Source organism: Macaca fascicularis, chromosome 20 (assembly GCF_037993035.2).
Source record: "Macaca fascicularis isolate 582-1 chromosome 20, T2T-MFA8v1.1".
NCBI classification, from domain to species: Eukaryota; Metazoa; Chordata; class Mammalia; order Primates; family Cercopithecidae; genus Macaca; species Macaca fascicularis.
In genome coordinates, this window is record NC_088394.1 from 63,766,603 (window position 1) to 63,892,033 (window position 125,431).

At 50.7% G+C, this 125,431-nt stretch overlaps 3 protein-coding genes across 22 annotated transcripts; 1 reads left to right on the forward strand and 2 right to left on the reverse strand.

Annotated features, from left to right (window-relative positions):
* Window positions 1–1,588: 1,588 nt before the first annotated feature.
* Window positions 1,589–88,909, reverse strand: RANBP10 (RAN binding protein 10). 9 transcript variants are annotated; one of them, XM_005592289.5, is made up of 14 exons: window positions 88,651–88,909; window positions 87,750–87,861; window positions 52,899–52,951; window positions 22,478–22,645; window positions 15,834–15,856; window positions 13,071–13,255; window positions 9,998–10,110; window positions 8,416–8,524; window positions 8,156–8,304; window positions 7,756–7,960; window positions 6,864–6,985; window positions 6,264–6,409; window positions 5,847–5,958; window positions 1,589–5,085 (listed from the first exon to the last, which is right to left on the reverse strand). In XM_005592289.5, exons 1-14 carry the CDS (start codon window positions 88,883–88,885, stop codon window positions 4,955–4,957), a joined length of 1,863 nt encoding a protein of 620 aa, XP_005592346.1. In that variant the 5' UTR covers window positions 88,886–88,909; the 3' UTR covers window positions 1,589–4,954. The 9 variants fall into 9 exon arrangements, 8 of the variants coding, with proteins under 8 accessions (XP_005592346.1, XP_073883494.1, XP_073883493.1 ...); XR_012429022.1 differs by having other exon boundaries at window positions 4,524–5,085; window positions 6,864–7,075; XM_074027393.1 differs by having other exon boundaries at window positions 4,524–5,085; window positions 22,335–22,645.
* A 504-nt stretch (window positions 88,910–89,413) lies between these two features.
* TSNAXIP1 (translin associated factor X interacting protein 1) lies at window positions 89,414–112,698 on the forward strand. 7 transcript variants are annotated; one of them, XM_005592284.5, is made up of 16 exons: window positions 89,414–89,544; window positions 97,346–97,445; window positions 105,164–105,276; window positions 105,423–105,549; window positions 108,265–108,358; window positions 109,227–109,423; window positions 109,773–109,908; window positions 110,294–110,463; window positions 110,546–110,705; window positions 110,781–110,911; window positions 111,066–111,191; window positions 111,323–111,475; window positions 111,594–111,703; window positions 111,880–112,006; window positions 112,103–112,209; window positions 112,385–112,698. In XM_005592284.5, exons 1-16 carry the CDS (start codon window positions 89,498–89,500, stop codon window positions 112,623–112,625), a joined length of 2,139 nt encoding a protein of 712 aa, XP_005592341.3. In that variant the 5' UTR covers window positions 89,414–89,497; the 3' UTR covers window positions 112,626–112,698. The 7 variants fall into 7 exon arrangements, 6 of the variants coding, with proteins under 6 accessions (XP_005592341.3, XP_045238588.2, XP_015298421.3 ...); XR_012429020.1 differs by lacking the exon at window positions 110,781–110,911; XM_045382653.2 differs by lacking the exon at window positions 112,103–112,209 and having other exon boundaries at window positions 112,385–112,527.
* An 88-nt stretch (window positions 112,699–112,786) lies between these two features.
* On the reverse strand, window positions 112,787–118,425 carry CENPT (centromere protein T). Of its 6 annotated transcripts, none has more exons than XM_015442710.2 (13): window positions 118,237–118,425; window positions 117,066–117,156; window positions 116,838–116,925; window positions 116,622–116,718; window positions 116,364–116,500; window positions 116,186–116,222; window positions 115,836–115,978; window positions 115,009–115,167; window positions 114,384–114,707; window positions 114,041–114,134; window positions 113,297–113,350; window positions 113,104–113,208; window positions 112,787–113,020 (listed from the first exon to the last, which is right to left on the reverse strand). In XM_015442710.2, the coding sequence occupies exons 1-13, from the start codon at window positions 118,344–118,346 to the stop codon at window positions 112,897–112,899; spliced, it is 1,563 nt and encodes a 520-aa protein (XP_015298196.2). In that variant the 5' UTR covers window positions 118,347–118,425; the 3' UTR covers window positions 112,787–112,896. The 6 variants fall into 6 exon arrangements, with proteins under 6 accessions (XP_015298196.2, XP_005592349.2, XP_005592348.2 ...); XM_005592292.4 differs by having other exon boundaries at window positions 113,297–113,425; XM_005592291.4 differs by having other exon boundaries at window positions 113,297–113,437.
* Between the last annotated feature and the right edge of the window lie 7,006 nt (window positions 118,426–125,431).

Sequence of the window (125,431 nt, forward strand, 5' to 3'; positions counted from 1 at the left end):
TTTCACCGTGGTCTGGATCTCCTGGCCTCATGATCCACCCGCCTCGGCCTCCCAAAGTGCTGGGATTACAGGCGTGAGCCACTGCACCCAGCAAGATTTTGTCTCAAAAAAAACCACCCCAAAAACAACAACTCTCAAAAGAGGTATGCTCAGAAAACTTTCTGACTGTGCAATATTTGAGGAGAATAATATTTAGAATTTTTTTTTTTTCCAGACAGGGCCTTGCTCTGTCATCCAGGCTGGAGTACAGTGGCTCGATCATGGCTCACTGCAACCTCAACCACCCAGGCTCAAGCAATCCTCCAGCCTCAGCCTCCTGAGAAGCTGGGGCCACAGGCACACACCAACATGTCTAATTTTTTCCATTTTTTGTAGAGACAGGGTCTCACTATGTTGCCCAGATTGGCCTCGAATTCCTGGGGTCAAGCGATCCTCCTGCCTTGGTCTCCCAAAGTGCTGGGATTACAGGCATGAGCCACTGCACCTGGCCCTGGAATGTTTTGTTGTTGTTGTTGTTGTTTGAGATGGAGTTTTGCTCTTGTTACCCAGGGTGGAGTGCAGTGGTGCGATCTTGGCTCACTGAAACCTTTGCCTCTCAGGTTCAAGCAATTCTCCTGCCTCAGCCTCCCTAGTAGCTGGGATTACAGGAGCCCGCCACCACGCCCGGCAAATTTGTGTACTTTTAGTAGAGATGGGGTTTCACCATGTTGGCTAGGCTGGTCTCAAACTCCTGACCTCAGGTGATCTGCTCGCCTCGACCTCCCAAAGTGCTGAGATTACAGGTGTGAGCCACTGCACCTGGCTCTGGAATGTATTCTTAATATCTTATTTTTGTTGGGAGAAGTTCCTGTGGCCCACCTTTATTTAGTTGAATTTTTTTTTTGAGACAGGGTCTCACTCTGTCACCCAGGCTGGAGTGCAGTGGTACGATCTCAGCTGACTGCAGCCTTGACCCAGGCTGGAGTGCAGTGGTATGACTTCGGCTCACTGCAAGCTCCGCGTCCCGGGTTCACACCATTCTCCTGCCTCAGCCTCCCGAGTAACTGGGACTACAGGCACCTGCCACCACGCCCAGCTAATTTTTTGTATTTTTAGTAGAGACGGGGTTTCACCATGTTAGCCAGGATGGTCTCGATCTCCTGACCTCGTGATCCACCCACCTCGGCCTCCCAAAGTGCTGGGATTACAGGCGTGAGCCACTGCACCTGGCCAATTTTTATATTTTTTGTAGAGAAAGGGTTTCGCCATGTTGCCCAGGCTGTTCTCGAACTCCTGAGCTCAAGGGATCCACCTGCCTCAGCCTCCCAACGTGCTAAGATTATTGGCGTGAGTCACTGCTCCCAGGCTCTTTAGGTGAATTTGCTACTTTTTCCTTGTCTAAGATGAAAGCCATTTCAAGAGAGAACTAAGGTTTAAGTACCTGTCCTCTTTGGGGTCTTACAAATACAGTTTCAAGGGTCCTTGAGGAAGGCACCTAAGGGCCTGGGCACTTGAGAGGCTGGGAAGGGCCCAAATCCTTTAGGACAGGATGTGTCATAGAAGGGGTGCCAACCTCAATAAGACTCAAAACAGACCATACACACATGACTGCTCATGGATGTGTATTTTAATAAAAATAATTCTGTCAAAATACAACAGGAGTTTTTTTTTTTTTAATCTCTCAAGTACAATTTTAATAAGATGTTTTGTTAGAGTTCTCTCTCCATCCTCCCACACCCACAAGTTTCATGCTAATGCCAAGTATCAACTCTCGAGGACAAAGGCAAAACCAGTGTGCACAATGTGGAGGATGTCTGTTTCAGCTGTAGTTACTAATGGAGGAAAACCCGATGCAAAGAGGCAAGTGCCTGAGGCAGCCAGAGGCCACAGTCTGGCCACAGGTCTGGGTGCATGAGACTGGCAGTCTAGTAGGGCTCCGCTGCCTGGCTGCCACACGGGTGCATACCTGAGTTGTGAGCAACCAAAGGAACTTTCAGCTCTGACAGTTCTCTGCCTTATCTTCTTTGTGCTTGCTTAAGGAGTGGGAAGGCGCTGGGTGGCCAGGCAGTCCCCACTTCTGTCTCGTGGTGTCCGTTTTCATGGCCTGCACCCAGCCACAGACCCATGTGGATGGGAATGGGGGTTCTGGCTTGCTATGAGTGCCAGTTTTTGCTCTGGAAGGAGTGACCATTTGGTGCCGCAAGGGGAAAGTGAGTAGGGAAGGCTGCTCCCCAGAGCTGGACAAACCAAGAAAGCCAGGTCTTCCTCCTGCCGCCACGAGTCAGGTCCAGCCCTTCACCAGGGCTCCCCCAGGTGCCTTTCCCACTCTAGGCTCCTGGAAGCAGGCTGGTAGGACTGGATGTGCATAAGGGGCACCTCCGGCTGGCAGGCAGGCCTGGACTCTCAGCAAGAGAGTGGGCTCAAGCAGCTTGGTTTTGGCCCTCTCCACAGCTTGTGGGGCAAAGACTTATGTCCCAAAGGTGAGCTGCCCAACTGGGACAGAGAGCCCCTCTGGAGAGGAACAGAGTAAACAACTTGGACTCAGCTGAAACAGTGAGATAAGGCACAGAAAATGGGGAGGTGGCCATGGGTACCGAGTGCAAGCCAGGCAGACACCCAACCCCATGCAGCACACAGCTGTCCCGAGCCCTCCTGGGCCCTCTCAGCCACTCCACAACCTAAGCTCAGGCACCCATCCTCATCCCTGACACAACCCTGAAGGTAGCAGCTTCTCACATACTGCGGGAGGGCACATCAGCCTAACCCCTCATGGGGCTTATCTGCCATTCAGTTTCAGGACTAAATAAACAGTGTTGCCCAACCCACAGGGATAAGGGATAGTCTCGGCTCGGCTACTAATTTGCTGTGTGACTTTAGCCAAGTCACTTAATCTCCTGGGTCTGTTTCCTTATCTGTAGCAGGAGAGGAATGGGGGAGATGTTCACTGAACCCCATTCCAACTGCAAAAGCCTGTGGTTTCAATTCCCAATCCTGCTAGGCTGTGATCATTTTAACAGCCTGATATTTCCAACCTCTGGGTTTGGGAGCTAGGTAGCCCCAGGCTGTCACAAGAGATGAATTTCCTTTACGGACAGGACACCTCCTAACAGGCCATGGTCTATGGGCCTGCCAGCCCCAAGGACCAAGAAAAAGCAGCAGCTATAGGATCATTTCCCAAGGCAGAATTCTGAGAGCACAGGGCCCAAGGCCCTGGCCCCATCACCAGCAGTTGGTCCAATTCAATCATTTTTCTTGTTGCCCAGCTGTGGGCCCAGTGAGGCCTGGTGAGCAATGAGTATCTCAGGCTACACCAACCATTCCCATGTCCACCAATATGGAGCAGGAGCTTGCACAGCCCAGATTCAGGCAGGGACTGAAAGTTCAACTTCTGGCCTTGCCATGGCTGCCCCTACTCTTTGCATGGGCGGCTTCTGCACTCCCCTCACACTGTGAAGCACGTATGATAATTCCAGCCCGTCCTGGTGCTCCTCTGTGTAGGCTTCCTCCCTTTCCTCCTCCAGGGCAGCCAGTCCTCTCCACAGATGGGCCACCCCAAGTCCTGGCAACCATCTCAGCCTTTCCTTTTCTTATTCCCCAATGGTAGCGGGACCATTTTTACTCCGCCAGCTGTGAGGATCTATCTGAAACAGCTGGTGGGACATCTGTAAAGCTGATGGAGTCCCATCCTCTGGCCAGCAAATACTCCCAACAGTCTTTCCTAAGACTGGCTAGGGTCCAGCTGCAGGGAGCTGTCTGGTACAGTGGCAGTGAAGTCTGGCCTAGGGGGATCAAGGATTCCAAACACTCCCTGGAGTAGCAGCCCAAGAACCTGCCTCCACAAGGTACTGGTTTCTCAACAGAAAGCATCCATTCTCTCAGAGCTGTGCAGAGAGGGTGAAGATCCAGGCAGGAAGAAAGCAGCCCCTGTACTCAGGGGCCTCTGTCCTGGGAATGGAGTCTTCTTTCCGGCAGCCTGACACACAGAAGCTCTCAGGACGAAGGCAGGTAGTTTCCAGGCAATCAATTTAGAGTAAATGTATTATTTGGCCATCTTAACAACAAGGGAAGGTAGGGTATTGAAAAGGGAGGAAAGGGGAGCAAGGCAAGCAGTGGGAGGTGGGGTAGAGTGGTAGATAGTGTGCTGGCCAAGGACCCTCTACCTCTGCTGTGTGGCCCTGGGTCAAGTTATCACTTCTCTGGACCCTTGGCCCTGTAGTTCTCTGCTCTGTCCAGCTCTCAGGGGCCTAGGGACCCACAGTTCTTGGGGTGCTATAAACCAACATAACCATGCCCACTAAGTGGCCCACCAAACCCTATTTGGGTTTCCTAGGCTGCAGCTTGGCCTGTGACTCAAAAAAGGGGGAGCAAAAAATAAATCACTTGGCTGAGGTGACAAAGATGATTCTTTTTTAATGAGTTGGACTCAAAGAAAACATGGTGCCTGGACAGCCTCACCCAAGAGGTGCTGGACCACTAATGCTACGATAAATACTGTCTTTTTTTTTAATATATATATATTTATATATATATATATAAAAATCTCATTTGTTTTTTATTTATGAAAATAATAAGCTATCACCAACTTGGATAGGCTTCATCACTAAATTAGCAGAAACCAGCTCAGCACAAACTCTTCAGAGATAAATACTGGTGGCTCAGTCAGGAGAAAAAAAATTTAAAAACCCCAACCCCTCCTCAAAACAAACCCCCCCCTTTCAAAATAGAAGGCGCTACATGAGAGTAACCAGCCAATACTGTGTCACAGGCCGCTGCACGTGAAGGGGAGAGAGAGAGACTGGGGGGTGGTGGGCAGAGAAAGGAAGGAAGGAAGGAAAGGGAGAGGAGAAAAGGCCAGGCAGGAGGAGTGGACTCTGTCCATGGCTTCCCAGTCCCTGCACCAGGTGCCTATGGAGGGCAGGGCAGCTCCAGCCCTGGGGCCAGCGGAGGGCCAGCCGGAGCCAGCCAGCACGGTCAGCTAGTGCAAGTAGTCGTCGACTCTGGCAAAGGAGCAAGAACCCAGGCCTGCTCGGGCCATGAGCCGGAGACACTCAGATGCCTGGCCCAGGGCGAGCATCAGAGGGGGCTGCTTTGGCAGGTTCTGGGACTCTGTGGAGGAAAGAAAAGGCCTGGTCACTGCCCTGCCCAGGGTTTGGGCCCAGGTCAAAGTTCCCTTGGGAGTGGAAAGAGGGGGCAGTAGACAGATTCTCTTGGAACAGAGTGTTCAGTACCTCTGTGTAAGTGTGTCCCAGCCACCAGGCCATGGCCCTGAGGTCATGCCAGGAACCTGAGGTCCTTAGCCCAGTGTAGAGCACTGGGCTGGCCTGGGCCCACCGCCATGGCCTAGGACCCATCATGAACTCAGCTGGGCAGATGGAGGTCAGGGTTTAGGTTCAACCATGGGAGCCCAGGAGTCCTGAGTCACCAGAGAGGGCCTATGCAGAGCCTGCTGCCCCAGTGTGGACAAACAGCTCTTACTGGGACCAATTGGGGTTAGGAGTGGGAACCACTCAGGTAGCCATGGGCCAGCTTCTGTTTTTGTTAGATCCACTCACCTAGGCCAGGCATGGTGGCTCACACCTGTAATCCCAGCACTTTGGTGGGCTGAAGCAGGCAGATCACCTGAGGCCAGAAGTTCAAGACCAACCTGGCCAACATGGCAAAACCCCATCTCTACAAAAAATACAACTAGCCAGGCATGGTGGCATGCACCTTAGTCCCAGCGACTCAGGAGGCTGAGGCACGAAAATCGCTTAAACCCGGGAGGCGGAGGTGGAGATTGCGGTGAGCCAAGATTGTGCCACTGCACTCCAGCTTGGGCTACAGAGCAGATTCTGTCTCTAATAATAATAAAAAATAGATTCACTCACCTAAAATGGCGCTGTTGAGGGCAGCACACACAGGTTCCCTCTGGATGGGGTCAAGCTGCTGGCCTACTGGGCAGCTCCAGGGGTCTGAGTATGCCAGCAGGCTGAAGGCATCCTATAGAACAGGGCATTCTTGAGAGGACTGTGGCACACACCATAGCCCGCCCTGCTACCCATGGCTCCAGAGGGAGACAGGGCCCTGCATGATGCCCAGCCTGGAATGTGGGGTGTAGGGTCGAGCAGGGCTATACTCTCCCCAGAGCCTGGACACGCATGTCCAGTGGGCCCAGATGCCCCACTTCCCTCTGCAGACCTGGCTGGAGCCCACTCTTTCCTGCTGCCCCCTGGACTCTCCCAGAGCCACCCTGCCCCCAACACCAAATGGGGCCTGCTCTGCATGAGGTCTGGCTCATCCTGTACCTGCAACATCTCTGTGTGGGCCAAATTATTGCCGTACTCCCGGCCCAACTGCTCACTCAATGCCTGCAACTCACGGCCAAACAGAATGATCCTTTCTGTGGCAGCCTGGTTGCCCCCGCAGAGCTGCCGCCGAGGATGCCCGTCATCTGCATCCAGAACGCAGTGGAGAATACATTAGGAGAGGTGAGGAGGGAAGGGCAGGACTGGGGTGGGGCAGGAAGGACTGGGAGGAACAGGTAAGGCAGCTACAGTTGAGGCATTCTTCTCTTCGTCCACCTGGCACACAGTCTAGGGTTCAGGGAGGACTTGGAAGCTGTCCCTCTTCCCAGCCCGCACAGACGCAGGGTGCTCATTAGGGTGGCCACGCTCTCGAACACACTCTAGCCTCAAACACAGGTGGTCTTGGCACAGGCCAGGGCCTTCGTACATTTGGAGCCACCTCAAGGACCCATCCACAATTGGCTAAGGAGGCAGTGGACAAGGTCTGGCTGGAGCTTCTCAAGATGCCAAAGCCTGCCTAGCCCAGCTCCTCCCAGGGGAAGAGGGCACCCAGACTGCACACTGCCCTCAAAGAATAGCACACCAGGCCGTGGCTCTCACCCATGCTGGACTCATCCGTCTGCAGGTCCTCATGCTTGTAGGCACCGTTAACAATGCGCGTGGACATGCTTCCTAGCACACCGTTGGGGTAGTGCTCTGCCTCCATCTCCATCTCACTGTCGCTGTGGGGAAGGGTTGAGGTGGGAGTTGGCCCAGGGGGTGTGGTTGGAGCTGCCTGGTTGGGCCTCCTTTCAGGCTATAGCCATGGGTTGCTGTGGGTAAACCGAGGACCCCCCAGGAACATGAAAGGACAGCTCAGGCTTCCAAGTCTTCAGCACTTGACCCCTACTGTGACACCAGCTATCCTCAGAGGCCTGTCACCTGATTCCCACCCTTGTCCCAGTGCTGCCTCTGTGATTTTCCCGTCCCTGGCCCTCCTCTGAGTTCACACACCTCTTCTACATATTCCCCAACCTACTGACTGGGCCCCATGGCCCCCATGGGCATCTCTGTGGCCTTGGTTGGGAGCCAAACCCAGGTCAGCCTTGAGGTGTATCTGGGGATGCTGAGAGCCACCTAGAGCTCTAGCCTGCAGCTTAGCTTCCCCTGCCTGCCCAACCTGGCTGTCTATAAAGCCAGAGCCAGGGAAAGCTCCCTCATGATGGACCCTGAGGGTTCTCACAGGCCCGGCCTCTTTGGAGGAGACCACATCCTCAGCCTGGTATCACTGGAGCCTCTGGAGAAAGCCAAGGCCAAGGAAAGTGCAGCTAAATCGTGGGGAGGACTAGAAGCCAGAGCTGACATCTGGCCCAGTGGGCCAAAAGCTAGGACTCCAGGCACAGACCTGAGATGGAGGCTGGGGGTGAAGGGAAGGGCACTCAAAGGATAGACTGCAATGGGCCCAGCTGGCATGGGGCAGAAGGCAGAGGAGGAAGCAGAGCAAGGCAGGCACCTGGTCTCCTGGTTACTGGTACTGCTGTGGGGCTGGGACTTGGTGGAGTCTGTTGAGTTGGACTCGGAGTAATTGATGGAGGATGGGGAAGAGGAGGACGAGGAGGAGGAGGACGAGGATGAGGAGCTGGGTGCAGGGTATTTACTGTGGTTCTGTTTGCTCTTGGTGGACACGACGCCATTGCTACAGCTGGGACTGTCTGCTCCTAGAAGCCAGGGGGACAGTCAGAAGAGGAGGGGCAGCTTGCCCTCAAGTGGAGCCCCAAGAATAACCACAGTGGTCCCATTTCCCTTCTCCCAAATCCAGCAGCGAGCCCGGAGCCCAGCCCAGGAAAGGGTATGTGGGGTGGCCTCTCTCCTCCACACCAGTTCTTCCCAGAGCCCTCTGGAGAGTGGCTGACCTGTGTTGTGCATGTGGGAACTACTGGGGCCATGTCGGGGGCTGAGGCTGGGGGAGCCAGGGTAGCTGTCCTGGGACTTGGGGCTTCGGGAGCTCAAGCTGCGGACCTCACTGTCCGTCCCATTCACCATCTCCACAAACTGCCGGCACCTGCGGAGGGAGCGGAGCAATAATGCTCTGGTTGTGGTCCAGGCTGACGTTCCCATCACCAGCTGAGAGGGGCTGGACTCTGGGGGAGCTGGGGTCATGCCCAAGACTTACTTGAGCATGAAGAGGAGGTTGGGGTTGTGCTCCAGCAGCCCTGGGTAGAAGCGCTGGGTGGTCTCGATGGCCTCGCCCACACGGCCCTCCAGCACCAGCTTCTGGATCTCTGCAGGGTGCAAGAACACAGCAGTGAGCAAGGGCTACAGACCTCTCCCACAGCCACATGCCTGGGATGCTGCCAGCCTCAGGGCAGGGGCCGGCCATGATCAGATGGGCTGGCTCAGAGTGCCTCGCCAGCTTGAAATGCTCACAGGAGAGGAGGCTGGAGAAAGAACCTGACTGCCCAGCCCAACAGATCCTGGTTTCTGCCAAGCGTCAGAGTCCTCAAGAATACGGGGAAGATGGAGGGGAAACTCAGTCCAAAGGCAGGAGGGTAAATGTGGAGGCCTGTTCCTGCAAGGCACATGGTGCCAGGAACCTGGGGGCAGGGTAGGGCCCCAGCTGGGGCAGCATGATCTGGGGATGGGCACCCAGGCAGCTTGGTGGCCTGAGGGGCTCCTCTTCAGATACACTCCTCTCTTTCCAGGCCTCACAGGGTAATGGCAAGGAAATCACACTGGTTTCTGATCAGGGTTGTGCCTGGTGGTCTTCAAGGGCTGCAGCATGCCCCCTGCTGGGAGAGGAGGCCATCCTCCTCATGCTGGCACCTCTGACGTTGACACCTCTCAGGCCATCAGCATCTTGCTGCTGCCTTTTTGCTCTTGCCATGGGGCCTCGTGCATCTCGCTGGGAGCAACTTCAGGGTCTGAGGCTGTCATTCATAGATCCCAAGTCTGGGATCCCTTTCTGTCTGGCTGAACACAGCTTCTCTGGGAGACAGAAACATGCATATACAGAAGAGACAGCAGGCTCGGAAAGGGGCAGGCAGGCACTCACACACACGCATATCCACACCCACTCGCCCTCACTCTCCTTTTCTCCTTCTAGCTCCTCGCTGGGCTCTTTTTCCACTTTTCCAACACCGCTCCTTCCATGAAAGAGCCTCCAGATGCACAGCATCCAGGCCAGCATCAACACTGGGAGAGCTCTGGCGAAGCGAGGACTCTAGGTGGTCAGCAAAGGGCAGGACCAGAGGTGGGGAGCGGAGAGCAGTGCCCCCATAGCAGTCATTGAGCACTGGCTTTGCCCTGTCTGACCACTTCAGTCCCCTCTCTGGCTAAGAATAAGCAGAACTACTAAGGCTGAGTAAATGGTGAGAAAGGCAGAGAGTTTGGTAACAGGCAAACAGTCTTCCTGGAAGACCATGAACAGGAGGCTGAGAGGAATCCAGGATTCAGAGGGGAAGGAAACAAGCAGGGAGGAAATGGAGGAATGGAACCAGCCATGCCAGGGCCTGGCCTGCGCCCAGCCTTCAGAATATGCATTAGGGAGGCTGCCCTGAGATGTCTCCGTCTTGCCAACTGTCCATCGGGGCAGTGCCATCTTGAAGGTGGGACAGGAACATGGCCTTGGGCTGCAGGCTGGTCATGAGGACCAGAGCTGAATGGACTCCTGACAGGTGAACCAGGGTTGGCATGAGCCAGAGAGCAGAGTTAGGGACAGGTGAGGGAGGAAAAGGGGAAAGCAGAATAAACCTTACTTTGTCTGTTCTTTATGGATGCCTGTTCTTCCTGAATCGGGGTTTCAGTCATTCGAGCAAAAGCTGTGGCTGTGGCACAATACCCATGATGCACGAGGTAAGATGAGACCATGCTAGAAGAAAGGAAGAGCTTCAGGTGACACTCAAGAACTGCACTTCTCAATGACCACCTGATGGACTCAGGGCAGATTACCTCCCCCAGAGGTCTCCCTAAACACATCCTGGAGGTGTAACCTCCACAGAATGAGAATAAAGGGGCTGAAACAAAATGAAAACTTCCCCCATGGTGCCCCGTGGTCACGAAGTCAGGCTGCGGAGGGGTTGTTCACCTGTGTGCCCACAGTTCAGAGGAGTGGCTGCAGTTTCTCTGAGACATGCTGCCCACAAGTAAGCGAGTACGATAACAGAAGTACACACACAGGCACACTCCTCACAGGTGGCTGCCTCTTTGGGAACTGCAGCAAGCCTACGGGGCCAATGGTCTCACTGATAGCGTCCCAAAACTGCAGCCAGTCAGGTAATCTGGCAGCTTCCCAGACAAGATGCATGCCACATGCACACCTTCTACAGACACAGGAGCCCCTCTGCAGGCTGTGCCATGTACCTGACAGAAGCATTTCAGTCCCCCAGGTGAACCTGCCCTCAGCAGTTCCAGCTCTAGTGAGTGAGTGATGGGAAGCTAACTCACAACACAGAGTTACACCATGATATGCCACAAATCAGGGGCCCAAGAAGCCAAGCGATCAGGCTGATTTTGCCAGGCAGAGATAGGCAGCAGCAGGGCCAGTGGGAACACAGTCACTGGGAAATGGTCTGGAGGAGTCTGACTCCCAGTAGCCATTTTACCCCAGCAGAAGCTGGCTGAACAGTGGCACATGTGTGTACACATATAGAGCAGAGGCTGAACCCTCGAATCTGATGTGTACAGGAGTGAACACCTTGGTGTGTGCATGTATCTGATGTCATTACTGTAACTCTAAACACAAATGTCTGAAGGGTTGTCAGGTGGAAGGCACAGAAGTTTGGGTGTGTGTTCTCTCAGGCTTTAAGGGGTAAATGAGATAATACACATAAAGTACCCGGCAGGAAGAAGTCCATAAATAAGACTTCTTCTTATTATGAAATGATATATTACATAATATTATAGTATAAATAATAATTATCAGCTGGGCGTGATGGCTCATGACTGTCATCCCAGCACTTTGGGAGGACAAGGCGAGAGGATCACTTGAGGCCAGGAGTTCAAGACCAACCTGGCCATCATTGCAAGATCTCATCTCTACTTTAAAAATAATTATTGGCTGGGTGTAGTGGCTCTCGCCTGTAATCCCAACACTTTGGGAGGCCGAGGCAGGCAAATCACTTGAGCCCAGGAGTTTGAGACCAATCTGGGCAACATGGTGAAACCCTTCCCCACAAAAAATACAAAAAATTAGCCATGCATGGTGGTGTATGCCTACAGTCCCAGCTACTCAGGAGACTGAGGTAGGGGAATTGTTTGAGCCCAGAAGGTCGATGCTGCAGTGAGCCATGACTGTGTCACTGCACTCTGCCTGGGCAATACAGTAAAATCCTGACTCAGAAAAAAGTAAAGTAAGTATAATTATTATTATTATACCATATTATTATTATAAACACAAGGGGAAATATGAAAAATTCTTTACCTACAAGAGGGTTACCTACACAAGTAAAAGAGAGGAAATTACCAGACCTTCCACTAGAGGAAGCCAGCCAAAAGGCGTGTGACAAATTTGTCTCTGTGATAACATAGCCATTATCAATATTCATTAAATGAAGTTATATAAAACCATAGTACACAAATTATATGCAGGTCTTGGCAAATGCTACATATGAACACACACAAGCACATGGATACACACATGGAAACAGAAACACCTATGTGCTATGCCGGACATGGTAGCACATGCCTGTGATGCCAGCTACTCAGGAGGCTGAGGTGGGAGGATCACTTGAGCCCAGGAGTCCAACCTAGGCAACATAGTGCGACTCCATCTCAATATTTTTTTAAAAACCCCGAAACAAAAACACATCCATGTGCTGAGCCGAGGCCCTGAAAACTGAGAGGATCAGTTCCTCCTCTACACAGACTTGGCATCTTCACCCCTCTCCTTGCCCATCCCACCAAGCCTGCTATGGGAGTGGCACTGTCCTGGCCATCCAAGGAAGTCCTTGTCATCTGCTCTGGGGGACTGGGAACAAGAGGCAACAATGCTGTTTTTCCTGGGGAAGGTCTGGCCACCTAGCCCCTGCCTCAGCCCATCCCTGGGGTCTGCCTCAAGGGACAAAGGCTGTACAAAGAAACCAGTGTGCACCCCAACCCCACCCCAAGGACCCTAGCACCCTGGTGCCTTTGCAGGGCAATGACCAGAGGTAGTGGAAGCCTAGCTGTTCCCCGTGCCCATCTGCCCATCCTTGGGAGCTAAGCTAACACCCACCTCCTGGCAGAGTGGGTACTGGTCACTGCCTCACTCAGGCTTGCAGCTGGCAAGTGCAAGAGAAACCCAAAGCTGGCCTCCCTTGGGAGTTCAGCGACACTGGCTTCCAGGACAGTCTGGGAATTAATCAGCCAAGGAGCTAGCTTAGCTGGTCCTAGGGAGGACTCCCTTCCTTCCACCACTGCTACAGACGAATGAGACTCAGCTGGATGCTGGGCCCTGTGAGGTGGCCTCAGGCCAGAGTCACGGCATCATGGATACTCCCTATGGTAGAAAAAGGGTCCACAAAGGAAGAGACCACAGGGCATCCTCTGCAAAACCCTCTGCAAAATGACCTGGTGAAGGAAAACAGCCCTGCTGGTGATCTTATATACAGGAACCTCCAATCTGGCTGAGAGGCAAAGGTTTAATTAGGAGTAGCCCGGAGAACTTGGCGGGAACTGTCCATCTGACGAGAGAGAAGCAGGAGAGCTGCAGGCTGAATCGCCCTGGGAATGTTTCCCAGAAAGGATCCACCCGCTGGAATTTTTAAGAACAGCTTGTAGCCCTACAGGCGCCTAGAGTGAAGTGGGCTGGGGTGGCGTGGGGGTGGGTAAGGGCGGGAGCAGGGCACTCACTTCTGCAGCACTGCCTGCCACTCGCCAAGCCGAGCACTGATGGGGAAGCAGTGGACCGTGCCCTGGACCTTGGCACGCCACTCCCGCATGTAGTCCTCAATGTCAAACAGGAAGGGCTGCTGACCAAAGTTGGCGTCCACAATCTCCCCAGGTGTCTGCAGGCCTACGGTGGGGTAGAGGTTGGCCTGAGGAGGAGAATGAAATGTCAGTCAGGCCCTAAGGGCAGTGGGGTGGTAAGGCCTCACCTCACCTCCATGGCTGCTGCCGCCCCATACTCGGGCTGGGAGAGTTGCAGCAAGGCTGGAGGAGGCAGGGCAGAGCCACCTCTGTCCACCTCCCTAGCAGAGACATTATGCCCCAAAGCTTGAGGGGAGAAAACAAAAGAAAAGCAAGCAAGGCACATCATGGAGAGTGTCCTGCCCTGCATCAGAGGCCTTTGTGTCCTCAAGGCCCAAGAACCCTTTCTGGAACTCAGTCAAGGCATACAGAGATGGGCTGGGCTCCACGACCCTGCAGACATGCCTGTGAAGGTCTGCTGCAATGGTGGATCATGGCTCCTCTCGGAAAGTTCCAGGGCCAAGGATCTCTCTGCCACAAAAAAATAGACACATGAGGCTGGGCACGGTGGCTCATGCCTGTAATCCCAGCACTTTGGGAGGCCAATTTAGGAGGATCGCTTGAGCCCAGGTTTTCGAGACCAGCTTGGGCAACGAAGTGAGACCCTGTCTCTACAAAAAATAAAAAAATAAAAATTAGCCAGGTGTGGTGGTGTGCACCTGTGATCCCAGCTACACGGGAGGCTAAGGTGGAAGAGGCTTGAGTCCAGGAAATTGAGGCTGCAGTGAGCTGCGATTCTGCCACTACAACCCAGTCTTGGTGTCAAGAGTGAGTCCCTGCCTCAAAAAAATAAAAAATAGATACACAATGGGGTAGGCAGAGATGGGATGACACAGGAAAGGAGGGAGGAGGGGAGCATGGCAAAAGGGAACCAGTGGTCTAGACCCCTGGTGCTGGCAAAGAGTGAAGAGAAGCTACCCTTCCTGTTAGACGCTTGCTAAGAGGAGGATCTTCTGGCCAGTAGGGTGTAGGGCTCCCTGCTTTCCACCTAGCCTCTGCCATGACTGGCTTTTGTCCAGTCCCTCCCTCACTTGATGGTTCCTGGGGCTCCCCGCTGCTACTATCCAGAGCCTCGCTAGCCTCCTCCCCACTGTCACTGCAGATGGTCTTCTTAGGGCCCTCAGTCCACTCTTCATCCCATGCTCAGGCCATGTTCCTTCCTGAGTACCATGCACTTTTTTTCTTTGAGACGGAGTTTCGCTCTTGTTGCCCAGGCTGGAGTGCAATGGCGCGATTTCAGCTCACCGCAACCTCCACCTCCTGGGTTCAAGTGATTCTCCTGCCTCAGTCTCCTGAGCAGCTGAGATTACAGGCATGCGCCACCATGCCCGGCTAATTTTGTATTTTTAGAAGAGACAGGGTTTCTCCATGTTGGTCAGGCTGGTCTTGAACTCCCGACCTCAGGTGATCTGCCCACCTTGGCCTCCTAAAGTGCTGGGATCACAGGCATGAGCCAGCGCACCCGGCTAACCATGCATTTTTGTATCTGCACAAGGTGTGGGACCTTTTCCTGTATGCTGGCTTCAGCCCACCATGGGCTCTGCACACAGAGGACCTCTCGCTTCCTTTTTTTCCCCTACCATCCTCCACACCACAGGCAAGGCCCACCTCCTCCAGAAAGCCTTCCCTGACCGTCACTGCCCACAATATCATCCCCCATACCTTCTTGCATGTGGATGCATACTGGCCATGCTCATGCCTGGTCATTTCATGTCACGTCCCCATAACTAGACTCTTCCCTAGCCAGGGTCAGCATTCTCCACCTGAATGTGCTCTTTGCCTAGGACCACAGCCTCTCTCTGGGGCTTCCAGGTAGGAGGGAAGGATTCTGAGCCAGAGACTGGAGGTTCTAACAGGACCCTGGGTGCTATGGTCTGGGTTTCAGAGGCCCATAAGATCACAAAGGCATTTCCTGGGGCATCACTGGGGTGTCTGGGATCCCAAAGCAGCCACCAGAGTCAGTAAACCTTCCTTCCTCCCAGAACCCAGCCAGAACACACAGAGCCAGGCCAGGCTCCCAGCATCCTGGGTGGAGGCACTGCATGTGATTAGGCCTGTGATGACTCATAATAAAGAGGTACTGGGGTACAGGTGTGGGATGGCTGGAGGTGAGGATACACCCTGAACTAAGCAAGCAGAAAACCCCATCCTTTTATAAGAAGAGAAGACCCCACAAAGCTCACCTCTCTGGCTTGGGGGTGCCCTAGGTAGTAGCAGATGAGTTCCCCTAGGGCACTGGCTTTCCTCAGGGATCTCTGATGGGTATGTACAGGGACTGGGTTCCCTCACAGTTCAGGAATAATTCCCTACACTCTGCACCCCAGGTGACACAGAGCTGGCTTAGACCAGCTGAGCCATGGAGCTATCTTCATTCCACCACCCTAACCCCCCCAGGCCCACAGCTGCCTCTGGAAATGCCACAAATTACTGTCACCTGCTAAGAGTCGTAGGAAGACCAGACCTTGCTGCTGGAGAGAGAGGAAGGCCAGCAAGTGCCCCTCCTGGTACCCTCAAGCTGACAGCATGGCACACATCCCTGGTTGGGGAAAGAACCAGACTCCACACCCTGCACTTGCAGGTACCACCATGCCCACCCCAGTCAGCCCCCAGAAGCCCAGGAGGGGAAGACCCAATAGTAGTACTCACCGGGAGGTCTGTGAAGGCTATACCTGTGGGGGGAAAGGAACAGTTATCAGGGCCAGCCCCTGGGGCTACTCTGCCTCTGCACCCCATGGTGGAGCCAGTGCTAGGGCCAGGTATTGTTTTTTTGGTTTCTTGTTGTTGTTGTTGTTGTTTTGAGACAGAGTCTCCCTCTGTAGCCCAGGCTGGAGTGCAGTAGTGCGATCTTGGCTCACCGCAACCTCTGCCTCCCGGTTCAAGCGATTCTCCTGCCTCAGCCTCAAGAGTAGCTGAGATTACAGGTGCCCACCACCACACTCGTATTATATTTTTAGTAGAGACAGCATTTCACCATGTTGGCCAGGCTGGTCTTGAACCCCTGACCTCAAGTGATCTGCCCGCCTCAGCCTCCCAAAGTGCTGGGATTACAGGCATGAGCTATCGTGTCCGGCTGGGCAGGTTTTTTTTTTTTTTGAGATGGAGTCTCGCTTTGTCGCCCAGCCTGGAATGCAGTGGCGCGATCTCGGCTCACTGCAAGCTCTGCCTCTCAGGTTCACGCCATTCTCCTGCCTCAGCCTCTGAGTAGCTGGGAATACAAGCATCTGCCACTACGCTGGGCTAATTTTTGTGTATTTTTAGTAGAGACGGGGTTTCACCGGGTTAGCCAGGATGGTCTCGATCTCCTGACCTCGTGATCCGCCCACCTTGGCCTCCCAAAGTACTGGGATTACAGGCGTGAGCCACTGAGCCCGGCCCGGGCTAAGTAGTTTTAATCACACCATGACCTTCTCTTCACTGGCGGCCTGGCCAGAAGTGAAATCAGATGCTTAGGTAGGTGCACAGCTCTTCCACCCTCAAAGAAAGCCTGCTAAGGGGAACTAAATTCAAAAGATCTATCCCCTGCGGCCCTTTAGAAGGCCTGATTCTTCTCTTGATTCGACACATATTTATGGAAACCTATTGTGCATGCCAGATCCTTTTTTGGAAACAGGGTCTCACACTGTCGCCCAGGCTAGAGTGCAGTAGCACAATCTTGGCTCACTTCAACCTCTGCTTCCCGAGTTCAAGCAATTCTCCTGCCTCAGCCTCCTGAGTAGCTGGGACTACAGGCACATACCACCACGCCCAGCTAATACATATTTTTGTATTTTTGGTAGAGATGGGGTTTCACCATGTTGGCCAGGCTGGTCTTGAATTCCTGACCTCAAGTGATCTGCCCGCCTTGGCCTCCCAAAGTGCTGGGATTACAGGCGTGAGCCACCATGCCTCACCCCTTTTCCATCCATTACTTCGTCTGATCCTCATACCAACTTTGGGAAGCAGGCTTATCCCATTTTACAAAGGAGAAAAGTCTCAGAGGTTCGACAATTTGCCAGTAGTCATAAAGCTAGCAAAAGTGGTGGGGCTGGATTCGTTCCTAGTCCGATGCTCCAATGTCATCTCTAAGCTGACAGAGAAGCGGAAACAGGGAGGGTGGCAGCTGCCTATCTCCAGACCATACGCAGTCAGAGTCCTCAGAGGTTCCAAGCTGGCAAAGCGCAGGTTAACAATGGCCTGTGTGGGAGGATCTCTTGAGAACAGGAGTTCAAGACCAGCATGAGCAACACAGCGAGGCTCCGTCTCTACAAAATATATAAAATTAGCTGTGGTCCCAGCGACTTGGGAGGCTGAGACAGGAGGACCACTTGAGCCCTGCAGGTTGAGGCTGCAGTGAGCTAGTATGATTGTGCCACTGGGTTCCAGCTTGGGTGACAGAGCAAGACCCCGTCCCAAAAAACCAAAAACAAAAAATAGCTTGTCAAAAACCCTCCTGCCAAGAGAAGTGGCTGCATTTCTAGGGACCTCAGCTCTGAATTGGAAGTGAGAGTAGAGGGCAGTGGGACCCCAACTATATAAGCAAGTCACCAGAGCACCCATGTTATTCACATTGGGAAATGACTCAGGACCAGTGGAGATTCTCCCAAGGACTCAAAACCCTCTCATTTTTTAGATAAAGTCTTTTTTTTAAGATGGAGTCTAGTTCTGTCACCCAGGCTGGAGGGCAGTGGCGCGATCTCGGCTCACTGCAAGCTCCGCCTCCCAGGTTCACGCCATGCTCCTGCCTTAGCCTCCCAAGTAGCTGGGACTACAGGTGTCTGCCACCATGCCCGGCTACTTTTTTTGTATTTTTAGTGGAGACAGGGTTTCACCGTGTTAGCCAGGATGGTCTCGATCTCCTGACCTCGTGATCCGCCTGATTCGGCTTCCCAAAGTGTTGGGATTACAGGCGTGAGCCACCGCGCCCGGCCAAGTTCACGCCATTCTCCTGTCTCAGCCTCCCGAGTAGCTGGGACTACAGGATCCTGCCACCACGTCCGGCAATTTTTTTGTATTTTTAGTAGAGACGGGGTTTCACTGTGTTAGCCAGGATGGTCTCAATCTCCTGACCTCATTATCCACCCATCTCAGCCTCCCAAAGTGCTGGGATTACAGGCGTGAGCCACCGCGCCCAGCCCTAGATAAAGTCTTACATCTCCCAGAAGCTCCTGAGCTTTTGGCCTCAGAGGTTTTCAAACTGCTGATTCCTTAGAGATCTCCAGTCTGCTACTCCAACCCCTACCCAGAAAAGAAACTGAAGCCCTGCAAAATAGAACAGGTGAGGATCTGACAACAGGTCTCCCAGAAACCTGGCTGGAATCATGTCAGCCAGTGCATACCACATGCTTCCTTTCTGCTGGGCACTGGACTGAGTGTCTTATAAGGCACCATTCAATCCTTAGACAACCTTGGAAGATGTATACTGCCTCTGACACTAGGTCACATATGAAAAAACCAAGGTGCAGAGAGATGGTTTATATTCTTTGTTTGGCTATTTTGTTTGCTTCTCACTGAGGGATGCTCATAAGCCACATGGTCTGCCTGTCTGAGGCCACTTCTGGGCCCCACATGCACAGTCGGCATGACTCTGGCATGCTGGCAGGACTGAATCTGGAAATCTCTCTACCCAGGAGGAGACCCCAATGTCCACCCTCCAGGTCTGCCCAGGAGCTGCCCTCATGGATCTCAGCATGGCCAGGATATTGCTTACTCCAGGGCTCATGGAGGAGTCCCCAAGAAGCCTGGAAAATCCAAGCTCCATAAGTTATATGCAGTGTGACCTTTGGCGAGTATCCCAACCTCTCTGAGCTCATCTGAAAAAAAGAGATAATATCGATATCTCGACTTCAAGGAAAAAGGGAGAAAATGAGACATTCTGTGAAAGCTACTTCATGAACTCTGAGGTCTACATATAAGTCAGCTGCAGTAATGCCACAGGGTGAGGAAACTGCAACACTTTTGGTCAGGGGATGACTTACCCAGGCTTGCCCAACTCTGCCTCTCAATGGCACCCAGGAAGGATAAGGCCTTGAGGTGCTTCCAGGAGAATGAGGAAAGACGCTACTCCACCCACTACTGCACTAGACAAGGGCAACACTGCTCCTCCAGCCTGCAACGTCACTTTGATGGCAAGATCTGAGTTGGCCCACGGGAAGAAGGTTCAGGCAAAGATCCAGAATGCAAATAGGATAGCCAAACTTGCTGATAAGGAGTACCCTGAGTCAAACAGACATAGGTCAGGGACCTCTGAGGCTGAGAACATAAAGACCTTGTGGGAAAGCACAGAGCTGTGTGGAAATGACTCTGTGAGCACATGGACCCCTTGCAAATGAGACATCAGTCCGTATCTCTGTTCACTCATTCCTTCATCCTTCTACCAAGTATTTGCTGTCACAAGACTAGAGAAACAGCTGCAGAGCCTGGCCCTCAGATTCCAGCAAGAGAGATGGCATATGACTAACAATTATGCAGATAACTGACCAATAGTACATAGGGCAAGGGCTGTTGACAGAGGAAAGGAGCAGGGAGGCCAGAGGCAGGAGACATCATTCCGCTGCTGTAAAATGGGGAAGGGTTCGATTCTGAAGCACATTATTGATAGGATGGCTTGGGAAAAGGAAACAGGGACAGTGGAAGATTCACCACGCATTCTGTCACTCCAACTTCACTGCTTTCCCATTACATTTTGTGATCTAAAAATGCAGGGGACAGGCCATATCCCATTTTCAGTAAGGTTTCAATAATATCCATGTGGAAAAAATGGAAAAATATGAGCTTCAGGAACTGATTTTTTTTTTTTAATAGGGACCGGATCTCACCACTTGCCCAGACTCATCTCGAATTCCTGGGCTCAAGCCATCTGCCCACCTCGGCCTCTCAAAGTGCTGGGAATACAGGTGTAAGCCACTGCGCTTGACCAACTTAGTTATTCCTTTTTTTTTTTTTTTTTTTTGAGATGGAGTCTGGCTCTGTCGCCCAGGCTGGAGTGCAGTGGCGCGATCTCGACTCACTGCAAGCTCCGCCTCCTGGGCCCACGCCATTCTCTTGCCTCAGCCTCCCGAGTAGCTGGGACCACAGGTGCCTGCCACTGCGCCCAACTAATTTTTTGTATTTTTAGTAGAGACAGGTTTCACCATGTTAGTCAGGATGGTCTCGATCTCCTGACCTTATGATCCATCCGCCTTGGCCTCCCAAAGTGCTGGGATTACAGGCATGAGCCACCGTGCCCGGCCAACTTAATTATTCTTAAATGGCTGATGTCTCCCAGGACAAGCTCAACTGTACACTGAAGGGCTCAAATCTTAACCTTCTCTTCTTTCTATATTTTTTAACAACATCTTCATGAAAACATAAACACAAACAACAAATTTTAGATTCATACAAGACTGAAAAGGATATCAAATATTTGAGATAGAACAAGTAAGAACACAGAAAGTGCTGACAGGCTGGGAAAAAAGTCAAAATACTACTAGATGAAGTTTCATTACAAGATGTGTGAGGTCTTGGATGGGGGTCTATAAAAAGCATCCACTAAGGAGATGGGTTTCTAAAAACAGCCGAAGGGTTTGAGGTGACATTAAAGTGGCCATCTGCTCTCTATGGGACCTTGGGACTTGACTGACAAAGAGCTCATGGCCCTTTGGTGGTCCTGGTGCACATGAAGGGCCTGGAGGAGACAGATGCAGGTACAGAGGGAACAGCAGAGTCTGCCCCCATCCATGAGCAAAATGTGGACAAGCTGGAGGGATGTGAGGAAGGCAGCTATACAAGGGGGCCGGTGAAGGGGGGCTTGCATATAGGGTGAAAGCCCACAATAGTGGCCCCTGGGACTTTGATAGCAGAACCCAGAACCAAGAAATAGTTGGAGTCAGAGTGCCGAGTGGAGAGTGAAGAGCTGTCTTGAGGCCCTGGCCCACCCTCTACCCGCTAGCTCCTCACCAGCTGGTCACTAGCAACTGCAGCCAGGTGGTCATCAATTTCAGAGGAGGGTTTCTCTGATGTGCACCTAGGTCAGCTCAGTAGTGTCTGTGCTATGTTCTCGGCTGCCTAGCTACCAAGGCTTTCCTGCCAACTCTTAGCTGGGGCATCCAGTTGCCCTATTGAGGAATGCTGGCTCCTAGGCATGCAGCCCCAGCCATCAGCAATCCAATTCCCACTCAGGTGCCCTGATTCTAGCTGCGCTCATCTCCTGGAGAAGTCATAGAGGGGATGTGGAGAGTTGCAGCCACCTTTTTACTGACCCTCAAGCCAAGGGAAATGGGACTTCTAGGAGTTGGGTTCCAAGTAAAATGCCCCACTCCCTTTCCTGGCAGAGCTGCTGGCAGCTGGGCTGGTAGAGTTCTGCCAGTCCTCTCCTCACTATACTATTCCATTCTGGAGAACTAGGGTGTGTAGACTGGAGACCTCTGCAAACCCAGGCAGGCAGACCAGGCAGTTAGTCACCACCTCAGGGCCAATGTGGTCAAATACCAGTTAGCACCCAGTAGGCAAGGCATCAGAATAGCCAAAGTCTCTTCCTCTCAAGCCCTAATCCTAAATGTCTACGCTCGTACAGGAATGCTCCTTCCAGGGATCCCACAGGCCCCATCCTCTTCCACTGATTGCAATTTCTCCTGGGTTTCTTCTCCTGGTTAACAGCAATACCAATCCAGCCATTTTCCCACCTTGCCTTCTTGCAAGTGAACCCCATCTGTCACCAAGCCCTGCAAGGCCACAACTGGGCCTTTGTCCTGTATTCATCACTACTGCCTTACCTCAGGCTATCTGCCTCTTCCCCTGCTCTTTACTCTGGTCCATCCTTCATGGTTTCACCAGAAGCCTTTTTCAATGTAACTGCCCCAGCTGCTGCCCATTCACCAAGAACAGACCAGAGGTCTGGCCCTATCTGACTCCAGCCTGTTTACCTCCTGGACTAGTGCCACCCTCACTGCTGCTCCACAGCAACCAGCACCAAAGTCTGGGCCAAGTCACAGGCACGCAAACCATCATCACACAACCTATGCGAGGGTTCCCCAAACTTCTCATCAGATGCCAAACCTTGCTCCATCAAGTGCCACCAAAGCCAAGATCACGACCAGGATACTACTGCACTCTCAGCATCCTCCCCGGGCTGGATAAATGCAGCTGACCGGCTGGATGAACAAAGGCGTGCCCCTGCTACCCTCTATTCACCTGAAAGGGCTCCAATGCCTGGAAATGGTGCGGTACCCCAGAGCTCAGCAGAGGCGACACTGCCTTGAGCACTTGCCCCTGAGCCTCTCACCAACCAAAGTGGCTCCACAGAGCAGAGCCTCCAAGGTCCCTCATGCACACACCAAGGCTGTGGCCATTCTTGGTGTAGAAGCAGGTGCCATTGATGAGGTTGACGCAGCAGCCGATCACGTCTCCTGTGGTGAATGTGGGACCATAGGGCTGGCCAGTCCCCGAGGAGCAGAAGGAATGCCCATCGTCACCATGGTAACCATAGGAATGTTTGTCCCAACCTGTGGGGGAAGAGAGCAGCAATAACTGAGTAGGTATTTGAGGGAGGAACAAGACAGTCACAGAAGCCCACCCAGGTCTCTCAGCCTCTCCTCAGCCTGCCCCACCTCTGTCAGCACTCTTGGCTTCTAACAGAGCCACCAGTAGACAGAGTCTGGCTGTGAGTCCAGCAGGTGACCGCCCAAGTAGCTGATGCAGCCCCAAAGAGGAATGATCCCATGCTGTGGTTAACAGGATCAGTGACCCGGAAAGAACACACGAGAGGGTGGCACAACAAGGAGGTGGTCAGGGGAAGCCTTGTGAAGGAGCGAGAGCTGGAAGTGACCTTGGAAGTGTACCTGGCAGGTTGTTAAAAATGGTTTTTTGTTTGTTTGTTTGTTTTGAGATGGAGTCTCACTCTGTCGCCCAGGCTGGAGTGCCGTGGCGCGACCTCGGCTCACTGCAAGCTCTGCCTCCCAGGTTCATGCCATTCTCCTGCCTCAGCCTCTGGAGTAGCTGGGACTACAGGGACCCACCACAATACCTGGCTAATTTTTTTTTTATTTTTAGTAGAGATGGGGTTTCACCATGTTAGCCAGGATGGTCTCGATTTCCTGACCTCGTGATCCACCTGCCTCGGCCTCCCAAAGTGCTGGGATTACAGGAGTGAGCCACCGCGCCTGGCCAACGCCCAACTAATTTTTTTGTATTTTTAGTAGAGACGGGGTTTCACCCTGTTAGCCAGGATGGTCTTGATCTCCTGAACTTGTGATCCACCTGCCTTGGCCTACCAAAGTGCTAGGATTACAGGCGTGAGCCACCGCACCCGGCCTAAAATGTATTTTATATTGAGAATTAGTTTACACATAGTAAGATTCTCTCTTTTATTTATTTATTTTTTGACACAGAGTCTCCCTCTGTCACCCAGGCTGGAGTGCAGTAGTGTGATCTTGGCTCACTGCAACCTCCGCCTCCCAGTTTCAAGGGATTCTCTTGCCTCGGCCTCTGGAGTAACTGGGATTACAGGTGCCTAGCTAATTTTTGTATTTTTAGTAGAGACGGTGTTTCAACATGCTGGCCAGGCTAGTCTCAAACTCCTGACCTCAGGTGATCCTCCAGTCTCGGCATCCCAAAGTGCTAAGATTACAGACATGAGCCACCATACCCAGCCAATTCTCCCTTTTATTTATTTATTTATTTATTTTTTTGAGACGGAGTCTTGCTCTGTCACCCGGGCTGGAGTGCAGTGGCCGGATCTCAGCTCACTGCAAGCTCCGCCTCCCGGGTTCACGCCATTCTCCTGCCTCAGCCTCCTGTGTAGCTGGGACTACAGGCGCCCGCCACCTCGCCCAGCTAGTTTTTTGTATTTTTTAGTAGAGATGGGGTTTCACCATATTAGCCAGGATGGTCTCGATCTCCTGACCTCGTGATCCACCCGTCTCGGCCTCCCAAAGTGCTGGGATTACAGGCTTGAGCCACCGTGCCCGGCCAATTCTCTCTTTTAAACTGTACAATTCAAATGAGTTTTAACAAATGTGTACAGTTGAATTACCACCACCACAATCAAGACACAATCAAGACACAGAACATTTCCATCACTAAAGCTGAGCTTGGTCAAGATCAGCCTGGGACAACATAGTGGGACCTCATCTCTATAAAAAATTTTAAAAATAGTCCAGGGGCAGTGGCTCACACCTGTAATCCCTATACTTTGGGAGGCCGTGGCGGGTGGATCACCTGAGGTCGGGAGTTCAAGACCAGCCTGACCAACATGGAGAAACCCCGTCTCTACTAAAAATACAAAATTAGTCGGGCGTGGTGGGGCACACCTATAATCCCAGCTACTTGGGAGGCTGAGGCAGGAGAATCGCTTGAACCCAGGAGGCAGAGGTTGTGGTGAGCTGAGATCGTGCCACTGCACTCCAGCCTGGGCGATAGAGCAAGACTCTGTCTCAAAAATAATAATAATAATAAATTAGCCAGGTGTGGTGGTGCCTGCCTGTAGTCCCAGGTACTCAGGAGGCTGAGGTGGGCGGATTATTTAAGCCCAGGAGTTCAAGGCTGCAGTGAGCTATGATCATGCCAGTGTACTCCAGCCTGGGCAACAAAGTGAGACCCTATCTCCCCAAGGAAAGTTCCCTCAGGCCTCTTGGGAGTCAATTTATTCCATCTATCCCCAGTCCCTGGCAACACTGATCTGATGTGTTCCTATGGTTTTGCCTTTTCCAGAATTTCACATAAATGGAATCATAGAACATGAGGTGTCTTGCCTGGCTTCTTACACTTAGCACAATGCATCTGCAATCCATCCATGTTGTTAGGAGAAGCAGTGTTCCATTCCTTTTTATTGCTGAGTAGTACTCCATGTTATGGATACACCCCAGTTTTTCTGTCTGTTTATACACCAGTTGATGACACTTGAGTTGTTATAATTTTTAGCTATTATGAATAAAGCCAACAAATATTTGCTTTAAGGTATTTGCACAGACATATGTTTTCATTTCTCTTGGATAAATACTTACAAGTGGTATTGCTGGGTTATAAGATAAGTGTATGTTTAATTTGATAAGAAACTGTCAAACTGTTTTCCAAAGTGGCTGTGCTATTTTGCTTTCCAACCAGCAATGTATGAGTTCCATATCTTCTTCAGTATTTACTATTCTCAGTTTTTTTTAAATTTTGGCCTTTTAGTGTATATATAGTGGTTTTATTTTATTTTATTTTATTTTATTTTATTTTTGAGACAGAGTCTGGCTCTGTCGTCCAGGCTGGAGTGCAGTGGCCAGATCTCAGCTCACTGCAAGCTCCGCCTCCCGGGTTTACGCCATTCTCCTGCCTCAGCCTCCCGAGCAGCTGGGACTACAGGCGCCCGCCACCTCGCCTGGCTAGTTTTTTGTATTTTTTAGTAGAGACGGGGTTTCACCATGTTAGCCAGGATGGTCTCGATCTCCTGACCTCGTGATTCGCCCGTCTCGGCCTCCCAAAGTGCTGGGATTACAGGCTTGAGCCACCGCGCCCGGCCTATAGTGGTTTTGATATCACTGTGGTTTTAATATACATTTTCCCTATGACAAAATATATTGAGTATCTTTTAATGTACTCATTTGCCATCTATTTGTTGGAAAACTATTCAACTGTCTATTCAAATTTTTAACTCATTTTTTTTTTGGATTGTTTATTGTATTGCACTTGTTTATTGTATTGCACTGTAAAGGTTGATATATTTTAGATACAAGTCCTTTTATGTTCTGTGAGTATTTCTTCCAGTCTGTGGCTTATCATCATTTTTTTTTTGCGGGGGGTGAGAAAGGGTCTCACTCTCTCTTCTAGACTGGAATGCAGTAGCCCAATCTCAGCTCACCACAACCTCCGCCTCCCAGGCTCAAGGGATTCTCCTGCCTCAGACTCCTGAGTAGCTGGGATTACAGGCACACGCCACTACCACCAGGCTAATTTTTGTATTTTTAGTAGAGACAGGGTTTCGCCGTGTTGGCCAGGCTGGTTTCGAACTCCTGACCTCAAATGATCCACGTGCCTTGGCCTCCCAAAGTGTTGGGATTACAGGCATGAGCCATGGCCATCCAGCCTCATTTTCTTTTATTTTTCTTTACTTTTTTTTTAAGACGGAGTCTCGCTCTATCGCCCAGTCTGGAATGCAGTGGCGTGATCTCGACTCACTGCAAGCTCTGCCTCCTGGGTTCACACCTTCTCCCACCTCAGTCTCCCAAGTAGTTGGGACTACAGGCGCCCGCCACCATGGCTGGCTAATTTTGTTTTTGTATTTTTTAGTAGAGACGGGGTTTCACCGTGTTAGCCAGGATGGTCTCGATCTCCCAAAGGGCTGGGATTACAGGCGTGAGCCACTGCGCCCAGCCCTCACTTTCTTTTTTTTTTTTTTTTTTTTTTTTTGAGACGGAGTCTCACTGTGTCGCCCAGGCTGGAGTGCAGTGGCACGATCTCGGCTCACTGCAAGCTCCGCCTCCCGGGTTCACGCCATTCTCCTGCCTCAGCCTCCCGAGTAGCTGGGACTACAGGCGCCCGCCACCACGCCCGGCGAATTTTTTTGTATTTTAGTAGAGACGGGGTTTCACCATGTTAGCCAGGATGGTCTCGATCTCCTGACCTCGTGATCCGCCCGTCTCGGCCTCCCAAAGTGCTGGGATTACAGGTGTGAGCCACCGTGCCTGGCCCCTCACTTTCTTAATAATGCCTTTCAGGCTGGGCGCGGTGGCTCAAGCCTGTAATCCCAGCACTTTGGGAGGCTGAGGCAGGCGGATCACGAGGTCAGGAGATGGAGACCATCCTGGCTAACACGGTGAAACCCCGTCTCTACTAAAAAATACAAAAAACTAGCCGGGCGAGGTGGCAGGCGCCTGTAGTCCCAGCTACTCGGGAGGCTGAGGCAGGAGAATGGTGTAAACTCGGGCGGCGGAGCTTGCAGTGAGCTGAGATCTGGCCACTGCACTCCAGCTTGGGCGACAGAGCGAGACTCCGTCTCAAAAAAAAAAAAAAAAAAAAAGAAAATTAGCCGGGCGTGGTGGCGGGCACCTGTAGTCCCAGCTACTCAGGAGGCTGAGTCAGGAGAATGGCGTGAATGCACTCCAGCCTGGGGCACAGAGCAAGACTCCGTCTCAAAAAAAAAAAAAAAAAAATGTCTTTCAAAGGTGGGCTGTGATCGTGATTGGGACTGTGTTCACTCTCTAGATCAATTTGGAGAGAATAGATAGCTTAACAATATTAATTATTCTGGCCCGGCGCAGTGGCTCCTGCTTATAATCCCAGCACTTTGGGAGGCTGAGGCAGGAGGATTGCTTGGGCCCAGGAGTTTGAAGCCAACCTAGCCAATATGGTGAAACCCTGTCTGTAAAAAAATACAAAAAAAATTAGCCGGGTATGGTGGCGGGTGCCTGCAATCCCAACTACTCGGGAGGCTAAGGCAGGAGAATAGCTTGAATCTGGGAAGGTGGAGGTTGCAGTGAGCCAACATCATGCCACTGCACTCCAGCCTGGGCAACAAGAGCGAAATTCTGTCTTAAAAAAAAACGTGCATGGTACTCAGGAAGGCAAAAAATATATATATTACTATTATTTGTACAGATAGGGTCTTTCTATGTTGCCCAGGCTGGTCTCAAACTCCTGGCCTCAAGCGATCCTCCCACCTCTGCACCACGGTTTTATGCAAGGGGAGAGGGAAGTGAAAAAGGGAGGAGGATGTGCAGGCAAAGGCATGAGAACAGGTGGGGCAGGAGCGGTGGAGCTGCAGAGGAGCTCGACTGCCTGGCTAAGGAGGAGAAATGGAACCCATAGAGCCATGACAAGCCCAGGACCTGCACAGGCTAGGGAGCTGATGGGCTGACAGGCAGGTCTACTCCCCAGGCACCCCTCCAGGTAGCTTCCCCACTGTCTGCCTGCTTTCTCCTTGGGGCCTGAACAGCACACCATATGAACATGCTTAAGCACATCCCTCCCCTCCCAAGTGGCGTGGGTAGAGGCTCTCCTCTGAGTAGAGGATCTGAGTAGCTAGAAAGCAGGGCAAAGCTCAAACATTCACAGTACATGTGTGTATGTGGATGGGCAAGGCACAGGGTGTGGGCAGGCAGCAAGCAAAGGTGTGGGGGTGAGAAAAGAAGGATAACAGGGCCAAGGGCTGACAAGGGAGGCAGAGAGTGTGACTGGAGAGGTGACACAGCCCAAACCCTGGAGCCTAAACTCAGCATTTGAATCAGCGAGCACAAGGGAAGTTGTCCCCTTGGTCACAGCACCCGTCCCAAGCCTAGTGTACCCTGAGCTTTCATGTCTTTTCATCCAGGAAGCCTCTATTTAAACAAAGATTCTCCAGCACCCACAGTGGGAAACAGGCCAAGACTGAAGGGCTCTCGGAGACTAGTAGAGGACCTCAGCCCTGCTGGTCCCTCCTGCATCTCCCCACTGCATCACCAGGAAACCAGTGTGAGAACTGCTTGAGACTGGCTTTAGAGGGGCCAAAGCCTCTACCTGGATCCAGACTCTATTCTCACTTTCTGAATTCCCCAAAGACATTGGAACTGCCTGGCTCAGGGCACACATTGCTGCTCTGAGCATCAACTCAGCTCCTAAGCTCACCAGGCCCAGCAGTGGGAGAGGCCTTTCTGTTGCTAGTGGGTATGCAAATCATTTGACCTCAGAGAAATAGCTCTTCTGGCGAACAATGCCCATTCCCCACCAAGAGGCAGGCTCATGAGGCCATCACAGTCAAGGCCTTTTCTCAGGCATCAACTCGGGAGGCACCATGGCTCCTGATGGCGGCAGCTGTTCCCCTGATCTATAGCAGGCTATAGATGAGGGCGGCCAGCTGGACAGCAGTGAGGAGCAAAGTGACAATCATGCCTCCAGGTCTGGCTCAGACTGTGGTGGCCCCAGGCATGCCCACCAGCTTGCCCTGACAGGATCCACAACCCTGGGCTACAGCAGCCACAGAAGCCCTCCTCCTCCCGCTGCCCCTCATCCCTCAGATAGAGCACAGAGATTTCCCACTGCAAGGCAGTAACTGACAACAATGTGGCAACTGTTAGGAGAGCAAACATAACCCTGTGTGTTTAGCAGAGCACAACAGATGTTGCCAGGGGTCTGGGATGCCAGAAGGTAGGACGGGGCTCTCTTCAATGCTCCCTGACCTGCACAGCCCCCTAAAGTCAAGTCCACTGCTTATGTGGCCATGGGAGCACACCATCCAGCAAAGCCACTGCCCATTCCACCCTCCCCAAATAGTCTTTCAGGAAGGTTGCCTGCTGCTCCTCTGGGTCCTCTTAGAACTATGCCCAAGAACTAGTAGTATCCACTCTGTCCTCCCCTCTTGCCAGGGCATCATGATCCAGTTCAAATTTCTGCCTCCTGGAGTCTTTCATAACATCCTTTGGTCCTCCCCTTGCACACAGCCCATATCCCTGGTCCATTGCCTGGTGCCTACTGAACCTCTTCAATCACCAGTCACTGTTCCCGCGACTGTCATGCCCCTTCCCCCAAGATCATGAGCTCCTTGGTACGGGGCCAAATGATCTCAGGACAATTCCTCCAGTGCCCAGCATGTCAGGAGTCTGACAGGTGGTACAAGTGTGTGCACATGCACATATGTGTGTTCATGTACCACCAGTGACCAGCCCCAGCTGTCAGCCTGCCTCTTTCTCACACAAGGATGGTCCTGTATGACAGATTTTAATGCAAATTTTACTGTCCAGGAGGTCCAAGACATAAGCTAGAAGCTTTCCTTTTTTCACTTTCTCAGGTTAGAACAGTAGATATCCTAGAAAACCTAACAATAATTTGGTCATTTGATTTATGAAAGCTCATGAAATCATCAGGAAGAACCTACTTAGTGAGCGACTCAAGGATATTTGGGAGATATTTTTGTTTCAGTGTATGGGAGTTCAATAACCACTATGAAAACAACAGATGCTTAAATTTTCAAAGACCTAAAATTAAAATAAGTATTTTAAATAATTTTCTTTAAAAATAAACTATATAACTATTTTGACAAAACGAGCACAGAATTTTTAGATTTTGCCTGTAATCTCAGCACTTTGAGAGGACGAGGTGGGCGGATCACTTGTGGCCAGGAGTTTGAAACCAGCCTGGCCAACATGGTGAAATCCCATCTCTACTTAAAAATACAAAAGTTAGCTGGGTGTGGTAGCACATGCCTGTAGTCCCAGCTACTTGGGAGGCTGAAGCATGAGAATCACTTGAACCGGGGAGGCGGAGGTTGGAGTGACCTGAGATTGTGCCAATGCACTCCAGCCTGGGCAACAGAGCAAGACATTGTCTCAAAAAAAAAAAAGGGGGGGCCAGGCTCAGTGGCTCACACCTATAAGCCCAGTACTTTGGGAGGCTGAGGTGGGTAGATCACCTGAGGTCAGGTGTTTGAGACCAGCCTGGCCAACATGGAAAAACCCCATCTCTACTGAAAATACAAAAATTAGCTGGGCATGCTAGCACCGCTCCTGTAATCCCAGCTACTCAGGAGGCTGAGGCAGGAGAATCGCTTGAACCTGGGAGGCGGAGGTTGCAGTGAGCTGAAATTGTGCCACTTCACTCCATCTCAAAAAGAAAAAAAAAAAAAAAAGAAAATTTAAAAATTTTTAACTCTGGCTATAAATATGGATTTTAAATTTAAAAAAACCAAAGAGCTCAATTTAAAAAAAAATTAGAGTCAATTCAGGATTCACCATCACCTCAGTTTGGCCAAAAAAGAGATAAGTTTTCTGCTTTTCCAATTCCCAAATGATTTATCAATTTTTATAGATTTTCCCAGAGGGCAAAAATACACAGTACCTGTTATAGGCCAGATAAGACCCCCACCCCAAAGATGTCCACGGTCTAATCCCCAGAACCTGTGACTATGTCACCTTTCATAGTAAAAAGGATGTTGCAGAATGATTAAGTTAAAGCCCTTGAAGTAGGGGATGACAGTGGATTATCAGGTGGGCCAATGCAATCACAGGGGTCTTTATGAAATGGAAGATGCCTCACTGCTGGCTTTGAAGATGGAAGAAGAGGCCATGAGTCAAGGAACACAGGAGGCCGCCAGAAGCTAGAAAAGGCAAGGAATGAATTCTCCCCTAGGGCCTCCAGAGAGAACTCAGCCCTGCCAACATCTGGACTTTAGAATTTCTGTTCTCCAGAACTGTAAAATGATTATTTCAAGCCACCATTGTTGTTACAGTAGCAACAGGAAATCTGAACCTATTCTGGTCAGGGGTCTGCCATTACAGAGCTGTAATGTATCTTCAACTGAAGCTACCAATATTTTTTTCCAGACACAGTGTCTGTGTGTGTATATAAGGTATATACCATAAATACATGTATGTATACACACACACACACACACAAAGTACGTGTGCAAAAGGCAGTCTGAAGTTAAAAACAGAATGTGGCATACCTCATTTAGTATCACTGGCTGCTGCAGCAGCACGGTTTATGGCCACCGTGTTGCCTTCACATCCTCTGGAAAGGACAAGCACTATCTGCTCGCCACCAAATAACTAACAAAGGCCTGCCCCAGGGAGTTTGCAAAGTGGGAGTAGGAAGTGTGAAAGGAATAAAGACAGGGAAAATGTAAGTAAACAAACAGGAAAACAAGAAACACCTGGTAGATCAAGTATGCTCTAAAGAAAACAAGGCTGGGCTGGGTGCAGTGGCTCATGCCTATAATCCCAGCATTTTGGGAGGCCAAGGCAGGAGGACTGCTTCAGTCCAGGTGTTCGAGACCAGCCTGGGAAACATGGTGAGACCCCCCATATCGACAAAAAATTACAAAAACTAGCTGGGTGTGGCGGTGCGTACTTGTGGTCCCAGCTACACAGGAGGCTAAGTTGGGAAGATTGGATCATGCCACTGTACTCTAGCCTGGGCAACAGAGAGATATCTCATCCTAAAAGAAAAAAAAAAAAGGCTGTGTGCAGCAGCTCATGCCTGCAACCCCAGCACTTTGGGAGGCCAAGGAAAGGGGATCGCTTGAGCCCAGGAGTTCGAGACTATCCTGGACAACATGGCGACACCCCATCTCTACAAAAAATAAAAAAATTAGCCAGGCGCTGTGGTGCGCACCTGTAGTACTGCTGAGGAGGGAGGATCTCTTGAACCCAGGAGTTTGAAGTGGCAGTGAGCTATAATCATGCTAGTGCACTCCAGCCTGGGCAACAAAGACTCTATCTATAAAAGAAAAGAAAATGCAAAGTCAGATGATGGGCTAGCAGTGTGGGGGGGGCGGAGATGAGGACTGATTGGAATGGGGCAGTCCATTGAGTTCCTGCTGAGAGGGTGACTCCTGAGCAGAGGTCTGCTGGACAAGAGAAACAGAAGGAAAAACCTTCGGGGTAAAGGGTATGAACTCAGCATGTCTGAGAAACAGAAAAGCATGCAGTGGGGCTGAAGCTGAGCGAGACTTAGGAAAACTCAGAGCAGAGTGGGCAGGACTCGCCAGGTGTGGGTGCAGCTAATGTGAGAGGAAAAAAGGATGGCACCCAGGTTTCTGGCCTAAGCAAACGTGTACATGGTGGCACCACTTATCAAGAGACAAGGAAGATGGGCGGAAGGAACAGGCCCTTCGGAAATGCTAAGCTTGAGATGTCTTATTAGACATCCACGTAGCCAGCAGCTGAACAAGGCAGGTAAGATGGTGGCAGGTCCAGGGACTTTGTGGCTCCTTCCCAGATGCGGAAAGACTGTGATGGGGAAATGCTCATTAAACAAACAGTGGTGTGGACAGAAAACTTTGAGTGAAGTCACTGGAGGATTTTCCTCTTGTGTTGTCCTGATACATACAATGGTTTTCTGTTTTTCCTTTGTGAGAAAGATTCAGGCTAGCTAAGGGCTAGAAAGGACAGGACAAACATGCAACAAAGACACCAGAAGCCCAAAGAAGCTGAGATGATGGATTCAGTCATCCGCCCCGCTGTGAACCCGCTCCCCAGGCCTTGGGAAGTTGTACAGTGGAGAGGAACTGGCACGACACTGCCGTCTTGAGAAACTGGAAACCACAAGGCCAGGGCTTAGCCCTGGCCCCACATTTTGCAGTGAGTCTGCTGTCAGCCTCAGGCTAGGATCCTCACACAGGCAAACTGGCCTCTGTTAGAAACAGACTATGGCCCTGGGTGCCAGGACAGCCAGTGGGGCTGAAGCGCTTCTGCTGTCTGGTTCTGGCCATAGCACTGTCCTTCTCGTGACAGGCCCTGGCCAGTCACTCATCCTTAGACCTCAGACTTTGGTTCCCTTCTCTACAAAATGAGAGGAAAGGGACTAGGCATGGTTGTCAAAGGGCCCTGGATGTCTACGTGTAGGAAACATTCTAAGACTCCAACCCACTGGCAGGTATGATAAATCCCATCAGAGGACAGAGGAAACTGAGGCACTAAGAGGCTGAGTGGAGGCCTGTGGTCATGTAGACAACACTTCTCCCCTCCTCTGAGGGACACCCAGGGGAGTACCACGCTGGTATTTGTGATGGTGAAGCTACCTCCTCCTTCCTGAGCCAACCACCCAGCACCATGCCTAGGGCGCTGCCCTTCCCATTAAGGGGAGTCCAGCAACTATGCCTGGGTGAGCAGCCCCTTCAGCCCCACCACCTTGTGCTTCAGAACCGGACAACCCTTTTCCCACTCCTGTCCTGAAGCCAAAGTCAGCAACTTTCTAAACACGCCACCCCTCCCTGGGTGGGTCTAGTGAGAGGCTGGAGATGTGCCTAGAAGTGAGAGTTGTCACCCATACCATGAGGCCAGAGATGGCTGTCTCAGAGGGCACTGGGATGTGAGGGCCAGAAAAGAACAAGTGGGCTGGGCGTGGTGGCTCACACCTCAGCACTTGGGAGGCCAAGGTGGGTGGATCACCAGAGGTCAGGAGTTCAAGACCAGCCCGGCCAACATGGCAAAACCCCTTCTCTACTAAAAATACAAAAAGTAGCCGGGCATTGTGGTACATGCCTGTAATCCCAGCTGCTCAGGAGGCTGAGGCAGGAGAACTGCTTGAACTTGGGAGGCGGAGGTTGCAGTGAGCTAAGATGGCGCCACTGCACACTCCAGCCCAGGTGACAGAGCAAGACTCTGCCTCAAAAAAAACAAAAAAACAAAAAAAACAAGTGGACATGGCTACCTAGGTCAGGCCCTCAGGGAGTCACATCTGGCTGGCTCTGGGTCAGAAGGATGGCTGGGGCCACATGATGGGGACAACACTCTGGCAGAGAGGACCACCCAACTAACCATTCTTTTATCTCCAAAGAGAATAAGCCTTGTCACTCCCAGAGAGAAGGGATGGGCAGTCAGCCTGGCACCCATACACAAAAGTCTGTGCCTGGCCATGTCAAGTACCTAGGAGATGCCAGTGACACAAGAAGAAACTAAGCCACATTTGAACCAGCAGGCAGGAGACCCCAGGAGGCCAGTGCAGATGTTCTGGCACCACGCACTTCCCCCTGCATCATCATTTAGACAGTCACAGAAATGCCAGGGTGGCTGCAGAAATGGTTTATCACCTTGGCACTCCCAGGTATCATCCCTGGACAGTGCCCTAGAGATGGGAGACTCCTCCTGTAGGGTGCCAGGGACTCCAGCATGACCGTTCCAGCAGCCCACCCATACCACTCCCATCCACCATGGCACATCCAAGGCCTCAGTCCCAGGGCATCGAGGAATGGAGAACACTCCTACTGCTGAATGGAAAGATTTCCTCAGAAGCAGCATGTTAGTCTGGAACCTGGAAGTGGCTAGAGCTGTGCTTGCCCACCAGGTTCTGGTCCTGGCCCAGCTGACCAGCACACAGGGGCCAGACACATCTCCCTCACAAAGCTAACCTGAGGCCGGGCGCGGTGACTCACGCCTGTAATCCCAGCACTTTGGGAGGCCAAGGCGGGCGTTCAAGACCAGCCTGGCCAAAATGGTGAAACCCCGCCTCTACTAAAAATGTAACAACTAGCCAAGTGTAGTGGTGGGTGCCTGTAATCCCAGCTACTTGGGAGGCTGAGGCGGGAGAATGGCTTGAACCTGGGAGGCAGAGGTTGCAGTGAGCCAAAATTGCACCACTGCACTCCAGGCTGGGTAAAAGAGTTAGACTCTGTCTCAGAAAACAAAACGAAACAAAACAAAGCAACCCCTGAAAAGCTAGCCTGAGCACTGATCACCAAGCCAGTCATCTCTTCCCAACACATGGGTCCCAGCCATCACTCACTGTGGGTCAGAAGACTTGAGCTTGGATCCCAATTCTGTCACTTCTTAGCCCCCAAGTTCCCTTAGCTAAACTTCTCTCGGGGATGGCAGGAAGATTAAAACAGAATGTGTGCCATGTGCAGCGGCTCACACCTGTTATCCCAGCACTTTGGGAGGCCAAGGCGGGCGGATCACCTCAAGTCGGGAGTTCGAGACCACCCTGACCAACATGGAGAAACCCTGTCTTAACTAAAAATATTTTAAAAATTAGCCGGGCGTGGTGGCGCATGCCTGTAATCCCAGCTATTCAGGAGGCTGAGGCAGGAGAATCGCTTCAACCTAGGAGGCGGAGGTTGCGGTGAGCTGAGATTGCACCATTGCACTCCAGCCTGGGCCCAAGAGTGAAACTCCATCTCAAAAAAAAAAAAAAAAAGAGGGAATGTGCATAGGACACAAGTCCGCAGGAGAGACACTCACCAGGGAGATTCCCTTTCCTCACCATCTTAAACCCTGGCTCTGCAGCCGACTCTGGGCACTTCACATGTTCTGCTCCCTTCTGCCCTGAGGGAGCGGGTAGGGGTGGAGCTGGTCACTAGCCCCTCTCCTAATGAGTGGCCACAGGCAGCAGCCCCAGACCTGCTCCACTCTTGCTTGTTTCTGGCCTCCTGGGGAGGCCATCTAACCCTTGCAGCACCAGGCAGGGTTCAACAGCCATGCCCAGTGGCTCTCAGAACGTCCCTCTTGAGGCTGGCTGTGGAGGGATGAGCGCTGCGCTGGCTTGGCCAGAGTGCTTCCTGAGCGTGGGGCTGGGCCCAGGTACATTGCAGGACATCATGGCAGGGCTGCTCCACAAGGGTGGTCACTCACACAGAGCCATCACTCCCCAGAAATCTAGCAGACAGATGCTATCCCCATAACCTCAACTATCTTAAAAAATCTGGCAGGACCCATGGCCTGGAGCAGCTCAACAATGGATAATGGGAAAGCAAAAGATATTTTTTTCATTCAGCAAATGCTGTGGGGTGGCATCAGAGAACACCCCTGTCACAGCACTCCCATGGCTGTTCCTTTTAGAACCAAGAACCAGGACCAACGTAACCATAAGGCGATGCCTCTGGCACTGCAGGCAGGAGATCTGGCAGTGCCCTGGGTGCAGCGTCTTCTCTTCACGGTAGCTCAGCATGGAAGCCATGGTAAAGGGGCAGGAGAAAAAGGCTACCTCTACAGGTAGCTGATGATACCAGGGGCTGACACCAAGTGGGGCATGCCTTCCCATGGGCACCTAGGCCCTCCACTGAGATAGGACCCAGGTGTCAGCTTGAAGTCACGGGCAGGGCAAAGAACAATACAGCTGGCACCTGCAGAAAAAGGGGCCTTGCGGCCAGGCGCGGTGGCTCACGCCTGTAATTCCAGCACTTTGGGAGGCCAAGGTGGGCGGATCACAAGGTCAGGAGATCGAGACCACGGTGAAACCCCGTCTCTACTAAAAATACAAAAAAAAAAATTAGACTGGCGCAGTGGCAGGCACCTGTAGTCCCAGTTACTCAGGAGGCTGAGGCAGGAGAATGACATGATCCTGGGAGGCAGAGCTTGCAGTGAGCCGAGATCGCGCCACTGCACTCCAGCCAGGGGGACAGAGTGAGACTCTGTCTCAAAAAAAAAAAAAAAAAAAGGGGGGGGGGGGGGCCTTGCACAGATCACACCCTCCCCACCCAGAAGAAGTAGATTCCTGATGGCCAGGAGAGGCCTAGGGGGGCCAGGCTGGATCTAGCTGAGTCTGGATAGGACATGGCTCAGATGGCATCTGGCCCATCCGGCAGCGCTACCTGCCAACACCTTGTCCCAACAGGACAAGCTGGCTCGGTAACCCATACTGAACCAGGCTAAGGAAAGGTGTTGCGGTATCCTGCAAAACTGAGGTGCAATATCAGCTCGCCAGGCTAGGTGTCTCTCTTCTAGGGCTGGGTTTGACTTTTGCTTGTTTCCCCAAGCTCCTTTTGAGCCTCCTGGGAAAGTCACTGGACGGGTGACCTATGGTAACATATGCCTGTGGCTCTGTGTACATCATTGGGTCCTAAGCAAAAGCCAACCCCTTCCCGAAAGGAATCCCTGGAGTGGCATCCCCACATTCCCAGGGTCTCAGGATACAGATCCTCTGCTGGCACTAGGAAGGCAGGGGACTGAATGGGAACTGGTCTCCACTCTGCTTCACCCTAATATGGCCTCAGCCTCACCCAAGACACTTGAGAATCTCTGTTTTGAGACACTGACAAACTCAGGTTTCAGAACTGGCCCTCTGCTGTCGATGAAACCTTTTCTTTCAAAGGACTTAACTTGCCCTGAAAAATCCAGTCTTAGAATGTTTACTTCTGTGAGAAAGGCTGGGGGCTGGTATTTGGAAGATGAAAACCGGACAGTATAGAGGAGGAATCCCATGCCCAGGAATAAGAGTTTTTAGGTCTGGCTGAGCTGCCTCACTTGAAAAGGCTGCTGAGCAGCCCGGGTGTGCCGGGGTGATACAGGTCTCCTGTGGGTCAGGGAGGAGGCCCACAGAAAAGGAACGAGTGCTTGCTGGCCATAGGGCCAAGGGTGCTGCCAGCCCGGGCAGGAGTGGCAGGGAAGCAGAGAGCAACTTGCATGAAACAAGCTTCTCAGCATGGAGCACAGTGTCCTGCAGCACTTACACCATTAGTCACAGCTTGAATCACCAGCTAAGTACCTCTGGGGCTCAAATGCCAAACCACCCTCTATTCTGAACTGCCCTGGAGAACCTGTTGCTGCTCAGAGCTACAAGGCCTTGGACATCTACTCCTTCACTCCCATCTAGGCCATGTGCCAAGGGCCTCTCAGAAGGAGAAATGACAGAATAAGAAAGGCAGAGAGGGGCAAGGCAGCACCAGGTACACAAACCCAACCTATCTTCCCACGGCCCTGGTCCTGAACAGCTGCTCCAGCTAATTCAGAGACCCTCCTGTGCCATGAGCCCTTTTCCAGACAGGGCTGCCTGGAGGCACCCTACAGGCTTGAACTACAGGGTGACAATCAGTTGGTTTCTTCCCCATACCAGCCTCAGTTAGGTACCGGCTGACAGAGTGCCCAATCATGCCAGGGGAGCAGAGGCTTGTTCCCAGAAGGAGGGACACCCAGAAGCATAGTGGGCCCTGATGGCTCAACTCACCCAGCTCGGGAGAAGCATGGCTTCCCTCACAGAGGGACCTGGCTGCCCCACGGCAGACCCCTGTGAGGTACTGCAGATCCCAAGGTGAAAGATGCTCCAAAGAGAGGTGGTGTTAATGGTGGACACTGCAGGGACTACATGGGTCCCAGGCTATATGGAGCAGCAAAGAACCAGTGCCTATTTGGCAGGTATAGACAAATAGCATTTCCAGACTACTAGAAACCCACCTATATTGGGGCCGGGTGCGGAGGTTCACGCCTGTAATCCCAGCACTTTGGGAGGCTGAGGTGGGCGGATCATGAGGTCAGGAGATCGAGACCATCCTGGCTAACACAGTGAAACCCCATCTCTACTAAAAATACAAAAATTTAGCCGGGCGTGGTGGCGGGCGCCTGTAGTCCCAGTTACTCGGGAGGCTGAGGCAGGAGAATGGCATGAACCCAGGAGGTGGAGCTTGCCATGAGCCGAGATCATACCACTGCACTCCAGCCTGGGCAACAGAGCAAAACTCCGTCTCACAAAAAAAAAAAAAAAAAAAAGAAACCCATCTACGTGCCAATAATCTCTAAGACAGCCACTGCATAAAGTCACCTGCTACTGGTATTTGCTCAAAGCAGAGGTGTCTTTCACCAGATGTGCTGTACTCTTAGGAGGACAGGGAGGAACGATATCAAACACCTTGTTATTTCTTTTCATTGCTTGCCACTCAGGCAGGGACTAGCCTCTGTCCTTGTGAACCTGGCACGGACCCCTGGTGTTCTGCCCTGATCTCTGCTATCAGTGGTTCTGCTTCCATGGCACACACAGATGTGAAATATCAGCTGTTTGCAGAATGTGTCCTACCCAGCAGAAGCAGCTTCCTGCTGGGCCTATGACTCTAACAGCTCACTCAGAGCAAGCCTGGTAAGGTAAGTTCTAGGGGAAGGAAAGATGCTCACTTGATCAGGACCATCCTGTGGTAGTAAAGCAGACAGCCCCTATCCCTCCTCCTGCAAAGGCCAGGGCCTGGTTGCCGGGCACCACCTGTTTCAGGAGGTATGTCTCCTATCCCCAATCCCTGCTGTAGTTCTTCCAGCTATTCCTTTTCCAACAGTTATAGTCAAGGAAAGTATGCTTCAAAGGGCCTGATGCTGCTCTGAAGCGTTGTAGTAACTAAGGTAATATATGCCACACCAAGGGAACAGCTGCCTGCGCTACAGAAATGGCAAAGAGGAAATTATCAACTACCCAGTTCTGATGCAGCTGGGCCTCCTATCAATACAGCCTGAGTCTCCCTGGCTCTGGCTGAGGCACAAGACACAGAAGCAAGATTTGTCTTCTCCCACTCCCTTAAAGTACTTTAGTCTTCTTACAGACTTTGTTTTCTTGCTTCCCCAATTCAGTATCCTAGCCTCTGCCCTTCCCTGCCAGCTCACCGACGCCAGGGTGGGGCTGCAGGTAGGTTCACCTGCCCTGCTTCCGAGTCATTTAGCCAAGGATTCTGACATTTTTATTTTGGGGTGACACCTGTTCCTTGGTTTCACACTTAAGAAGGCCAAAAGGCCAGGCGTGGTGGCTCAAGCCTGTAATCCCAGCACTTTGGGAGGCCGAGACAGGCGGATCACGAGGTCAGGAGATCGAGACCATCCTGGCTAACCCGGTGAAACCCCGTCTCTACTAAAAAAAATACAAAAAACTAGCCGGGCAAGGTGGCGGGCGCCTGTAGTCCCAGCTACTCGGGAGGCTGAGGCAGGAGAATGGCATGAACCCGGGAGGCGGAGCTTGCAGTGAGCTGAGATCTGGCCACTGCACTCCAGCCTGGGTGATAGAGCGAGACTCAAAAAAAAAAAAAAAAAAGAAGAAGGCCAAAAAACACCTTGCGAAAGATGAACATAAAAACTTCCACATCTTCCAGCAGAAACCTCTGACCATGCAAGCTCAGACATGCCCATAGGCTCCCAGGAAAGTGTGAGCACCACAGCCTCACTGGAGAGGCACTTATTGTTATCATCTGCTCCAGGTTCCAAGCAAGACCCCAGGGTGTCTGCCCTCTGCCTCTGACAGCCCTACCGGCAAAGATGTCCTTGCTGAGCCAGTGCAACCTACAAGAAAACACTCAAAACATCAACATCTTGACTTTGATTGCTGTGCCATCTTTCTCTATAATTCAACTACAGCTACCATAATAAACACGCCTATGCAAACACAGAAGGCCAAGCACTTGAGAGAAAGGGTAGTTTCAATGACACCTAACTCCACTCTAATACATCAACATTTATGTATTTTTTATTTTATTTTATTTTATTTTTGAGACGGAGTCTCACTCAGTCGCCTAGGCTGGAGTGCAGTGGCGCAATCTCGGCTCACTGCAAGCTCCACCTCCTGGGTTCACACCATTCTCCTGCCTCAGCCTCCTGAGTAGCTGGGACTACAGGCGCCCGCCACCACACCCGGCGAATTTTTTGCATTTTTAGTAGAGACAGGGTTTCACCATGTTAGCCAGGATGGTCTCGATCTCCCAACCTTGTGATCCGCCCACCTTGGCCTCCCAAAGTGCTGGGATTATAGGCGTGAGCCACCGCACCCGGCCTATTTTTTTTTTTTTTTTTTTTTGAGAAAGGCAGAGTCTCACTCTGTCACCCAGGCTAGAATGCAGTGGCACGATCTTGGCTCACTGCAACCTCCGCATCCTGGGTTCAAGCAATTCTCCTGTCTCAGCCTCCTAAGTAGCTGGGACTACAGGCGTGCACCACCACACCCAGCTAATTTTTTATATCTCTGGTAGAGATGGGGTTTTACCACATTGGCCTGGCTGGTATCGACCTCCTGACCTCAAGTAATCCACCCGCCTTGGCCTCCCAATGCTAGAATTATAGGTATAAGCCACCATGTCCGGCCATACATAAACGTTTATAAAAGAACTTTAAATATATAGGTACTTCCTTCTTCAGGTAGAAAAAAACACATCTTTTCTCAATAATAAGAATAGCTAATATAGCTGGGCATAGTGGCTCACACCTGTAACCCCAACACTTTGGGAGGCCAGAGGAGGACTGCCTGAGGCCAGGAGATCAAGATCAGCCTGGGCAACATAGCAAGACCCTCATATCTAAAAAAAAAAAAAAAAAAAAAAAAAACACATTAGCCAGATGTGGTTGCGTGCCTGTAGTTCCAGCTACTCACGAAGCTGAGGCAAGAAAATCACTTGAGCCCAGGAGTTTGAAGTTACAAGGGAGCTATGATCATGCTACTGCACTCTAGCCTGGGCAACAGAGTGAGATCCCAATCTCTAAAAAGTAAAAATAGCTAATATTTATGTACCCCTTTTTGTGTCAGGCACTAGTCTAAGCAAGTTACAGGAATTAACTTAACCCTCATAACCATCCTATATACGAGTTAGATACTAGTATCACTTTCATTTGCAGAGGGGGAAACTGAGGCAGAGCAGTACACTAACTCACTCCAGGTAACACAGCCTCCAGGATGCAAATGCAGGCAGTATGGCTCCAGAAACCATGCTCTGCTCCACCAGCTGACCACAGCCCTTGATGTCTGTTTCCCCACATGACTAAATGTGAGTCAGGAGTAGATTCAATGACACTTAGTCCTAACATACAGAAAAGGGAGCAGTCACTTTTCTATCTCTCCAGGTAGAAGGTGGTAGCACAGCCCCTACACACAATCAGTGCCATAATGATTAGGGCAGTGGGGTGAGGCTGAGCTCCAAATGACGGCTTCAAGCTGTAGACAGACTGCAGACTGACACAGCCTGATGCAATTTGCTGAAGTCCAACACACTTAGACAAAGCACAGCAAAATGCAGAAACAACTCATCCCACAGCCCAAGTGCATGATGCCAGGTGCTGTGCCCACTCTGGGCACAGTCCCAAGGATCTCACAACCCAGTGAGGACACTCTGGGTAAATGTGAAAGACACACACCAGGCAGGGTGGCAAGTGTCATCCAAGACATGGTCAGGGCTAAAGGGGTCAGACAAAATTGAGTGGGGGTCAAGGAGGAAGGGCAGTCCCCGGGCAAGAAGGACATCTGCCAAGGGGCAGAGCAGGGAGTGTCAGCAGCATGTTTGGCACCTCACATAGCCATGCTGGTGTGTGGCATGCGCAGAGGGCAGAGGTACAGGAAGATGAGGCTGAGCAGGAGACTGTCTACTGGGCAGAGGAGCCAGAGGCCCGAAGCAGGCAAGGGGCACAGTGCACACAGAGAGCAGAGGCATGTGGCACAGATCATAGAAACAGCCAATGGAGAGGCAATGGCAATAGGGGCAGAGACAGGAGCCAGATTAAAGAGATATCTGTGGAGCAGCAGAACCACAGCTGAGGGAGAGGGAGGACATAAGATTACACTGAGGAGTATCACCTGGGGGCCAGGGTGGACAGTGGCTGTCAGCAGAGATGGGGAAAACACGAGGATCTGGTTTTTGCAGGAAAATAACCCCAGTCTGGGGCAAATGGGTTCACCTCTGCTGGACCTGGAGCAAAGAACTCAGGTTTCTGGAAGTGGGATTTGCTCAAGGGCAGGGCACAATGAGTGGAATGGCTTGAATACTCCTGCCGGGGGCACCAGCTGCCCCTTCCCTGCTTTCTTAGGGTCTGGCAAAGCACAGTCACCATTCATAGGCCTCATGAGTCTTCTGGATCCCTCAAGGAAGATGAGTCCTGTCCCGACCACCCCCACACCCACTTTACTCAGGTACCTGATTGATTAATTAATATTTATTTATTTGAGACAGAGTCTCACTCTGTCCACCCAGGCTGGAGTGCAGTGGCTCCATCTTGGCTCACTGCAACCTCTGCCTCCTGGGTTCAAGTGATTCCCCAGCCTCAGCCTCCCAAGTAGCTAAGACTATAGGTGCCCACCACCATGCCCAGTTAATTTTTTTGTACTTTATTAGTAGAGACAGGGTTTTACCATGTTGCCCAGGCTAGTCTCAAACTCCTGACCCCAAATGATCCTCCCGCCTAGGCCTCGCAAAGTGCTGGGATTACAGGCATGAGCCACCGCGCCCAACCAGGTACTGGAAATTTTAATCAGGAACTAGACCCAAAAGGACCAGAGAAAAGAGCAGTCCAATATAGAGGAGGAAATCACGGAGATGGAGATTATCCTCTATATTCAAGAAACACTTTAGAGAGAAAGAGGCAGAGGCTCTCTCAGGACAGTCTCATCAATTTCTTGTTGGTTTCAAACACTCAACCAGATCAGGCCCCAGAAGAAAAGGGGCTTAGTTCCACACTTGGGCCTCTCCTTCACCCCAAGCCTCTCTTCCAAGGGCTCATAGAAGGCCAAAGACTAAGTACTTCCAGACAGCAGCGGCTGGGCAGGCCAAGGATAGAATTTCTAAGTTAACCTCTTATCTTGGGCTGACTCAGATAAGGGCCGCTTAACTCACATTCTGCCCACTTGCTCCTAACCACACTGCGACTCAGCATCTAAAATGGCCATTGTACTGAGAAGCCAGAACAGAGAAAAAAATAATAATAAAATGGCCATTGCCAGGCCATTTTATTAATAAAAGCATTCTTTTTTTTTTTGAGACAGAGTCTCGCTCTGTTGCCCAGGCTGGAGTGCAGTGGCCAGATCTCAGCTCACTGCAAGCTCCGCCTCCTGGGTTTATACCATTCTCCTGCCTCAGCCTCCCGAGCAGCTGGGACTACAGGCGCCCGCCACCTCACCCGGCTAGGTTTTTTTTTGTATTTTTTTTAGTAGAGACAGGGTTTCACCGTGTTAGCCAGGATGGTCTTGATCTCCTGACCTCGTGATCCGCCCGACTCGGCCTCCCAAAGTGCTGGGATTATAGGCTTGAGCCACCGCGCCCAGCCAATAAAAGCATTCTTAAAACAAATAATCAGGAACACTCTAGAGGCACACTTCGTAGCTTACAGTCTAATAATCTACTGTGAAGACACCAAGTCCAGCTGAATCACCTCCCATAGGGCTTGTCAATCCTGTCACAGTGAGCTATGATCGTGCCACTGTATCCAAGCCCGGGGGACAAAGTGAAATCCTATCTATAAATTAAATAAAGCAATGTAAAAATAAATAGACACATGTCATTTCTGGTTCGGAAGACTAAATTTTCAGTAAGATTGAGGTTTTCCATACTAATCCATTGATTTTATGCAACACATTATCAATTGAAATGCCAGTAGAACATTTTGGAACATTTAATAAAAGTCTGATTGATAGGCCCATCAAAGAAACAGGCATGTTGCTAATGAAACCCCAAAATAGTCTAGCCCAATAAAATGTAAGGGCTATAAACCTGAACATCTTAACTGTATTAAAACATTAACACCCCTCAAAAATAGTACAAGAAGCAAAAACAAGGACTTTGCACAAAGATGTGTAAGTACCGGTCAAAACAGCAAACTTAGGTGGGTGTAGTGGCTCATGCCTATAAACCCAGCACTTTGGGAGGCTGAGGCAGGAGAATCACTTGAGCCCAGGAGTTCAAGACCAGCCTGGGCAACACAGTGAAACCCCACCTTTACAAAAAAAAAATGTTTTTCACTAGCCAGGTGTAGTGGTACACACTTATAGTCCCAATTACTTGGGAGGCTGAGGAAAGGGGATTGTGGGAGCCAGGAAGTCCAGGCTGCAGTGAGCTGTGATCGTGCCACTCCACTACACCCTTAGTGACACAGTAAGACCCTTTATCAAAAAAAAAAGTAAACTCCTCCGGACAAATAAAAATATCCAATTAGGAGGGAGGTTTGTTCAAACATGGTGCACATATACAAAATGGCTCCACATGCATGGACTACTTACATAGGCAGCAAGAGTTTATGCCAATTACACACGCCCACACTTATCTCGGTGTGCACACACTTCATGAATGCGCACAAAGACCCTTGGGGCAAATGGGGATAAATGTAACACTGACCTGCAGGCAACTGAAGTCCCAAGTGACGGCAAGCAAGCCTGAGGATACATCAACCCTCAAATATCTCATTTAAAGTTAACACCAGGCCAAGCATGGTAGCTCACACCTGTAATCCCGGCACTTTGGAAGGCCAAGGTGGGCAGATTGCTTGAGTTCAGGAGTTTGAGACCAGCCTGGGCAATGCAGTGAGACCTCATATCAATTAAAAATTTAAAAATAAGCCGGGCACAGTGGCTCACACCTGTAATCCCAGCACTTTGGGAGGCCAAGGCGGGTGAATCACCTGAGGTTGGGAGTTCCAGACCAGCCTGACCAACATGGAGAAATCCTGTCTCTACAAAAAATACAAAATTAGCTGGGTGTGGTGGCGCATGCCTGTAATCCCAGCTACTTGGGAGGCTGAGGAGGCGGAGAACCGCTTGAACCTGGGAGGCGGAGGTTGCAGTGAGCCGAGATTGTGCCATTGCACTTCAGCTTGGGCAGCAAGAGTGAAACTCTGTCTCAAAAATAAATAAATAAATAAATTAGTCTGGGCCAGGTACAGTGGCTCACGCCTGTAGTCCCAGCACTTTGGGAGGCCGAGGTGGTCAGATCATGATGTCAGGAGATTGAGCCCATCCTGGCTAACACAGTGAAACCCCGTCTCTCCTAAAAATACAAAAAGTAGCCGGGTGTGGTGGCGGGCGCCTGTAGTCTCAGCTACTCAGGAGGCTGAGGCAGGAGAATGGCGTGAACTCGGGAGGCGGTGCTTGCAGTGAGCCGAGATAGCGCTACTGCATTCCAGCCTGGGGAGCAGAGTGATATTCCGTCTAAATAAATAAATAAATAAGTCGGGCCTGGTGGCACATGCCTGTAGTACTAGCTACTTGGAGGCTGAGGTGGAAGGAGCACTTGGTCCAGGAAGTTGAGGCTGCAGTGAGCTGTGACTGTGCCACTGCACTAGTCTGGGAGACAGAGTAAGACCCTGTCTCAGATAAATAAATAAACAAAGAAACAAACAAACACCGAAGTCTCAAAGTCTGGACCCAGCCTAGGCCACCACCACTACTGCCCTCCTACCAACCACACATCTGAACCATTCAATTGACCTGCGTCTCAACCAAGGGCCTCTTGAAAATCAGCAGCGGCTGGCAGAAAGGCTTTAGCTGCTATCGTCTTCCATCCCACCTCCCCACGAAAATACCAGGACCTTCATCTCTGTTTATGAATGATGATGCTTTCAGTTCTACAGAATGTATGCTCATCACCAGAAATAAAAAAGTGATCCCAGAAAGTGGAAAGCACCAAAAGGGATTCTGATCTTCAAAACCCAGCATTGCAATGAATAATGGCAAGCTGATACAGTTGGGATGTTTGTCCCCACCAAATCTCCGTTGAAATGTGATTCTCAATGACGGAATGGAGCCTGGTGAGTGGGAGGTGTTTGGGTTATGGTGGCATCCCTCATGAATTGCTTGGTGCCCTCCCAGCGGTAATGATTTCACGTGAGATCTGGTTGTTTGAAAACGAGGCTGGTACTTCCTGCCTCCACATTGCTCCCTCTAGCCATGTGATATACCAGCTCCCCTTCCATTCCACCACAATTTTAAGCTTCCATAGGCCCTCACCAGAAGCAGATGCTGGAGCTAGGCATGTATAGCCCTGAATCATGAGCCAAATAAAATTTTTTTATTTATAAATGATCCAGCCTCAGGTATTCCTTGACAGGAACACAAACTAACAAAAAGGCCCACTATCACCCCTGAGAGGGGTGCCCTCTACTCCAACCTTACATCTGCCCCGTGCTAGATCTGTCCGGACATTCGGCTAGCCCTATATTCTGGAAGAGCCAGGGGCATCCATCCTTCCCAGGGAGAAGGGCTATCTAGATGCAATGTGATTCCTCCTTTCCACCTTAAAGATAATCAGGGAGATGATCAGATATGGCAGGAAGGAAAACCCTGAGGAGCTGGCAGGCAGAGTGAAGCAAAGACAAGTGCAATATCTACTGAACACTTAGGCCCCTTCCTCTTGCCAAAGAGAGGTGCACCCATGAGGAAAATAGATTTCCCTACGGCTTTATATTAGCAATGTCAAAGGACATGACCAGTAGCTGGCCTCAGACCAGCCCAGAGAGGTTAAAAAGTCTCACATTGTGAAAAAGGGAAACAGACTAGGCTGGCTCCATATGGTCCCATCTCAAAGAGACTCAGATCAGCCCAGCAGACTCTGAACACCTCTCACCTCGTCTACTCCACTCCATGGATCTGAAACTCAATGGGTGACACAAAAACAGTTTTTACTAGGCAGGCATGGTGGTATACACCTGTAGTTCCCATCTACTTGGGAGGCTGAGGCAGGAAGATCATTTGAGCCTAGGAACTCAGGGCTGCAGTGAGTCGTGACCACTCCATTATACTCCAAGCTGGGCGATAGTGAGACCCTGTTTCAAAAAAAAAAAAAAAAAAAAAAAAAAAAGCCGGGCACGGTAACTCATGCCTGTAATCCCAGTACTTTGAGAGGCCTAGATGAGACGATCGCTTGAGTCCAGAAGTTAGAGACCTGCCTGGGCAACACAGGGAGACCTTGTCTCTACAAAAAATTTTTAAAAATTAAAAAGGCATGGTGGTGTGCACCTGTAGTCCCAGCTACTCAGGAGACTAAGGTGGGAGGATCACTTAAGCCTGGGAGGTCAAAGTTGCAGTGAACCATATCATGTCACTGAACTCCAGCCTGGGCAACAGGGCAAGACTTGTCTCATGAAAAAAAAAAAGGGTTTTTACTAAAGAAAAAAGAACATACGGCCAGGCATGATGGCTCATACTTGTAATCCCAGCACTTTGGGAGGCCGAGATGAGTGGATTGCTTGAGCTCAGTTCAAGACCAGCCTGGGAAGGCTGGGCGCAGTGGCTCATGCCTGTAATCCCAGCACTTTGGGAAGCTGAGGCGGGCGGATCACGAGGTCAGGAGATTGAGACCATCCTGGCTAACATGGTGAAACCCCATCTCTACTAAAAATACAAAAAATTAGCTGGGCATGGAGGCAGCCGCCTGCAGTCCCAGACACTTGGGAGGCTGAGGCAGGAGAATGGCGAGAACACAGGAGGCAGAGCTTGCAGTGAGCCGAGATGCGTCACTTCACTCCAGCCTGGGGGACAGAGCAAGACTCCGTCTCAAAAAAAAAAAAAAGACCAGCCTGGGCAACATGGCAAAACCCTGTCTCTACAAAAAATACAAAAACAACCGGGCGCGGTGGCTCACACTGTAATCTTACCACTTTGGGAGGCTGAGCAGGCAAATTGCCTGAGCTCAGGAGTTCGAGACCAGCCTTAGCAACATGGCAAAACCCCGTTCTACTAAAAATACAAAAAATTAGCCGGGCGTGGTGGTGTGCGCCTGTAATCCCAACTACTGGGGAGGCTGAGGCACAAGAATCGCTTGAACCCAGGAGGTGGAGGTTGCAGTGAGCCAAGATCGCGCCACTTCACTAAAACCTGGGTGACAGGGCAAGACTCTGTCTCAAAAAAAAAAAAAAAATACAAAAACTAGCTGAGCATGGTGGCACGTGCTGGTAGTCCCAGCTACTTGCGGGGCTTAGGCGGGAGAATCGCTTGAGCCTGCAAGGTTGAGGCTGCAGTGAGCCATGTGTGCACCACTGCACTGCAGCCTGGGCGACAAAGTGAGACCCTGTCTTAAAAAAAAAAAAAAAAAAGAACATATGAAGAAAAGAATACTAAGTCCAACACATGGCGTAACAAGCCACATCCTAAGACTACCTAAAAGACAAACATGAGGGTTTCCTAATACAGAGTCATTTGCTTCGGTTTATTTTGTTTTAATTTCATTTACATTTTTTTTTTTTTTTTTTTTTTTTTTTTTTTTGAGACAGAGGCTCGCTCTGTCGCCCAGGCTGGAGTGCAGTGGCCGGATCTCAGCTCACTGCAAGCTCCGCCTCCCGGGTTCACGCCATTCTCCTGCCTCAGCCTCCCGAGTAGCTGGGACTACAGGCGCCCGCCACCTCGCTCGGCTAGTTTTTTATGTATTTTTAGTAGAGACGGGGTTTCACTGTGTTCACCAGGATGGTCTCGATCTCCTGACCTTGTGATCCGCCCGTCTCGGCCTCCCAAAGTGCTGGGATTACAGGCTTGAGCCACCGCGCCCGGCCTTTCATTTACATTTTTAAAACAGATAACATATTTACAAGAAAGAAAATTCCAAAGGATCGAAAGTCAAAATTTTTCTTTCTCAGTCCTGGCTCCTGCCACCCATCCCTTCCCAAGGAACAGCCAATATTACAAGTTTTTCTGTAGCTTTCCAAAGATGATCTATACATGTACAAGTAAATACAGATATGTTTGTTTTCTCTTTTTTCTGCACAGTTGGTAGCATATTATGTATTTCCATGGTTTATATTTTTAATTTCCCAATATATCCTACAGATGATTCCAAATTGGCACCTAAAGAGTCTCCGGCCAGGAGCAGTGGCTCATGCCTGTAATCTCAGCACTCTGGGATGCCAAGATGGGTGAACCGCTCAAGCTCAGGAGTTCCAGACGAGCCTGGGCAACCTGGCGAAACCCTGTCTTTATTAAAAATACGAAAAAAACTAGCTGGGCGTGGTGGCATGTACCTAGAGTTCCAGCTACTCAGGAGGCTGAGGTGGGAGGATCGCTTGAACCCAGCAGGTTGAGACTGCAGTGAGCAGTGTTTGCGCCACTGCACTCCAGCCTGGGAAACGAAGCAAAACCCTGCCTCAAAAAAAAAGAAAAAAAAAGGCCGGGCGCGGTGGCTCAAGCCTGTAATCCCAGCACTTTGGGAGGCCGAGGCGGGTGGATCACGAGGTCAGGAGATCGAGACTATCCTGGCTAACATGGTGAAACCCTGTCTCTACTAAAAATACAAAAAACTAGCCGGGCGTGGTGGCGGGCGCCTGTAGTCTCAGCTACTCGGGAGGCTGAGGCGGGAGAATGGCATGAACCCGGGAGGCGGAGCTTGCAGTGAGCCGAGATCACGCCACTGCACTCCAGCCTGGGAGACACAGCGAGACTCCGTCTCAAAAAAAAAAAAAAAAAAAAAAAAAGAAAAAAAAAAAAGTCCCCTACCAGGCAGGCTGGCTCATGCCTGTACTCCTAATATTTTGGGAGACTGAGGCAGAAGGACTGCTTGAACGCAGGAGTTTGAGACCAGTTGGGGCAACACAGTGAGACCCCGTCTCGGGCGGATCACAAGGTCAGGAGATCGAGACCACAGTGAAACCCTGTCTCTACTAAAAATACAAAAAATTAGCCGGGCGCGGTGGCGGGCGCCTGTAGTCCCAGCCACTCAGGAGGCTGAGGCAGGAGAATGGCGGGAACCCGGGAGGCGGAGCTTGCAGTGAGCTGAGATCGCGCCACTGCACTCCAGCCTGGGCAACAGCATGAGACTCCGTCTCAAAAAAAAAAAAAAAAAAAAAAAAAAAAAAAAGAAAAATTAGCTGAGTATGGTGGCTTGTACCTGTAAGCCCCACCTAAAGGGGAGAATGAGGTGGGAGAATCACTTGAGCATGGGAGGTCAAGACTGCAGTGAGCCATGATTATGCCACTGCACTCCAGCCTGGGCAGCAGAATGAGACCTTGTCTCCAAAAACAAAACAAAAAAAAGCTCATAAAAGTCTCTCTTCTCCACTACCAACTCAGTGCAAAAGTTGAAAGAGCACACCTAGAGCAAACAAACAAAATTAAGAATCAGTTTGCACTTGACAGGAAATTATTTTTCCTGTTCATTAAGAGGCAGAGCTACAGATACTACAGCTACATCTCCTTAGCCAAGGCCAGACACTCGTATAACAAAGAACACAGCCACACACATTCTGATTAATAATGAAAAACCAGTTTTCACTCAGACTAATCAAAGGGGGAAAAAAGATTCCTGACAATTAGTTGAATCCTAAGCATCCTAGATTGAAAGTATTTGAAATCAGCCCACTAGAAAAAAATCAGTGATTCACATTAAACATTGATCAGAAAAGATGTAAGGTCTGAGTGTTACTCCCTGTTTGGGAAAAGCCAGCTGCCTTCTCTGTGTCATAGGCACAAAGAGGAGGAGGCCAGGAAAAAAAACACAAGGACTTTTCCTGACCCCATGACAGTGTCAGGAAAGCCTGGATCATGTCACTTCTGCCACTCAAGGGACCAACGGACTTAAGACCATTTTCTGGAACCCATCAGTTCATGGCAGAAGCTTTGTCTCCCCAGTTGCAGCCAGTCCAGGTCTAGGTACGAGCTGCTGGGCAGAAAATAGCTGAAATTAGCCAGGTGTGATAGCACAGGCCTATAAATTAGCCAGGTGTGGTAGCACATGCCTATAATCCCAGCCACTTGAGGGGCTGAGGTGGGAGGAGCGCTTGAGCCCAGAAGGTTGAGCCAACCAGAAGGTTAAGAAGGTGGTGCCAACATTGCACCACTACACTCCAGCCTGGGTGAAAAGTGAGACCCTGTCTCAAAAGAAAAATAATAGATGATAAAAATAAGGCTGGGTGCAGTGGCTCACTCCTGTTATCCCAGAACTTTGGGAGGCTGAGGCAGGCTGATGGCTTGAGCCCAGGAGTTCAAGACCAGCCTAGGCAATGGCAGAACTCTGTCTGTACAAAAATTACAAAAAATTAGCTGGGCGTGGTGATGAGCTCCTATGATCCCAGCTACTAGGAAGGCTGAGGTGGGAGGATCACCTCAGTCTGGGAGGTTGAAGCTGCAGTAAACTGTGATTGAGCCACTGCTCTCCAGCCTGGGTTACAGAGTGAGACCCTGTCTCAAAAATATATATATATTAAAAAATAAAAAATAAAAGTAAGAAACTGTTTTAATCATGTTCTACGTGGGAGGTCACTTAAAAACTTTGATTTTTTTTTTTTTTTTTTTTGAGATGGAGTCTCACTCTGTCGCTCAGGCTGGAGTGCAGTGGCACACTCAGCTCACTGCAACCTCCACCTCCCGGGTTCAAGCAATTCTCCGGCCTCCACCTCCCAAGTAGCTGGGATTACAGGTATGTGCCACGACCCCCAGCTAATTTCTTATTTTTAGCAGAGGCAGGGTTTCACCATGTTGGCCAGGCTGGTCTCAAACTCCTGACCTTAGATGATCCGCCCGCCTCAGCCTCCCAAAGTGGGATTACAGGCATGAGCCGCTGCGCCCAGACAAAAACTTTGATCTTTAACACGATGAAGTAACAAAGGAGCCAAGGTTGGCAGCAGTCTTCCTCCCAGTACATGCCTGAGTCTGCTCAGCTAGGCCAATGGGAGCAAGGGCTACTGAGGCGTATCCCCACCTGGAGCAAACTCAGGTCAGTTGACTTTGATGGCAAACAGTTCAAATTCCATTAATGACAATCACTTGTCAATTAATTTTTGGAATGGAAATGCACACCATCCTGGCCCAAAGGCTACCTTTCAGGATCCTCCAACCAGTGGCATGGCTTGAGGCAGGCAGCTAGCAAACAAAGTCCTCCCCAGCCTCTCTGCTACCACCATGACTCTCAACACCAATTGGATCAGGAGAGCAGAACAAATGTTCTCTTCAACAGTGACTCACCAGGAAGTCTGTTCATGTTGACGCCTTGAGCCGAGAGTCCTATTCCCATGTAACTTCAAAAAAAAAAAAAAAAACACAAAATTTTTGGTTAGCAAACGCTCATGTTTCTCCCTTCTCAAATATTTCTTGGTAAAAGACAAAAAAATGAGAAAAGCAATGAATGTAGAGGCTCTTATACTAATGGTTCTTGGAGAAACCTGACATTTCGATTTGCTAATGGAAAGCATCTTACTGCCTCACCCAGCTAGAGAAACAGAAGGTTGTGTGTATGTGTCACTGTGAACCACTGGCTTCAGTTTCAGAGGACAGTGTCATGAATTCACGGTTTCCAGTTCTTTGGTGTTCTGGATGTAGCTAAGGCACAGAATCTATTCCTTTTTTTTTTTTTTTTTGAGACGGAGTCTTGCTCTGTCGCCCAGGCTGGAGTGCAGTGGCCGGATCTCAGCTCACTGCAAGCTCCGCCTCCCGGGTTCACGCCATTCTCCTGCCTCAGCCTCCCGAGTAGCTGGGACTACAGGCGTCCGCCACATCGCCCGGCTAGTTTTTTGTTATTTTTTAGTAGAGACGGGGTTTCACCATGTTAGCCAGGATGGTCTCGATCTCCTGACCTCGTGATCCACCCGTCTCGGCCTCCCAAAGTGCTGGGATTACAGGCTTGAGCCACCGCGCCCGGCCAGAATCTATTCCTAAGATGTGCCTGAAGTATCTCAATCCAAGGTAGTGCTTGACAGAGCAATGCACGGTCGTTCCACAGGGACAACCCAGTTTGCACCAAAGACCAGGACATGGAAAAAGTAAAGCCATGTTGGATCTACCTAGGATCATCAATCAAGACTGCTCACACAGAGCTTGTTCTCTGGGTCTCAAAATTAATTACCTTCCCGACATACATTCACATTGGCCTCCCAAACCACACAAAGCTGAGAGTAGTGATATATGAGGCCCCGAGAGATCCCCTAACTCCTCCCACTCTTTGAAGAGTGAGGGCTTATTCTCCTTGAACCCTGACTCAGCTGTGACCTCAGTGGAGTACACAACCTGGGCTCCTGTGGGGCTGCTCCCTGTGTCATTGACACATGGAGGTGGAATGGCGCCCAAATGTGGGTGTCAGCTTCCTCTGGCTGCTCTCCCCTTAGACAGTCCACTCAGATTCTCAAGTTGAGGCAGGGGTTTGTACAGAGGCTCCCAGACCATCTACTAATAAACACCGTCTTACCTTTGGACTTGGGACTTTTAAGTTAACACTGGAACGAGTTAATACTCTGGGGGACTACTGGGAAGGCATGATTATATTTTGCAATGTAAGAAAAACATGAAATTTGGGGGCCCAGGGTAGAATGATATGGTTTCGATGTTTGTCCTCTCCAAATTTCATGTAGACATGTAATCCCCAGGGCTGGAGGTGGGGCCTGGTGGTAGGTGTTAAGATCATGGGGATAGATCCCTCATGAATGTCTTGGGGCAGTCCTCACAGTAATGAACAAGTTCTCTATGTTCCTGCAAGTTCTGGTTGTTTAAAAGAGTATGGCACCTCTCTGCAACTTGTTCCCGTTTCTGCCATGTGACATGCTGGCTCCTAGTCACCATCCACTGTGATTGTAAGGTTTCTGAGGCCTTTGCCGGCACCATGCTTCCTGTAAAGCCTGTAGAATTGTGAGCCAATGAAACCTCTTTTCTTTATAAATTACCGTGTCTCAGGTATTTCTTTATAGTAACATTAAAAAGGCTTAATATACTGCCCCTGCCAGTCCTTTATTGGCAGTAAATGCCCTTTTGCCTTTCTCTGGGTTGCTGCACCACTATATTTGGGGGAGCAGCCTCTACTACCCAAATAAAGGATCAGGCAGGGAGGGAAGGCTCTGACCTACTCACTTTCCTCTGAAACCAGCTATCCCAATCATGCTGGGCAGGAACCAGGAAAGGATACAACTCAATATATGGCCCTGATAACTTGGCCCACATGGCTTAGGGAAAAAGGTAGAGAAGGGAAAGGAGCAAAGCAAAAGGAACAGCACTTCAAAGAGGGAGTTTCATGGTTCAAAGGGAATTTGTCTTCTGCTTTAAGCAGCATTTGAGACAGAGTTGGATCCTTAAAGGTCAAAGACATGAACCAATATATCCTGTAGTTGGACAGGACTGCTCAGTCATTCCCAGAAACACACAAACTGCCTGCCACCTCCTGCCAGAGGGGCTAGCTTCAAGGACCATCAGGAACAGAAGGTGTCTTAGCCTGCTGGCAGAATTCCCATTAGATTAAAACTTGAACATTTTTCCAGAAAAACTGTAGCCCAAATAATCAGCTTCCTGACTTTACATGGCAGAGGCTGCTAAAAGTCAGTCTCCGTTCCTTCAGTACCTCAGCTGAACAAGCAGCAAACGACCCCAGCTGCCCTGCAGTCAGCAGTCCAACAGGCACAAGTGCAACACAGCCAGGGCTTTCCTTGACTTAGACAACAGCCACTCACCATGCCCTGTTCAGAGGGGCCTGGGGCTACGCCCAACACCACATGTCATCCCATCCCTGGCACACAGGTTTCCTGACACTAGGTAAGGGTTTATGTTTGGAGCACATGTGCAAAGGGGGAGGTCAAAGGTCACTCAAGAAGAGTTATGCTCGGTCGCTGCAACTCGTTCCACAACATTCTATGGGAATGAGGAATCACTAAAGCACCTGTGCTCAAAACACAAATTGCTTAGTCCTCCCCATAGGAGAAGTCTCTGTATTCTCCAGCAGCTAGCCCTAAACACCTTCCTACAGACTCTGTTCCACAGGTAAGACGGTGTTTATTAGTGGATGGTCTGGAAGCCTCTGTACAAACCCCTGCTTCAAGTTGAGAATCTGAGTGGACTGTCTAAGGGGATAGCAGCCAGAGGAAGCTGACACCCACATTTGGGCACCATTCCACCTCCACGTGTCAATGACACAGGGAGCAGCCCCACAGGAGCCCAGGTTGCATACTCCAATGAGGTCACAGCTGAGTCAGGGTTCAAGGAGAATAAGCCCCTACTCTTCAAATACTGGGTAACATTAAGTCTTTTCCAAAAGCATGGTGTTTTAAAGCTACCAAAAAATGCACTCTTCTGTCTTCCAGAAACTTTTCATAAACTTGAAGACTATCATCCAACCAATCTGAGAGAAACAAAGCAGACTCTGTGAATATATTAAAATACACTGAATTGTACACTTTAAATGGTGACTTGTATAGCATGTTAAATTACATGTCAATAACACTCAAAAAAGTGGGAATAAAAGAAAACTACCTTAACACAACAAAGGTCATATATGAAAAACCTGGTCAGGTGTAGTGGCTCACACCTGTAATCCCAGCACTGTGGGAAGCCGAGGCAGGTGGATCACTTGAGGTCAGGAGTTCGAGACCAAACTGGCCAAAATGGTGAAACACCGTCTCTACTAAAAATACAAAAATTAGCAGGGTGTGCTGGCACACGCCTGTAATCCCCCAGCTACCAGGGAGGCTGAGGCAGAAGAATCACTTGAACCCAGAAGGCAGAGGTTGCAGTGAGCCAAGATCAGGTCACTGCACTTCAGCCAGGGTGAGAAAGCGAGACTCTGCCTCAAAAAATAAATTTAAAAAAACCCACAGCTAACATCATACTCAATGGTGGAAGACTGAAAGCCTTTCATCTAAGATGCCTGCTTTCACTACTTCTATTCAAGACAGTATTGGGAGTTCTAGTGAAGCAATCAGACAAGAAAAAGGAATGAAAGACATCCAAATTGGAAAGTAAAACTATCTCTGTTCACAGATGACATGTTCCCATACGTAGAAAACCTTGCAGGGTGCGGTGGCTCATGCCTGTAGTCCTAGAACTATGGGAGGTCGAAGCAGGAGGATCGCTTGAGCCCAGGAGTTCGAGACCAGCCTGGGCAACATAGCGATATCCTGTCTATACAAAAAATTTGGTGCACATGGTGAAGTGCACCTGTAATCCCAGTTGCTTAGAAGACTGAGGTGGGAAGAGCACCTGAGCACAGGAGATCAAGACTGCAGTAAGCAAGACTGTGCCACTGCACTCCAGCCTGGGTGACAGAGTGAGACTCTGTCTCCAAAAAAAAAAACAGGAAAGAAAAGAAAGGGAAACCCTAAAGATTGCACAAAACAAAAAACTTGCCAGGCGCAGTGGCTCACGCCTGTAATCCCAGCACTTTGGGAGGCCGAGGTGGGCAGATCACGAGGTCAGGAGATCGAGACCATCCTGGCTAACATGGTGAAACCCTGTCTCTACCAAAAATACAAAAAATTTGCCAGGCGTGGTGGCAGGCTCCCGTAGTCCCAGCTACTTGTGAGGCTGAGGCAGGAGAATGGCATGAACCCGGGAGGCGGAGCTTGCAGTGAGCTGAGATGGCGCCACTGCACTCCAGCCTGGGTGACAGAGTGAGACTCCATCTCAAAAAAAAAAAAAAAAAAATTAGAATTGGCCAGGTGCAGGGCTAGGTGCGGTGGCTCATGCCTGTAATCCCAGCACTTTGGGAGGCTAAGACAGGCAGATCACCTGAGGTCAGGAGTTCAAGATCAGCCTGCCCAACATGGTGAAACCCCGTCTCTATTAAAAATACAAAAATTAGCCAGGCGTGGTGGCGCGTGCCTGTAATCCCAGCTACTCAGGAGGCCAAGGCAGGAGAATCACATGAACCTGGGGGCAGAAGTGGCAATGAGCAGAGATCAAGCCACTGTACTCCGCCTGGGTGACAGAGCAAGACCCTGCCTCAAAAAAAAAAAAAAAAAAAAAAAAAAAAAAAAAAAAAAAGAAAAGAAAGAGAAAAAAAAAGAACTAATAAATTACCCTATTTCTCACTTTTCAGTTGTGTTGCTACACACTAACGATGAACAATCAAAAAAAACTGAGAAACAATTCCATTTCCAATAGCATCAAAAGAATAAAATACTTAAGCTGGGTACGGTGGCTCACACCTATAATCCTAGCACTTTGGGAGGCCAAGGCGGCTGGATAACGAGGTCAGGAGTTCAAGACCAGCCTGACCAACATGGTGAAACCCCATCTTTACTAAAAATACAAAAATTAGCCAGGTGTGGTGGCGCATGCCTATAATCCCAGCTACTCGGGAGGCTGAGGCAGAATTGCTGGAACCCGGGAGGTGGAAGTTGCAGTGAGCCAAGATCACAGCACTGCACTCTAGCCTGGGGGACAAGAGCGAAACTCCATCCCCCACCAAAAAAAAAAGAATAAAATAATTAAAAGTAAATAAACTTGGCCGGGCGCGGTGGCTCAAGCCTGTAATCCCAGCACTTTGGGAGGCCGAGACGGAAGGATCACGAGGTCAGGAGATAGAGACCATCCTGGCTAACCCGGTGAAACCCCGTCTCTCCTAAAAAAATACAAAAAATTAGCCGGGCGAGGTGGTGGGCGCCTGTAGTCCCAGCTATTCGGGAGGCTGAGGCAGGAGAATGGCGTAAACCCAGGGGGTGGAGCTTGCAGTGAGCTGAGATCCGGCCACTGCACTCCAGCCTGGGCGACAGAGCGAGACTCCATCTCAAAAAAAAAAAAAAAAAAAGAGATGTCAATACTACCCAAAGTGATACACAGATTCAAGACCATCCCTATCAAAATCCCAATGATGTTTTTCAGAAAAATAGAAAAATCCATATGGAATCTCAAGGGACAGAAACAGTCAAAACAATCTTCAAAACGAACAAAGTTGGAGGGCTTACACTTTCTGATTTCAAAACTTACTACAAAGCTACAATAATCAAATCGGTGTAAGACTCGCATAAAGATAGACATACAGTCCAAGGAATAGAATAGAGATCCCAGAAAGAAACCCTCACAGGTACCGTCAGCTGATTTCAACAAGGATGCCAAGACCATTAGATGGGAAAATGACAGTTTTTTCAACAAATAATGCTGGGACATCTGGATAATCACAAACAAAAGAATAAACTTTGGCCAGGTGTGGTGGCTCATGCCTGTAATCCCAGCACTTTGGGAGGCCAAGGTGGGCAGATCACCTGAGGTCGGAGTTCAAGACAAGCCTGACCTACATGGAGAAACCCCGTCTCTACTAAAAATACAAAATTAGCCGGGTATGGTGGCGCATGCCTGAAATCACAGCTACTTGGGAGGCTGAGGCAGGAGAATCACTTGAACCCAGGAGGTGGAGGTTGCAGTAAGCCGAGATCGTTCCACTGCACTCCAGCCCAGGCACCAAGAATGAAACTCTGTCTAAAACAAAAAAAGAAGAAGAAAGTTTTTTGCTTACATTATACCATATACAAAAATCAACTCAAAATGGATCAAAGACCTAATCATAAGAGCTAAAACTTCAACTCTCAGGAAAAGACATAGAAAGAAAGCTTCATGACATTGGATTTGGCAATAATTTCTTGGACAAAAGCACAGGCAATAAGAGAAAATATAGATAAACTTCATCAAACTTTAAAACTTTTAGCTAGGAACGGTGGTGTACACCTGTAGTTTCAGCAATGTGGGAGGCTGAGGCAGGAGGATTGCTTGAGCCCAGGAGTTTGGGACTAGTCCGGGCAACACAGCAAAACCTAGTCTCTAAAAAATGAGAGGGGCAAAGTCCTTGAGCAGATGTTTCCCTAAAGAAGGTGTACACGTGGCCAACAAGCACCTGAAAAGATGCTCACCATCACTATCATTACAGAAATGCAAATCAAAACTACAATAAGGCCGGGCACAGTGGCTCATGCCTGTAATCCTAGCACTTTGGGAGACAAAGGCAGGTGGATTGCTTGAGCTCAGGAGTTCAAGACCAGTCTGGGCAACATGGCAAAACCCCATCTCTACGAAAGAAATATAAAAATCAGCTGGGCATGGTGGTACTTGTCTGTAGTCCCAGCTACTTGAGAGGCTGAGGTGGGAGCACAGCTTGAGGCCCACGAAGTCAAGGCTGCAATGCCTCATGCCATTGCACTCTAGCTTGGGTGACAAAGTGAGACACTGTGTCAAAAGAAAAATAAAATAAAAATAGTCTGGGCGCAGTGGCTCATGACTGTAATCCCAGCACTTTGGGAGGCCAAGGAGGGCTGATGGTTTGAGACCAGGAGTTCGAGACCAGCCTGGGCAAAATGGTGAAACCCTGTCTCCACCAAAAATACAAAAATTAGCCAGACATGGTGGTGCGCACCTGTAGTCCCACCTACTCAGGAGGCTGAGGTGGGAGGATGGCTTGAGCCTGGGGTGGGTGGAGGTGGCAGCAAGCCAAGATGGCACCACCGCACTCCAGCACGGGAGACAGAGCCAGACGTTCTCTCAAAGGAAAAAACAAAAACAAAAAACAGCGAGATACCACTTTGTACCCTTTGAGCTGCCAAGAATGAGACAAAAAAATAAGGAAAGGGCGTAACAAAAACCTCAAACTCGTTCTCCTGTACACATACTACAATATCTTTGCATCTATGGAACAGGAAGAATCCCCATAGGAGGCCACTGACACTGCCTTTCCTCTATTGATCTCTGGAGGCACTTGAATATGGCTGAGTTATCAGGAGCTCTTGGGTCCTTGCTAACGTTGAATAATTCAGTAAAAACAGGTGTGATAAATTTCTTTTCATAGAGGTTCTTCCAGTCACTCATGTCATCAACAAAAATCCCCTGTACCCAGTATGGTGCTGGGGACACATGGATGGGAGCCTGGGCTCAATCCTTGCCCTTCAACAGTTCTAATGTCAAGTCGGGGCAAGCCAGAGACTCAAGGTGTGCTGACTCAAAGTCAGGAATTCCCTCAGGAAGTGAAGGCTGAGCCAAGGCCTGGTAAAGGAGATGAGAGGAGAAAGAGGATCATGGTCCGCGCAGAAACAGCAGAATGTGGGCCAGGCACACTGGCTCACGCCAGTAATCCCAGCACTTTGGGAGGCCGAGGCAGATGGATCACGAGGTCAAGAGATCGAGACCATCCTGGCCAACATAGCGAAACCCCCATCTCTACTAAAAATACAAAATTTACCCGCGCGTGGTGGTGGGTGCCTATAGTCCCAGCTACTCAGGAGGCTGAGGCAGGAGAATCACTTGAACCCGGGAGGCGGAGGTTGCAGTGAGCCAAGATTGCACCACTGCACTCCAGCCTGGAGGCAAAGCGAGACTCCGTCTCAAAAAACAAATAAATAAACAAAAAAACACAGCAGAATGTGAAAAGGCATAGAGGCAAGAAAGCAGCCACATGGTCAGGGAACTAAGAGAAGTTCTGTGTGACAGGGTTACAGTCTGGGCAGACCCAGCTGGATCAGGAAATGGGCTGTGCATGCACAGCCTGCATGCTAGCTTAAGAAATCTGAACTTCATGAGAGGTAAATGGCAAGCCACAGAAGGGGCTAAGCTGGGGATGGTGGCTTCAGCCTATAATCCTAGCTACTTGGGAGGCCAAGGCGGGAAGATCACTGGATGCCAGGAGTGCAAGACCAGCCTAGGCAACATAACAAGACCACCTATGTCTCTAAAAAAAAGAAAGGGCACAGCTAATCAAACAGCTGATATTTGAAAAATGGATCGAAGAACCAAAACTGGACACTTCCAGAGTCATTCCCATGGAAGCTGACAAGGGCAGGACAGGAGCAGTGGAATGATGTGGAGACAGGCAAGTGCGCTCTAGAACACAGTGAATTTATTGGGTGGGGGAGGGGCTAGAGAAGCCCAAGACACTGCCCAGCACAACCAGGCACCAAGGTCAATTCTCTGAGACCCACTTGGAAATACTAGAGCCAAAGTGCTCAGCCAGAGTTAGCAGCAGCCATTCTCCAGCTGTGCTCTCTAGCCCTGGCACTGATGCTATGTATTTGCTCCATGGAGCAAATACAGTTGACAATCCCAGACTCCAATCTCACCTCCACCACTGAGTTCACCACACGCCCACTGGCATGTCTCATGTGCTCTCAGAGGCTGCTTTATCAGCTATTACCATGAGGCTGGAGAGCCCCCAGTGCAGCCATTCAACAGGATCAGACAAAGGAGCACCTGGGTGCAGTGCCAGGGGCTGAAGGTGGATGACGGGATAACCCCACTTTGTCCATTCATTCATACACTGGAGGATCTTCCAGCATCAGGATCTGGTAAGGAAAGGAGGCCATTCTGGAAGGCCTGGATCTCAGGACATCTAAAACAAACGCCTGTTTACTTGAGATTACCAAGGAGAAAGGAGGTGTTTGCTTCCTAGTTGGTAACGGGCCAGGCTATGCTAGGAACACTCACGGATACAGCCTGCCTGGGTCAGCCTGGGAGGGAGGGCGGCAACAAGGGCTCTTACTCCCGGAGCAGGTGACTGGAATAGATAGAGCAACTTAGCTCCCAACACTTCTCTACTAGGGCCTCCTTTTCTAACTGCAGGATACATTTAAGGAGCTGGAGAGAGGGAATTATTTACGCTGTGACACAAGTGAAAGTAAGGTAAAGCCATCTGACTTACTCCTTTCTTCTATATGGCAGCAAAGTGGAGAAGAGACATCATGCCAGAGAGGTGAGACAGGAAGCAAGCACAGAGGGACAACAGACAAGCTCTTCGCGGCAGTGAGGCCACGAGTGGGCCTATAACTTCTCAGTTCCTACCCTTGCCTGCCAAAACCACAATGCTAGTTGGAGATACAAGAACAGCTACTCTGCCCCATCTAGCACAAGAGACAAGAGGGCAGCAAATAGGCGCTGCTTGGGCCAAGTGGAGTTGAGATCCACCAGAACATGAGATAGAGAAGCAACCGCACCTAGAAGCAGGCAGCAAAGGCCCACAGCTGTCCACACTCACGAGTCCACCCAGAAGCTCCCACCATCCACTACAGGTGGCAGGGGGTCCATGCTGCCACCCAAGCAAGGGGGTCCACCCAGCCCTGCCACCTGAGCAAGTCTGCTGAAACCCTGCAGTCATATGGAGAGCTGCAAGTACAGTCCAGTCCTCTTGGATTCCTTTTTCTCGTTTTCCAGATTTTCTACAACTAACACAAATTACTTTTTACAATTTTTAAATTTTAATTTCTAATTTTTTTTATTTGAGACAGGGTCTCACTCTGTCTCCCAAGCTGGAGTGCAGTGGTGAGATCTTGCTCACTGCAACCTCTGCCTCCCAGGCTCAAGCCATCCTCCCACCTCAGCCCCCTGAATAGCTGGGACCACAGGTGAGTGCCACCACACCTGGGTAGTTTAGAGACGGGGATTTGCCCTGTTGCCTAGGCTAGTCTTGAACCCCTGAGCTCAAGCAAGCAGCCTGCCTCGGCCTCCCAAAATGCTTGGATAACAAGCGTGAGCTACCGCACCCAGCCAAATAGTTTATTTTATATTTTATTTTATTTATTATTTTTTTAGAGATGAAGTCTTGTTCTGTCACCCAGGCTGGAGTGCAGTGCCGCGATCTTGGCTCACTACAACCTCTGCCTCCGAGGTTCAGGCAATTCTCTTGCCTCAGCTTCCCAACTAGCTGGGACTACAAGGTGTGCGCTACCACGCCCAGTTAATTTTTGTATTTTTTCAGTAGAGATGGGGTTTCACTATATGTTGGCCAGGCTGGTCTTAAACTGGTGACCTCATGTAATCTGCCCAGCTCGGCTTCCCAAAGTGCTGGGATTACAGGCATAAGCCACCATGCTGGGCCAAAAATCACTGTAAGAACCATCTCTTAAAAACCACTTTTAAGAGCAATGGCTACAAACTGCAGAGTTTGTTGGCTCTCACTCATCAGACTCTCTCTGGATCACCCCAGGACAATATTTCAGTGATGGGGGACACATTAGGGAACGTGGTTTCCATGGTCAGCTCTTTGGTCCACCTAGCACCCCAAGTCTTGACAGAAGGGCAGAGGCTGCATCACAACAGTACAGCTTCAGAAACAGAAGAAACAAGTCAAAATCCTTGCTGAGCAGAGGCACTGGGGCTCCGGCTCACATGGCACCTAGTGTGTCCCAAGCTGGGCACAGAGCACACACGCAGGAGACCCTGCTGCAGTGAGATGGACTTAGCACAGCTCCAACTGACTAGAGTTTCTTCTGCGACCCAGGCAGGCCTGGTGGTGGACAGAGGACAGAACCTTAGAAACCAGGGCCACCTGACTCTCACACCTTCCAGATACGTACAAGGCCACAGGAAGGAGACGACCCCTTTACTGTACTCTACCACCCTCTCCTGACAGCAAGTTTGAGACCCCTGCACAGAGAACCCTTTTGACAACAAGTCTGACTTCCCTTCCTGCCTCCTGAAGAGTTCTGAGGTGACAGAAACACTTCGCAGCAAGGCTCCAAACACAACACCCTTGACTCTGAAAGACTGATCTCAGACACTCCAGCCTAATTCAGGACTATGGGTCTTAGATTTCAACCCACATATCAGGTTCCTTATTAGAAGAGGAAAGGTTAAACCAAAGGCTCTTAAGTTCCTTCCCAGCTCTGACCTAGAGACTTCAGTTCTTCACAGAAAAATGTCTGTGCACATTGTAAATGTGCAGTGCCCAGATGCAAACCCAAGATGAGGAAGACCCTGGAACAGCAATCAAAAAGTCACTAAGAAGACATCAGGCTGGGTGTGGTGGCTCACACCTGTAATTCCAGCACTTTGGGAGGGCGAGGCGGGTGGATCACAAGGTCAGGAGTTCAAGACCAGCCTAGCCAAGATGGTAAAACCCCATCTCTACTAAAAATACAAAAAAATTAGCCAGGCGTGCTGGCAGGCGCCTGTAATCCCAGCTACTCGGGAGACTGAGGCAGAGAATTGTGTGAACCCAGGAGGCGGAGGTTGCAGTGAGCTGAGATTGCGCCACTGCACTCCAGCCTGGGTGACAGAGAAAGACTCTGTCTCAAAAAAAAAAAAAAAAAAGCCGGGCGCGGTGGCTCAAGCCTGTAATCCCAGCACTTTGGGAGGCCGAGACGGGCGGATCACGAGGTCAGGAGATCGAGACCATCCTGGCTGACACGGTGAAACCCCGTCTCTACTTTAAAAATACAAAAAACTAGCCGGGCGAGGTGGCGGCGCCTATAGTCCCAGCTACTCGGGAGGCTGAGGCAGGAGAATGGTGTGAACCCGGGAGGCGGAGCTTGCAGTGAGCTGAGATCCGGCCACTGCACTCCAGCCTGGGCGGCAGAGCGAGACTCCGTCTCAAAAAAAAAAAAAAAAAAAAAAAAGATATCAAAGGAAAAGAAAGTTACAGAGCAATATAGATGAATATAGATCCAAAAATCCTGAACAGAATAGTAGCAGACCAAATCCAACAGTATATTAAAAGGATTAGATACCACAACCAAATGGGATTTATCCCAGACAGGCAAGGGTGATTCAACATAAGAAAATCAGGCCGAGGCCGGGTGAGGTGGCTCATACTTGTAATCCCAGTATTTTGGGAGCCCAAGGTGGGTGGATCACTTGAGGTCAGAAGTTTGAAACCAGCCTGACCAACATGGTGAAATCTCATCTCTACTAAAACTACAAATTAGGCCGGGCACAGTGGCTCACGCCTGTAATCCCAGCACTTTGGGAGGCCAAGGCAAGAGGATCACCTGAGGTCGGGAGTTTGAGACCAACCTGACCAACATGGAGAAACCCCGTCTCTGCTAAAAATACAAAATTAGCCGGGTGTGGTGGCCCATGCCTGTAATCCCAGCTACTTGGGAGGCTGAGGCAGGAGAATTGCTTGAACCTGGGAGGTGGAGGCTGCAGTGAGCTGAGATCGAGCCATTGCACTCCAGCCTGGGCCACAAGAGTGAAACTCCATCTCAAAAAAAAAAAAAAAAAAAATTAGCCAGGCATGGTGGTATATGCCTGTAATCCCAGCTACTTGGGAGGCTGAGGCAGAAGAATCACTTAAACCCAGGAGGCAGAGGTTGCAGTGAGCTACGATTGCGCCATTGCACTCCAGCCTGGATGACAAGAGCGAAACTCCGTCTCAAAAAAAAACAAAAGAAAAGAAAAGAAAATGATCTAAATATAAGAGGTAAGGCCCTGGGCCAAAAATCTGACACTGACCCAGTGGCACTAAAAAAAAAAAAAAAAAAAATAGCCCGGGCGCATTGGCTCACGCCTGTAATCCCAGCACTTTGGGAGGCAGAGGCAGGCGGATTACGAGGTCAGGAGATTGAGACTATCCTGGTTAACACAGTGAAACTCCATCTTAACTAAAAATACAAAAAATCAGCCAGCATGTTGGCGGGCACCTGTAGTCCCAGCTACTCAGGAGGCTGAGGCAGGAGAATGGTGTGAACCCAGCAGGCAGAGCTTGCAGTCAGCAGAGATCGCGCCACTGCACTCCAGCCTGGGCAACAGAGCGAGACTCGTCTCATAAATAAATAAATAAATAAATAAATAAAGGCTGGGCACAGTGGCTCACACCTGTAATCCCAGCACTTCTGGAGGCCGAGGCGGGCAGACAACCTGAGGTCAGAAGTCTGAAACCAACCTAGCCAACATGGTGAAACCCTATCTCTACTAAAAATACAAAAAAAGTAGCCAGGCGCGGTGGCAAGTGCCTGTAATCCCAGATACTCGGGAGGCTGAGGCAGGAGAATCACTGGAACCCGGGAGGCGGAAGTTGCAGTGAGCCGAGATCGTGCCACTGCATTCCATCCTGGGTGACAGAGTGAGACTCAGTCTCAAAAATAAATAAATAAATAAATAAGTAAGTAAGTAAATGAATAAGGAAAGAGCTAAAACCATAAAATTCTTAGAAGAAAGCGTAAGGGTAAATATTCATGACCTCAGATTTCAACGGGGCTCATGCCTATAATCCCAGCACTTTGAGAGGCTGACGCAGGCAGATCACTTGAGGTCAGGTATTCGAGACCAGCCTGATCGATGTGGCAAAACCCTGTCTCAACTAAAAATACAAAAATTAGCCGGGTGTGGTGGTCCATGCCTGTAATCCCAACTACTCAGGGGGCTGAGGCAGGAGAATCGCTTGAACCTGGGAGGCAGAGGTTGCACTGAACTGAGATCATGCCACTGCACTCCTGCCTCGGAAACAGAGTGAGACTCCATCTCAAAAAAAAAAAAAAACAAAGACATCATCAAGAGGCCAGGCATGGTAGTTCACACCTGTAATACCAGTGCTTTGGGAGGCTGTGGAGGTGGGAGGACTGCTTGACTCCAGGAGTTCAAAACCAGCCTAGGCAACATGGCAAGACCCCATCTCTACAAAAAATTTAAAAATTAGCCAATCATGGTGGCATGTACCTGTAGTCCCAGCTACTTGGGATGCTGAGGTGGAATGATCGCTTGAGCACAGGAGGTTAAGTCTGCAGTTAGCCAAGATTGCACCACTGCACTCCAGCCTGTGCAACAGAGCAAAAACTTACCTCAAAAAAAAAAAAAAGAAGAAGAATCAAGACAGTGAAAAGACAACCTATGGAATAGGAAAAAGTATTTGGAAATCATAAATCTGATAAGGGTTTAATATCAAAAATAAAGAAAGAATTCCTATAACTCAACAACAAAAAGACAAACAACCCAAATAGGCAAAGGACTTGAACAGACATTTCTCCAAAGAAGATATACAGATAGCCACATACAATAAGTACATTACAAGATCCTCAACATCACTAGTCATTAGGAAATGTAAATCAAAACCACAAGGAGTTACCACTTCATACCTAGAATAGCTATAATTTAAAAGTTCCACGCCAAGTGCAGTGGCTCACGCCTGAAATTCCAGCACTTTGGGAGGCCGAGGCGGGCAGATCAATTAAGGTCAGGAGTTCGAGGATGGCCTGGCCAACGTGGTGAAACCCGTCTCCACTAAAAATACAAAAATCAGCCAGGCAAAGTGGTACACACCTGTAATTTCAGCTACTCAGGAGGCTGAGACATGAGAATCACTTGAACCAGGGAGGTGGTGGTTGAAGTGAGCCCAGATCGAGCCACTGCACTCCAGCCTGGGAGACAGAGCTAGACTCCATCTCAAAAAAAAAAAAGAATACATAGGCCAGGCATGGTGGCTCACACCTGTAATTCCAGCACTTTGGGAGACCAAGGCAGGCAGCTCACTTGAGGTCAGGAGTTCGAGAGCAGCCTGGCCAACATGGTGAAACCCTGTCTCTACTAAAAATACAAAAATTAGCCAGGCGTGGTGGCACATGCCTGTGATCCCAGCTACTTGGGAGGCTGAGGTGGGAGAATCGCTTGAACCCAGGAGACAGAAGTTCCAATGAGCTGAGATAGTGCCAGTGCCCTCTAGCCTGGGTGACAGAGTGAGACTCCATATTCAATAAATCAATAAAAGTTCCAGCTACTTGAGAGGCTGAAGCAAGAGGATTGCTTGAGCTCAGGAGTTCAAGACCAGACTACGCAAGACAGCAAGGCTTTAAAAAATAAAATAAATGTTGGCAAGGATGTAGAGAAATTGGAGCCTTCACACACTGCTGGTGGGGATGTAAAATGGTGCAGCCACTATGGAAAAGTTCGGTGGTTCCCCAAAAAAGTTAAACAAAAATTATCATATGACCAGGAATACCATTCTTAGGTGAACACCCAAAAGAACTAAAAATAGGAACTCAAACACTATGTACACCAATGTTCACTGCAGCATTGTTCACAATAACCAAAAGGTAGAAGCAACCTAAGCATCCATCAATAGATGAAGAGAAAACAAAACGTGATGTATATGTAAGTACAACAAAATATTATTCAGCCATAAAAAGGAATGAAGTTCTAGGCTGGGTATGGTGGCACATGCCTGTAATCCCAGCACGTTGGGAGGCTGAGGCAAGAGGATCACTTGAGGCCAGGTATCAAGGACCAGCCTGGGTAACACAGCAAGATTCCGTCTCCACAAAAAAAATATATATATATATTTTTTGAGATGGAGTCTCGCCCTGTCACCAGGTTGCAGTGCAGTAGTGTGATCTTGGCTCACTGTAACCTCCACTTCCCGGGTTCAAGCAATTCTCCTGCTTCAGCCTCCCAAGTAGCTGGGACTACAGGCATATGCCACCACACTCAGCTAATTTTTGTATTTTTAGTAGAGATGGAGTTTCACCATGTTGTCCAGGGTGGTCTCGATCTCTTGACCTCATGATCCACCCGCCTCGGCCTCCCAAAGTGCTGGGATTATAGGTGTGAGCCACCTCGCCTGGCCTCTACAATTTTTTTCTGAGACAGAGTCTCACTCTGTTGCCCAGGCTGGAGCACAATGGTGCAATCTCGGCTCACTGCAACCTCCATCTCCCGGGTTCAAGCAATTCTTCTGCCTCAGCCTCCCAAGTAGCTGGGATTACAGGCACACACCACTACATTGGGCTAATTTTTGCATTTTCAGTAGAGACGGGTGTTTCACCATGCTGGTCAGGCTGGTCTCAAAGTCCTGACCTTGTGAGCCCCCTGCCTTGGCCTCCCAAAGTGCTGGGATTACAGGCATGAGCCACCACGCCCAGCCCAAATTTTTTTTTTTTTTTGAGACGGAGTCTCGCTCTGTCGCCCAAGCTGGAATTCAATGGCGCTATCTCGACTCACTGCAAGCTCTGCCTCCTGGGTTCACGCCATTCTCCTGCCTCAGCCTCCCGAGTAGCTAGGATCACAGGCACCCGCCACCATGCCCAGCTAATTTTTTTTTTTTTTTTTTTTTTTTAGTAAAGACGGTGTTTCACCATATTTTTTTTTTTTTTTTTTGAGACGGAGTCTCGCTCTGTCGCCCAGGCTGGAGTGCAGTGGCCGGGTCTCAGCTCACTGCAAGCTCCACCTCCCGGGTTCACGCCATTCTCCTGCCTCAGCCTCCGGAGTAGCTGGGACTACAGGCGCCCGCCACCTCGCCCGGCTAATTTTTTTTTGTATTTTTAGTAGAGACGGGGTTTCACCATGTTAGCCAGGATGGTCTCGATCTCCTGACCTTGTGATCCGCCCGTCTCGGCCTCCCAAAGTGCTGGGATTACAGGCTTGAGCCACCGCGCCCGGCGGATGTTTCACCATATGAACCAGGATGGTCTTGATCTCTTGACCTCGTGATCTGCCTGCCTTGGCCTCCCAAAGTGCTGGGATTACAGGCATGAAACACTGCACCGGCCCCAAAAATGTTTTTTAAATTAGCTAGGGAGGCCAGGCACAGTGGCTCACACTTATAATTACAGCACTCTGGGAGGCCGACGCAGGCAGATCACTTGAGGTCAGGAGTTTGAGACCAGCCTGGCCAACATGGTAAAACTCCATGTCTACTCAAAATACAAAAATTAGCCAGGTGTGGTGGCACACACCTGTAGTCCCAGCTACTTGGGAGGCTGAGGCAGGGGAATAGCTTGAACCTGGGAGGTGGGGGTTGCAGTGAGCCAAGATAGCACCACTGTACTCCAGCCTGGGCAACAGAGTGAGACTCCGTCTCAAAGGAAAAAAAAAAAAATTATCCAGGTAGTCTGGGCACAGTGGCTCACGCCTATAATCCCAGCACTTTGGGAGGCCAAAGTGGGCAGATCACTTGAGGTCAAGAATTCAAGACCAGCCTGGCCAACATGGTGAACCACTATCTCTACTAAAAATACAAAAATTAGCCAGGTGTGGTGGTGCATGCCTGTAGTCTCAGCTAATTGGGAAGCTGAGGCAGGGGAATAGCTTGAACCCGGGAGGTGGGGGTTGCAGTGAGCCAAGATTGCACCACTGTACTCCAGCCTGGGCAACAGAGTGAGACTCCGTCTCAAAGGAGAAAAAAAAAAAATTATCCAGGCAGTCTGGGCACAGTGGCTCACGCCTATAATCCCAGCACTTTGGGAGGCCAAAGTGGGCAGATCACTTGAGGTCAAGAATTCAAGACCAGCCTGGCCAACATGGTGAACCACTATCTCTACTAAAAATACAAAAATTAGCCAGGTGTGGTGGTGCATGCCTGTAGTCTCAGCTAATTGGGAAGCTGAGGCAGGGGAATAGCTTGAACCTGGAAGGCAGAGATTGCAGTGAGCCAAGATCGCGCCACTGCACTCCAGCCTGGGCACCAGAATAAGACTCCATCTCAAAAAAAAAAAAAAAAAAAGTAACCCAGGCACGTTGACATATGCCTGCAGTCCCAGCTACTCAGGAGGCTGAGGCTAGAGAATTTCTTGAGCCTAAGAGCTCAAGGATACAGTGAACCATGATTGTGCCACTGCGCTCCAGCCGGGGCAACAGAACAAGACCATATCTTTCCTTTTTTTTTTGAGACGGAGTCTCACTCTGTTGCCTAGGCTGGAGTCAATGGCACGATCTCAGCTCACTGCAACCTCCACCTCCCGGATTCAAGTGATTCTCCTGCCTCAGCCTCCCGAGTAGCTGGGATTACAGGCACATGCTACCACACCTGGCTAATTTTTTGTATTTTTAGTACAGATGGGGTTTCACCATATTGGTCAGGATGGTCTCAAACTCATGACCTCAGGTGATCCACCTGCCTCGGTCTCCCAAAGTGCTGGGATTACAGGAGTGAGCCACCATGCCTGGCCAACCATATCTCTTAAAAATAACCAACTAGGCCAGACATGGTGGCTCAAGCCTGTAATCCCAGCACTTTGGGAGGACGAGACGGGCGGATCACGAGGTCAGGAGATGGAGCCCATCCTGGCTAACATGGTGAAACCCCGTCTCTACTAAAAAATACAAAAAACTAGCCGGGCGAGTTGGCAGGCACCTGTAGTCCCAGCTACTCAGGAGGCTGAGGCAGGAGAATGGCGTAAACTCAGGAGGCGGAGCTTGCAGTGAGCTGAGATCCGGCCACTGCACTCCAGCCTGGGCAACAGAGCGAGAATCCCTCTCAAACATAAAAATAAAATAAAAATAAATAAATAAATAAATAAATAAATAAATAAGAAGAAATGGGCCAGGTGCAGTGGCTGTAATCCCAGCTACTCGGGAGGCTGAGGCAGCAGAATCACTGAACCCAGGAGGTGGAGGTTGCAGTGAGCCAAGATCGCACCACTGCACTCCAGCCTGGGTGTCAGAATGAGACTCCGTCTCAAAAAAAAAAAGAAGAAATGAAGTTATGAAACATGCCACAACACAGATAAACCTTGAAAACATAATGCTACGTGAAATGGATCAGACACAAAAGGACCAATATTGTAGGATTCCCCTTACGTGAACTATCAAGAATAAGCAAATTCATAGAAACAGAAAGTAGATCAGAAGTTAACAGGGACTAGGAGGAGGGAGAAATGGAGAGTTACTGCTTAATGGGTACAGAGTTTCTGTTTGGGGTGATGGAAAAGTTCTAGAAATAGACAGTGATGTGGTGATGGTTGCACAACATTGTGGATGCAATTAATACCACTGAATTATACACTGAAAATTGATAAAATGGCATATTTTAAGTTACATATATTTTGCCACACACATACACACACAAATACACACACACACACAGACACCAAGAACACCCCTATGGCCCTGCAAACCAGCATGGACCGCATCTGGCTTTTCCCGATATGACAAGGGAGGCCCTGGCACAGAGCACAATGGACAGCATAAGAGTATTCTGGCCTCACATTGGGGCAAGAAGTCCCACACTTAGCCCACAGCAAATGACAAGAGTGAAGAAAGACCCAACTGTTTTTACTTTTACCAATTTTTAATTTTTTTTATTTTTTGAGATGGAGTCTCACTCTGTTGCCCAGGCTGGAGTGCAGTGGCATAGTCTCGGCTCACTGCAACCTCTGCCTCCCAGATTCAAGCAATTCTCCTGCCTCAGCCTCCCGAGTTGCTGGGATTACAGGCACTCGCCACCATGCCTGGCTAATTTTTGTATTTTTAATAGAGACGGGGTCTCATCATGTTGATCAGGCTGGTCTCGAACTCTTGACCTCATGATCCACCCACCTCAGCCTCCCAAAGTGCTGTGATTACGGGCATGAGCCACAGAGCCTGGCCAGTTTTACCAATTTCTTTCTTTTTTTTTTTGAGACGGAGTCTCACTCTGTCGCCCAGGCTGGAGTGCAGTGATGATCTTGGCTCACTGCAACCTCTCTGTCTCCTGGGTTCAAGTGATTCTCCTGCCTCAGCCTCCCAAGTAGCTGGGACTGTAGGCACGTACCACCATGCCTGGCTACTTTTTTTGTATTTTTATTAGAGACAGGGTTTCACTGTGTTAGCCAGGCTGGTCTTAATCTCCTGACCTTGTGATCTACCCACTTTGGCCTCCCAGAGTGCTGGGATTACAGGCGTGAGCCACTACGCCCAGCCCAGTTTTACCCATTTATTTTTAGAGAGAAGGTATATTTCACAGGCTGGGAAGCCTATGGGCACTTTTAAGAACTGCTGCATAGGATATAGGAGCCAATGGGGCTTGAACATTCTTAATTTAAGCCCCATCAGCAGGATGTCCCCACACCCACAGGGCTCTGGCAGGAAGTGATGAAGAGGAGAGAATAGACAAGGTCTTCAGCCTCAGGGCTGAGATGGCTGTTGGAGACTGCAGGAAGGTACCAGCTCTGCCGCCCACCCTCAGGTGAAAGGGCTAGTCACCACTACCCCCAACCCTAGACCTCCCAGGGGCTCCTGGAATCTCACCTGACAGTTTCATCTTGACATCTAATACCTTAGCCACAGCTCAGCAGGCTGGCAATCTTGTTGCTATCAGAACCTGCCCCAGAAAAGAAATCAACAGCCTCTACAACAAAGGGGAACTCTGGGACCTCAGTTACAAAATGATCCTTGGAAGATGGTTCAGGAAAAACACCAACTGATATTTAGGTCTGAAATGAGGGCTAATATTCAGTGTTAGGAATTTTATTTCATAGTCTAATGGGCCCACTTAAGGCCATAGTCAATGCCAGGTGTGTTGGCTCACACCTGTAATACCAGCCTTTGATAGGCCAAGGCAGGAGGACTGCTAGTGCCCAAGAGTTTGAGGCTGCAGTGAGTTATGATCACACCACTGCACTCCAGCCTAGATGACAGAGCAAGCAAGACCTTGCCTCCAAAAGTAAATAAATAGACAGGCATGGTGGCTCACGCCTGTAATTCCAGCACTTTGGGAGGCCGAGACAGGCAGATCACGAGGTCAGGAGTTTGAGACCAGCCTGACCAACATGGTGAAACCCTACCTCTACTAAAAATACAAAAATTAGTCAGGCATGGTGGTGCGCACCTGTAATCCCAGCTACTCAGGCAGGAGAACTGCTTGAACCCGGGAGGCAGAGGTCACAGTGAACCAAGATCGCACCACTGTACTCCAGCCTAGGCGACAGATTGAGACTCCGTCTCAAAAAAAAAAAAAGAAGCCAGGTGCGGTGGCTCACACCTGTAATCCCAGCACTTTGTGAAGCCAAGGTGGGCAGATCATGCGGTCAAGAGATCGAACCATCCTGGCCAAAATGGTGAAACCCCGTCTCTACTAAAAATACAAAAATTAGCTGGGCATGATGGCGCACGCCTGTAGTCCGAGCTACTAGGGAGGCTGAGGCAGGAGAATCACTTGAACCCAGGAGGTGGAGGTTGCAGTAAGCCGAGATCACGCCACTGCACTCCAGGCTAGGCAACAGAGTGAGACTCCGTCTCAAAAAAAAAAAAGTAAATAAATAAAGCAAGCTACAGTCCATCATGACACTGGCTGCTACATATAAGCTACTCCTCCAGCAAGCATCCATAAGCGCCTCTTCCCCAGGAAGCCATGCAGTCACCCACCGAGCCCAATTCTGTGTAGGCTTCCCACTAAGAGGAAGGGCATTACAGTGATGAGTGGCCTGGGCCCCAGCACTATCCACAACAAATATAGGCCAGACCAGGCACAGTGGCTCACGCCTGTAATCCCAGCACTTTGGGAGGCTGAGGCAGGAGGACCACAAGGTCAAGAAATCAAAAGTGGGCCGGGCGCGGAGGCTCACACCTGTAATTCCAGCACTTTGAGAGGCTGAGGCAGGAGGATCACGAGGTCAGGAGATCGAGACCACCCTGGCTAACACAGTGAAACCTGTCTCTACTAAAAAACTACAAAAAAAAAAAAATTAGCCAGGCGCAGTGGCGGGCACCTGTAGTCCTAGCTACTCGGGAGGCTGAGGCAGGAGAATGGCATGAACCCAGGAGGCAGAGCTTGCAGTGAGCCAAGATCCCGAGACTGCACTCCAGCCTGGGTGACAAAGTAAGACTCCGTCTCAAAAAAAAAAAAAGAAATCAAAACAATCCTGGCCAATATGGTGAAGCCCCATAAAATACAAAAATACAAAAATTACCTGGCATGGTGGTGCGTGCCTATAGTCCCAGCTACTCAGGAGGCTGAGGCAGGAGAATCGCTTAAAACTGGGAGTCAGAGGTTGCAGTGAGCTGAGATCACACCACTGCGCTCCAGCCTGGCAACGGAGGGAGACTCCGTCTCAAAAAAAAAAAAAAAAAAGAATAGGCCAGAAAGCACAGAGGCCTCAAGTTAGGGTGCTCATATGGAGAAAAGCGGTTCTGTGTATGGGTCAGGAGACCCTCCTGTGCCCAATGTCACCAGCACTATCAAAGCACACAGAGACAAAAGGGGCAGAACAGCCCCTATCGGTGGCCCTAGGCAGGTTACACACCCTTGGTTCTGAGCTCCTTCTCTAACGTACTAACAGAGTCTCAAGTACCAAACCTTGACTTTCTAGAGCCCGCCACATTCAAAAACCCAAATGCACTGCCCTTAACCAGAGGGTGTAGCCACTAATGCCCCACAGCCGGTAGGCTCTGGGCCCTAACCTCCACCTCTATGGCCCCGTGTAATTACAGAGCTGAAGTACACAAGCATAGCAGTGTGTGAATACCACAAATGTCCTTAGGTACTCAGACACTATCCTTAACTTTAGTTACAGGTGTTCATCCAGACACTGGCCTTGATTTGGCTGGCTTGTAATTTTTTTTTTTTTAGATGGAGTTTTGCTTGTTTCCCTGGCTGGAGTGCAATGGCGCAACCATAGCTCATTGCAACCTCCACCTCCCAGGTTCAAGCAATGCTCCTGCCTCAGCCTCCTGAGTAGCTAGGATTACAGACATGTGCCACCATGCCTGGCTAATGTTTGTATTTTTAGTAGAAATGAGGTTTCGCCATGTTGGTCAGGCTGGTCTCAAACTCCTGACCTCGGGGGATCCACCCACCTCTGCCTCCCAAAGTGCTGGGATTACAGGCATGAGCCACTGCACCTGGCCTAAAAAAAATCTTACATATTCTTTAACAGTCAGAAAAAAAAAATTTGGCCGGGTGCGGTGGCTCAAGCCTGTAACCCCAGCACTTTGGGAGGCCGAGACGGGCGGATCACAAGGTCAGGAGATCGGGACCATCCTGGCTAATACAGTGAAACTCCGTCTCTACTAAAAAATACAAAAAAACTAGCCGGGCAAGGTGGCGGGTGCCTGTAGTCCCAGCTACTCGGGAGGCTGAGGCAGGAAAATGGCGTAAACCCGGGAGGCGGAGCTTGCAGTGAGCTGAGATCCGGCCACTGCACTCCAGCCTGGGTGACAGAGCAAGACTCCATCTCAAAAAAAAAAAAAAAAATTTTCAGGCCACGATCTTGCCACTGCACTCCAGCCTAGGTAACAAGAGTGAGACCCTGCCTCAAATTAAAAAAAAAAAAAAAAAAAAAAGGCCAGGTGCAGTGGCTCACACCTGTAATCCCAGTACTTTGGGAGGCCGAGACAGGCAGATCACTTAAGCCCCAGGAGACCACCCTGGACAAGTGGTGAAATTCCATTTCTACTTAAAAAAAAAAAAAAAAAAAAAAAAAAAAAAAAGGCCGGGCGCAGTGGCTCACGCCTGTAATCCCAGCACTTTGGGAGGCAGAGGTGGGCGGATCACAAGGTCAGGAGATCGAGACCATCCTGGCTAACATGGTGAAACCCTGTCTCTACCAAAATACAAAAAAATTAGCCAGGCATGGTGGCAGGCACCTATAGTCCCAGCTACTTGGGAGGCTGGGCATGAACCCAGGAGGCAGAGCTTGCAGTGAGCCAAGATCATGCCACTGCACTCCAGCCTGGGCGACAGAGCCAGACTCCGTCTCAAAAAAAAAAAAAAAAAAATTAGCTCAGCATGATGGCATGTGTCTGTAGTCCCAGCTACTCAGGAGGCTAAGGTGGGAGAATCTCTTGAGCACAAGGGGAGGTTACAGAGCCGTGGTCACAACACTGCACTCCAACCTGGGCAACAGAGTGAGATCCTGCCTCAAAAAAATAAATAAATAGGCTGGGCACAGTGGCCCACGCCTATAATCCCAGCACTTTGGAAGGCTGAGGTGGGAGGATGACCTAAGGTCAGGAGTTCAAGACCAGCCTGACCAACATGGAGAAACCCCGTCTTTACTAAAAATACAAAATTAGCCAGGCATGGTAGTGTATGCCTGTAATCCCAGCTATTCAGGAGACTGAGGCAGGAGAATCGCTTGAACCTGGGAGGTGGAGGTTATGGTGAACTGAGATGGTGCCATGGCACTCCAGCCTGGGCAACAAGAGTGAAACTCCATCGCAAAATAAATAAACAAATTACATAATTTTTAAAAAAGGCCTGGTGCGGTGGCTCACGCCTGTAATCCCAGCACTTTGGGAAGCCAAGACGGGTGGATCACGAGGTCAGGAGATTGAAACCATCCTGGCTAACACAGTGAAACCCCGTCTCGACTAAAAAATACGAAAAACTAGCCGGGCGTGGTGGCGGGCCCCTGTAGTCCCAGCTGCTCAGGAGGCTGAGGGAGGAGAATGACGTGAACCCGGGAGGTGGAGCTTGCAGTGAGCCAAGATCGCGCCACTGCACTCCAGCCTGGGCGACAAAGCAGGACTCCGTCTCCAAAAAAAAAGTTTTTTATAGGTAAAATAAAAATATTTTGATTTTTTTTTTTTTGAGATGGAGTCTCACTCTGTTGCCCAGGCTGGAGTGCAGTGGTACAGTCTTAGCTCACTGCAAACTCCACCTCCCGGGTTCAGGTGATTCTCCTGCCTCAGCCTCCCGAGTAGCTGGGATTACAGGCACCTGCCACCACGCCCAGCTAATATTTTTTTACTTCTAGTAGAGATAGGGTTTCGCCATGTTGGCCAGGCTGGTTTCAAACTCCTGACCTTGTGATCCGCCCACCTCAGCCTCCCAAAGCACTGGGATTACAGGCGTGAGCCACCGCACCCGGCCTATTTTGATTTTTATAGAAGTAAATATAACTACTGACAAACTCCTGGTGCAAGTTGTTATTAAAACAGAGCATTCCATTTTTTTTAAAAGTCCATGCCAATTTCAGATACATGGCTTTATAAACTGGGTTAGAATCAGTTCTACTCAGTAATCCAACCCCTCTGTTTCTTTCCTCTTGGTTCAGCTCTGCCTTGGGACTCTCCTTTAGAAGAAATAAGCTGAGCCCTCAGACCATCTGGGCCTCTATCCACTTCTTATCTTCCAACCGCCTCCATGCTGAGGGCTGGTAGATTTCATCTTATGATGAAACTCTGACCAGTAAATTACAGCTGCCTGGTGTGCTGTGCATTGAGAAAAATTCTGGGCTCTGTCTGGACAAGAACAAGCGCTACTGTCAATCAGCAATGTTGGTCATAGAAGCTGAGGGTATTGTGGGGTATTGGAGCCTTCACACTTGCCATCCCTGACCTAAACTAAACCCCCCTGAAACCCCAAGCATCTCTAAGTCCAAAAGTTAAGAGAGAAGAAATGGCATAAGAGGGGTGCCAAGGGCTTCCCCAGTCCTTCCCGAACTTTCCTACATAGTACAGAGCATCTTGTTCTGGCCCCTTCATGACAGAAGGGCTGGGCTCTGTTCCACCACCAAGTCACAACACCAACGATCCCAGAATTACAAAGACATTTTATACGGATTTTGAACAGAATTTCTGGAGAGGCAGAGGAACATCTTTGCATTTAGACATAATTACCCATCCCTCTTCCACTGATGAGTCCCTTCTTTCCTACTTGACCCGACCACACAGACCCACTCTGGGGCCCTTTATTCCTTCCCAATGGTCCCATAATAGGAATGGCACACGGTGCCTGCCACATGGGGCTGCTAGGTTCATCCTCCTGTGCTCTGGCCTGATGAGCTCCTGCTTCTCTTCTAACAAGGAATCTCCCTTACATGGTGACCCATACAGGGAAAAGACCAGAAGTTCCAGAGAACAAAAACATCAGAGGCAGAAAAGAAGGACGTGAAGTGAATTCTAGGAATTTCTCTAAAAGCTAATCCTTGACCAAGGAAGGCCCCAGCTATAAAGAAGGCAACAACGCTCCCCAGCTCGCAGTTGGAGCCTGGGTAGCAACACATAGTGAGGAAGGAGGCCCTACCAGAAAAGTGGCCACAGGCCAGGCCACAGGCCAGGTGACTCATGCCTGTAATCTCAGTACTTTGGGAGGCTGAGGCAGGAGGATTGATTGAGCCCAGGAGTTCCAGACCAGCCTAGGAAATACAGCGAGACCCTATCTCTACAAAAAATTTAAAAATTAGCCCGGGCTGGGGATGGTGGCTCACACCTGTAATCCCAGCACTTTGGGAGGCTGATGTGGGCAGATCACTTGAGGTTAGGAGTTCGAAACCAGCCTGGCCAACATGGCAAAACCTCGTCTCTACTAAAAATACCAAAATTAGCCAGGTGTCATGGCACATGCCTGTAATTCCAGCTACTCAGGAGGCTGAGGCATGAGAATCATTTGAACCCTGGAGACGGAGGTTGCAGTGAGCCGAGATCACTCCACTGAACTCCAGCCTGGGTGACACAGTGATACTCTGTCTCAAAAAATAAATTAAACAAATAAAATAAAAATTAGCCAGGCATGGTGGCATGTACCTGCAGTCCCAGCTATTCAGGAGGCTGAGGCAGGAAGACTGCTTGAACCCAGGAGGTCGAGGCTGCAGTGAGCCATGATTGTGCCACTGCACTCCAGCCTGAGTGACACAGCGAGACCTTCCCTATCTCAAAAAAAAAAAAAAAAAAAAAAGAGCAAAGAACAGTGGCCACTATCGAGACTCCCGCTTTCTTACCCCGTGTTCCAGAACCCAAATATCTTACCCTGTGTTCCAGAACCCAAACATTCCATGTCTCCACAAATAGCACAACGTGTTACCTGAGTAGAAGAGCAGCCCAAAGCTCAGCATCTGCCTGTAAGGCCATCAACTCCAGAGGGGCAGTCAGGGAAAACAGGGCACAACCACGGCCTGTACCTGCCTTGGGCAAAGACAGCACCTTCTTCTCAGGGCGGGCAGGACAAGGCCTTCCCCAGATGACATATGAGCACCAAAGTTCTCAACAGCACTGTACAATGCATGTAGACTGGAATTTGGTGAAGAGACCCAGAGTGAGGAGCCAGCCACAGCTGTCTCTCAGCTGGAAGGGCCTAAGCTTAGATGGCCCTCCAGACCAGGAATGTGGCAGGTGAGATCTTAATCAAGGTAACTTAATTAACAGTGGCTCTCTAGGTCTCCATGGAAAATCACTTTGGCTGATTCTGACTCACAAGAGGAGATGCTTGGGTATAAAACATGCGACATTACTGTCTTTCAGATGGGAGTTGGCAAAACCAAAATACCAGAACTCTGGCACAAGCAGAGTCCTCTCACCTCCGAGAAGCCTCCTGGCTACCAGTCTTTCACACCCCATCCCTGCATCTCTCCATACAGAAGGGCCAGCCAAGAGAAAAAAAAGACAACCGCTATGAGAAAACCATGCTAGAGCCAAAGACCTCAAGTCACTGGCCCATCCTGGACAGAGCTCTTGGCCAGAGAAGCCTGGCTGAACCAGACTGGCAGAGTCTCTTCTTCTCTTCTTCACTCTCAAAAGCATGGGTAGATCCACAGCCCCCCACACTGCCACTGCCCTCAGGATAAAGCCCACGCTCCCCGGTCACAGCACACAAGGTATTTTCTTCTTTATCTTTTTGAGACAGAGTCTCACTCTGTCACCCAGGCTGGAGAGCAGTGGTGTGATCTCGGCTCACTGCAACCTCCACCTCCCAGGTTCGAGTGATTCTCCTGCCTCAGCCTCCCAAGTAGCTGGGATTACAGCACACACCACCACTATTATTAGCACCTGGCTAATTTTTGTATTTTTAGTAGAGATGGGGTTTTGCCATGTTGGCCAGGCTGTTCTCGAACTCCTGAACTCAAGTGATCCGCCCACCTCAATCTCCTAAAGTGCTGGGATTACAGGCATGAGCCAGGACACACACAAGGTATTTTCAGTCTGGCCCTGCTGACCTCATGCTCTGCACTCCATGTCATTTTATGCACTTTTTCTTCTGCCTGAATCATCTGCTTCTCACTTTGTTCACCTAGAACACTCTAACTCCTCTTTCCAGAGCCCACATCATCACCTCTTCTATGATTCTATGATGTTTTCCTCAAACTCTGAGGTACAGTCCATCCTCCAGGCCACCCTTGGATATGGCACACACTGTGGACTGACCCTTCGACACCACCTGTGGGGCCTCATGCCTGTGCTCCTGGGGCCCAGGCTGGGACAAAACAATGGGTACGGCCAGGCGTGGTGGCTCACGCCTGTAATCCCAGCACTTTGGGACGCCGAGGCGGGCAGATCACGAGGTCAGGAGATCGAGACCACGGTAAAACCCCGTCTCTACTAAAAATACAAAAAAATTAGCCGGGCGTGTTGGCAGGCGCCTGTAGTCCCAGCTACTCAGGAGGCTGAGGCAGGAGAACAGCGTGAACCCGGGAGGCGGAGCTTGCAGTGAGCTGAGATCGCGACACTGCACTCCAGCCCGCGCGACAGAGCAAGACTCCGTCTCAAAAAAAAAAAAAAAAAAAAGGGTACAGCCAGGTGTGGTAGCTCACGCCTGTAATCCCAGCACTTTGGGAGGCCAAGGAGGGCGGATCATGAGGTCAAGAGATCGAGACCATCCTGGCCAACATGGTGAAACACCATCTCTACTAAAAATACAAAAATTAGCTGGGTGTGGTGGTGCACGCCTGTAGTCCCAGCTATTCGGGAGGCTGAGGCAGGAGAATTGCTTGAACCCAAGAGGCAGAGGTTTGCAGTGAGCCAAGATTGTGCCACTGCACTCCAACCTGGCAACAGAGCGAGACTCCGTCTCAAAACAGCAACAACAACAACAACAAAAACAATGGGTGCTGTGCCCTGGTGTCTGGAATGAATGAGTAAGTGCACTGCTGCCTGGCCAAAGGAAGTCAGCTGCAGGAGCAAGGGAAGGCTGGCTGGCTGTGGTCAGAGACCCCTGCTCTGGGCCTGGGCCTGGACACTAGCTACAGAGAAGAATGCCCCCACCCCTCTCCATGCCATCCAGTGCTCTAGCCCAGGCCTACTACTCTTGGGTAAAGCAACCATCACATGTCAGGAGGCCTCCGCCACTGGGATGATGTTACAGTCTATTTTGAGGGTCACACTGGAGCATCTGTCGGCCTAGCCAGCCACACCCTCCATGTGTCATCACTAAGAGCCAGGGACACCCACAGGTCCATGAACTCTGTCTGTGGACGTTGCTCCTCCCCAGGGACTCTCAGCTTCAGGCCCTCCTTCGCTTCCTAGAAAGACAGACCTGGATGCCCCTTATCTCCTGGCACCACTGGCAGTGCTCTGATGTCTCCTCACCCCACCAGACCCGCTCCCCGAATTCACAGCTCTGGTGACTTAGCAAAATGCAGCTGAAGCATATCAGTCTGTGCCAAGCTCTTAGCTCAAACACAGTCCCTCCTTCTCCACAGTGCTCTCTTATACTTGAGGAGTACCCAGAAAGCCTAGCACCCAGACGTCAAGCTAGTTACCCATTAGACTCATAGGTCTAACAGGTCTCGCCTCCTGGGGAACTCCTACTCATCCCTCACAACTGTTCCCAGGCTCTGCCTCCTCTTGCAGACTTTCAGTCCACTCTCTACTGAATGGGCCACAGGCTTCCTGAGGACAAAGCTGATCTGTGCTGGCTTTACCTCTGTTCTCCCTACACCTAGTATAGGACCTAGCACATAGTAGGTATATATAAATATTCTGTGAAACCTTGACATGAAACTTTCCTTATTAGGCTAGCTTAGTGTGTTCTTCTCCAAAAGATATTGTCAAAACGACGTTCTGGAGAACAATGACACTAACAACTGGGTTTATAAATATCTTTTACAAAGGAAGGGTACTCAAATCTACAGAAAAGCAAGTTTACAGATTAAATGGAACAGTAAGGCCGGGCGTGGTGGCTCAAGCCTGTAATCCCAGCACTTTGGGAGGCCGAGAAGGGCGGATCACAAGGTCAGGAGATCGAGACCAGCCTGGCTAACCTGGTGAAACCCCGTCTCTACTAAAAAATACAAAAAACTAGCCGGGCGAGGTGGCGGGCGCCTGTAGTCCCAGCTACTCCGGAGGCTGAGGCAGGAGAATGGCGTGAACCCGGGAGGCGGAGCTTGCAGTGAGCTGAAATCCGGCCACTGCACTCCAGCCTGGGTGACAGAGCGAGACTCCGTCTCAAAAAAAAAAATAAAATAAAATAAATAAATAAATAAATAAATAATTAAATGGAACAGTAAGTTGATCAAGCCTGGTCCACAGCATGTCACAATTCTCTGGCCCCACAAAGCACCATGTACCTTTCAGCTCTGTCCCCTAACATTGCAATCTGGTAGGAATCCAACAGAACATTCCTTCACTCTACCCAGGGAAGGAAGGCAATAGCTACAATGGAGAAAGGCAGCAGCAGCATGAACATGTGTGCCTAGGATCAGGCGAGGACATCTGATTCAGGCTACTCCACTGCACACCCTAAGCCCTGCAGCCAGGGTAGGACACCAAACATCCCAGGGACTCAGGGCTCACTCACAAAACAGGAATGTACATGATCATCTGCTCTAGCCACTTGCCAGAGATGCTGTGAGGATCAAACTAGGTAACACAGGAAAGCTAGACAACCAGTTAATGCTTGGGTCATGGACTAAACCAGGATCAAAAACACACCTCCAAAATCCATGGGACGCTGGCCATGGTGGCTCATGCCTGCAATCCCAGTGCTTTGGATCACTTTGAGGCAGGAGGATCACCTGAGGCTAGGAGTTGGAGACCAGCCTGGACAACTCAGCAAGATCCCATCTCTACAAAACAGTTTTAAAAAAAATTTATATATCAGCCAGGCACGGTGGCTCATGCCTGTAATCCCAGCACTTTGGGAGGCTAAGGTGGAAGAAACACTTGAGCCCAGGAATTCAAGACTAGCCTAGGAAACATTGTGAGACCCCATCTCTACAAAAATAAGAAAAGGAGTCAAGCATGATGGTACACGCCTATAGTCCCAGCTACTCAGGAAGCTGAGGCGGGAGGATTGACTGAGCCCAGGAAGTTGAGGCGGCAGTGAGCTGTGATGCTGTTGCACTCCAGCCTAAGCAACAGAGCGAGACCCTGTCTCAAAAAAAAAAAAAAAAAAAATCTACAGAAAAAGGGAAATGAGCCAGTTGATGTCTGCCTGCCCTGTGTAACTGCCTTTGGCCTCCTCAAAACCACACCTGGCCCATACTAACATGCGACTGCATCCCAGCCATGAGAAGGCTTTCGGGGATTCCGTAAAGAGACCACGAGGAGCTATTTATACTTTTGCCATCTGACAGTGGTCAACTGAAGCAGGCTACCACAGGCATACATGACCTGAGACCTTTCTTTTTTTTTTTGAGACGGAGTCTCACTCTGTCGCCCGGGCTGGAGTACAGTGGCCGGATCTCAGCTCACTGCAAGCTCCGCCTCCCGGGTTTATGCCATTCTCCTGCCTCAGCCTCCCGAGTAGCTGGGACTACAGGCGCCCGCCACCTCGCCCGGCTAGTTTTTTGTATTTTTTTAGTAGAGACGGGGTTTCACTGTGTTAGCCAGGATGGTCTCGACCTCCTGGCCTCATGATCCGCCCGTCTCGGCCTCCCAAAGTGCTGGGATTACAGGCTTGAGCCACCGCGCCTGGCCGACCTGAGACCTTTCTAAAACTGATGTTTCCTTGCTGGGCATCGTGGCTCATGCCTGTAATCCTAGCACTTTGGGAGACTGATGCAGGCGAATCACTTGAGGTCAGGAGTTCGAAACCAGACTGGCCAACATGGCAAAACCCCATCTCTACTAAAAATACAAAACTTAGCCAGGCGTGGTAGTGTATGCCTGTAATCCCAGCTACTCGGGAGGCTGAGGCATGAACCCAGAAAGTAGAGGTTGCAGTGAGCTGAGATTGAGTCACCGCACTCCAGCCTGGGTGATAAGGGAAACTGCCTGGCAAATAAATTAATTAATTAATTAACATCTGATGTTTCCAGATCAGCTCAACAGCTATGCTTACCACATGTAAAATGCTGGGAATAGATGCCCACCTTTCTTTAGACTTCCAGTCAACACCTATAGTTCACCAATCTAACATGACACAGGACCTTTTCCAGCAAGATTGACTAAAACTGAAATGTTAAAAGCCAGTTGAAAGAATCCAGATCTCCAACATAACCAGACCTCATCTCTCAAAAAATACAAAAAGAAAAAAAGAATCCAGGTCTCTAAGTATAAACACTTTCCTTCTGAAGTTGGTCTCTGCTCTCTAGCTAGATAACTAATTCAGCTGTTATCTATGATAAAGACTAGGAGAAAACAATCCATTTTCTTCCCTACAAGTTTAAGAAGTGCACCTCAGTTTCTTTGGCAGTATGAGACTCTAGCACCAACATTTCAGTCAACATTATTTTTGAGGTGCTTGTTTAAAGGGGCTATTCTCATTCACACTAGTTCAAGCACGCTAAATACATGTGCTTCTATCAGATGGTGGAAGGGGAAAATAGGAGCTTTGAAAACCTCCTATAAATTTAACTTTCCTATCTGTAAATGCACTAGATGGGGATAAAAATGAAAGACAGCCGGGTATGGTAGCTCATGCCTATAGTCCCAGCAGTTTGAGACACCAAGGTGGGAGGATCACTCGAGCCCAGGAGTTTGAGACCAGCCTGGGCAACACAGGAAGACCTCATCTCTACAAACAATTTTTAAAATTAGGCTGGGTGCACTGGCCCACACCTGTAATTCCAGCACTTTGGGAGGCCGAGGCAGGTGGATAACCTGAGGTCAGGAGTTTGAGACCAGCCTGACCAACAGGGAGAAACCCCGTCTCTACTAAAAATACAAAATTAGCCAGGCATGGTGGCACATGCCTGTAAGCCCAGCTACTCAGGAGGCTGAGGCAGGAGAATCACTTGAACCCAGGAGGCAAAGGTTGTGGTGAGCTGAGATCGCGCCATTGCACTCCAGCCTGGGCAACAGGAGTGAAACTCCGTCCCCAAAAAAAAAAAAAAAAAAATTAGCTAGGCGTGGTGGCATGCACCTGTACTCCCAGCTACTCAGGAGGCTGAGGTGGGAGGATAACTTGAGCCCAGAAGGTCGAAGCTGCAGTGAGCTGTGATCTTGCCACTGCACTCCAGCCTGGGAGACAGAGCAACACCCCATCTCGTTTAAAAAAAAAAAAAGAGAGAGAGAGAAAGATGCAGTAGCTTCCCATGATCAGAATTTCAGAGGCACAGAATTCTGGAGTTTAGGCAGCTTAGATGCTGGCCTGGATCCCCACAGTGTAGATCAGGAGACTGAAGCTCCAACATCCACCCAAGACCACAGAGACCTCACAGGCAGAGAAGTTACATCACTGAGGAAGTAGACGAGGCTCTGACTCTGGCAGTGTTGCCCCCAGCCTACTCCCTTGGTCAAGCATTTTGCATGCACCACAAAGCGGACAGTCCCTAGGGGAAAGAAGTTCTCAATGTCTGAGAACACACTCTCAGCGTTGGCATGGTCACCAGAGGGGGTGGCAAACTTCAGACACCAAACCTAAAGTCTGATGAGGAAAGCCTTTCCAAGATAGCTGCAGTCATGTTATTTCATAACTTAAACACCTGCTTCGTCACAATCACTAGGAAAAAAAGGGACACTGGGAGAAAGAAGAAAAAGAAAAAGAAAAATTAAGTATCTCCCTTATGACTTCCTGTGTCTGCTTGGATCATCTTAAAATAGGGAGTCTCCCTAATGCTGACTTTTTTTTGTTTGGTTTTGGGACGGAGTCTCGCTCTGTTGCCCAGGCTGAAGTGCAGTGGCATAATCTCAGCTCACTACAACTTCCGCCTCCCGTGTTCAAGTGATTCTCATGCCTCAGCCTCCGAAGTAGATGGGATTACAGGTGCACGCCACCACACCCAGCTAATTTTTGAATTTTTTTTGTAGAGATGGGATTTTACCATGTTGGCCAGGCTGGTCTTGAACTCCTGATCTGAAGTGATCTGCCCGCCTCGGCCTTCCAAAGTGCTGGGATTACAGGTATGCCAGCTAATTTTTTTGTATTTTTAGTAGAGACAGGGTTTCACCATGTTTTCCAGGCTGGTCTCCAACTCCTGACCTCAGGTGATCTGCCCATCTTAGCCTCCCAAAGTGCTGCGATTACAGGCGTGAGCCACCGCACCGGGCTCCTAATGCTGACTTTAATGAGGACCTTCCTAAAGCTGATCCAACTAGTAGTGTTCAAGTCCTTGGACTGAAAAACAAGTTTATGAGCAGCAAGGTCACCTGATTCAGACCATGTGTATGCTGTTTACACTGAGATGACAGGTCAGGGGCCACAGCAGCTTTCATGAATGCTGCAAAGACTCTACTATCTCTTTGAAGGCTACCAGGGCCTCTACATGACTAAATGCCATAAAAAAGAACCTCATGAATACAGTAAGAATGTGAAAGGAAGGAAGTCACGAAAACACCACATGCTTATGAGGGAAACCCCATTTTGGACACTAAATTTTTAAAGTAAACTTGTTACTTGTTTGTCTAACCTTCTAGGTATCAAATTACATCATCACTAAAAAGAATCCCCTGCTTTACCCCCAACACACCCACTGGCCATCAAGATCTGCTGCTTCGACCAGACTGTGCCCACAGTCAGGAAACAGTGGCAGCCCAGACCCATGCAGCTCACCTGCTCACATCAGCAAGTGCCAGCCAAGGGACCTGAACTCTGACCACAGGGATCAGCTCGTGTTCAGGGAAAAAGGGTGGTCATAAACGGCTTACCCATCTCTTCCTTTGCTGACAATCTTCACTTCAAAGTAATAAATGCCACAGGCAGCAGGTATGGGGTGGGTGGCACGCACCGAGGCCGCATCTTTGTGATTTTTGCCATGACCTAACAGGGGAGGGCAAGGAAAAAATTTCAGCAGAAGGAAATGCAAATGGAAGCCTCATTTTTCTCTGCAACTCCTCCATGGCAACTCCACTCCTCTGTGGCCAAAGGAAGCGCTTACGCAGTCCAAGGAATCATTAGACAACTGAGTAAACACTTAAACCTTCCACCTGTGCCTCACCTCCTCCTGAAAACAGCAGTCCTGCCTGAGACACTGCCCATACAAACAAAACAAGGGTACGGGCAATGTGAGAGATACCCACAAGGGTACAGGCAACGTGAGAGATACCCAAGTGCTGCTGGCAGCCTCTCTAGAATCCAGGCAGCCCACCTAGGAGGCCAGTGGAAGAAGGAGGCCGACCTGTAACACACCCCCCAAACTCTAGCACGGAACCCCAGGCCCAGTCTAGGCGCCTAGCAGGTGGGCAAGCCCATGAGTCTCAGGCTAATGTAATGGTAGGGATGTGACCACCCCTTTCTTCTAAGCAGTGGCGAAGGGTCCCGCTGGAGTTGGAGCCTGCCTAGGACAAGCAGGGAGGTCCTGGAGTGGAAGGTCCGGCCCAGCACTGGGTTTGGACACCTGTTGCGGTTCTCTTGACTGCAGGTGTCTCGGGACCGAGAACAGTCAACCCTCGGCCTGGTCAGCCTCACCACCCTGGACATCCTGAAAGGGCCAAGGCCTAACTTGGAGCACCTAGGCAGGCAAAGGGAAGTGATGGGGCGGGGGCCTGGCCGCAGAGCCACCCCACGGACGCTCTAGCCTTGATTCCCCGCAGCCTGACGGGCCGATACCTTTGTAGTGGACGCGGAGGTTGCCCTGGGAGAGACCAATGTAGTTGTATTTGTCCTTGGGGCTCCAGGAGCGCGGCAGCGGAGTCTCTTGTTGGTTGACCGCGGGATACAGGCGCTGCAAGCGCCGGCTCAGCTCCTGCTCCCCGGGAGACGGCAGCCCGCCCCCAGCGCCCCCGCCGGAGGAGTCCCCAGCCTGCGGGTTCCCAGCTCCCGGGTCTGCCGTCGCTGCCGCCATCTTGGAGGGAGCTGCTATTGTGTCACTGGGGGCGGGGAGGAGCGGGACCAGATCCGCCACGCTCAGCCAATGGCCCGTGAGCCTCCTTGGGCCGCAGGGAAACCGAGTCCGAGTCCGGCACCTCTCTTTGGACACTGACACCCCTTTGCCACATTTCGAACTCCATACCCCACAATGCAGAGCTCTCGAGAGGCGGAGCAACTCGGGCTGGTAGAGAATTCTGGGAGATGTAGTACAACCCTTCTCAGCTATAAGCCTATCCCATCGAGAGGTCGGGACACCGAAAACTACAATTCCCGCCGGCAAAGCGGCTCCGGCCTCTCAGCCGACTTCTCTCCCCATTGCCTCTGTTCATCCCCCTGCCCCAGTTCTGGTACCTGGGGTCAAATCGGCTGTAGTGATTGACTCTCAGGGCACCCGATGCTGGGTCCCAGTCCACCTTTGCTACTTTGTCCTGCTCCCAGCCTGCGGGCGCTAGGCTCAGGGGCGCGGCGCATCCCTGACTCCGCCCTCACCGCGGGGGCTTCTGGGGCCTGGTCGCCATGGCGACGGGCTGTACACTACCACAATTTCCCAGGCCGCGGGTGCTGGTTGCCCCCCTGCCCGTGGGTCATGGCCTGCCAGCAGTCGCAGTACCACAGCTTCTCGTCCGCGTCGAGGTAGGCGCTGGCCGGGATGAGGGCAGAGAGGAGGGCTGGAGTATTTCTAGAGAGGGAAATGGCACTTGATAGGACCTCTGCACCTCCTGCTGGCCTCTGACCATTGATCTAGGGCTCCAGCACCACAGAGTCAGTGGTTGCAGGAACGGTTAAAATCGGGCTGATTTAGCCCAGTGAAGACGGTACCTGCTAGCAAAAGGGCAGGCGTACTTTATCATTGCTAGTAACAACCAGCTTGTATTGAATGTACTATATGCCACATGCTTTATATACCACATTTTTAAACATTTTATTTTTGAGACAAGATCTCACTCAGTCGCCCAGGCTGGAGTGCAGTGGCACTACTACGGCTCACTGCAGCCTCGACCTCCCAGGCTCAAGCAATCCTCCTGCCTCAGCCTCCCGAGTAGCTGGGACTACAGGCATGCGCCACCACGCTCGGATAATTTGTGGGTGTTTCTTTGTTAGTTTGTGTTTTGTAGAGACGAGGTTTCACCAAGTTGCCCAGGCTTGTTTTGAACTCCTAGACTCAAGCGACCCTCCCACTTTGACCTCTCAAACTGGGATTACAAGCGTGAACCCCCTGCACGCGGCCTACGTACCATATTTAATCCTCATAACAACTGTATAAAGTAGTAATATTACCATGTACAAGTAAAGAAATACTTTAGAGGCCGGGCGCGGTGGCTCAAGCCTGTAATCCTAGCACTTCGGGAGGCCGAGACGGGCAGATCACGAGGTCAGGAGATCGAGACCATCCTGGCTAACACGGTGAAACCCCGTCTCTACTAAAAATACAAGAAAATTAGCCGGGCGAGGTGGCAGGCGCCTGTAGTCCCAGCTACTCGGGAGGCTGAGGCAGGAGAATGGCGTGAACCCGGGGGGGCGGAGCTTGCAGTGAGCCGAGATCGCGCCACTGCACTCCAGCCTGGGGTACAGAGCAAGACTCCGTCTCAAAAAAAAAAAAAAAAAAAAAAAAGAAATACTTTAGAAACCTGGTGAGATCATCCTTTGGGTAGCTTCTACCTGTACTCAGGTGTATAGCCTCTGGATACTGCAAAATATGACCAGCTCCATCAGCTTGGAAAGCCATATATATGGATTAAAACAAAAATTTTGGCCAAATCATTTTCTAGTTTTGGGACTTCAGAGAAGGCCCTTCAAGTTCCAGGCCTCAGCTTATATATCTCAAACATGGGAATGATACAGTCCACCCCACAAACATTGTTGGGAACATTTAGACAGAATATGTGAAGCTCTTACCACAGCTCTTGTATGTAAATAGGCACCCAGTAAGTGTTGAATGAATGTCGTGTCCCCCCTTCTACTCATTCCCAGTGGGGAAGAAAAAAAAAAAAAAAAAAAAAAAAAACACCACCCAATCCCAACTAAACTCTCAGCCTTCAGGGTCTGCTGCCTTGACAGTGAAAAGCCTACAAAAGTCCCTAAGAGGCCAGGCGCGGTGGCTCACGCCTATAATCCCAGCACTTTGGGAAGCCGAGGCAGGCAGATCATGAGGTCAGGAGATCGAGACCATCCTGGCTAACACGGTGAAACCCCGTCTCTACTAAAAATAAAAAAAATTAGCCGGGCGAGGTGGCGGGCGCCTGTAGTCCCAGCTACTCGGGAGGCTGAGGCAGGAGAATGGTGTGAACCCGGGAGGCAGAGCTTGCAGTGAGCCGAGATTGTGCCACTGCACTCCAGCCTGGGCAACAGAGTGAGACTCCATCTCAAAAAAAAAAAAGTCCCTAAGAACAGGAAATGCCAATTTGATGATTTTTATCCAGAGTTAAAATTAGTCTACAAGAACCAGGCAGCAGGCTTGAGAAAGATAATTGTTGGGGCCAGGCACGGTGGCTCATGCCTAAAATCCCAGCACTTTGGGAAGCCGAGGCGGGTGTATCACCTGAGATCAGGAGTTTGAGACAAGCCTGGCCAACATGGCGAAACCCCGTCTCTACTAAAAATACAAAAATTAGCCAGGCGGTGGCTCATGCCTGTAATCCCAGCACTTTGGGAGGCCGAAGCAAGCGGATCACGAGGTCAGAAGATCAAGACCATCCTGGCTAACACAGTGACACTAAACGTTTCTACTAAAAATACAAAAAAAATTAGCCGGGCGCAGTGGCAGGTGCCTGTGGTCCCAGCTACTCAGGAGGCTGAGGCAGGAGAATGGCGTGAACCTGGGAGGCAGAGCTTGCAATGAGCCGAGCTCATACCACTGTACTCCAACCTGGGCAACAGAGTGAGACTCCGTCTCAAAAAAAAAGAAAAAATTAGCGGGGCATGGTGGCAGGCACCTGTAATCCCAGCTACTTGGGAGGCTGAGGCAGGAGAATCGCTTGAACTAGGGAGGCAGAGGGCAGAGGTTGCAGTGAGCCGAGATCACGCCACTGCACTCTATCCTGGGTGACAGAGTGAGACTCTGTCTCAAAAAGAAAAAAAGGGGGAGAGAGAGAGACAGAGAGAGAGAGAGAATTGCTACCCAGCACAGGAATAATTTAGTAAACTTCCATTCTCTATGAAAAGGATATGAAGCAGACCCAGAAAGAGAATCCCCATCCATTTTAAGAAAGAGGCACAGGGCTGGTCATGGTGGCTCATGCCTGTAATCCCAACACTTTGGGAGGCCAAGGTGGGAGGATCACTTGAGGTAAGGAGTTCAAGACCAGCCTGGGAAACACTATAGTAAGACCCTGTCCCTACAAAAAAAAAAAAAAAAAAAAAGTTTCAGCTACTCAGGAGGCCGAGGCAGGAGGATTACTTGAACCCAGGAGTTCGAGAGGGTGCAGTGAACTCTGATCACACTAGTGCCCTGTAGCCTGGGCAACAAGGCAAGACCCCTATCTTTTTTTTTTTTTTTTTTTTTTTTTGAGACGGAGTCTCGCTCTATCACCCAGGCTGGAGTGCAGTGGCCGGATCTCAGCTCACTGCAAGCTCCGCCTCCCGGGTTTACGCCATTCTGCCTCAGCCTCCCGAGTAGCTGGGACTACAGACGCCCGCCACCTTACCCGGCTAATTTTTTGTATTTTTTTGGTAGAGACGGGGTTTCACTATGTTAGCCAGGATGGTCTCGATCTCCTGACCTCGTGATCCGCCCCTCTCGGCCTCCCAAAGTGCTGGGATTACAGGCTTGAGCCACCGCGTCCGGCCAAGACCCTGTCTATTAAAAAAAAAAAAAAAAAAGCACAGCCAAGCACGGTGGCTCACCCCTATAATCCTATTACCTTGGGAGGCCAAGGTGGGTGGATTGCCTGAGCTCAGGAGTTTGAGACCAGGCTGGGCAATATGGCAAAAACCCCGTTTCTAATAGCAATACAAAATATTGGCCAGGTGCGGTGGCTCACACCTGTAATCCCAGCACTTTGGGAGGCCAAGGTGGGCAGATCATGGAGTCAAGAGATCGAGACCATCCTGGCCAACATGATGAAACCCTGTCTCTACTAAAAATACAAAAATTAGCCGGGCATGGTGGCGGGCACCTGTAATCCCAGCTACTCAGAAGGCTGAGGCAGGAGAATCGCTTGAACCTGGGAGGCGAAAGTTGCAGTGAGCCGAGATCGGACTCCGGTCCGGGCAAGAGAGTGAGACCCTGTGTCAAAAATAGTAAATAAATAAAATTAAAAGCAAATACAAACATCATTAATCTACCATATTCCTTATTCACCAGGATTTAGTGATATATGTTGGGCCAGAGTCACTGTTTCTCTTAGAGACACTGTGGGTGTCCTCATCCTTTCCCTTTAAAGATGGGCAGGATGATGGATAGGCTAGACCTTAGCACTGTGGAACATGTCATCAGGACCCTCTGCAAGGGACCTTCAAATTGTGCATTTTCCTGGGGCAGGCTTCTCCTCCCTATTGGCTTTTCTCCCTTCACACTCATAACCCTGGCACTTGGTGGATAGAACTCAGCAGCTTGCGTTCAATGAATACCAAGATACGTTCCTGACAAACCCACTGCCTACTACCTCTTAAATAACTGAGCTTAAGGCCGGGCGCGGTGGCTCACGTCTGTAATCCTAGCACTTTGGGAGGCCGAGACGGGCGGATCACGAGGTCTGGAGATCGAGACCATCCTGGCTAACATGGTGTAAACCCCGTCTCTACTAAAAATACAAAAAAATAAATTAGCTGGGCGTGGTGGTGGGCACCTGTAGTCCCAGCTACACGGGAGGCTGAGGCAGGAGAATGGCGTGAACCCAGGGGTCGGAGCTTGCAGTGAGCCGAGATCGCGCCACTGCACTCCAGCCTGGGCGACAGAGTGAGACTCTGTCTCAAAAAAAAAAGAAAAAAAATGAGTTTTGTCTAGCTTTGAGGTAGAAATATAAATGTTTCCCATTCCCCTCTGAGGGTTACCGTAAAATATTTAACATAATACATCCTCAGCTCCTTTTTTTTTTTTTTGAAATGGAGTGTCTCGCTCTGTTGCCCAGGCTGGAGTGCAGTGGCGCGATCTCAGCTCACTGCAACCTCTGCCTCCCAGGCTCAAGTGATGCTCCTGCCTCAGCCTCCTGAGTAGCTGGGACTATAGGCGCGTGCCAACACGTCTGGCTAATTTTTTGTATTTTTAGTAGAGACAGGGTTTCACTGTGTTAGCCAGGATGGTCTCGGTCTCCTGACCTTGTGATCCGCCCACCTCAGCCTCCCAACGTGCTGGGATTACAGACGTGAGCCACCACGCCCAGCCCAAGCATCCTAAGCTTTTTGGATAAGTGTACAGGCCTTAGAAGGTGTTTGGTTTGCCTTGTTTTAGGTCTGTTTTATAATGTTGTCTCCTATGATATTCAAAACTAACAACATCTGTTACCTACTAAACTTTTCCATTCAACAGCTTCTCAGAATTTATAGAATTCCCCAATTTTCTTGCTTACCTTGCCTTTCCTGGTGGTTCCAGCATGAGCAAGAACAGAGTTTGGAGAATTTATTAGTCTTTTTTTTTTGAGACAGAGTCTCGCTGTGTCACCCAGGCTGTAGTGCAGTGGCTCCATCTCGGCTCACTGCGACCTTCGACTCCCAGGTTCAAGAGATTCTCCTGCCTCAGCCTCCCGAGTAGCTGGGACTACAGGTACCTGCCACCACACCCAGCTAATTTTTGTATTTTCTTAGTAGAGACAGGGTTTCACTATGTTGGCCAGGCTGGTCTTGAACTCCTGACCTCGTGATTTGCCCACCTCTGCCTCCCAAAGTGCTGGGATTACAGGCTTGAGCCACCACACCGGCGGATAATAGATTAGTTTTGATAAGAAGGTATTGATTTAACCCAGTGAGCACTTGGGGTTGATCTGTTGTACCTTGTTGGTCTCCAAGACTGTCTTACACCCACACTCATCTGGGCAGACACTCTTCCTTCTCCTCACCAACTGCTTACTCCATGTGTTTTGCTCACACTTGTCCAATGTCGAGAGGCAATAGAGGACTAGGGTTTGGAATATTACTGCTCCATGGACTATAGCTGAGGAGCATTACAGGACAGAGTTTCTCAACTGAGTTCACATTAGGGGTCTCAACTTCCCTGGAGTTTGGGTAGTCCTAATCCTACTTTTATGGGCAAAGACACTGAGGTTCAGAGATGTTAAGCGGCATGCCCAAAGTCACCAGCAAGCAAGAGGAGTGAACACAAGATCTATCCGAAACATAAATCACACACCCCCACCCCATGGATTGTTGGAATTACTTCTTCCTTTTGTTCCACCTGAGCCTGCCTGCCCACAGTAGCCCTCCCTGTTGGTCCTCAAATGCCTTCCTAGGATGGCTGTCCTAAGAGGCTTTTCCCGTTCTACAGTCATAATGAACATCTAGCAGTTCATTGCAGTTTACATGGTATTTTGCATATCTCATTTTTTTTATTTATTAAAAAAAATAGGCCGGGCATGGTGGCTCACACCCGTAATCCCAGCACTTTGGAAGACTGAGGCGGGCAGATCACAAGGTCAGATCGAGACCATCCTGGGCAACATGGTGAAGCCCTGTCTCTAATAAAAATACAAAAATTAGCCAGGCGTGGTGGTATGCACCTTTAGTCCCAGCTACTCAGGAGGCTGAGGCAGGAGAATCGCTTGAACCTGGGAGTTAGAGGCTGCAGTGAGCCAAGATCACGCCATTGCACTCCAGCCTGGGTGACAGAGTAAGACTCTGTCTCAAAAAGAAAAAAGAAAAAAAAAAATTGACTGGGTGCAGTGGCTCACGCCTGTAATCCCAGCACTTTGGGAGGCTGAGGCAGGCGGATCACCTGAGGTCAGGAGTTTGAAACCAGAAATAAATAAATAAACAAATAAATAAATAGAGGCAAAGTCTCACTATGTTGCTCAGGCTCATCTCGAACTCTTGGGCTCAAGCAATCTGTCTGTCTTGGCTTCCCAAAGTGCTGGGATTACAGGCTTGAGCTACCACGCCCAGATACACATCTAATTTTTTTTGTTTTGTTTTCAGACAGAGTTTTACTCTGTCACTGAGGCGGGAGTGCAGTGGTGCGATCTCGGCTCACTGCAACCCCCGCCTCCCAGATTCAAGTGCTTCTTCTGCCTCAGCCTCCCAAGTAGCTAGAATTAGAGGCACCCACCACCACACCCAGCTAATTCGTATTTAAACTTCAGACCAGTCGCGGTGGTGGATCATGCCTGTAATCCCAGCACTTTGGGAGGCGGAGGTGGATGGATCATTTGAGGTCAGGTATTCAAGACAGCCTAGCCAACATGGTGAAACCCCCATCTCTACTAAAAATACAAAAATTAGCTGGGCATGGTGGCAGGGGACTGTAGTCCCAGCTACTCAGGAGGCTGAGGAAGGAGAATCGCTTGAACCCGGGAGGTGGAGATTGCAGTGAGCTGAGATGGCGCCACTGCACTCTACCCTGGGTGACAGAGCGAGACTCCGTCTTAAAATAAATAAATAAATAAAATAAACTTCACAACTGTGTAAGATATGCAAAGCAAGAGTTGTCTCTGGCCGGGCACAGTGGCTCACGCCGGTAATCCCAGCACTTTGGGAGGCCAAGGCAGGTTTATCACGAGGTCAGGAGTTCAAGACCAGCCTGCCAACATGGTGAAACCCCATCTCTACTAAAAATACAAAAATTATCCAGGCGTGGTGGCCGGTGCCTGTAATCCTAGCTACTCAGGAGGCTAAGGCAGAGAACTGCTTGAACCCGCAAGATGAAGGTTGCAGTGGCCTGAGATTGCACCACCACACTCCAACCTGGGTGACAGAGTGAGACTCTGTCTCAAAAAAAAAAAAAAAAAAAAACAGTTGTCTCCACTTCTTTGTGAAGAAACCAGTCTGAGGATATTAAATGACTTGCTCAAGGGTGGTCCTATTGGAACCCCAGATGTCAGCCCTTAGACCCTATCAGCCAGTAAGTGCAGGATTCAGACTTACACCCCAGATCCTGGACCCCAGACCCTGTGCTTCTTGTCCTACAGCACCTGCCCTTTGTATCACAGCCCCAGAGTGTGCCAGAGTTGTGTACGTGAAACCAACATCACAGCCACAGTTGAACACTGAACAGAAGTATAGGCCCATGGGGTTCTCTGGGTTCATGGGGGGATATCGGTATCTTGCTGCTGCAGTAGTTGGTGAAATTTTGGTGATGAAAAGAATGTTTCTGGGAATGTAGGGCAAATGGTTTGGACCCAAGGCCAGGGACTTGCTTGGCAGTTTCTCTGGGAATCTGGAGCAGCACTGGGAAGACTCAGAGCCTAGCTCGGGGAGATGGCTATGCCTTGTGGATCTAGGAAGGATGGGGGTTCTCTCCCAACTCTGGACTCTGTCACCCACCATCAGTTTTCCCTTCTCTGTGCAGGTTACAGCCACAACCTTCAGGAGTGACCATAGATGAATCCTTTATCACAGAAAACAAGAGTACCCAGAAACGCAAGCTTCTTCAGAAACGAAGGACGCTGGTTAGTGACAGTGTTGTTTTGGAACCCCAAATATCAGTCCCCAGACCCTATCTGTCTCCCTTCCTGCAACCCAAGAGTACCACCTACCTGAAACATACCCACCTGAAACATGCCCACCAAGTGGCTTCTTCTCAGAGAGTATGGCTCAGAGAGGCCAGGCTCACCACGCTTTGGGAAGAAAGGTGTACTCTGGCTGCCTGCTCCTCACCGGAAAAGCCTTCCCGGATCTCCCCAGGCAGAGAGAGAACTCACCTCTGCCCACAGACACCCCTCGCCTGCAGCTCAGCATTCTGCAGTGGACCTCACTTCACATCCCTCCCGCCAACACGCCAGGCACTGTGCTACCTGCTGGGATGGTCACACCCGATCTGCCAAGGTCCTTCAAGGCTGTGACTATATCTTTCTGTCTTTATGGCCCTAGTATCTAACAGGCTACCTGAATGGCTGCCAAATGTTGATAGCTCCATCATTGCTGAGTAGGTGTGTGAAGGCAGTAGGAAAGAGATGTGTCTCTACCATGTTCACTCCACTCTACCATGTTCACTCCAGATCTCTCCGCCATTCCTTTGTTTTAAAGTTTTTTTTGTTTTTTTTTTTTTTTGAGACGGAGTCTCGCTGTGTCTCCCAGGCTGGAGTGCAGTGGCGTGATCTCGGCTCACTGCAAGCTCCGCCTCCTGGGTTCACGCCATTCTCCCGCCTCAGCCTCCCAAGTAGCTGAGACTACAGGCGCCCGCCACCACGCCCGGCTAGTTTTTTGTATTTTTAGTAGAGACAGGGTTTCACCATGTTAGCCAGGATAGTCTCGATCTCCTGACCTCGTGATCCACCCGCCTCGGCCTCCCAAAGTGCTGGGATTACAGGCTTGAGCCACCGCGCCCGGCCTTTAAAGTTTTTATATAAAAATGAATGCTGTACCAAAGGTATCAGAAGAGAAATGAATTTTTTTTTTTTTTTTTTTTGAGACGGAGTCTCACTCTGTGGCCCAGGCTGGACTGCAGTGGCCGGATCTCAGCTCACTGCAAGCTCCGCCTCCTGGGTTTACGCCATTCTCCTGCCTCAGCCTCCCGAGTAGCTGGGACTACAGGCGCCAGCCACCTCGCCCGGCTAGTTTTTTGTATTTTTTAGTAGAGATGGGGTTTCACCGTGTTAGCCAGGATGGTCTCGATCTTCTGACCTCGTGATCCGCCCGTCTCAGCCTCTCAAAGTGCTGGGATTACAGGCTTGAGCCACGCGCCCGGCCGAGAAATGAAATTTAAATTGAAAAAAAAAAAAAAAGAACTGGGTGCAGTGACCCATGCCTATAATCCCAGTACTTTGGGAGGCCAAGGCAGACAGATCACATGAGGTCAGGAGTTTGACCAGCTTGGCCAACATGGTGAAACCCCATATCTACTAAAATTATAAAAATTAGTCATGCATGGTGGTGCATCTGTAGTCCCAGCTACTCAGCAGGCTGAGGCACAAGAATCGCTTTAACCCGGGAGGTGGAGGTTGCAGTGAGCCGAGATCACACCACTGCACTCTAGCCTGGGCAACAGAGCAAGACTCCATGTCAAAAAAAAAAAAAAAAGAAATGAATGCGGTTTTTTTTGTTTGTTTGTTTGTTTTGAGACAGGCTTTTGCCTGTCAGGGTGCAGTGGTACAGTTATGGCTTGCTTCAGTCTCAAATGCCTGGGCTCAAGTGATCCTCCCACCTTACCCTCCCAAGTAGCTGGAACTATAGACACATGCCATCACACCCAGCTAATCTTATTTTTTTGAGACAGAGTTTTGCTCTGACACAGGCTGGAGTGCAGTGGCACAAACACAGCTCACTGCAGACTCCACCTCCCATGCTCAACCAATCCTCCCACTCAGCCTCCTGAGTAGCTGAGACTACAGGAGTGCACCACCACACCTGGCTATTTTTTGTATTTTTTGTAGTGGATCTAACTACGTTGCCCAGGCTGGTCTTGAACTCCTGGGCTCAAGCTATCCTTCTTCCTTGGCCTCCCAAAGCACTGGGATTACAGGTGTGAGCCACCACACCGAGCCCAATGCTGTTTTTTTTTTTTTTTTTTGAGAGTCGTGCTCTGTTGCCCAGGAAGGAGTACAGTGGCGCCATCTCAGCTCACTGCAACCTCCGCCTCCCGGGTTCAAGTGATTATCCTACCTCAGCCTCCTGAGTAGCTGGGATTACAGGTGTGCACCACCACGCCTGGATAATTTTTTTTTTTGAGATGGAATCTCGCTCTGTTGCCCAGGCTGTAGTGCAGTGGTGCCATCTTGGCTCACTGCAAGCTCTGCCTCCCAGGTTCATGCCATTCTCCTGCCTCAGCCTCCCAAGTAGCTGGGACTACAGGCACCCGCCACCACGCCCGGCTAATTTTTTTGGTATTTTTAGTAAAGACGGGGTTTCACCATGTTAGCCAGGATGGTCTTGATCTCCTAACCTCGTGATCTGCCTGCCTCCACCTCCCAAAGTGCTGGGATTACAAGCGTGAACCACCACGCCCAGCCATGCCTGGTGAATTTTTGTATTTTTAGTAGAGACAGGGTTTCATCATGTTGGTCAGGCTGGTTTTGAACTCCTGACCTCGTGATCCGCCTGCCTCGGTCTCCCAAAGTGCTGGGATTACAGGCGTGAGCCACTGTGCCCAGCCCCAATGCTGTCTTATTAAGTACTTTTGGGCTCTTGTTGATATGATCATAGGATTGTTATTAATCAGCAAATAGCCATTGTCCAAATCTCATAAGGGAAAAAACACATTTGAGTAAACTTACAACTCTGGCTCACAGTGGAACAGCATGGGTTTTCCTTGTGTGACCATGACCCTCGTGGGGAATTAGGAAACACATGGGCCACACACTTTGTGGGGCTGGCCCAACACTCCTGTGGGAGTGACTCCAGGGAGGAGAAAGCTGGGGTCAATATGGATTATTCGCAGAGACCAAGCGCAACCCAAAGACCTGATGACTAGGGGAGAGCCCTGAGGCTCCCAGGCAGCCTTCTCAGCTGCCACCTTCCGTGAGCCAGGCTTTTTCATTTCAACTTTCTTTAGAGCGACATCAACCACCAGGGGGCAGTGTTCCCTCCCGCCGTCCCTCCAGGGCCGCCTTCCCGTTTTTACCTACCGGGAGAAGCAGAGAGCACGGAGCGCCCGGGGAGCATTGCGTTCCAGCCTACCGGGCGGAGATCCCTCAGCTGTTAATAACCTCACCAACAATCGGCCGTGGCAGCTGGTTCTCCAGCTTCCACTCGCCTCTGCAAGCAAAGGAGGGTAGCCCCATTTTCTCCCGGTAGAAACAGTAGACAGAACACGAGGACTGTTTTGTGTGTGTGTGTGTGTGTGTGTGTGTGTGGTGGTGGTGGTGGTGTTTTTTTTTTTGAGACGGAGCCTCGCTCTGTCGCCCAGGCTGGAGCGCAGCGGCACAATCTTCGCTCACTGCAACCTCCGCTTCCCAGGTTCAAGCGATTCTTCTGCCTCAGCCTCCCGAGTAGCTGGGACTACAGGCACGTGTCACCACACCTGTCTAATGTTTTGCATTTTTAGTAGAGACGAGGTTTCACCGTGTTAGCCAGGATGGTCTGGTTCTCCTGACCTCGTGATTTGCTCGACTTGGCCTCCCAAAGTGCTGGGATTACAGGCATGAGCCACGGCGTCCGGCCAAGGGCTGGTCTTTCACAAGTCTGAAAAACCACGGGGCACGGTGGCTCACGCCTGTAATCCCAGCACTTTGGAAGGCCGAAGTGGGTGGATCACCTGAGGTCAGTTCAAGACCAGCCTGGCCAACATGGTGAAACCCCATCTCTACTAAAAATACAAAAATTAGCTGGGCGTGGTGGCATGCGCCTATAATTCCAGCTATTAGGGAGGCTGAGGCAGGAGAATCGCTTGAACCAAGGAGGCGGAGGCTGCAGTGAACAGAGATTGTGCCACTGCACTCCAGCCTGGGCGACAGAGCGAGACTCAGTCTCAAAAAATAAATAAAGTCTGAAAAACAAGGCCAGCTCACACCTGTAATCCTAACACTTTGGGAGGCCAAAGAAGGAAGATTGCTTGAGACCAGGAGTTTGAGACCAGCCTGGCAACATAGGGAGATTTCATCTCTACAAAAAAGATTTTTTAAACTAACCAGGAGTGGTGGTGTGCCCCTGTAGTCCTAGCTACTAGGGAGACTGAGGTGGGAGGATCTCTTGAGCCCGGGAGTTTGAAGTTATTGTGAGGTGTTATCGGGTCACTGCACTCCAGCCTAGGTGACAGAGTAAGACCCTGTCTCTAAGAAAAAAATAAAAAATAAACTCTCAGGTGTCTTCCAGGATTATTTTGTGCTTTTATAAAAATTAGGCTGGGCGCCATGATTTAAGCCTGTAATCCCAGCACTTCGGAAGGACAAGGCAGGAGGATCTCTTGATCTCAGCAGTTCGAGACCAGCCCGGGCAACATAGTGAGACCTCATCTCTTTTATTTTTTTTTATTTTTTTTTTTTTTTGAGACGGAGTCTCACGCTGTTGCCCAGGCTGGAGTGCAGTGGCGCGATCTCGGCTCACTGCAAGCTCCGCCTCCTGGGTTCACGCCATTCTCCTGCCTCAGCCTCCTGAGTAGCTAGGACTACAGGCGCCCGCCACCGCGCCCGGCTAATTTTTTGTATTTTTAGTAGAGACGGGGTTTCACTGTGGTCTGGATCTCCTGACCTTGTGATCCGCCCGCCTCGGCCTCCCAAAGTGCTGGGATTACAGGCTTGAGCCACCGCGCCCGGCCTTTTTTTTTTTTTGTGAGAGAGTCTCTCTCTGTCGCCCAGACTAGAGTGCAGTCGTGCAATCTCTGCTTACTGTAGCCTCTGCCTCCAGGGTTCAAGTAATTCTTCTGCATTGGCCTCCGGAGCAGCTGGGATTACAGGCGTGCACCACCAGTCCCGGCTAATTTTTGTATTTTTGGAAGAGATGGGGTTTCTTTTTTTTTTTTTTTTTGAGACAGTCTCTCGCTTAGTCGCCCAGGCTGGAGTGCAGTGGCGCGATCTCGGCTCACTGCAAGCTCCGCCTCCCGGGTTCACGCCATTCTCCTGCCTCAGCCTCCCGAGTAGCTGGGACTACAGGCGCCCGCCACCTCGCCCGGCTAATTTTTTGCATTTTTAGTAGAGACGGGGTTTCACCGTGTTAGCCAGGATGGTCTAGATCTCCTGACCTCGTGATCCGCCCGCCTCGGCCTCCCAAAGTGCTGGGATTACAGGCGTGAGCCACCGCGCCCGGCAAGATGGGGTTTCAACATGTTGGCCAGACTGGTCTCAAATTCCTGGCCTCAGGTTATCCGCCTGCCTGGGCCTCCCGAAGTGCTGAGAATCAGGTGTGAGCTGGGTGCGGTGGCTCACACCTGTAATCTCTACTAAAAATACAAAAGAACTGGGCGTGGTGGCAGGCACTGGTAATCTCAGCTACTCAGGAGGCTGAGGCAGGAGAATCGCTTGAACTCAAGAGGCAGAGGCTGGCCGGGCGCGGTGGCTCAAGCCTGTAATCCCAGCACTTTGGGAGGCCGAGACGGGCGGATCACGAGGTCAGGAGATCGAGACCATCCTGGCTAACACGGTGAAACCCCGTCTCTACTAAAAAAATACAAAAAACTAGCCGGGCGAGGTGGCGGGCGCCTGTAGTCCCAGCTACTCGGGAGGCTGAGGCAGGAGAATGGCATGAACCCGGGAGGCGGAGCTTGCAGTGAGCTGAGATCCGGCCACTGCACTCCAGCCTGGGCGGTAGAGCGACTCTGTCTCAAAAAAAAAAAAAAAAAAAAAGAGGCAGAGGCTGCAGTGAGCAGAGTTTGCACTACTGCACTCCAGCCTGGGCAAGAGAGTGTGACTCCATCTCAAATAAATACATACATACATATAAACATACATATATAAATAATTACATCCATTTTGATAGTCTTTTTTTTTTTTGAGATGGAGTTTCACTCTTGTCTCCCCCGCTAGAGTGCAATGGCTCAATCTCAGCTCACTGCAACCTCTGCCTCCCGAGTTCAAGAGATTCTCCTGCCTCAGCCTCCCAAGTAGCTGGGATTACAGGCATGCGCCACCATGCCCAGCTAATTTTTTTTTTTTTTTTTTTTTTTGAGACGAAGTCTCGCTATGTCGCCCAGGGTGGAGTGCAGTGGCCGGATCTCAGCTCACTGCAAGCTCCGCCTCCCGGGTTTTTATGCCATTCTCCTGCCTCAGCCTCCCGAGTAGCCGGGACTACAGGTGCCCACCACCTCGCCCAGCTAGTTTTTTGTATTTTTTAGTAGAGACGGGGTTTCACCGTGTTAGCCAGGATGGTCTCGAACTCCTGACCTCGTGATCCGCCCGTCTCGGCCTCCCAAAGTGCTGGGATTACAGGCTAATTTTTGTATTTTTAATAGAGATGGAGTTTCACCATGTTGGCCAGGTTGGTCTCAAACTCCTGACCTCAAGTGATCTGCCCACCTTGGCCTCAAAGTGCTAAAAGCTGCCCACCTTGGCCTCCCAAACTGCTGGGATTACAGGCATAAGCCATTGGCCAGGCCAGAATGGCTGATCTTTACTGAGTTCCTAGCAGGTGCCAGGGTCCATATAAAGCACACATTATGCTTTCTCTATTTCTCTTTTTTTTTTCTTCGAGACAGTTTTGCTCTTGTTGCCCAGGCTGGAGCGCAATGGCGCGATCTCGGTTCACTGCAACCTCTGCCTCCCGGGTTCAAGCGATTCTCCTGCCTCAGCCTCCCAAGTAGCTGGGACTACAAGCACATGCCACCACACCCAGCTTTTTTTTTTTTTTTTTTTTTTTTTTTTTTTTTTTTTTTTTGTGAAACTGAGTCTTGCTCTGTCGCCAGGCTGGAGTGCAGTGGCACGATCTCTGCTCACTGCAAACTCCGCGTCCCAGGTTCACACCATTCTCCTGCCTCAGCCTCCCGAGTAGCTGGGACTAAGGGCACTCACCCCACGCCCAGATAATTTTGTTTTTGTACTTTTAGTAGAGACAGGGTTTCACCACATTAGCCAGGATGGTCTCAATCTCCTGACCTCATGATCCCGCATTGGCCTCCCAAAGTGCTGGGATTACACGCGTGAGCCACTGCGCCCAGCCTAATTTTTTTTGTATTTTTAGTAGAGACGGGGTTTCACCGTGTTAGCCAGGATGGTCTCGATCTCCTGACCTCGTGTCTGCCCACCTTAGCCTCGGAAAGTGCTGGGAATTACAGGCGTGAGCCACTATGCCCGACTATGCTTTCTCATTGCATCCTCACATCAATACACTGTGACAAAGACTACCATCATCCCTATTTTACAGACGTGAGGACTAAGGCTCAGAGAAGTTGACATAGCTAATAAGGGACATCTGAGACTTAACCCCAGCCCTCTCTAACTCAAGAACCCACAGTCTTAATTATGAACCATGTTGAGAGATGTCTGTAAAAAACATCAGGGCTGGCTGGGTGTGGTAAAGATGGTAAAACCCTGTATCTACTAAAAATACAAAAATTAGCCAGGCATGGTGGTGGGTGCCTGTAATCCCAGCTACTCGGGAGGCTGAGGCAGAGAATAGCTTGAACCCAGGAGGTGGTGGTTGCAGTGAGCTGAGATCATACCACTGCACTCCAGCCTGGGGAACAGAGCAAGACTGTCTCAAAAAGAAAAAAAAAAGTCAGGACTGGGGGAGGAGGGATGGAGAGAAACATTAGTAAGGGGAGCAATGTTGCCATGGTAACCCCACCTGTCCCTCCCTGCAGACTGGTCAGTTCTCCATGGGTGGGCACCTGTCCCCATGGCCCACATACACCAGTGGCCAGACCATTTTGCAAAATCGAAAACCCTGTTCAGATGACTACCGGAAGCGAGTAGGGTAAGCCAGGGTCAGTCCCATGGTGAGTGGGCTGGCATGGGCCAGGCTTTGGGCCAGGAGACAGCAGGGGCGTGTGTTGCCCCAGACTGAGGGCACAAGAGCCCCGTGGGGGTGCTGGCCACATTATCAGCCACCATCCCCTGCAGGAGCTGCCAGCAGCATCCCTTTCGCACTGCCAAGCCCCGGTACTTGGAGGAGCTGGAAAACTACCTACGCAAGGAGCTCCTCCTGCTGGACCTGGGCACAGATTCCACCCAGGAACTAAGGCTGCAGGTCAGAGCCACAGAAGAAACTTGGGGAGGGCGGGGAAAGGGTGGGAAGAAGCTTCACCTACCGGCCAGGTACAGTGGCTCACGCCTGTAATCCCAGCACTTTGGGAGGCCGAGGCGGGTGGATCACCTGAGGTCAGGAGTTCGAGACCAGCCTGGCCAACATGGCAAAACCCCGTCTCTATTAAAAGTACAAAATTTAGCCGGGCATGGTGGTGAGCACTGGTAGTCCCAGCTACTCAGGAGGCTGAGGCAGGAGAATCACTTGAGCCCGGGAGGGAGCGGTTGCAGTGAGACGAGGTCACACCACTGCACTCCAACCTGGGCGACAAGAGTGAGTCTCCGTCTCAAAAACAAAAAAAGCCTCACCTACCAGGTGAGCACCTCAGACCTTCAGGGGATACCCACCTCTCCCAGCTCTCCTGGGTCTCCTTCCCTGAACAGAAGCAAGAAACATCCTATGAAAATGCCAGTGAGGCCGGGCACAGTGGCTCAGGCTCACGCCTGTAATCCCGGCACTTTGGGAGGCTGAGGCAGGAGGATCGCTTGAGGTCAGGAGTTCAAGACCAGCCTGGCCAACATGGATCACGAGGTCAGGATATCGAGACCACGGTGAAACCCCGTCTCTACTAAAAATACAAAAAAATTAGCCGGGCGTGTTGGCGGGCGCCTGTAGTCCCAGCTGCAAGCTTGAACCCAGGAGGCAGGGGTTACAGTAAGCCAAGATCGTGCCACAGCACTACAGCCTGGGCAACGGAGCGAGACTCTGTCAAAAAAAAAAAAGAAGGCCGGGCACGGTGGCCCACACCTGTAATCCCAGCACTTTGGGAGGCCAAGGCGGGCAGATCACCAGGTCAGGAGATCGAGACCATCCTGGCTAACACAGTGAAACCCCATCTTTACTAAAAATACAAAAAATTAGCTGGGCGTGGTGGCGGGCGCCTGTAGTCCCAGCTGCTCAGGAGGCTGAGGCAGGAGAATGGCATGAACCCAGGAGGCAGAGCTTGCAGTAAGCCAAGTTCGTGCCACTGCACTCTAGCCTGGGCGACAGAGTGAGACGCTGTCTCAAAAAAAAAAAAAAAAGAAAACGCCAGTGAGCAGGCAAGGCTGCAATGTGGATGTGAAAGTCTCCTGAGGCTAGAGTTTCCTCACCTGAGTCAGGTGGCCTGGATGCTGTGCCCAGTCCCTACAGCTCTGTGATCCCTGGTGCCCAGGTTAGGTCACGACATCAGTGAATGGAGCCTGATGCTGGCAGTTGGGCAAGCAGGGGTCACGCCGTGTTTACCAGCCCAGTGGCAACAACCCCAAGCTTAAGGAACCAGCCCAGATGCATAAGGAGGGAGGGAGGGAGACAGAGATACATATACATAAGATCCAACCCAGATTCCGGTATATATTAGGGAGAGAATCACCAAATCTGCTCAAACAAGGATGATGACAGATAATTCCTGCCTTTTGACTTAGTCATTGACTAAAGCATTTACTGAGCACTGGCTGTGTGCAAGTGCAAGGCCCTGGGCTGGGGCCTTACATCGATCTCCTGAGCAGATAAGGAAGAAGGCATACCACTATGGTGTAGTGGGACTGGGCTTCAAACTCAGGGCTGACTCTGGAGACTGTGCTCATTTCTTTTTTTTTTTTTTTTTTCTTTAGGCGGAGTTTCACTCGTTTGCCCAGGCTGGAGTGCAATGGCACGATCACGGCTCACCGCAACCTCCGCCTCCCAAGTTCAAGCGATTCTCTTGCCTCAGCCTCCCTAGTAGCTGGGATTATAGGCATGTGCCACCATGCCCGGCCAATTTTGTATTTTTAGTGGAGACGGGGTTTCTCCATGTTGGTCAGGCTGGTCTCGAACTCCCAACCTCAGGTGATCCACCCGCCTCTGCCTCCCAAAGTGCTGGGATTACAGGCGTGAGCCACCGCGCCCGGCTAACTGTGCTCATTTCAGTGAGCAATGCTGCCTCCAGAAACCTCCCATGTGTCCAAATGGGACAGGGGACCACACCCCTACTTGCATGTCAGGACGCAAGGGTACAACCTTCAATCTCCTGAATCTACCAGGCTCTAAGATGGGAAGAGGTTACAAGTGAGAGGCCAATGATACTGTGTCTAGAAGGCAAGAGGCTGGCTGCCTGGAGAGCCAGAGAGGGGCTCAGGCACAGAGTGGAGATCTGTCTGTGGTCATGGTGGTCCACTAGGCCTCAAAGACAGCATCAGGACAGGCCTCCAGAGAGCTGCCCCCCAGGCTCCATGGCACTGTGAGGTACCCGGGTAGTGTCTAGGGCATTTACTTGAATATAAGTGACCTGGCAGCCTTACGCCAGAATACTACTAAGCCCAGTAAAGAAAAACACAGGACCGGGCACAGTAGCTCACGCCTGTAATCCCTCTACTTTGGGAGGCCGAGGTGGGTGGATCACGAGGTCAGGAGATTGAGACCATCCTGGCCAACATGGTGAAACCCCGTCTCTACTAAAAATACAAAAATTAGCCTAGCATGGTGGCGGGCACCTGTAATCCCAGCTACTCAGAAGGCTGAGGCAGGAGAATCACTTGAACCTGGGAGGCGGAGGTTGCAGTGAGCCAAGATCGCACCACTGCACTCCAGCCTGGGTGACAGAGCAAGACTCCATTTCAGGAAAAAAGAAAAAGAAAAATAGTTCCCCACTAAGGGTGGCAGCTGTGGGCCAGGAGATGATGGGTTCCTTTTTCTTGCCAGCCTTACAGAGAGATCTTTGAGTTCTTCATAGAGGACTTCAAAACGTACAAGCCATTACTATCCTCCATCAAGAATGCATATGAGGGGATGCTGGGTAAGAATGCACCTCCTGCCAGGCACAGTAGCTCACACCTGTAATCCCAGCACTGTGGGAGGCCAAGGTGGTAGATCACTTGAGGTCAGGAGTTTGAGACCAGCCTGGCCAATATAGTGAAACCCTGTCTCTACTAAAAACACAAAAAAATTAGCTGTGCATGGTGGCACACACCTATAATCTCAGCTACTTGGGAGACTGAGGCAGGAGAATTGCTTGAACTTAGGAGGTGGAGGTTGCAGTGAGTTGAGATCACACCACTGCACTCTAGCCTGGGCAAAAGAACAAGACTCCATCGCAAAAAAAAAAAAAAAAAAAAAAAAATGCAGAAATGCAGCTCCCCTCCTTGTCCCAGCCTGGAAGGGGTGGAGAAGATCCTATTCGACCTTCTGGCGCTCCACAGCAGGGCTGGGGCAGCTACCCAACTGGGCCTTGAGGTCACCAAAGCCCCTCAGCCATTCTGCACAGACTGTTCCGTTATAGGGCACCCCAGAGCACCTGACCACCCCTGTCATTGAGAAGCACAGTGGAGCAGTCCCTGTTGAAAACAGAGTGAACCCCAGGAGAGAGTGAGCACCTCTGGGAGTCAGCAGGCTCCCCTGCCAGGCTCAGGAGGTACAGGGTATAGTGCAGCTGCAGGACTTAAGGCTGTCGGGGAAAGGACACGGGAGACACCCCGGTCTTCATCTGAACTCTGCCCTTGGTTTAAAATCAAGTGCAGGAAGGCCTGAAACAGGGACCATGGCTTTGAACAAGGCATGCAGAGACTCTTGGGGTTTGCAAGTGACATAGCCACTCACCCATGACCTTAGGGTCTGTGTCTTCTGTCCATGGCCCCAAAGCAGCTCTCCCACCTGTCTCTGCTTAGCCCACCAAAGGGAGAAGATCCGGGCTCTGGAGCCCCTGAAGGCCAAGCTTGTCACTGTGAATGAGGACTGCAATGAGAGGATCCTGGCCATGAGAGCTGAGGAGAAACATGAAATCTCCCTGCTCAAGAAAGAGAAGATGAATTTACTAAAACTCATCGACAAAAAGAATGAGGAGAAGATTTCACTGCAGAGCGAGGTGAATGGAAGTGGTGTGATGACCCCGAATTTCTGCCAATCCCACTACAAGGGTGACCCCCTACCCCGCTCTGCCTTTCTACAAGGAGTGACACACTGAGCCACCACCTTACCCCCAGAGCCTTGCTCACTCCACCCTCTGCCCTGCTGCTAGGCTCAGCACTTTCCCCAAAGGGGGAAGCAGTGGTACCTTGCCGAATTCTCAGAAATGGCCAATCTCCTTCTTCTTTCACCTTTCCTGTTCGCAGGCCCTAATGGGGCAACCCAGCACCCAGCCCACTCCCTGGGGTGACCGACTGCATACAGGGGTTCAAGGGCAGCCCCTGACCACACAGCCACCTTCTCCACAGGTGGCCAAACTGAGGAAGAACTTGGCTGAGGAGTACCTGCACTACCTCAGTGAGCGAGATGCCCGTAAGATACTCATCGCAGACCTGAACGAGCTGCGGTACCAGCGGGAGGACATGTCATTAGCCCAGTCCCCAGGTAAGCCTGAATCGGGTTTCTCTCTTCTCTGAGATGCTGGAGGAGTCTGGTCTCACTCCTAAGCCCCATTCATTCAACATTCCTAAGACCTGCTCATTCCATAACCATTCAGGGGGGAGATGTCCCTGCCTCTCCCAGGGCTGTGTATCTTCTGAGTTGAACTGAGAATTGTAGGAACACAGTTGGTAGCTGAGGCAGCCTAGGCTCCTGGTGGGCTGGACAGGCCTGTTACTCAGTTTCCTGGGCTTCTAGACTTTAGCCTGAAACCCTAGGCTGGTAGCACTGTGGGCAAGACCCAGGGAACCCCAACCGGGAAGGGCAGAGGGCTTCGGGCAACCCGAGAAAGCCAGGGTGACACGGGCTGGTGGGCCCCCTCCCCTGGCAGGCATCTGGGGGGAGGACCCTGTGAAGTTAACCCTGGCTCTTAAGATGACCCGGCAAGACCTGACCCGCACGCAGATGGAACTCAACACCATGAAGGCCAACTTTGGAGATGTAGTCCCTAGGAGGGACTTTGAAATGCAGGAGAAGACCAACAAGGATCTTCAGGAGCAGGTGCTGAGGCAGGCAGGCAGGGCCAGGAGGGTAGGACGGGGTCTCACAGGTGGGGGGCCAGGGCCAATGTCCTTGCCCACAGCTGGACACCCTGAGAGCCAGCTACGAGGAGGTTCGCAAGGAGCATGAGATCCTGATGCAGCTGCACATGAGCACGCTGAAGGAGCGGGACCAGTTCTTCTCTGAGCTGCAGGAGATCCAGCGCACTTCCACGCCAAGGCCTGACTGGACCAAATGTGAAGGTGAGGGCAGCCAGCGGGGCCCCAGGTCCTGCTTACATGTGGGCCCAGACTCTAGCTCCCTCTCCCCACATGCAGATGTGGTGGCTGGGGGCCCAGAGCGCTGGCAGATGCTGGCTGAGGGCAAGAACAGCGACCAGCTGGTGGACGTGCTCCTGGAAGAGATTGGCTCAGGGCTGCTGCGGGAGAAAGAATTCTTCCCTGGTCTGGTAGGGGAGGCCCCAGGAGTGGGGCTTGGGCCAGAGTCAGAACAGCTATGCCCTGCTGCTCAGATGAGCTTTCGGGGAACCAACTGGGGCTCTTCCCTGCTTGAGGGTGGGGCCACAGATGGGTCCAGAGATGAGCTGATATCCTCCCTCCTAGGGTTATGGGGAAGCCATCCCTGCTTTTCTTCGGTTTGATGGCCTCGTGGAGAACAAGAAGCCAAGCAAGAAGGATGTGGTCGACCTCCTCAAGGATGCCTGGAAGGAACGTCTTGCTGAGGAGCAGGTCAGATCTCACCAGCCACTCTGGTCCAGCGTGGTCTTCATATCCAGGGTCCTCTGGAGGTCCAGAGGTGCCAGGGATGAGGGCCAACCAACCGTAAAGCAGGCTGACCGAGCATTTCCTCAATCCCGCAGAAAGAGACATTCCCAGACTTCTTCTTCAATTTCCTTGAGCGTCGCTTTGGGCCCAGTGATGCCATGGCCTGGGCTTACACTATTTTTGAAAATATCAAGATCTTCCACTCCAACGAGCTTATGAGTCAGTTCTATGCAGTCTTGATGGGAAAGGTGAGCTGGGGCCTATTCCCCTTGGGGAGACTGAGAGGGGTCTTTGTCCCTAGCATAGACCAGCTTTGCCCCCACCACTCCCAGGAAGAGCAAGTGAATAATGCTTCTCTCCTTACAGCGGAGTGAGAATGTGTATGTCACCCAGAAGGAGACAGTAGCCCAGCTGCTGAAGGAGATGACAAATGCTGACAGTCAGAACGAGGGGCTACTAACCATGGAGCAGTTCAAGTGAGAGGCTGGTCCAGGCCACCCCCAACTCCTACCCAACTGTTCCTGCATCTGCAGGGAAAAGGGGCACCTGGTGGGAAGGGCCACAGCCTTGGAACTCACTCCCTTTTGAGCACTACGGAGAGGCACAAGCAGGCCTCAGCAGGTCCCTGTTGGCCCTCATGTCTCCCCTACAGCACTGTCCTCAAGAGTACCTTCCCTCTCAAGACAGAAGAGCAAATCCAGGAGCTGATGGAGGCAGGGGGCTGGCATCCCAGCAGCAGCAATGCAGACTTGCTCAACTACCGTTCACTGTTTATGGAGGTGGGTATGTGGGTCCGGGAACTGGCCTGGCCCCTGCCCCAGCCTTGGTTGGACCCAGGCCAATATGCCCTCCCCCTGACTTGTGGCCCATCCCAGGATGAGGAGGGCCAGAGTGAGCCCTTTGTGCAAAAGCTCTGGGAACAATACATGGATGAGAAGGATGAGTACTTACTGCAGCTAAAGCAGGAGCTGGGCATAGAACTGTGAGTGACCCTGATCCATAGGCAAGTCCCACAGGCTGGGCCCCTGAAGCCCCTGGGTCTCCCTGTGTACCATGCACCATCCACTACTCAAGCTCAGCACAGAGGAGGGCACCTGGGAGTCTGGGGCATGGAGAGGAGGGGTCAGGGCCTGTCACTCTCTTTTCCTGTGGGGCAGCCATGAGGAGGTGACTCTGCCCAAGCTGCGAGGGGCCCTGATGACCATCGACCCCAGCCTGGACAAGCAGACTGTGAACACCTACATGAGCCAGGCCTTCCAGCTCCCTGAGTTGGAACTGCCAGAGGACAGTGACGAGAAGGAAGAAGGCGTGGTGGAAATCCTCCAGACTGCCCTGGAGCGGCTTCAGGTGATTGACATCAGGCGTGCGGGACCTCGAGAGCCAGAGCCTGCAAACTAGGAGCCTGTGTGCAGCCTGCGTGCTCGTCCTGCTAACCCCTAGCTTTTAGTATAAAAGCGTTTGTCTAAACCCATGCCATTCTCCAGACTGTGCTGGGGAGTTGTGGGGGGGAATCAGTCCTTGCCTGGCTGGCCCCAGGACATGCACCAAAATGCAGAATATTCTGTTTATGACACTTTATTGATGCTGGGGGGGTGGGGAGGAGACCTGGAGAAATATGTGGAGGCAAGAGGCCCCAGGTGGGGACAGGGAAAGTGTCAAGGCCTGGCCACTACTGGGCAGGGAAGACAGAGTTGCCACTGTACGCACAGGGGATGAGCAGCTGCCGGTACTCCAGGGGCAGGTGCCGCTCCACTAGCACGTGCAGTGAGACTTGGTCAGTGACCAGGCCCTGCCTGCAGTGGAGGAAGAGAAAGGACAGGCAGAATCAGCGCCAGAGCTCCCCCAGCCAGCACCCCCACACCTTCCGCCCTCTCACCGCCGCATCAGCAGCTCCAGGTCCTCTGGCTTCACAGTCTTGCGGCCAGCATGAGCAGCAAATACCTCCAGGTCATCACAAAGATGCTGGAAATATTTATCTAGGCTGCCAAGAAGGTGGGGATAGAGCAGGCTGAACAGTCTGATCATGACCTAAGGGGTTCCTCTCCCTACCCCACGTGCCCAGGACTCACCACTTCTCCACCATCTCAAGAGCCTTCCTCTCCATGGGCATCTTGGCAAAGAAGCTAAAGAGTTTCACATAGTGGCTCAGTCCAGCCTTGTGGGGATCTTGCCGGGGCCTGGGGCCGGTGGTCCGGGACCTAGGGGGACACCTGACCAACAGAGGCTCTGCAGGCTCTGAAGATAAGCTGAGGGCAACAGTGCACAGAGGGAGCTGAACTTGCCTCAGTAGGCCCTTATTCAAGGGCAAGTCTTGCTGGCTCCTGCTGAGGCTGGGGACCATGTGGCCCTTGGCCAGCCAGGACCAGCAGCCCTGACCACCTGCTGAGGGGCAGCTGGGTCAGGGGGCCACAAAGAGGCCAGTCTTTCCCTGGGGCTCTGTTCCTCCACAGTCGACTTGACATCCTAGTTCAGGCTTATCTGTATTGATACCTGCTTGGGTCCATGACCCCAGGCCTTAGAATGGACAGTCTCTTCCCTTACTCTACTGCTGCCTTTCCCGATTCTGCTAATCATCCTCCAGGAAGACTTTTCTGACTACAAACCGACCACATACTTTCCCCTTTCCCCTCACCCAGGCTCCTCTAAGCTCTGGAGGCAGAGGTGCTCTTGGTGAGCTCTCCCCAGCCCAGCTCCGGCTGCCCTGCTAGGTAATCATCTGCATACCCGTAGGAAGGGGGAGGACCCTATGTACACAGCGTACCCAATGCTCCCTTCCCAAGAGGCCCATGAGGAATGGGGTTGTGGGATCTTACACTGCAGCACCAGGTGGTGGGGCTGGCTCAGGAAACTGATGATGTCGCCTGGCCTGGAGAGACTCAGGGGTGCTGGAGGCCAACTCTGGACTTGCTACAAAGGAAGAAGGATGGGGTCACAGGAATTCCAGGCCTGACCATCTCACCCAGGCCAGCACAGCCACAGTATTTCTGTCCTGTTTCTGGTGGAACCCATCTAGCTCCAGCCAAGCGGGTGCCCCTCAGAGTCTCCCTGAACCCCTACCACCACCAGTGCCCGGAAACACAACCCAGGCAAGGCCTTTCTGTGTGCTGGGGCCTGAACACAGCTGTCACCAGTCACCCCCTGCACTGGGCCTCTTACCTGCCCTGCTAGAGGCATCCTCATCCCCTGAAGATGCTCCTGGCCCCTCGGCCTCAGCAGTCCCCTGGGATCCCTCTGCTTCTGTCACCTGTGTGTGTCCCTCAGGCTCTTCTGCCCTGCTGGGTCCTTGTGCTCCTGTTGCCTCCATTTCACTCACACTCACACCTTCTTCTTTCATCTTTTTCTCTGCCTCTTCAACTCCATTGTGTAAGGGCTCTACTTCATCTTCTCCAGAGACACCACTGCTGGTGCTCAGGAAGCCCAGAGCAAAGGCATCGACCTCCTCTGCCTCTCCTGCCAGAAACTGGGCTGGTTTCCCAGGGCCTGAGTGAAGGGAAGAGAATACAGGCTGGAGATGCAGCAGGCCAAGGCTGCATAGCGCAGAGAAGGGTAAAGATGGACTAGCAGACCCAGCCCTGCCCACTGAGGAAAGACAAAGCCAGATGCAGCACCAGGACATGGATCTGAAGTCTCCTGGCCCAACATGGACTCTGCTCTTAGATGAAGGAGGCAGCCACAGCCAGGGGGCTCTAGGGGCACAGAGGGGCTTGAAGAAGGAAAACCACCATTGTCAACTCTCACCCAAGCTAAGTTTGGCTCCAGGCCATCGGCGCCACACACTCACTATTGTTCTGCAGCCCAGGCCCACTGCTCTGTGTCCTGCGACCTGCAGCCTGCTCAGCGTCTTCAGCCCCAGTGTGAGGCGTGCAGGGCAGGGAGTGATACACGTTGGGGGAGCCAACTGTGGGCTGAGAGAAGGGCTGGGTGTCCTCCAACACAATGTCTGTGGGCAGAGTAGTAACAGGTTTTGAGGCTGTCACATGGAGATCAGGGGCCAGCTGGCTCTCAGCTTATTCCAGGCCCACTGGCTGCTACTCAGCATTGCCAGAGCCTGGACAGTGGGCCGCATGAGTTCGCCCTGAGTGGCCTTCAGAGAAAGAAGACGATCTAGCACGTGAGGCCTTATCTCCTACAGCCCTCCTTGCTTACCTTCCTGTTCCTCTGCCTGGCAGTCCCAAGCCCCCACAGCTGCCCACCCACCAGCTGCCCACTTAAAAAACCTCTTCACTGCTTGTTCTGCTCCTTCTTCCCAAACTCTCTTCTTACCCTGGTGAACTTGTTTTCTGCAATCAGGCTCCCAGGTCAGCTCGAATTGGCCAGCTGATCCTGAAACCTGGCCCCTTTCAAAAAGTTTCAGCCACCACACCACACCCCCTTCCGACCTCCAGCCCTATAGTTTAAGGATATGGGGCCCTGGGAGACACCGAGGGACCAAGGTAAGGGGCCCCCTGTGGAAAGAAAGCAGAAATTCCTTGTAGACCCACTGACCAGAGTTGCTCGCTGTCCTTGACCCCACCGAGAGGGGTGCAACCCTGACTCAGCATCACCTCCTATCTGTCATGGCAGAGAGAGCTTTCCCCAAAGGTCAGCAGGGGAAAACCTCAATCTTACTTGGAGGAGCCAAGGAAGTATCTCGCAGATCCCGCAAAAAGGCACCCACATCTACAGCTCGGCGGGCGGGAGGTCTGCGGGCCAAGCCAGGCCTCTGAACTGACTGTGGCTGAAGAGGTGTGGCAAAGGTCAGGTTGAGGGAGCTGATGAGAGGAGGGAGGCACAGAGGAGTCAGGTACCTGACACCCAGTTTGCCCAGAGATCCCTCCATCTGCCCTGGGGCTCTCATCTCTTAGAACAGAGCCAACATGCTGTGAGGCTAAAACTGGCAGGGAGTAGTGTGGCCAGATTCCATCCCAGGCAGCACCTCCCTCCCCAAGCCTCTCCTCCACCCACCCCCTGAACGGCACCTGGTGAGGGAAGAGGCATCAGCATTCCCTTGAGGCTCTGTCAGCAACCGGCAAGATAATGTAAAAGAAGAAAACCATGGTAAGTGATCCAGGCCTCTGAGGGCCCTCTCTCAGGACTCCTCAGCCTCTCCAGAGGACAGGAGGGAGAGGGTAGCAAAAGTGGTGTCCAGGGCCTCACCTTGGGAGAGAGGCAGCCCCTGGTCCACTCCCTGCTGAAACATCGACAGTCTCAGCCTCTGTTTCCTCCTTCCGGGGGCCAGCAGACCTGGAGCCAGGGTTGTGGAGGGCTCGAGCTCAGGAAGTTGCAGCTCCAGGCTATAAGAATGGAGCTTATCTCAGACAGGCCAGGAAGTCCAATTCTGGCTTTTGCGACCCTCAAGAACCTCCCTATCTAAGCTGCCCATAGCACAGTCCAAGGGGGTGGATTTCTGTGTACCTGCCGCGACTGCTCTCTCTTCTGGAGGGTTGGACCACCTGTGGTGCTGGCACTGGCTTCACTACCGACTCGGGCATCAGGATGGAAGATTCTGGGGCTGCAGAAACACCAGGGAGAGGGTGGGGCTGACAGAACAGGTCACCCTGAATGAAAGATACCACAAGACTGGTGTTGGACTGGTACCTAACTCTGACTGGCAGGCCAGCACTCACTCACCAGTTAGTAGGATGTTCTTCAGCAGCGTCCGAGGTGTCTGTTCCTCCAAGTGCCCCCTGGCCTGAACATGGGCCGATCTGCCAATAGACTATCGGCAAAAGCACCAAGCAACCAGTCTGTCCGTTTGCCTTGAGATTTCCTCAAGGTGGGCTCCAGAGCAGAGCTAGACCTTAACCCCCCTCCCCGAGGCAGCCAGGGCCCTTTGGGGTCAGTGGGTGGGGTACTTACCCTGGCTCCACGGGAACGCCCTTTGGCTATTGTCTTTGTTTGGCCACTCAACCTCCTGGAGGAAGCCGTTTCAAGCAGGGCTCTCTGGGCTCTGCGTAAAGACCAGCAACGCTGAGAATTACAGTGAGGAGGGACAGAGAACATAGAGACATGCCTTCGTCTGGGTCTTGGTATGAAGGCTTTTTCCCTCAGGGCAAGGGACCCAGAAACCACTTGCCCCTACTGTCGCCCCTGTTCCCAGCCCTATGTCAGCAGTGTGGATGAAGAAGACCCCTGGGGTATGGGAATAGAGACAGCATATGAGTGAACCAACCAGGAGGGGCTGGGAAAGGCTTCACAGAGATGACTTCAGCATAATCACAAAGGGTAAGTAGGGGTTAGCCACACAGACAAGAGGAGCAATTGGAAGAGCATCCATCCCAGACATGAAAGTAACAATCCATGAAGGATATTAAAGTATTTTAAAATCTTTTAAGAACCTGGTACCCCAGACACCTTAGTCTCTGGGTGTTCCCAGGGCGCAGCTCCCACCTCGTGGGTGTAAAACCTATAATGAATGGCTTCTCATTTCCTATAAAGGAACTCCATTGTCCCAGTCTGGCAGATGTCAACGTATGCATTCGATGCACCATGAGCACACCACAGCCCTCACCCACTGCCACTCCCACCAAGTCAGGCCAAATTCCCTGCTCCTTAGCAAAGCATCTTCCAGTTGCTGCCTCCCAACTTCTGCCCAGGCTGTCCTCTAGCTCCTTTCCCATTTCCAAGCTGGGGACAGTAAGACGATGCGCAGGAACAGTGGGAACCCTCGGGCAAAAAAAAAAGTTCAGGGCAAATGCTTAGGCAAACCCTGGCTGGTTTGAGGAAAGCAGCCTAGAGAATAGAGTAGAAGGTGAGATTCTGAGCGCCTATCCTCCATCTCCAGCCCCCAAAGACTTGGGATCAGTCAGGCCCTGTGGTCCCGAGGCCTGGCTGCTGGAGCCCTGGGGGCAGGGCACAAACCGCTGGCCCGGGCCCGGCTAGAGCAATACAGCCAGTTCTCAGAGTCCCAGGCCCTGCTCCTCTCTGAGACTTAGTTTTCCTCTCGAACAGAGTCGGCCCTGGGTCCCACCCAGACCTCACTCCCCAGTCCCTCTAGTTGCTCAAGTACTCGGGGAGCCCCCTCACATACCCAGCCCGAGCACTCCGGGGTCGCCGCGGGGTGCGCGGGTCCGCTGTATCCAGCACGCGTCGCAGCAGAGTGCGCGGCGTAGGGTCGCCGTCAGGGTTGTGGTCAGCCATCGTCTCGGCCCCGGGCCCTCCTAACCGCCCAGCCAGCAGCAGGGTCCGCCTTCCCGCCGCCACAGTTAAGCTAACTCTCGCGATGCTCCCGCACAGCCCCACGGGAATTGTAGTTCTCGCCCTATCACAGCTCGCGGGGTGGACGGGGATGGTTGCAAACTCTGTCTGCTTTGGAGGCAGCCTCGCTGCGGGTAAACCTCGGTTAATGTAATGCAAGTAGCCCAAGTCTTGGCTTCTTCATCTGTAAATTGAGGTTGATACCCACCTAACAAGGAACTTATAATGATTCAAGGAGTTAATGTTTAACTCATAGAGTCTAAAACACGGTAAGCCAGGGCATTGGTAACTAGCAATTGCTATTATTAGAAGGCTCTCTCATTCCCATCTCTCTCTCCGAAGAGGAGGAGAGACGCTTGGGCCAGGAAAAAGAATCCTACATACGACCTGGTTAGATTTGCATTTGCAGGCTAGGCGGTGGCTCACGCCTGTAATTCCAATACTTTAGGACACCGAGGCAGGAGGATAGGTTGAGCTCAGGAGTTCGAGAGCAGCCTGGGCAACAAAGTGAGACCCCACCCCCTGGTCTCTACAAAAAATAAAAATAAATTAGTCAGGCATGGTGGTGCGCGCCTGTAGTCCCAGCTAATTGGGAGGCTGAGGCAGGAGCATTGCTTGAGCCCAGGAGTTCAAGACTTCAGTGAGTCGTGATCGCACTCCAGTCTGGGCAACAGAGAGAGACCCCGTCTCAAAAAATAATAAAAGCATTTTGAAAAGATCCGCATTTGCAAATCTGTCTATAGGGCCTATCTCTATCAGAAGAGACCAGGAAGCTCCAAGGCTAATAGGCTGTTTGTGATCCAGCACTGATGTTATGATCTCCAAACACGAGCAATTTTTAGATGAATTCTGGCTCTCAAAAGTTCTGTTAATCGGCCGGGCGAGGTGGCTCAAGCCTGTAATCCCAGCACTTTGGGAGGCCGAGACGGGCGGATCACGAGGTCGGGAGATCGAGACCATCCTGGCTAACACAGTGAAACCCCGTCTCTACTAAAAATACAAAAACTTAGCCGGGCGAGGTGGCAGGCGCCTGTAGTCCCAGCTACTCGGGAGGCTGAGGCAGGAGAATGGCGTGAACCCGGGAGGCGGAGCTTGCAGTGAGCTGAGATCCGGCCACTGCACTCCAGCCTGGGTGACAGAGCGAGACTCCGTCTCAAAAAAAAAAAAAAAAAAAAAGTTCTGTTAATCTTTTCCCCATTACGACATCTAGGAAAATAAATAAATAAAAATTGGGTTTTCTTTTGAGACAGATTTTTGCTCTTGTTGCCCAGGCCGGAGTGCAATGGCCCAATCTCGGCTCGCCGCAACCTCCACCTCCCAGGTTCAAGCGATTCTCCTGCCTCAGCCTCCCGAGTAACTGGGATTACAGGCATGCATCACCATGCCCGGTTAATTTTGTATTTTTAGTAGAGATGGGTTTTTCTCTATATTGGTCAGGCTGGTCTCAAACTCCTGACCTCAGGTGATCTGCCTGCCTCGGCCTCCCAAAGTGCTGGGATTACAGGCGTGAGCCATGGCACCCAGCCAATAAAAATTATTAATGCTAGAGATGCTTACCATATTCTGTTAGTGTTTTCCTCCGTATTTTTCACTGACTGACAATCCCCTCACCTTAAGTTTTCATGGCAACTGAATCAGAACTTGGTTTCTGAGTATTCTGTGGAGTTCGCTTTCGCAGAATCTCCACCAAGACCAAGTGTAAATTATCAGATACCTGACACAGGCATGGGCATATTTGTGCTTGTGTTAAAAAAAAAAAAAAAAAACTGAGCCAAGAAGTCCAGGCACGGTAGCTCATGCCTGTAATCCCAGCACTTTGGGAGGGTGAGGCGGGCAGATCACTTGAGGTCAGGAGTTCAACACCAGTCTGGCCAACATGGTAAAACCCCGTCTCTACTAAAAACACAAAAATTAGCCGGGTGTAGTGGCATACACCTATAATTCCAGCTACTCTGGAAGCTGAGGCAGGAGAATTGCTTGAACCCTGGTAGGCAGAGGTTGCTGAGATCCGGCCATAATACTCCAGCCTGGGCAACTAAGCAAGACTGCATCTCGAAAAAAAAAAAACAAAAATAAGCAAAAAATTAGATTATTGCTTCTCAAAATAAGAGAACTGTAGAGAAAAAGCTATCAATATTCCTTGTCATTTAGATCCAATATGTTATCTTACTCAATTTGCTATCCTTTTGCAGACATATTTCCATGGTTACTACCTAAATGCAGTTGTTTGTTTTTTGTTTTTTGTTTTGAAATGTTCTCCTGCCTCAGTCTCCTGAGCAGCTGGGATTACAGGCAGATACCACCATGCCCAGCTAATTTTTGTATTTTTAGTAGAGACGGTCACCATTTTGGTCAGACTGGTCTCGAACTCCTCATGATCCGCCCACCTCAGCCTCCAAAGTGCTGGGATTACAGGCATGAGCCATGGTGCCTGGTCTGCAGTTTTGTTTTTGTTTTTGTTTTCTAAGACAGAGTCTCACTCTGTTGCCTGGGATGGAGTGCAGTGGCATAATCTCAGCTCACTGCAACCTCTGCCTCCCAGCTTCAAGCAATTCTCCCTGCCTCAGCCTCCCAAGTAGCTGGGATTACAGGTGCCTGCCACCACACCAGGCTAATTTTTTGTATTTTTAGTAGAGACAGGGTTTCACCATGTTGGCCAGGATGGTCTCAACCTCCTGACCTCATGAGCCGCCTGCCTCAGCCTCCCAAAGTGCTAGGATTACAGGCGTGAGCCACCACACCTGGCCCCAGCCTGCAGTTTTAAATTATTTATTCATTTACTAGTAAAACCATGAACTACTGAATAATATGGAAAAAAACAAACTTTTTTTTTTTTTAGATGTGGTCTCGCTTTGTTGCCCAGGCTGGAGTGTAGTGGTGCGATCTCAGCTCACTGCAACCTCTGCCTCCTGGGTTCAAGCAATTCTCCCTGCCTCAGCCTCCCAAGTAGCTGGGATTACAGGTGCCCACTACCATGCCTGGCTAATTTCTTTTTTTTCTTTTTTTGAGACAGAGTTTTGCTCTTGTTGCCCAGGCTAGAGTGCAATGCCGTGATCTCGGGTCACCGCAACCTCTGCCTCCTGGGTTCAAGTGATTCTCCCGCCTCAGCCTCCCAAGTAGCTGGGATTACAGGCATGTGCCACCACACCTGGCTAATTTTGTATTTTTAGTAGTGATGGGATTTCTCCATGTTGGTCAGGCTGGTCTTGAGCTCCCGACCTCAGGTGATCTGCCTGCCTCAGGCTCCCAAAGTGCTGGGATTACAAGCGTGAGCCACCGTGCCCAGCCAAATTTTTTTTTTTTTTTTTTTTTTTTGAGACGGAGTCTCGCTCTGTCACCCAGGCTGGAGTGCAGTGGCGCGATCTCGGCTCACTGCAAGCTCCACCTCCCGGGTTCACGCCATTCTCCCGCCTCAGCCTCCGAGTAGCTGGGACTACAGGCGCCCGCCACCACGCCCGGCTAGTTTTTTTTTGTATTTTTAGTAGAGACGGGGTTTCACCATGTTAGCCAGGATGGTCTCGATCTCCTGACCTCGTGATCCACCCGCCTTGGCCTCCCAAAGTGCTGGGATTACAGGCTTGAGCCACCGTGCCCGGCCCCCAATTTTTTTTTTTGAGACAGAGTCTCCCTCTGTCGCCCAGGCTGGAGTGCAGTAGCGCAATCTCGGCTCACTGCAAGCTCCGCCTCCCAGGTTCACACTATTCTCCTGCCTCACCCTCCCGAGTAGCTGGGACTACAGGCACCCACTACCATGCCCGGCTAATCTTTTGTATTTTTAGTACAGACGGGGTTTCACCATGTTAGCCAGGATGATCTCGATCTCCTGACCTCGTGATCCACTCGCCTCGGCCTCCCAAAGTGTTGGGATTACAGGCGTGAACCATTGCGAAATTTTTTGTATTTTTAGTAGAGACAGGATTTCGCTATGTTGGCCAGGCTGGTCTCCAACTCCTAACCTCAGGTGATCCGCCCTCCTTGGCCTCCCAAAGTGCTGGGATTACAGGCATGAGCCACCGCGCCAGGCCTTTTTTTTTTTTTTTCTTGAGACAGGGTCTCGCTCTGTCACCCATGCTGGAGTGCAATGGTGGGATCACAGCTCACTGCAGATCTCAACCTTCTGAACTCAAGCCACCCTCCCACCTCAGCCTTCTGAGTAGTTGGAATTACCAGAGTAAGCCACCATGCCCAGCTAATTATTGTATTTTATGTACAGGCGGAGTTTCACCATGTTGCCCAGGCGTCAAACATGTTTCAAAAAAGATTAAAACATGAGCTTTGGCTGGGCGCGGTGGCTCACGCAGGAGAATCACTTGAACTCGGAGGGTGGAGGTTGTGGTGAGCCAAGATCCCACTCCAGCCTGGGTGACAGAGTGAGACTCCGTCTCAAAAACCAACCAACCAACCAACCATGAGCTTCATTCTTTGCATAGCAGTATTCTGTTTGTTCACATAATTAAATATTATAATTACTTGTTTTAAAAAATTACTGGGATGAAGTGAGGCAGGGAGGAGTAAAAGAGAATGGCAGGGCTAAACTAATGTGGGGTCTTGCAGGCTCTGGGAAAGAGTCTGGACATTATTCTTTTTTTTTTTTTTTGAGACGGAGTTTTGCTCTTGTTGCCCAGGCTGGAGTGCAATGGCACCATCTTGGCTCAAGGCAACCTCTGCCTCCTGGGTTCAAGCAATCTCCTGCCTCAGCCTCCCGAGTAGCTGGGATTACAGGCATGTGCCACCACGCTCGGCTAATTTTTTAATGTTAGTAGAGACAGGGTTTCTCCGTGTTAGTCTTCAACTCCTGACCTCAGGTGATCCACCCACCTCAATCTCCCAAAGTGCTGGGATTACAGGCGTGAGCCACCATGCCCGGTGAATCTGGACATTATTCTAAATGGAATAGGAAGCCACTGGAGGAATTTAAGCAGAGGTATGACAGATCAGATTTTATTTGGCAGCCATGTGAAGAAAAGATTGCAGGAGAGGCAAGATTGGAGGCAGGGAGACATGCGACGAGGTTCTTGCCTTTCTCCAGAGGTGATTAAGACAGAGAATGAGCTGGGCAGTGGAGGTGAGGAGAAAGCCATGCATTCCAGATATGCTTTGAGTTAGAAGATTAAGTGTAGATGACAGGTGATTTTATGTACTGGAAATTAGAGTTTCATTGGGCATAATTTTCAATATTCTGTGCATAAAGAAATTACATCAATTTGGCCTCTCACCACTTTTTGAGCAAGGTGAGTCCTGAGACAGGTAGAGTTTGAACCATAACAGTTACAATGATTTTTTGCTGAATTTTATCTCTATTACACACGTTTTATAAAAATTTTTTTTTTTTTTTTTTTTTTTTTTTTTTGAGACGGAGTCTTGCTCTGTAGCCCGGGCTGGAGTGCAGTGGCCGGATCTCAGCTCACTGCAAGCTCCGCCTCCCGGGTTTACGCCATTCTCCTGCCTCAGCCTCCCGAGTAGCTGGGACTACAGGCGCCCGCCACCTCGCCCGGCTAGTTTTTTTTTGTATTTTTAGTAGAGACGGGGTTTCACGGTGTTAGCCAGGATGGTCTCGATCTCCTGACCTCGTGATCCGTCCGTCTCGGCCTCCCAAAGTGCTGGGATTACAGGCTTGAGCCACCGCGCCTGGCCGTTTTATAAAAATTTAAACATGGCCAGGCACGGTGGCTCATGCCTGTAATCCCAGCACTTTGGGAGGCCAAGGCAGGCTGATCACCTAAGGTCAGGAGTTCGAGACCAGCCTGGACAACATGAAACCCCATCTTTACTAAAATCACAAAAATTAGCCAGGCATGGTGCACGTGCCTGTAGTCCCAGCTACTTGGGAGACTGAGGCAGGAGAATGGCTTGAACCCGGAAGATGAAGGTTGCTGTGAGCCAAGATTGTGCCATTGCACTCCAGCCTGGGTGACAGAGCAAGAGTCTGTCTCAAAAAAAAAAAAAAAAAAAAAAAGGCCAAGTGTGGTGGCTCACACCTGTAATTCCAGCATTTTGGGAGGCTGAGGTAGGTGGATCATGAAGTCAGGAGGTCGAGGCGAGTCTGGCCAACATAATGAAACCCTGTCTCTACGAAAAATACAAAAAATTAGTCGAGTGTGGTGGTGTGCGCCTGTAATTCCACCTACTCAGGAGGCTGAGGCAGGAAGATCGAGTGAACCCGGGAGGCAGAGATTACACTGAGCCGAGACTGTGCCACTGCACTCCACCCCGGGTGACAGTGCGAGTGCAAGACTGTCTCAAAAAAGAAAAAAAAAAATTTTAAACATGTAATATAGGCCGGGTGCAGTGGCTCACGCTTGTAATCCCAGCACTTTAGGAGGCCAAGGTGGCCAGATCACCTGAGGTCAGAAGTTTCAGACAAGCCTGCCCAACATGTTGAAACTCCGTTTCTTCTAAAAATACAAAAATTAGGTCAAGTGCAGTGGCTCACACCTGTAATCCCAGCACTTTGGGAGGCTGAGATGGGTGGATCGCATGAGGTCAGGAGTTTGAGACCAAACCTGGCCAACATGAGGAAATCCCCGCTCTATAAAAATACAAAAATTAGTCGGGCATGGTGGTGGGCACCTATAATACTACCAGCTCTTGGGAGGCTGAGGCAGGAGAATTGCTTGAATCCGGGAAGCAGAGGTTGCAGTGAGCCTATATCCTGCCACTTCACTCCAGCCTGACCAAGAACAAAACTCCATCTAAAAAAAAAAAAAAAACAAAAAACCACAAAACAAAAATTAGCTGGGCGTGGTGGCGCGCGCCTGTAATCCCAGCTACCTGGGAGGCTAAGGCAGGAGAATTGCTTGAACCCAGGAGGCGGAGGTTGCAGTGAGCCAAGATTGCACCACTGCACTCCAGCCTGGGCAACAGAGTGAGACATCCTCTAAGAAAAATAAAAATTAAAAATAAATAAATAAATAAATAGGCTGGGCGCGGTGGCTCACGCCTGTAATCCCAGCACTTTGGGAGGCCAAGGTGGGTGGATCACCTGAGGTCAGGAGTTCGAGACCAGCCAGTCCAACATGGTGAAACCC

Excerpts from the sequence above, each read along its gene's own strand:
- TSNAXIP1 (XM_005592284.5), top strand. The coding sequence starts at position 89,498 with ATGGCCTGCCAGCAGTCGCAGTACCACAGCTTCTCGTCCGCGTCGAG. Across the intron at positions 105,550-108,264 it reads CCCAGGAACTAAGGCTGCAG|CCTTACAGAGAGATCTTTGA; the intron begins GTCAGAGCCACA and ends TTTTCTTGCCAG. Across the intron at positions 110,912-111,065 it reads AAGAATTCTTCCCTGGTCTG|GGTTATGGGGAAGCCATCCC; the intron begins GTAGGGGAGGCC and ends CCTCCCTCCTAG.
- RANBP10 (XM_005592289.5), bottom strand. The coding sequence starts at position 88,885 with ATGGCGGCAGCGACGGCAGACCCGGGAGCTGGGAACCCGCAGGCTGGG. Across the intron at positions 87,862-88,650 it reads CCTCCGCGTCCACTACAAAG|GTCATGGCAAAAATCACAAA; the intron begins GTATCGGCCCGT and ends CTCCCCTGTTAG. Across the intron at positions 22,646-52,898 it reads CAACATGAACAGACTTCCTG|GTTGGGACAAACATTCCTAT; the intron begins GTGAGTCACTGT and ends CTTCCCCCACAG.
- CENPT (XM_045382656.2), bottom strand. The coding sequence starts at position 118,346 with ATGGCTGACCACAACCCTGACGGCGACCCTACGCCGCGCACTCTGCTG. Across the intron at positions 116,719-116,837 it reads GAAGAACATCCTACTAACTG|CCCCAGAATCTTCCATCCTG; the intron begins GTGAGTGAGTGC and ends GTGTTTCTGCAG. Across the intron at positions 114,135-114,383 it reads GGATGCCTCTAGCAGGGCAG|CAAGTCCAGAGTTGGCCTCC; the intron begins GTAAGAGGCCCA and ends CTTCCTTTGTAG.